The 144,179-nt window shown below is 36.9% G+C and overlaps 4 long non-coding RNA genes across 8 annotated transcripts; 2 read left to right on the top strand and 2 right to left on the bottom strand.

The window, feature by feature from the left end:
• Positions 1 to 45,878: 45,878 nt before the first annotated feature.
• On the bottom strand, positions 45,879 to 48,422 carry LOC111927917 (uncharacterized). The gene is made up of 2 exons (XR_002863824.2): positions 48,168 to 48,422; positions 45,879 to 46,075 (listed from the first exon to the last, which is right to left on the bottom strand). It is a non-coding gene; the product is annotated as an uncharacterized LOC111927917 (long non-coding RNA).
• An 81-nt stretch (positions 48,423 to 48,503) lies between these two features.
• Positions 48,504 to 113,724, top strand: LOC111927918 (uncharacterized). Of its 4 annotated transcripts, XR_002863827.2 has the most exons (6): positions 48,649 to 48,762; positions 55,764 to 55,826; positions 56,470 to 56,620; positions 99,670 to 99,756; positions 111,669 to 111,780; positions 112,277 to 113,724. It is a non-coding gene; the product is annotated as an uncharacterized LOC111927918 (long non-coding RNA). The 4 variants fall into 4 exon arrangements; XR_002863825.2 differs by lacking the exons at positions 111,669 to 111,780; positions 112,277 to 113,724 and adding an exon at positions 102,672 to 103,310 and having other exon boundaries at positions 48,504 to 48,762; XR_002863826.2 differs by lacking the exons at positions 111,669 to 111,780; positions 112,277 to 113,724 and adding an exon at positions 109,142 to 109,997.
• On the bottom strand, positions 67,567 to 97,058 carry LOC111927919 (uncharacterized). 2 transcript variants are annotated; one of them, XR_015286847.1, is made up of 6 exons: positions 96,973 to 97,058; positions 87,507 to 87,566; positions 81,707 to 81,784; positions 78,521 to 78,754; positions 68,345 to 68,530; positions 67,567 to 67,667 (listed from the first exon to the last, which is right to left on the bottom strand). It is a non-coding gene; the product is annotated as an uncharacterized LOC111927919 (long non-coding RNA). The 2 variants fall into 2 exon arrangements; XR_015286846.1 differs by lacking the exon at positions 96,973 to 97,058 and adding an exon at positions 89,277 to 89,344.
• On the top strand, positions 79,566 to 84,104 carry LOC111927920 (uncharacterized). The gene is made up of 3 exons (XR_002863831.2): positions 79,566 to 80,249; positions 81,585 to 81,654; positions 82,565 to 84,104. It is a non-coding gene; the product is annotated as an uncharacterized LOC111927920 (long non-coding RNA).
• Positions 113,725 to 144,179: the final 30,455 nt, after the last annotated feature.

The following is a 144,179-nucleotide window of genomic DNA, read 5'->3' as shown; positions in this document are numbered from 1 at the left end:
GGCTGGACCTTCTACAAGTAGCTGGAATTCCATCACATACCTGAAATTCCCCCTGAAAAAAGAAACTTTGAATGGTGACATATTCTTCAGTGGTAAAGGTGCAATTGCTCTATTTTAGTGACACCAATGCCACTCATGGTTGGATTTATTATATGTGCTTGGAACGGGATCCTAAATAATTGGAATCTATTTCTTTAATCCTGTAACTTTCAGTCTCTACTGGAAATAATGAGAGCCACTTGCTTTTGGTCAGGCTTTGCGTATGGCGGATTGTCAGACATTAGCTAACAAGCTTTTTAACTTATTTGACTGCTTCTTTAATTGGAAATATCCAGTAGCTTGATGAATGACATATTTTAAAAACTGTAACTGGAGCAAAAAATTAGAGGTGTCAGGAATAACAGATTTTATTGGTTTACTCTTCAGGCTGCTACTGATTGATGAAATAATAATGATGTTTTATTACTTATTATTATACTGTGGTCTCAAAGTAGCCTAAAACTTCAGGCAGGGAAAAGCTGTTCTCAGTCAGTATGTCAGCTGGCTCCTACTAGATTCAAGTAGGCTTGAATACTATTTTGAATAAAGGCCAAAGGTTATAAAGGTAAAGGGTATTAATTAGGCAACCTTCATTAGACAGAAAAAGCTATACAAGCTGAGTAGGATGGGCTTTCAGATATTCAGCTGTTCTAGGTAAAGGTGGAGGAAGTTGCATAATTCACCTGTGTGTGCAATGTGAAGAACTGCTGTGTGCAACCTGGGCACATCAGGCTCATGGTTTTTGAGTCAGCCCTTGCCATCAGGTCTGACTGCACAACAGGAGACCAGTGTTCAGTCCCACTCACTTGTGTTCAGCTCCCATACACTGATAACAATTGTGCTTGGAGATTTGATCACAGATAAACCTACTCAGAGGATTGTGGGCAGCCACTACTTGTCAAGCCTTGTCCTCTTCCTAGCAGAGGGATGATTTTTGGAAAAGGTACCTTAATGGACATCACAGGTAAGATATATGCTAGTATGCTATGGTATTAAATGATAGTTATTAGGAAATCCCATATCTAACCAGATTAATTAAAATTAGGTTTTGAGGGAAATCTTTGAAAAAACAGCAACAAAATTTAGTATGATCAGATGATAAAAAGGGCATAAACAGGATTTACAGCTCTAATATCTACCAAGTCAGTAGCCCAAGGATTAGCATTACTTATAAAAAAATGCAAAATTAAACAGGTTTCACAAATATGTGAATTCTTGAAAACTCAGTAATCTGTTTTTAGTGTTCTCCAGTAAACAAGAGGGAAAACTCCTTTTTTAGTATCATATTCATGTATGCCTTTATAGATTTTCTGTTTTATGGCCACTGATGTTAAATTGAGGATGGACTGTTGCAAAATAGTGTGTGATGAAACACAGAAAAGATCATACAAAATTTCAAAATATTGTGGTTTAAGTCATTTCTAGTTGGTCTGACTCATACAGTTTCTTTTTATCTGTTATATGATAATAAGTTTAGTAACATTAAAAAAAAACAAGATTACCAGAAAGAGAAACTAAATCTAGCAAAAGTTATGGGATTATAGGGAAACTTTATTAACTTGTATTTAGTGGCTTTGATTTAATGTTGGGAGGAAATTGATAACAGTGGCAAAGGTTCACTTTTGGTTCTAAGCCAGTTTAAAAACCAAAAGAAGTCAAGTAAACTAAAAAGAAATTATTTGTTGAGGAATGTCCATAAAACTCGAGCTATCAGGATTTACATACCTGATATATCTTCAACTCTATTTATTCATTAAGTTAAGCACTTTTGAAAAAGAAATGTAATAGAACACTTTATAACCTGCATATTGTAAAATATGCAGTAAGCAATTATCATGCCTTAATCACTCTTATAAAAGCTAATTTATTATACAGTCAGCAAATTTTGGATGAAATTTTCTGCAAATGTGAATTGCATAATTATGTGAATAAATGAAATACAGGGAGTATCACCTCTGGTGATGTGATGACCACAGGGAGGACGTAAAATTTACGTTCAGCTACTCTTTGTTTTAAAGTTAATTCCAGTTTCCAAATTTACTGTCAAGAACTTGATGATTGTTCTTAAACTCAATCAATATTCAATGTTGTTACTTGATATAGTTGATAAGGCTTTATTCAAAGTAAAATCAGTTGGTTTATTTTTAGTGACCTGCTATATCTGGCAGTGATTCATGTAAAAATATGTTTGCTTACATTGTTAAAAATACATTTGTATTTGTTTGCATTGTTAACAATAAGCAAAACCTACTGCTCACTATCAAATGAGAGTGCAGTCATCTTTATAACAAAGCCAGGCTGGCAAAAAAAATCTGTATTACCATTTAGAAACCTCCTGAAATATTTACCTTCTCTTACCACTGTTTTTCCTAGCTCTATCTCTTGCCATCTAATTTCCATTTCTGTCACACAGGTACTGCTTTCTTTAAAATAATTTAATCTAATTTTTCTGTATGTTTTTTTAAAATCTTCTTTCATTCTACCTTCCTTTGCTCTTTCTCCTTTGCTACCATAGAGATGGAATTCCCAACCTGAAAAAACAGACTGCCTTGGATTTTGCTTATGTTTTGTGCTTGTGTCAGTTTCCATTTTATATTGATCTTAGCAATCCATCTTTCCTCTTACCAAAATAAATAATTATCATGAAGCTACAAAAACTACTGCATATGTTAGGGCCAAGTGTGTTAAGCATTCACATATTTTGAAAAGTCAGGCTCTTTGGAACATATTCAGCAAAACACTTAGAGTTCTCAAGAAGACAATCTGCAAGTGCCTTGAAGCCCACTTCTGTGATATACAATACTAAATCTTAGCAACATACTTAAACTGATATCCTTTCACAGACAGGAAACCATCACAGGATGAAACTGTCATACTTGGCTGCTAATTAACTAACTTTTGGAGTAGTGTAATTTGAGAGTAATAATAGAATAAGAGGTCTCTTTCAGTACTCCTGAGTGATGTATTGACTTGAAATTGTGCCACTGGCCTAGCTGCATGCTTTGGAAATGTATTCAGAATGGTCTTGTTGAGAAGCAATACTGTGTTTGCAACATACTAATGAATTATTTATTAATAGCAAAGCTACAAGATGCTCAGCTGAGAAACCAGAGTACACATTCACCTATAATTTCAAACTTCATAGGAGTTTTACGTGATACTACCCCTACCATTTGCGTGTGATCCAATTCTCTGTGATAAGATTCTTCTCTATGTAGTATTTCACATAACGTATTCTGTCTTTAGATGTCTGATTTAAGAGTCCAGCCTCCCTTGTACTCAGTGGACAAAGTGATCCTCTTTCCAAATTTAACTGTGGATCAATAAATTAAGGTTCTGCTTTGAATGGCTATCTGGAAAAATACTATGCCCATCTGTAAATAAAATGGAGGCTTGACAGCCATTTTTAATTCTGGTATGAATATCAACCTTAATCTTCACTCTGGTTTTGTTATGTATGTTACATAAAATACTCAGATGATTTAAATGATATTTATTTTGCATTAATGGTCCTCCAGGACCACGATAGAAGTCTTTAGGGACAGGGAGGTTGGTTTTTGTTCCTAATACCATCAAGGGAGTACCTGGATGAAGGATGGACCAAACCGCCTTAATGCCATTTTAGCATTTAAATTGATTTCTCAATTTTGACTGTTCAGAGTGAGTCTGTCAAGATGGCTTTTCTTTAACTAAAATTGCAAAATACATCATGACTAAGAATACTTTAAAGAATTTATCCAGTTGACTTTTAACTCTGTTTTAATATGTTACTGATACGTCTTAATTTGTGAATGAAGAAAATTATGAGATGTATAAATCAAATGGGAGAGAGGATAAGCAGTCCAAACTGACAATTTGATTAATATGAATTAGTACAAGTCTAGTTTAGTACTTCATTAGCTCATGTCAGCAATGATAAAAAACATTAATGATGATACTGGAACACTGAACTTTTTTAAAGTTCTAACTAAAGTTTTCTGTATGCTGCAAAATAGCCTTGTTGACTCTCAAAACTTAGCTGTAGTGGATGTCTAGGTGGGATGGAGATCTATAAGTCAAGTAATGCTTTCAGAAACCTTCATGATATTATCATTCTTAATTTTTAATGAAAAAAAAATCAGTTTTGTTTAGCTGGTACCAGGTAGATGTGTTATAATCCTGTCTCTGGGTCTTTGAAAGAGAGTGAACTGCTGTGGGAATTACCCAAAGGACTGAAAGAAAAACCTCAGCATGTGAAAGTCTTGGTCCCAAGTTCATAGTTCTTATCAAGAGAAAATTCTTATCACCACATCCTGGTGGAATCACATTTAAGGAGAAACATAAAGAGCAATCAATCAAATAATTTTATTTTAGATTATGAAGTGGTCTATGTGTCAAGACTAATACTCTGAAATGGATTTGTTGGCACAGTGGCAACAATTACAGAATAGTGTGTAGGAGGTGAGTAGCTTCTTTATTGCTTTTACATAATAAAATACATAGGGTGACAGTTTGAGGATCCAAGATCATTTGTAAAATATTCAACTCTATACTGCCAGTCCAGTAGGATGATAAGAGCATGGAAGACAGAGGCAAACTTTGTACTTGAGATGAATACATGTGAGGTAACTACGGAAGGAGTTGGATTTCATGTTGACAGTGTCAGTATCCATCTTTTCACCATGACTGTGCTGGGTCTGAATGTTGGAGAGAGTTTCAAATGGTGTCACCAGTCAAAGAGACTGCTCAAGGATTAAATGAGATGAAAAAGAAATGTGATTCATAAAAAATTGCATTGGAAAGAACCTGCATTCTCTGGGGAAAGAGAGATTCCCATACCTTGGAACTGTTATAATTTCTTAATGCCCATCTATTAGAACCCTTGTGAAGAGACCTTGTCAATCTCTGCACATCCCACCTCTGCCACTGGCGGTCACTGATAAGAATAACCAAAGTGAGACTTCATTTCCTAAGGAGATATAATAATGATGATTTGTCCTTTTTTTCCCAGGACCTGGTTCCTGTAACTGGTGCTACATAGAGTGACTACTGGCATCTCTGCAGGGATCTGCTTGAGTCTCAAATTCTCCCCAGGCTCAGGGTGATGACACCTGTATGGCTGCCTGGTGAGGGCTGAAGCAGTACTCTACAAAATGTAGAGTACATTTAGAGTACAAAAGCATACAAAATATGCTTTTACCCTTAAATTTGTCTGATATGGAAGCTGAAATCAACACACTTGCAGGTTCATCTCCAAGTTCTTGTGTCATTGCTCTTCAATAAATGTTAAAATGTTGTGAATAAAGTGCACGTAAATAGCACTATAAATGAAGTATAAAAAAGTCTGATCTTGTTGTCATCAAAGACAGAATCTCCTGATTTCAGTGGGCTGACCCATAATTCTGATCTGATTATAAGGTAATAATACCATTTTCATGGAGAGAACTTCAGCTCAAAATCTGATGAGCTGAACTTTAGAGTTTATTGCTTATTTTTCTGCTTGCAGGTTTATTTTATAAGTGAGTTATTTTAATTTTTTTTTAAAAAATTCTTTTTCTTATGTGCTACTGTACTAACTCCTAAGAGTAAATCCATCTTATATATGGAGTCACTTCCAAGTGTTTTGCTGTTGATCATGTGGTTTATTTCTTTAATCAGTGCAGTATTACATTATTAGACATAACAAAAATAAACCAAAAGATGTTTCTTGCAGAAACAAACTTAAGTATGCTTAGAGATATATAAAGGGTTAGCCTTAGGCTTTTATGATGTAGAAGTAAAAATTAATAGCTAAGTGGTATGTTATACTTTGTCTAAAAAGCTCATTTAATTTTATGGCATGGGGTTTGCATCTGTTTTCTTTTTTCCAGCGATATTTTACAAAGTTTTGTGCCACAGCTTTCAAAGTCACTTATATAACACAAAAAAGCACTTAAAAAACACGTAAAGAGCTATTGTGGCAAAAGAATAAAGAATTTCCTCATGTCCTCTAGTAAGTATCCTGTTAAGTATCCTGTATGTTATTGAGAGCTCCTTCATCATAGAGGGTGGTCCACTGGTAATGTACAAAAAAAGGATAGTGTACAAAAATTAAATTATTGTTTGACCCCACATCATTATATGCCACATAACTAATTAAAGCACACTTTAACAATGTACTCTTAATGTGCCGTCTGTTACTTGCATGACTCACTCATCTTTCACAAAGAATAAGTGATTTGTATTAGAAGAGAGCTGCTAAGGATGTTTTTGGGGCTAGCAATTGCTGTCATTGCTATGTTAAATCACAGGCCCTAGCCTGGGATAGAAAGAGACAGGCTTATCTTGAGCCAGGAAAACAGCACCACAGGACTGATAGCTCTGACTTAGGGCCTTGTTTAAAAAGTTATGACTCAGTGCAAGCAGCCAAGGATCCTTAGCCCTCCTCAGTTCACTCCAAAGCAGCCATTAAGAGCCCTAATGTTCAGGTTGCGTGCCTCACTCTGATTATTTTTGGGAAGTTGATCACAGCAAGCCCTTTTTTTCCTAATAAGCATTCATCTTCATTTACTGGATGAAGGGGGCTCTTAGTGAAAGCTTTATACATGGCGCAGGATAATGGTAATTTCTGCCAAGCTCTGTAGCTGTGTGCATGGACTGTGAGCCTCTCTTTTCTTTCTTTGAGCTGTAAAGTAAAAATCACATATCATAATAGCTCTCCCAGATACAAGTACAAGCAAATTACAATATGGATAATAATTTGTGAGGGGATGCAGCTCTTTGGTCTAAATTGACAATTGGTTATGCTAAAACTATATCATGCAAGTGCATAGAATATATAAGAGGATCTTGTGCAACAATACCAAAATTTTAAAAACTGCAGGAGATTAATTCCTATTCTTTTAATAGGGACTCTTTTCCTTACTGCCTTGTTTTTACGGTCAGACTTGTTCAGCAGCAACGATAATGCAGGGAAGACTTCTGACACATTGCAAAAGTGACCTTAGATAACTTGTTTATGCTTAAGAACATAATTATTTAAAACTCTAGGAGAGCCAGTGGTCCTTGGGCTTTGTGAGAATGAGGTTTATTTTCCTCATGAAATCTTAATTTCCAATTCAATCGTGAGATGTCTGAATTTAATTGCTTGCTATCCTGGAACTGAAGGTTGGCTACCTGAACATTAAGAAAACATAATTTTGAGAGTAGAAAATCATAGATAAGAAGAAAAAAATTCAAATTTTCGAGGGGGTAAAAAAGTTTTTCCAAAGTTATTCAGTCTCTTCAGCTCCAAAGTGATATTTTAACAGAAGATGGGAAATACAGCAGAGATATAAGATGAACAAGGTGAGTACACCACTTTGCACATATAATACTGATACCTATTTATTTATGTGTGAGAATATGTAGCTATTCTACAGCAAAAGCAAATGGGTTGTCAGGGTGATTATAGTGTTAAACACACAACAGGCTATGAATTCAACACTGAAATAGTTCAATTCTGCCCTCTGAAAGTATGAGTGACCAACTGGTTCCTACACTTTTAAATAATGGGATATGATGTGTCAGAGAAGATGGTACTATTTAAAGAGCAAAAATCTGAAGCATTAGGCAGAGTATCACATTCTAGCCTGATTGAGAAAATATTTTAAAAATATAAAATATTTACACAAAAATGAAAATACTCAAGGCTACTGAAGCACTGCTGAACTGTGATTGAAATTAATTAATTAAAGTTTTCAGCATGCCATTTACTAATAAAAAATATTTTCTGTTTAATAGAAAGTAGGAAATAACACTTTTACAGCAAAAATAATAAAATAATAAAAATTTATTATTTCTGAGTACTGTCTTATGGACATTAAAAAAATATATTAACATGCTAAAGAATGACAATAAAATAAATTCTCCCCCTCTCTCCTCAACCACCTGCAAGAAAACATGCTCAGTCTAAAAATCTTGAGGAGTCCAAACTGGTAAAAATATGAAAATGGTTTTTTCAACATACTGACAGCAGCTAACATTTTTAAAGGAAAAAAAAAAAATCTTTATTTCATTCTAAAGAAATTTGTTTTGCTTACATTTTTCCTCAATGCAGAATAAATCTGTGTCTTTATTTTTCTGCCTTCTATTTTCATCTCCCTCTTTCCCATTTTCCCCAAAATAATAGCCTTACAAGACGAAATATAGCAGATTCTAATGAAAGGGGAAATTACCACTGTTAGAAGTGATTTTTCACTTCCATGTCTGTTGCATAGTTTATGTATTCTATTATAAAAATAGAAGAAGGAGATAAGAAGCTTTCACAAGACATCTAATTATTTCCTCTAAAAAAAGAACAACCAGTGAACTAAAGACCCTTGTGAATTTGGACTATCTGGAATACATAAATTCCTAGCCTAATGGTCAGTCCTCCTTTTGCCCATCTTTAATACTTTTATATTTTGCTCTTCTCTTTTGATTTCTATCATGGATCTTTATCTTTCAGCTTTCCCTGAAGGTGCCCATACTGATGTAATAAAGTGAATTAAGGGGGCATTTCAGCATAACTTTCTAGAGGCTCTGCAAGGGGTCTCAGAACAGCATGAGCTAGGTTCCTTTCAGGTAAAACAATTTCTGGAAAATGCCCTAGCTTCAAAGGGGTAGGCAGAGGAGGACATCAGCTCTGAGACTCATAAAGTAATAGAAAATCCTGAAATGCATATATTACTTGCATTAAACCCTCAGTAACAATTCTTGTACTCTACAGATTTGCTCCAACTGTCCTGTGTTACTTGGTAAGCTACCCAAATGCAATCTCTTAAAAGGGGACAATAATTGCTATCTAGGTAGTATGTCCTAAAGTCAGCTCTTCTCTCTCTGCTCAGCACTATAATCTCAAGTAGTCCTCTGAAGCAGAGAACAGAGCTGGTGTTTAAGGCAATCTTGTAGTTTTCACAGACTTCCCTCCCTCCAGCGTATTTTCCTTGGCATAAAAAATTGTGGGATGGTCGGCAGGAGTTCAATTTGAAGATAACATGCTTCCTGCTATGTGATGACTATCTTAGTATCTTTTACTGTCTATCACATAAGTCCAGGCTGGCTCACTGCAAAACCAGAGAAAAAACCTCCACCCAGTTCTTGTGCTAGGAGAAGTTTGTGCCTGTACCTTGGGCTGTGGTGTGCCCAACAGCTGTTGCTATTTTATCTTTTAGCCAGATAAATTCTGCTCTACTGCACTTCCATTTATGAAAATGCAAGTGATGGCAGAGGTTATGCTAACAGGAAGTTACCATAAGCAAGGAATTTCAAAAGGAATTTGTAGTGTTTTCACCTGTATATCTCTACATGTGTTTTGTCTCATTCAGTGTTTTTCCACTACATCTTTCAGAAAACTACGAGATCAAAAGACCAAACTGGCATGAGATTGTTGGAAAAGAACATGTAGTTTCTGGCCACAAGCCAGAATGTCGACTTCAGCAAAAACTGAGGGGAGGGGAAGAGAAAGAAGATAGAAAATAGGACTAGAAGACATTTTCATTAATTTTAGAAAGTCTCCTTTTGGAGGAGCCCATGATGGATAACAGGAAAAAACATACAGCAGTTGGTGATTCCAGGGAACAATAACATCTATAGAAGTTATGTGTACTGTATGGCAAATGGTGACAAAAATTAAACAAAAGCTTCAGGTCAGTGTTTAGTATGAAATAAGAAGGCAATCATGGTGACTTTTCAACATGTTCTTGAACTGGATACTAAGAAGTTTATATGAATTGGAAGACATGACTTTGGATGATCGAGAGCTAAACTCCTTAGCCCACTGATAACGATGTACAAGTGTCAGACATGCTTGACCCATGCTTGGTACTTTTATTACATTGGACATCGGTCAATTCAGACTCATAAATGCCAAGATGACAAAGCAGATGAAATTCAGTGAAGTAATAAATCGTTACAGTGTTGAAATGCAGCTGTGGTGAGGCTGTAAGCAAAGTCTTACATATATTTAGCAACATCAAGTGCCAGTGACTCCTCGTGAACTGTGAGCAGCTGAATTGGAGACAGTTGAAGGAAGCAGGAGGGCAGTTTTCTGAAAAATGAAAGATGTAAAATGATCATGTAAAACGTAAGATTTCATTTAAAAGTCAATGTTTAGTACTGGTTACACCTGAAAAGAATGTCATGGGCAGTATCTACTGCTGAAAACTCAGAGGATGAAATGCAAAAGACAAGCATCTGTAAGTGCAGCCAAGTTCGTGCTTGAGTTTGAAGAAAGAATCAAGCATTTGTTAGAATGGGGTTTATTATTAAGTATCAAAGTTGGGCTTAATGGAAGAAATTGCCCTCAATGAGAATGATCATGTAGCAAAACTACACCCCAAAGACGTGACAGAAGATTAAAAGACACAACTAATTTAATAGATAAGTTCATGTGTATTTGAAACTCTGTAAGAAAATTCTTGCTGGTTTTTTACTCTTTTGGGGTAACTACAGGTACAGAGCATTACAAATAAGCAGATTCTAGCATTTGTGAGCTGCAAGCCATTGTTAGACTACACAGAGACTTTTTTTTTTACAATGTTATTCAGTAAGACACTGACCAGAAGATTCTTTCAGGCACTTTGGTTCTTAGTTATTATGGAAAAGCATTCTAACATGAGTGTTTTAGGCTTCAGCTTGCTACCCTTCCCTTTTTTTCCCTGAATTTCTTCATGCCTGGTTTCTTTGTCTGCTTCCCTGGCAGAAGTGTCATTGTTTACATCAACCCCATTACGAAATGTTTGAACAATCTTCTAAATGTGGCAGAACCGGTGTCTTCTGGAGCAGATCACAGAACATGCAGGTTCTAGCATCAGATTTTGAAAGATCTTGCTGCTGAAGTTCTCAGATATAAGGTTGTTCTGTGAAATGAGATTGTCTTTCATCTCATCAAAAGAGGCATGGATGGATACACACAAATTTTAGGGAACTCCCTGTGGGGTTCTCTTTTAACCTATTCTGATAGTGATGCAGGAAAGAAATGAGCTACATAGTGTATATAACAGATGTTTAATTGCATCTGGGGAAACATTCATTATGAATATTATTCACACCGTACTTTACCTGTTCCTCTGGTGAACACCTGTGTGTTAGTAGTGCATGTGGTGGTAATGTGAGAAACTCTCACTACCAGCCTTTTAAATTTTACCATTCCCTCTTTTTTAAAATGTGCTAAATTAGATACAGAAACAAAGAAACACACCTAAATAAACAAAGGAACATAAAGAACGTGAGCAATACCATACTGCCAGAAAGAGCAGGTGGAAATGTAAGTTTAAGGGCCATTAAAGCACTGTGAAATTTTTCAGTGTGTCACAATTACAGGAACACCTGGGTCAAATAAATTAGGACTAATCCATTGGGGGTGTTCTTTACAGTCTACTCTGGTCTCAGAATGGCTTGACCCTAACCTGTAGTTCTGAACCAAAAAAGAGCAAATTACAAGGAAAAGCTTGCCAATTCAGGTGGCTATTTTCAATGTAATCCATTCATTTCTAATAGAATATAAGAATGGAAGGGAGAGAGTACAGATAAGGAAAAGTCTCCACGGGCCTTACAGGGGAAATTCAATACGTACATATGTTTGACTAGAGTGTGAATCTTGATAAAGGCCCTACTTCTGATTTCTACTTAATTTCAATCTTAATGAATACAGCACTGATGTAAATCTAAAGAAAAGTTTGTATAGAAGAGCTACTTTAGGAAAATTATTTAAAAACACCATTAAGCCAAACATTAAGGAGTTTAAAGCAAAACATTAAAGTACTTGCATCTTGTGTTCCATAGGAACATCCACTTGCTTTTGCTCCTTGGAAAGGAAAAGGAATCTGCAGATATAAACTGTCCCAGAAGACAGGGAAAGTTGTAGACTTTCTATACTATGTGTATGGACATATATGTACTACATGTACCTCATACACCGCTCCCACCATCAGGAGCATCACAACCTCCAATTTTCATGCTGAGAACTAGTGGAATATTTTGGGTTCCTTCACTTTCATTTTATCCACTGTGACAGAGAAGCAGACTCCCCTTGGACCTAAAAGAGTGTCAGAGAAAGGACAGAAACTGTTTTCCACTCCTCAAAATTCTGCTGAATTTTGAATTCTACTGTTTTCCTCTTTAGAAAAAATGATGATTAGCTAAGAGAACAGACAATCACCTTTGCACCTTCTTTTTCCATGACAAGAGCTTTTGCCAAGAAATCTGTTGCAGGATAATTTTTCAAGGGCACAAGGCTTTGTGTGATTTAATTAAAGGCTTAACAATAGTTAAAAATCAGCCTCAAATCTCACAGTGACTGTATGTGTATTAAGTGTACTCTAATATCCTGCTGTATTATATAATAAGAGTTTCAACAACTATAGAATTAATACAATAACTATTTTTCTAGCATGCACACACATTAACCTTACCTAAAATTATAATAAAAAAGTAAAAGCAAACCAGTTTAAAATCTGTGAATCCTGAAAGCAGAAGCATATTAACAGCTAAGCAAGGAATGATGTTTTCTTTGCTGAATGGAATTCAATAGTCTAAACAAACAAACAGATGAATGCCTGGAAACATGCTGAACTTCATTTATAAAGTTTTAATATATCTAAGGAAATTTGAAGAACATAAATTCAACCTTTTTAATAACTATGCCAGCACTTAAAACAAAGGACCTTTTAAAACAAGAGTTTCTCCTTTTTTACAAGGGTTCTCCTCCCTGTTAGATTTAGGCAGCAATATGTCTGCTTCTGAAAACAGATCATCTAAAATTTATTATCCTAATCTACATGGAAGGAGTCCTAATAACACAAATAAACTGAATTGTAGTACTTTGAGACATTGATAAATGGCAGTTGAAATCAAAGAAAGAGAAAACTGTATCAAGTGAAATAGTATTATCATGTCCTTTATTTCAAGATAAAATACTGAGCTATTCTTAGCAGGATGTGATTATTATCACTTTAGAAAGACCAGAAAATTAGTTTCACTAAAATGTGGGCAAGGTCGAAGGATGACCTCTCACTTGAACAGAAGCAGAACCCAAATTCAAATCCTCATTTCAAAACAGAGTCCTTTGAAGACTGGTGTTTATGAAGGGATGGATAGTTGAAGATGATCTTAGGGATCACAAACTGAATCCATAAAGGATGTAAATGGTACAGCAGGAATCTAAACTCTGCATTTATCTAATGTGAAGTCTTTCAGAAGTTCATTACAAGCAGAAGTCCACCAGTTTTTACTGGAAATCCAAAGAAACATCAAAGTCTTGATCTACAAAACTATCCATGTCATACCTCCTGTAGCTGCCTTAAATGTGGTATTGCTAGGCTTTTCTTGCCAGTAGAAGAGGAATCTGCTTTGATTTCTCAAGGATATTTGTCTAGATGATATTTGACATGATTTTGCATCAGTTTAAATTTTATGCAGTGTTATAACTACAAAAATTTAGATGAATAATATATTTACATATGTTCAGCAACTACAACAAATTAATCTGAACTAGAATACAAATGCTTGTAGAATGCACGTAGCTATAAATTAACTTTATTAGCTTTACTTCAAGGTTAAAAGAAAATATTTTCATGACACAGAATTTTCATGTAGTAGAATTTTCATGAAGGTCTTTCATAGAAGGTCTTGCAACATTAGAAATTGGAACAATACTAAAATAAGGAACTACACATAAAGGATTGTTTTACCTAAAATGGGATTTTAGTGCATTGGATCTGCTGTAATTTTGGAATTTTCACAGAAAAGTTCTGTTCCCAGGGAAGTGGCCACAGGACTAAGAAGCATTTGAACAGCACTCTCAGGCTCATGGTGCTCTTGGGGCAATCCTGTGCTGGGCCAGGACTTTGGTGATCCTAACACATCCTTTCTAACTCAGGATATGCTTGGATTCTATGACTGTAAATTAGGCAGAATTTCCATTTTAACTCTGATTCAAGAATCAGTTCATGGGTCCTTTTACACATCCCTAACAAATACGGTTTTTTAGATAGAACCCAAAATTAAGTCAGCCAAGAATCCTTATGAAGTGGGTATATTTAATCTGAAGGAATTTCCTCATAAAAATTTGACTTGAAATATTTGGCATAGTGTTCTATAAATAAATCCATAAAGACAAATGAATTTGGATAAAATTTAGTACAGTTAACAGATACATGCATCTTTTGCATAGTTCTCCTGCTACTGTTGTTTCTTACAGCTTTCCTTGTCTTGATTGAGTCTAGAAAGAACAGGAAATTCTGACTATCCTCACTCAGCAGCAGTGACATTTTCTACATATCCCAGTGTTAGTAAATAGCAATCAAGGCCCTCTGGCTCAAAACATGCCTTTTGTTTTAGCTATGAACAGAGACACTAAGGGACTACCTCTGAGAACCCGGGTACATGCCAATTGTTTCCATTAATGAAAATAGAAACTTAGGGTTCTTGGAAGGACTTCAAAGATTCAGCCACCTAGAGCTGGAATTGTAGAACAAAACATCATGATGTTCTGTTAACAGACACTTTTGGTAACAGCACATCCTTTGGTTTCAGTGTTTCCAGTGGGGAGGTTTCCACATTGACTCCGTTGGAATGGTCAGATGGCAGGAAAAAGATTAAGGTAAGAACAGAAAAGATTTTTATATCCAGGGGATTTAATCTGAAAACTATCTTGCAAATACACTGACCAACTCTTTAGCTGCTACTGATATCACCTTAGTGAGGCTCTAATACCTCTGGGCAAACAATGTTGATTTACCTCAGCTGACAGAACCCATTATTATTATTTTATTTCTGCAAATTCTGCAGGTGGAGAAGGTTCATGCTTTTCTTTATGTTCACCGCGTGTTTAATTCTAGTGGTGGGAGAGAGGAAATTTGGAGAGGTTTTGCAGGGGCCAAATGAAATTTCTTTTTCAGCATAGATTGCTATACCTATTTGGGCTGGCCAGACCAGATAAGATACCAAATGAAGCTCTGTTGGATTGCTTGATTACAAAAGGTGCAAAGTGTGGAAACACAAGCAAATGAAGACGTTCCATATGAAATGTTGGTACGAGTCCCACCAAACTGAAACTCTCAAGAAATATAGACTGGAAGTTTAATATCTGAGTCTAAACAAATTGATCTTTTATTATCTTTCCAGTCATTTCAGCAAAAATCTTATTATGAAATTGTGGGACACAAATGTCAGGAACTGTGTCCCTGCCCCCCAACTGAATGTACACTGGATCATACACCTGTGATGGATAAGATAAAGAGGGAAAATACAGAAGATGAGAATTCAGTTTAAGGCCAAAGGGCCAACTTTACCATGGAAATAAGAGACTGAGAAGAGCATGTCAGGTAAGGTGCTGTTTAGTGAGAGGGACGGGGAGACGAATCAGGGACTGAAAAAACAGTTTCTAAAAGAAGTGAGGAAAGGAAGAGTAAGAGAAATTTGAAGCCAAGACATGTTAATAAAGGAAATTCACATAGGACCTGAAAAAGATCCAGTTGTAGGAAGGAAGCTATGTTAATTTCAATTGAAAAGTCACAATGAGAACATTGTTATGTTTAATCACAAACACCGAAACCCAGAGCAAACCAACATGACATCGCTGGACAGTGGTATAGGAGTTGGTATAGATTTTGTCTGCCTTGAAAAACAATTTTTGTTGCCTAACCTACCGTTTTTTTAAAGAAAACCTTTCTAGGACTATTCTACAGCAAAGCACAGAATATTTTCTTTTACTGTAATGGCAATTACGGTGCTTGAGAATGGTTTACTGATTATGAGTTTAAATCATTTGCACTGAAATTCAGAATTGTGTATTTCCTAGTTGTCAAATCAGGTGGCTTCTGGTAAATGCTGTGAAGACAGCTCTGAAGTCTGTCAAGCTATGACTGTTATATGATAAATGCACTGATGGAATATGATTGTTTACCCATTGTTTAATGGATAATAAAAATGCTTGTACTCCCAGAAGTGGTTAAATAATGAAAATAAATGGAAATCTGCAGACATTTAAAGAGTGCCTAGGAAAAGCAAAATGGTAGTTAAACCAGATTCATGCTATATATGCATATATCTGTGATTATATTTATTATTTTGGCTGTTTAGTTTAATATTTGCAAAGGCTTCAGTTTTAGTTAAAAGAGGGTTAAATATTCTTTCAGCTCTTTTAGCCAGCTCTTTAGGTATGAAGTTATCTACAGGAATGAGTCATTGAAGTCATTGTAACTTTTAACTTCAAAGGGATAGAATGAGCAGGGTGAAGAGAACTAAAGGATTGTGCTCAGTCATAAAGGAGATTTTATCTCCTCTCCTGCTCCTCTTCCATTCCACCATGGCCATCCCTAATCTGTTTCCTAAACTGTGTAGTAGCCCCTTGCAGGAAGTTGCAGGCACAAAGGAGCAGGAGAGGAACCATGTTTCACCAAAGGAATTACACTGTCACTGCATCTGAATGAAGAGTTGCAAAAAAGAGAGTAATGATTTGTGTCCATGCTGGCTGTGGCAAGAGCGAGCCTGTCTGAAATTCAGACAGAAAGATCCATTCTCAACCACCAGGTAGTGAATTTGGAGGACTTAATAACAAGAAGAGATTATGTAGAGATATTTGGGGCATTCCAGCTCTGGAGGGTCTTTAGGTACAAGCCAAACAAACATTTTCAAGAATTACACAGCTAGAGCTGATCATATCCTGGGGCAAGAGATAGACCAGATGACTTTTCAAGTCCCCTTCCCAGTCTATTTTTCTGTGGCTGTAGCTGCTCTGACTCACCTCTTGTACAGTCAGTATCTGTTGTAGTACTGGCACAAGCATTAATAAAAGCAGTTATAAATAATAAAGAAGTAATAATAATAAATAATAAAGCAGTAATACCCAATTTTCCACCACTGAAGAGGCTGATCATTCCTTATTCTAGTCAAGGGACCAAGACCAGAAACTTTTTTTGCTTCACCTCTATACAAGAATGTCACTAACAGCAGTCATTTCCAGCAGAATGTCATGTGTCTGCCAAAGGGTGGGAACGTGAGTCTCTACCTATTTCTTATATTGATGTATTTTCACTGTCTTTTCCCTCCAAACTGAGACAGTAAAAACCCCAATAGCTACAAATAATAATGTTTGTTCTGAAAGGCAGGCAATAAACCTTTAACAAACAATGTCACTGTAACCCCTAAATAGTAATTGTACTGCCTAAGGCATCTGATAAAGGATTCTAGTGTTCCTGCTATATTGTGTCAGGCAGATACATCAATCAAACTCCATAATGGTCTAAATTGGAAAATAGGGTAGTGGGAATAAACAGTTCTAAAAAGTGGTGAAACTTTGTGACAAGCAGCCTTAACAGACCAATCTTGATTCTAAACATAGAAGCAATTTTAGGGCTTCTCTGGAGGCAGAGGACAATTATTGCCTAAACAAATAAACTAGTGTCTCAGTACCTCCGGCATTCTCTAAAGTTAGTTTGAAAGAGTTTTGAGTTCTGAATAGTAAAGTTTCAGGGACATTGTAGCTTGACCCATTAACTTTCATTGAACTGTATAGGGACATCCTTTCAGATAATCCATATACTAAAGTGGAATAGAATGGGAAAACTGGAATGTGTTAGGATTTTAGCACCAATTCTTCTGCCAACAAAAATAACTAGATCTGAACTAAGATAAAATATATATGTCAGGAGCTGAATTTGACTCCAGATGAAGACTGCACACTTAAGCTTTTTAGGTTCAACAAAAGACCTGAACTTCAGATTCTATTGGGAATGTTTGTTTTAATATGTATGGCAAAAATGGACTTATCTGTGCATTTATATTCTACTGTGCTGTGGGCCTCTGCCTTGTAGGTGAACATGGAATCCAGAGCCTACAGGCTTGTGCTTACATTCATACTTGCATCATGTACTGAATGGAATCACATTGAATGGAATATGATGACAGAGGAAAAAAGAGTTTTCCAAGAGCTTTTCCTTATGGGATGTGGTTATTCAGATTCTGAGAACAATTTTAAACGTCACAAGGATTTTAGGTTTCTCTGAAATAGCTTAGCTTCTGTTACAACTTGAAGTTGAAATTTTTGTGTGAAGTACTCACACCCTCTTCCAAGAATAACTGAAGAGATTTTCTGTAAGGATTAACCAAAATACAAAATTCAAATAAACTGGTCATGTGAATATAATCTGCATGGTTCCCGTGGCAGAATGATTTCAATAAAATATTTAAGCTAATGCATAATCTCACATGTATTGCTTTATCATTCTGTAACATTCCATCTGATGTGATTTTACTTCAAATGCAAAGCTACATCAGCATGTAACTGTGGAGCAAGTGCAGGAATTTTTGTGCAGTATCACCTTATTGCAGTGGTATGATTTGGTAATTTGCATTTGAAAACTGGCTGATCTGGCTGATAAACAGCTGTTCAGTTCTGTTGTTGCTCTTTATCAGAAGAATTTGAAGAAGCTCCCCAACTCACAGTGTAACACCCTGCTTAAACATTTACATCTGCCTGAAGAGGTGCTGCCCAGTCACATTGTAGTACCATTTTCCATACATGTAGCATTATTCATTTTGTGCAGAAATATATAATGCAACCTGAAAAAAAAAAGACTGTTCTCTTCCCTCTCTACCAAATGAAGTTTTGGTAGGTTGAATTTTATTAGTATTTATATTTTTTGATTTGTGGTTTGCTAATCCAAAAGCATTTGAATTGTGTTTACCTCGAAGTTTTCTTCTTCCATCTTAATGTTCCTCCTGGTATCTGCACCATGAGCTCTATAGTTCTTTTATCAATTTCCACCATTTCTTCTGCTGTTCAGTAGAGATGCTTTCATGTCTTACTGTCCTTGTGTCATTGTAGTATTTTGTGTAATTCAAGGAATGCAAGCTTCCTTTTAATTTATTGCAGTTTTTAAAAAAAAATTCTGGTGTAATTAGTATTATTTGCTTACTGGCATTGTTCTTACATTTCAGATCTACATTTCTACTTTCTCTGTCATTATTTTAACAGCATAAAATATATTAACAAGAAGAGACTGAGGAGACATGATTTATAGGAATGAGTACCCTTCCCATGCACACTGCTGCTGGATTTCTTTTGAGTGAACACTTCTGTTAAAAAAAAAAATAAAAAAAATTCTATTGTTTCTATTTTTTTTAACACTAGGAAATATCCATCTACATTAAAACTGAAGAAAACCACGCTGTATTAAAATTACCAAGCAGTACAATATCTAACACTGTAAAACCAAGCCATCCTAGATCAAAAGAAGAACCACATAAAGCTGTATTCTGCCTCCAATTGTGTCCAAACCAGACTCTGGAAAGAGTATGAAAATGGCAGGTCTAGATGGTATTTGCAGCTCACCAAGCAGTTCAGTTCAAAAGATTTAAAATTTGTAATAAATGTGAAATCCAAGATTTTTCACCCAAGAAATATCCAGTATTCCATGCAAAATTTTCCATATTTTTATAAAATGTGTCATTTAGGGCACTTTTTGTATAATCAACTGTATTTAATTTTGCTATAAATGAGAGAAAATTACAGTCAGCCATGCAAAGTTAATTTATCTGTAGACTAAAATATTGTTTACTTTTATGATCTATATATAGGGTGTTTTCGAAATCCATTATTTACGGTAGAGAAAAGGTTATTTTATATGATGTTTAGTTAGATTAAAAAGTGAATTTGAACAGTCTGGAGATAGCTCAAGATTCAGTTTTCAAATGTTTTGACATTTCTTTTCACGGAGTTTGAAAGTAAAAAGGCACATTACAACTGGAAAAGGAAAAAAAAAAAAAGTTTGCCTTGTGTAACCTCATGAGTTTTTAAAGTTTATTTTTAAGGGAATTTAATCTAGGTTTAATTTTATTCCTGGAGGTTTGTTCATCTGTGACATGGGATGGGATGGAAACCATGGGATGGGAACCAATGACCTGGTTGCAATATAGTGAACTGCTAAATATCTGCACTAATAAGCAGCAGCATCAAATCCCTCTCCTGCAAATAGACTGTCTTTCCTGCTATGTGAGCAGTATCTAATACAATATTACCATCTTCTGAAGTATTATTGCAGTGGGGCAAAAGAAGCTTCTTCTTTCATGAAAGTGGTAGAGCTAAGGAATGTATCATGAATTTAGAAGTTAGTTTTGGTGTGGATTTTGCTAAGGCCATTCATACATGTGGTGCATGCTGATTCTTCTGATCAGTCATGTAATTGGTCTGGCGTGAAGGAGGTTAACATTTCCACCTCGTTGTGATCACTTAAACCATTTAAGCAGCTATGCAGAGCAAGCAGACTGGGAAGCCCTGTGGCAAAACCCTCCTAGGTTCCAGACTGATAAAGCATTTGGCACTTGTCACTTACTGGGTAATAGTGCATAAATCACACACAATATTTTGACCTAAAAATACTCGATGGGATTAAGTTGCATTATCTTTTTTTTTTCAAAAGTAACAGTATTAGAGGGATTTTTACAAAGATTAGAAAGGAAAACAGGAACTTTATCTCCAGCATTGTAATGAATATTTATACTTTATTACAGATATATTAGGACTATATGAAGTACATGTTTTTCTACAGTTAAATCCTGTAATTTCTCTTATACTCTCCTGTTCTTGAATTTTTTGCAGTGTCTACTAAATTGAGTGACAAATTACATACGTGCATTCATTGTATTTCTCTGAATTTTCTTCTCCTCCTATTTTTCCTTAAATCTCTATTATAATTTCTGAAACAAGTCTAAACAACTCCTGATGAGTCCTGAATATAATCAGATTGATAATTCTGTTTTTTGCTTATTCTTTAAACTATTTTTCTAATGATTGGTCTCACACATTTGGTGTGGATCTGTTCATTGTAGGCAATTAATTGTGGATTATTCACTTAGTTGAGCAGAGGACCCCGTTTCACAAAAGAACTGGCTCATGGTGGACTGTGGACTTACACATTATACATAAAGCTCTTTTTCTAGGAGATTTGCTTATGCCCTCCATCAGCTGATGTATTTGCAGGTGTACAAGGATGTGCCTCTCACAGATTTCACATACAGTGACTTTGGAGAGATTTGCTTCTTTTGAAAGCATCATTGTTTTAATCTGCCCACCAAAGACAAGGCATCTTAGGGAACACCTTCATCTACAGCTACCAAGTTATCTGTGGGATGGAAGAGACCCCCTGTTCCCTCAATAGTTTCATTCTTACCAGGGTGACATATGGGCAGCCAGGGAACACACCACAAAAGATAAAAAGAGAAGGAATTGCTAAAAGGTAAAGGTTTACTTCATCTTGCTTACAAAACACTTTCCCCCCTTGCTATCCCACCCTCACTTTCTGCAGCAAATGAAGCTTCAGTCATATTGTCCCTCTCTTTCATTTTCTTCCTCCTCAGTTCTCCATAAGTGATGACAGAGAAACAAACCCTGCCCTCCCAGATTTGGGAAATCTTTGCTAATTTTGCTTTTGGTGATCTTCGGTGGTTTTGATCCCTCTTTCCATCAGTTGTACAGACAGACCTGGCTAACAGTTTTAATTTCCTTGTCAAAAAGATAGTTTTTCTCAATTCACTCATCTCTTAGGCAATTACTCAAAGAACAGGCACTCTTCTGTGAAATTTTCTGGGGATGCTTGTTCCTCTCAGGCTATGTTCATGTTAGCAAGTAGTACAATCAAACAGGAACAGAGCTGCAGACTGGGGTATTTAGCACATACATTATTGGGGCAAGTTTATTTCAGACTATGTCGAATTTAGGAAGCAAGGAAAGCCCTGGGAGAGTTGGGAAAATTTCCTTTGAGGAAGCACAGACACTTCCCTTCAGCCACTATACACACAGCTTGTGCCATGTTCAAACCCTCTGTCTTCACTGTAAGCAAGAAAACCCCTTGAAACATTAACAATACTTCAGCTGAAGAGAGCACTCCATTCCTGTGTCCTCTCATTCATCTGTGTGCTAAGAAGCCTGAAATTTCTCTTGAACCTTGAGTTAAAAAGGGAGCAGAAAATGCTCTTTTCAGTCCTTAAGAGACAGAAATTTGGGGATGGAGATGTGATTTGAAGACAGGCGGTGTGGGAAGCAGCGCAATTACTGAAGAAAGCTCTGAAGGACTGTGCTCTGGGGTGAGAAAGTGGCTCCTTATTCTGCCTCCTCCCAGCTTTCACCATATGATCATATTTTCAAGACACTTAAGTCTCTAAGATTGTCTTTGCTGAAGTGGTTAGTGCCCACGTGTTTCTAAAGCTGATGGGAGTTTGCCTTTGAAGGTACAAACTTCAGGGAATGTTACTTTTCCTACATTAGGAAAATGGTAAAATGTCAGCTAGGCTGGTCTTACTTGTAGCAGCTGTTTATATATTTCCTAAAATCAAATACCTAAGTACAAAAATATTTCAGTTTAGATAGCCATCCACAATATCTTTAAGGAACATTTTATTATTTTTCAATTTTTGCCTCCTTGTTCCTCTTTCCCTCTTTCCACTTCCACAGGCTGAAGTCTCCCACACTGCTATGCACTACAACCAGGGGCTGGATAATAGAGCAACCTCTTCTCTTGTCTTGCTCAGAAAGTCTGTGCTGCAGAGGAAGATGGGAATAGTAAGATTATGGACTACAGCTGCCTGAGGTATTATGGTAGTATTTCATTACTGAAGTATTTTAATTGAGAGCCAAAATAGTTCAGATTTTGTTTACTTTTGAAGTAGAAATTTTCCACTGCTTAATTTCCCTGAATAGCTTTAATGCTATGCAGTCTCAGGATGGTCCTAAATGTCTCTCACTGGACATCCAAAATGAATTTAAGTATTTTTCCTGGTTTTGCCATTTTAGTAGTCTTAACAATAGACATCGTAATAGAACATTGCCATTAAGACTTGTGATATTTAAGTAATGTTGAAGCATATGTTACTAGAGTAAAAGTTGTTTGAAAAACTAGTAAAAGCAGAAATGTGTTCATATAAGATTGCTGAAGAATCATAATTCTGGAACTAAAGAGGGTTTTGGTTGGAATTTATTGAATTAATAATAATATACCTAATTGAATTAGGTATTCAATTCAGGAAAATTTTAATTTCTTGCTACAGACATTAGGATTTTTTAATTCTGCAGTAAGAGAATCACAAACAGAATACAAGTATTACTGCTGAAAATATTATACAGTATCTTTATAATATGCTTTAATATTATACAGTATCTTTATTCAGGAGTTGTCTTTCCAGTAAACATAAAATGTTTTCTACATTCTTCTTGTTCAGAATACAATTTTTCTGCACATATACAACGCTACGGTGTTTGCTAACAACTGCTGTGCTCTTGAGCAAGTTTACACCTGAATTTCACTGTTTCAAAGGTAGCGGTGGGGAGGAATAAGCAATCAGCTAAACCTTCCAGCCTTTTTTAGTGCTGTCAGGTCAAATGTATTAACACACTGCTCTTCCTTAGCGAACTGATTTGCCCATGCTGATGCACTCTCAGGTCTGGCTGTGACAATGAGGTTTTGGGCAGTGTCATACCTGCTCATGTACACAAGTGACATAACCCAATCAAGATACCCCTGGTGACTCAGAAACTTTAAAGTCTGATGATGAAATAACTCTCAGTTTTGTAAACATCAGTGTTTTCCACAGTGGCACATGCTTGTCTGTTAGCGTGGTGTATTAATGATGTGTATTCTTTTGTCAGAGTTACTTTTAATGTGTCTGTAAGGGATTTTTACTGTATGTTTACAGTGCTTGCTCCTTGTCAATTAGAGGAGACACTGCAGCTTAGTAGGCTCATGCACAGATTTTTATAGGATGTCAGAACAAAATGATTTTTTATTGACGAAGGGTCAAACAACTTGTGCTTTTTGTTATGTCACACTAAACAATATGAGGAGCATGTTAAAAAAGCTGACTAGAAGGCAAAGACTAGGAGAAATGATTTAAAGCTACATTATCCTGTTTCTAATTCCTTTTCTTTCTTCCTGCGGAAATGTAATTGCAAGAGGCTGGGAGAAAGGATTGGAGCATTGGCTTCTATGTCAGCCTTGAAGAGAGTCATAAAGTCTCTTTTATGGGTTTCTCTCTAGCCTACTTCTACTTTTCCAAATTAGAGGAGACAATATGACAATCTTAGCTAGCTCTGATCTTACATCTTAATTTGAAAACTCAGCAGCAATATCAGTGCCCAATTTTAGGGGATATGAGGAAATATTTTTGAATTTAAACAGTTTCCCATTGACCTGCAATAAAGGCCCTTTTTACAATTGTCTGCACATTGCTTTAAAGACTTCCTCTCCCCCAGTTTTATTGGTTCTGATAATAAATATTCTGGATATCTAGTGTCTGTCTCAGTTAAGCTGTCTGGTAGATCCTAGATATAGGAATCAAATATGCATTTGGAAGATTCAAATTGTAAATTGTGCTGAAATTTTTCTGAATTGAGTACAGCAAACATAAAGCACTAGAAATTATAAATCTGTGAAGCAGTTGAAGATTTTTTCATCTTAATTTGCTGAGGATTAGGCCTGTCTGTTTTACATATTTTGAAATATTTTAAACTAATATCTATACGTTTTAAACCCCAGAAACCTTACAGTACTGTGTATCACCTATTCCTTACCATTTCCTGGCATCACTTAATAAAATTCCTGTGGCTGCAGCATGCTGCTGGTGCTGGCGTACCTTGGTCATGACCTGGAAGGACCACCCACTCCTGTAAAAGAGAGGGTAAGTCTGTCTGTATGCTAATTCGATTTTAGACCTCCTTTGAAGAAAAAGTATGTGTGTCCTTCAGGCAGCTTCACTCTGGGCTGAGCTACTTCTGTGGTGCAAGTTGAGTTTGTCAGGAGCCATTTATAGCTGTGTGCATAAGGCAGAGGGTATTTTGTGTGTGTAGGTGAGAAGGAGAAGGGAAACATTTATTGCTGCTTTTGTTTCCTTTTCAACTTAAAGAAAACCCAGCTATTTTGCAATTTATGTTTGGAAAAATATTAAATAAAAATAAAAGCACTAATATTAGCAAAATGATTTTTTAGTTAATGAGATGTAATTGATCACTATGAAAGGAAAAAAGTAATATCCTATTACATATAAATCTATGTGTATTTTTTAAAGATCTAAATAATTTTATTTGCCACAAAAAAAAAAAAGGACTTGCAATTAGGAATGAAAAATGCAGTAAGTCAACAAAGAGAAAATAAATTTATTGAAGTGAGTTTGCAAATCACAGTTAATTGAGCCACAAACAAAGCAGCAAATAAAGGAAATAATGTGGTAATTGGAACCCTTATCCCTTATTGGCATAGATTATGGCTTGCTATCTTTTAGCAGTATTAAATCATTGCATGTGAATGTTGCCAAAAAAACTCTTCATTTCCTTTTAGTGACTTCTTACTGCCCTCAGTTGAAGTTTAATAGAAAAGGAAGGACATGATGTAGTTTTAATGACAGGAAACCCATGGCTTCCAAATGAATAAATTCCATCACTGGCTGCCACAAAGTGTGCTAATTATTTCCTTTGATAAATTAAAAGCCGTAAAAGTCCAAAGTATATAGCATGTGGTTTACAGTTATAGTCTGCCTGTCTGCATTATTGAAAGTTCATATAAACCTCATTATTTTAATTTAATAAACATTATAATTATTTTTTACACCAGTAGGCTATATAGAAAGCACATGTTGAAGACAAACTTGTCTGACAGAAGCATAAATAGCCCACAAACAGAATAAGCAAGGAACATGATGTGTCATGTATCATGATAGCTCAGGTTTCTTATGATACTTTCAAATGAGCAGATGCTTATTTTTTTTAGCTGTATAAAAAGGAGACTAGTGGCTAGCTTTATCCAGTAAATTGGTATCTCATTCTGTAAAGTGTGCTTTGATGAATGATACAGTCCCTTGCATTTTACAATAGAATCTGAGAAAACTTCAGAAAAGTCTAGGGACACGGGGAGAGGGAAATGGAAGGTTTAGAATAAACATTGCAGTGCAAAAAAAAAAAATCCAACCAAAACCAAGCCCCCCCCTTTTATCTAAAAGAATTAAAGATATCCAACTTTATGATGTAAAATAAAAAATAATGAGGGATGGTTTGGTGCTGTTTGGTTTAGTTTTTTTAATTTTTTTCTTTTGGTTGGAAAAAGACCATATCCAATGACAGAATGAGAGCCTGAATATTTTTAATGACTGTTGTACTAATGACATTCTGGCCTGCTCAGTCCCTCATGGGATTAGACTTTTACCTTAATGCAAAAAAAACCCCAAACCAAAACAAAGACTGAAGAAACTGAAGAATGAGAAACAAAGCCAGTTTTTATAGGTCATGAAAGTTCATTTTGGCTTATTGTTCTAAAACATTTTGAATGGCAAATGCTTTACTTTCAGTCTAGTCAGACAACACAGTAAAAGAAGTATGCTATAGTGCCAAACTTTTTGCTGTGTCCTGATCTAATACGCCTGACTACAGCTGTAAACTGACTCAAATGCACTTTTAAAATAAAAAAAGTGTTCAGCTGGGCTACATGCTAATTTTGCTAAGTGTATTAATTTGGTAATGAGACTAGGAGTTTCTGGAGACAAAAGACAGAAATGGCATGCCAGAACAGAGGCCACAGGTTCACACAGCAGATATCTGGAACCAGCAGGAGGATGAACAGAACGAGGTCTGACAGGACCAGGAAAAAACAAAAGACATGCAAACCATTCCATCCTCTCAAATTTAAGATGCATGTTAAAGAAAGCAACCACAGATAGTGATTGAAATGACAGGAACTGGAGCACGTATTGTTTTTCCAGTGTATCTGATAAAACACACTGCAGAGGTGGGTATGCACAGATACCTGTGTGTTGCTGTGGGACAGCTGCAGCTCCCAAATGATTGAGCCCTGTGTCTTGTCAAATGAGTGATGCTACAGCTCATATCAGAGAGCTTATTTGTGCTGCTTATTGAACTGTGTTGTCCCTAGCTCAAGTCAAACCCTAATGACCAGCATAAATGCATAACTGGTCTGGCTTGCTTCTACCAGAAGTAGCTTTTCTGAAAATAGGTAGAGACCTCTGGCTATGTATGTCTTTCACCAATTCAGTATTTCAGTGCAAAAGAATCTATCTCCCTGGTTTGCAGAAGTGTATGCCTAAACTTTCTGAAGCCAGCTCAGACTTGCATGTGCTACAGGAATGAAGTCAGTGGATTTGTACCAAATTGCAGTGATGCTGACTTGGTGCTGTAATAATTAGATATTTCAGCTAGAACTTACCCGTTTTAGAATGATTTACACTTCATCATGTTATATGGAAATCTGTAAAGGTCTGCGAGAAAAACAGAGAAAGAAAAGTACCTGACTTTATGAGAAAGTGCTTGAGTCAATTTCTGAGAAATGATATTTTGCTTTTTTTGTGAACTGACATGGAAACATCCTTAATTTTTTTTCTCTTCTTTCATTGTTACATGATAATATGAAAAATGTTTTTGAGGAAATACATAGAGTAAGAAGTTTTCTGAATCTTTTCACCTGAGAGGGAGGGGGAGAAACAACTGGGGGAGGTGTTTTAATACTCTTGCAGAAATAACTGGTGCTGCAAGGAAATGTAGGAGGGTGAGTTCTTCTCTCATGGTACTTAAATGTACCATGCATTATATTTGAGGTACATTTAATTGCAAAGAGATAAATAAAATATATTGAAAATACCAAAGTTTTGTAAAAACACTTGCAAGAACGTCACCTAGAGGAAGGGCACACTACCTCTGGATGTCACTACTTCTTTGTAATAACAAGCCTATTAAAAATAGAATAAAGGACTATTAACAACATAGCAAGGTCAAATCAAATGCAAAATAAAAATATCACAGTAAACTGTGAGAAGATTCTAGTGTACAAATTACTGATGCCTAGCAATTAAAGGACCTGTCATGACTTGCTGCGTCTGTGGTACAAAATTTGGGAGAGATACGGTAACACATTTTTGGTTTTGATTATAAAGACATATTAGTGCCTACTTGGAAAATGCAAAAACAGATTGACTAGGTGAAGGAATTGTGTTCCTTTCTTCTTCCTTTTTCTTTTTTTTTTTTTTTTTTTTTTGTAATTAGTGGGAGGAAGATAAGATTACTGCATTTTAGAGATTATTTACTTCATTGATTTTTTCTTCTGCAGTCATAACAAATCTGCTTACAATTGAAAATGACTCTCAGAACATACACATATTTTCATGGTATCTTGCTGGATGAATAACTGACTTTTTTAAAAATGCCATTGTGAAACTACCTATAGAGACCAAAATACATTGTAAAATTTTCTTTAAAATACTAAGAGTACTTAAACATCCAATTAATATTAGCAGTATGGAGTAGGAATATTTTGTTTTAAAAAGTTTTATTGTCTATTTAGTATTTCTTCTTGTAGTAGTTCAGTTAATGATGTGTATTTTGTGTCCTACATTTTATAGGATTTTTCTCTTTGATAACATGTTTTTACATGTAGAACTATGAGATGTGATTGATAACTGTGAAATGAAAAATGTAATATCCTATTACATATAAATCTATGTGTATCTTTTAAAGATCTAAATCATAATATCGAAGGAGCAGATAGATGGGGAAGGACAAAGTTGCTGTGAAAATTTTACAATTTATCAGAGGTTAAAGGGCCTAAGAGCTGGAGAGGACTATGATCAAAAGAATATATATCCCATCACTTCCTGGCTTCTCAGTCAAAAGCATATAGGAGTTCCCTCTCTGTGAAAACTCACTGCATTTGACTATGAGAAACAGGGGGAGGAGGGGCTGTGGTTTCCTTATATACCTGCAGGAGGTCAATGTAAGCAACAGTGGTGAAATTCTCTCCTTGAATTTTCAGGGCTGTTTACAGCTCATGTGGCACAGCACCACAGCATGTGTGGCTGAGGATGTGACACGAGACCTCTCTGAAGCTCTGGGGTAGTATAAAAGCGTGTTCAAATGTTTCATTTTGCTAAGGCATTAGAAGAGTTCTTGATTTAAAGATTATAAATCAAATGCTCTTCCATACTCTAGGCTTGTCATTGGCATTCCCTGTAGAGTCAGTTGTGGCTTCCTGGTTTCAGGTTGGAAGAAGCAGCAATTTTCTGAGGGCCAGTGTGATTACTTCTGGTCTATCCAAAGGGCACAGAGCAGGGAAGTGGCAAGACTCTGGTGTGTTCCATGACACAAGCTCCCTGTCAAATGAGAGATAATTATTTTAAAGTTGGTCTTGGCAGAATAGGATAGCACACACTATCTTCTCATTGCTAAGTGTCATGGCCAACACAGGCCAGTGTAAAGCTGTAGATGCAATTACCACCAGAAAAATGTTAAATGGCTGAATTTGCTGAAATATAGTGTTTCTTATTGTCACAAAAGTTTAATCTGCTTTTATCAGATTTCTATTGAGTGAGTTAGGGAGCTAAATAATGTTGTTATCCTATATAACGTTTCCATTGCCATGAGGTGGGAAAGCACGAGAATTAAATATCAAATGAGCTGCTTGAAGCTCTAATTTGAAATCCCATCAGGGTCACTTGTTTACTAGCACTAATAGTTAACTAGTGCACAGCCTTTAAATTACTGCTTATTACAGAGCTGCTGTTCACACCACTGTGCTTTAAGGACCTGTCAGCATTTCCAGTGGAAAACTCTGTTAACAAAGGCTTATGACTTTGTCATGAATATTTGCTCTGAAACTTGTCAAAAGTCATCTCAGGTTAGGAACAGATTATTTCCATTATTGGAGACTGTCTGACTAGAGTGGGGAATAAATTAGTTTTAAAATTATTTTGAACTCTAGAAGAACTGCCTGAAATGATTCCCCACTACCATACTCTACTGTATTGAAAATAATGTGAGAAGGATTCTGGGACACTGGGGTAATGAAATGGTAATACAGTGAAAAAAATGAACAAATAAGTTGTTTTATTGTAGCTTTGCAGTGGATTCTTTGGTGGTAACAAAGCACATTGACAATTTTTTTCAAGCATTTGCAAAATATTGGCGAAGCTTTGGTTGTTAGAATTTTGGTGTTTTAATACATCAATTTATTTCTTTATATTGATCTTTTTAATCTCATTTATTTAAGCTAGTGACTGAGGTGACTTGGATTTGATTCTTAGCTGTCCATCAGTATTTTTGTAGCCTCAGACCTGTAATATAGACAAACTCAGGTCTCATTGTCCCATCAGAAATGGTTTCCCTTGGCTACCTACCAATCCCTAGGGCCTGGTCAGATGCTGAGGATGTGAGAGATGTTCCAAGAGCTCAGCTTCAGGGCTGTAAATGGCACTCAGAACCCTCTGATTGAAGCAGTTGTTTTTGGGGAATTTCCTCTTGATTTTCAGAAAATAGCTGCTTTCTTATGCTTTTCTTTGCTACTGATCTATATTCAAGGAAACTTTTATTCAGAACAGAGATTAGGGCTTTTAATGGTGGACTGTTTTATGAAGGAATGACTTTCATTTTACTATTGATACACTGGAGGATGTTTCTTTCCTTTAGTTTTGCTTTTCTTTTTAAATTTTCCTTGAACAATAAATGTACCTAAACTCCAATATTTTAAACTTTGTTAAATTATGTTGACTTGTTTCAGTTTGAGTTACCTAAATACTTCATGAATCAAATGAGTGTCTTCCTTGATGCCATGTGTTATATTGTACTAAAACTGGGCAGATAACAGCTTCAAACTTTGGAAGGTCATTAATTTGTTTTTTTTTCTTCTTTTTTCTTTTTATTTTTCTTTTTTTTTTCTTCTCTTTTTTTTCTCTTTTTTTTTTTTTTTTATCTTTCTTTTTCTTTTTATCTTTCTCTTTTTCTTTCTTTCTCAAGGACACATAAAACCATTACTGTTTTGGAGACTTCAATGCATATTTTTGAGAAATCTGTAAATCTGCATTTTGAGAAGCAGTTGAGTATGGAGCAGTTCCATATGGTTGTCTTCAGCTCCATAGTTTGTGATGCATTTTTTTGCTGGAATGCATTCAGGTTTTGAGGTACAATATTTCCACAGCACTATTATTCATGCTTTCTTGTTCACAGCTACAATGTGTCTTTTTCAGCAGTCTTATGTCTCTTGCTGTCTGCTTGTAAGTGTTAGCCAGGAAAAAAGATGCACATGCTAATAGTTTTCTTTTTCATGGAGAAACATATACAAGCATAAATTTCACCAAATTGTCTTTTATTTATGGAGGGAGAGCATCTATTGCAAGTAAATATAATTTTATCTCTGTATTTTGCAAAGGACTAAGAGAAGTTAATGGAATAAATACTTATGTAAATGCACCAAATAATCATTCAGAAATCAGAAAACAAGGTCTAAAAAAAGTAAATATGACAGCTTTAAAATCAGTTTTGACATCTGATAGGAATTGGTATGTGAGCTGGGGAAAGACAAGGTCATATTCAAAACTAGGGAGTAAAAGAGACTATACTAACAGGCCTATAGCCCTGCATATGTTGGGGTTTTTTGACATTAGAATCATTGCAGGGGCAGGAAGATAAGAAATAAAATTTGAAGAGTTATTTATTATTTTTATGTAATAAGATATGCAAGAAATGGAAAGTAAGTTGGAAAAGCACAATTATTCCTCCACGTTATGCATCCATTAAACTGAAAGGGAATACTCCACGCTTATAGTAAAACAAGTTAACTGTGGATCAAATGTAGATTATTAAAGTTGGAAATCAGAATAAATAATGAATTGTAGGATGTTGCAAAGGAGGTTTTAAAGGAGGTGGAAAACCAATCTAAGGTAAAGATGCTCTGAAGCATCAGGGCTATTTGTGAAGAACCTTATTGTTCATCAATATTCTAATCTACGATTAGAGGAATATTATTTTAACCCCTTGCCTTCACCATGCACATCTGTAGAACTGTAGAACTCCTTCACTGGGCTCCTGAACACATCACACACACTCGTGCTGTCCCTGACCTGAGTGCAAAGCTAACAGTGTTGATTCATTGTTGTGCTGATAACGCTCAATTCAGAAAAAAAAAAATATAACCTCGAAAACCAGTAAATTTATTTTCCTTCGAAATCTTTGTACCTCATGCAGATGTTAATTATTTCCTATACGATTTCTGTCATTTAGGTGAAGAATCCATGTGTGCCTTCCATGACCCCAAGTAGGTTGTTAGCCACAACAGAGAAACAGGACTTCAGAGGGAGTTGCTAACCTTCACTGACTGGCCTGTCAGCCAGAGAATGATACAGAGCACCTTCAAAAGGTCCCCTAAGTAATGAGCACTAAGGAGGGCTATAATGGGCCCATCATTAGCTCCAGCTAATATTTTGACCTAATGCCCACATATACTACAGGTGTCAGTGCAGGGCCACCATAGGATTAATCCCCAGGATATTTTGTGGCTGTATGATGACAACACATTTCTTCAGCATGTTGCCTGATTTGTAAACCTTTATATATGCATTTTATAAAATGCAAGTAAATTATGGCCTCTTGCATATATTGTTTAATTCTTTCCTCAACCTCAGTCACCTACAGTGACCAATGAAACCAAGTACATAGCCATATAAAAGAAAAAATAAATGGCAGGGCATTAAAAGCTTATATTTTATTACGTCCCTCTAACAGGGAAACAAGGATGGAACAAAATATAAATCCAGCTACTAGAAAAGCTCACCCTTTCTCCTATTTTGTGTTCTTTCTTTAAGATTTTTTTTGCTTGTTTGTTTTGACAATTTTTGTGTGTCTGTTTTGGTTTTTCCCCCCTGAATGCTGTTAGTACTTAGAGTTTTGAAAAGAATGAAGACTTGTGCACTCCAGTTCTGTAAGTAAAGGGTCTCCTGTAATCTTATTCCCTGCATTGCATGGAGAGTTTATTTTCATGATAAATAACTCCTTTTACACCTTCTTCTAATGTTTTTTATTTTTTATTTTTATTTTTTACTAAGCTTATCCACTTGGTCCTTCAAAATGTTGAACATTCTTGTCTTGCTTGATAGTAAGGATCCTACCCATTGTGTTTGCTAAGGATCCACCTTCTCAGAAGTTACAGCTCTGCCTCCTTTTGTTTTGGTATTTTCTTTACATCATTTCCTAAGAAACAGCAGTCACTTTGTACGATGAACTGAATGAACATTTATATCACTTATATTCTCAGCCAGATTTAGGCACGAATTCATGCCTTTCCTGCACTCATATCAGCATTGCACAGTTAAATTTTATTAACCTGTGCAGTCAAACTGGTGACTGAATTTCACGGGGCTGTAATTTGAAAGTCATATTGTAGAATATATCAAATATGAAAAGCCAATTCATACAGTTTTTGCCCAGTACTACCAAAGACACATTGAAACTTTATGATCAGCTAATTTTGTAATAGGAAATTTAATATAAGAAAGGGCAATATTTGACTGATAAGTACTTACTTTGAAATTCTTTCCACAAACGCCTCCACCCTTTTCCCACCCCCTCCCATCCACACCCCCACTCTTGCCAGCTCCATGGTTTTGTATTCTTGTAATAATTGTATCAAAAACAACTGCATCTAAAATGCTGGGAGCTATTTAAAATTGATAAAAGAAGAAATATTTTCATCATTCATGCTGAAACATCAGTTAATTAAAGCAAAAATATCCAATAAGATGGTAAAAGTTCTTTAAAAATGACACAAATTGAGCTAAAATTTCAACTTAGGTTAGTAAGTGGAAAGCTTATTCCAAGATTCACTGAAATGCAGAGTGCAGGGTATATATTTGTGTGTCTACCCACAGATTGTTTTTTTTTTTTTTAATTATGTAACAGTAGATGAACAGAAGCTCCTTTTTTCCTCTGGACAGGGACTTGTTAAGAGACAACACAGACTGCATAAAGAAATGTTAGATGTCAGTTTAAAACTGAAGAGCTAAATCTTACTGTATTTATGACTATCTTTATAATAATTTAACTATGTAGATTTGATGCTGAAATATTGCTAGAAATGGATTTTACATCACTATGCCAATTTTGATAACTTATTAAAGGCGCTATTATTTTGAGTAGTTGGACAATGTTAAACTCTAAAAGGCCATTGCAAATAATTTCATTCATTGAGAAACAGCACTTAGCAGAAAAGAGAAGAGAAAAGAAAGTATTTTGGATGACATTTAACTTGACTTAATTTGGGCATGAGGCCTTGAAATTCTCATATGGGCTTACCGAATACAAATCAATGTTTTGTTAGGGTTTTATTTATTTTTTACTTCCTTTCTTAATGGGTTATTTTCAGGGACATTCAAGCATTCTCAGAAGAGTCTTTTCTTTCTTAAAAAGAATGAAAACTTTCCTTGAGACAAAGACATTCAGTCCTTAAAATGATAAAGTCTGGTCAATCCATGTTTGTTGTTTCTTTCTCTATTGCCACTAAAAATAAATCCTTCAGGAGGACATTTCTTTAGCTCACTTTTTCATTATTTCCAGAGGCAAAAGCTGGCAAGGCAATTTATAATTCAATTTTTGCTAAATCCACAACACCTAATATATATGTCAGGCATTTCAACGGCAGGGTACTTTGGGGATAGGTGATAAATTGTGCTGATTATAAGTGCAAGCTGTTCTTCTAAAATATCATATCCAAAAGAAGGCAAGTATTATTAGAAGAATGTAATGTATCTTCAGAATGTCTAGAAACATAAGAGATAATCGCTTCACGTGAATATATTTTCCCTTGAGTTTTACAGCTCAATATTAAGGTTTTACCATGGTTTTGATAGCACTCATCTGAACGGAGGGACCATCATAGCTTGGTAGTCTTTCAGCAGCCACATAGCTCTTAGGCCTGCAATAATTCATTTCTCCTAAAAAATATAGCTTTACTATGAAACCTGAAACATGGTCATAACAATTTTCTGATTATGTTGGGGAATGTGAAAAGTCTAAATATTATTCTGTAGTATAATCTCTCCTGATCTTTTAAATAACTTTTCAATATTTCCATGTATTTTCCTGTGAGGTACACACAGTTAATTGTTTATCAATACTCCTGAGCAAAACCAAAAACATTCTTCATAATAATCTGGGTTGTTAAAATAATCTGAAAATGGGGAAAAAGGTACTATATCTTGGGAACTTTCCTGCTAGTTTCTTCTTTTTTAAACCAAAAATCTGTTAGTATTACAAAGATGAGGCCAACACATCAGATAGAAACTGCTGGAAGCAAAAAGTAGGCAAATGTAATTGGTTAATTGAGATTTGAGGAGTGATGGAAACCTTTTCAATTTTATGTTGTTGGTCTAAATTTAGCTTGGCTGATTTTGACTTAGCTGCTCAGCAGATACTTCTTGTTTGTCTTGCCAACCAAAATTTGTATCCTGATCAGACTCTCTGAGGAACAGACTGATTTTGTGATGTTTCTAAACCAATTTAATTCTCATCCTATACTATCATCCTGTTTTAGGCATATTTCCTTCTTTTTAACCTTTCAGGAAAATATTTTCATGCTTTAAAAGCAGGCACTTGCTATTTTTTCTAAGATAGGAAAAACTCACCTTAAAGGAAAGAAAATAAAAATACAAATTTTATATGCATCTAAGATTAAATAGTGTCAGTAATAAAACAAATAAAAGCTTAGAGAAGAAAAAGACTGTTCCAAAAGTCCCATTCTTTCTAGTTTCTATTTATCTGCTACTTTTATTTTTCAGTTTCTTTCAAATTGTGTCCTAAATCTCTAGTTTTCCTTATTTTGTATAGTATCAGCAACCTTTTGTAGCATTGAGTGCTTCAATCCTCCTTGCCCTCAAACTCTTAGTTTTTGTATCATCTAAATTCATTTAAAGAAGAAGATGAACAAAATTGAAAAACAAATGATCACTCATGAACCAGACCAGCTTAGTGTGCACACTTGTCTGAAAGACTGATGAGATAATACCTGCAAAAGAATGGCCTGCTCTGACAGGAAAAGGAGAACCAATGTATCCAGAACACCCAATAGCTCATTTGGCAGTAAATGAGAGGTCAAAATGTCACTCTTCCAGTCCTGCCCCTTGCGGTGTTAGAAATCTGTGAAAGAAGTCCTAATATCTGCTCAATAGTATTATAGGCATTCTTACAGCATGGATGGAAAGAAAGTAAATGGGTGGAAGTATGGATAACAAATATATTACCAAAGGAAAAATGAAACAAAGGTGGAGAAAGATTGAAATATACACTGTAAGGAAGTCAATGAGAAACAGATACTCTTTAGCAAGAGGAAGGGAGAGATGCTTTGAGGTATTTGAAGAAATAGCAAAGAATAAAATGAGAAAGAATCATGAAAGTGTTTTTCCTCTTAATTTAGTCTTTCCCTCTGAGATTCAAAAATAATTCCTTAAAAGAGGGGATAAGAGTAGTTGAGAATTGCTTGCTCATGATTGATGACACGAGGCAGGCATGGTTTCTGTTTGGCTACTTTTCTTGGTCAGAGAAGGACACTGTGTTATAATACCCTTCTAGATAAAGACATGCTGAAATTTGTAAGGCTGTTAGTTGAACCTAATCTCACAATGGTAAAAGCTGTTACTACAGCAAGTCAGATTGAATCAGCTATTAATAATGCAAAGATGTCATTACTTCCCAAAAGAGATTCTTAGCACAGCTTGTAGCAAGAATAATATTTTTCATGTTATTGGAAGCAGACGTAGAAGGGGACATTGTCTACTCTAGGAGTAGCAAGGTTTTATGTGTTTTTCTGAAGTGGGTTTTAAAGGGCAAAGAAAAGACAGACTAGAGAAGTTAAATCATCCTTTTTTTTCCTCATAATTTTCCATCAGACAAATTAGAATTTGGGCTTCCATTATAACAAAGTTCCTATAATGGATTCATTATTGGCCTTGAAGAGCATGGTAGAGAAGAAGGTAATTTTTTCAGAGGCAATGTTTATTTTTGACTATATTTGTCTATGCCCTGATGACACATGAAAGGACTTGTTAGAGTCCTTATGACTTTTAATGGGACAGAATTGAGGCTGGCCTGTAAATATCCTCAAGCCACTGTAAAAAGCATAGCTTTCAGCATTCTGCAAGAGCAGACATTGGTGTAGATGTAGATTTCTAACTGTTTTTCTCATTCTTGGGCTTTTTTTGTGGCTTTTTTTGTGGTTTTTCCTTTTTATTTTTATTTTTTTTTTAATATTGAAATATAGAAAACTATTTTCAAAATAAATACAAAACAAGACCTCCTGAATATTATACTTCTTAAGTGGACTGCTAAAATTATTACCAATTTATATGTGAGATTAAGAAAGACAATTTCAGACTTCACACAGGGGCCAGCCTTCAGCCAGTCCCTTAATTATAAGAGTCTGTTTCTATACACTCCTAAAATAAGAATAATTCAATAAAGATCCAGTTCTTTTTCGTAGCAAACAAGAGAGTTTACTTTGACTTTCAAAGGATTTTGCAGAAACATCCTGTTAGGTAAATGTGCTCTCAAAGAGGTGGTAATAGAGTATGGGAAGCAATGGGTGAAGAAGTCAAGACCAGCACCTGAGCTGTGTGATGGAAATGCTAAGGTGCCACTAAAGTACCCCTTTGGTCTTTGCATACTTTTTTAGTAGAAAAGAATGGACAGAGTCTGGATCAGCCTCGTGTTCTCTAAATCTGGGCAGATGTAGGTCTCATCTCAAAAAACACGATGAGATTTTTAATGAAAACAAGCTCCTCAGGTGATGTCATGGGCCTGAAAATGTGGTAGGATCAAAAAAGTACAATTAGGGTTTTCTTAAAATACTTCAAAGTAAGTGTGATTTTTTTTTTTTATTAGTTCAAAGGCTTCTGTTTTTGTCCTGAGATACTCCTCCTGGCTTTCCCATTACAACCAAAAGCCGAAGAATAAACAGGAATTGTATCCATTTGAACAGGGAAAATCAGGAACTTTTATACAAGATGGTGCCCCTGTTTTGTTGCAAAAACCCAGGTATTTAGGGTTGATATTTTTGCAAGAAACATTTCCGAGTCTGCTGTCATTAAGAGGGTGCAAAGAGTGAAAGATAAGACGAATTCATTTTATAATGCTGAGGACATTTTAGTGAAGTTAAAATAAATAGAGACCTTGGGAAAATGGAGATCAAACTTGCAATGACTCTAAAATAGATTCAGGCTCACTCGATCTAGCAGACACTTTGATGTGTTTAAATCCTTGCAGACGCTATGTAAAACTGAATCCAGGCCAACTACACCCCCTCTGTCCTTGCAAATGCAGAAGCAGTGGTATCTCAATTGTAAGAGAACCAGTTCTTTCAAGAGGGAAATTTGTAGATATAACATGAACAGTGGCTGTCACTAAAAGTGAAATAACTACTTTTGGATGTTGGTGAAGGTTATCAGAAGGCAAATACAGCATATTAGATTATACAAGCTATGTATAATCGGGATTTTGCTGTGTGTTCCTGTTTAAAACAAAATCCATGTTGTAAAAGAAGAAAAAGGCAACTTCAACAGTAATTTCATAATCAGAGGTATCTTTAAAAGTATAAACATTTCCCATTCCTACAGTTAATATCCTAAAACTGAGCATCCATAACAGTACTCTTGCAATAAGCAACAAAACAAATAGTTTGTGTATCCAGGTATTTACAAGACACCAGTAACAAAAAAGTTTCTCAACAACTTTTTTTACTGTGAACTGACACAAAAAAGTCAGGAAACATGAGGAAACCCGAAGACAGTATAATTCTAGCACTTGGTTTTAATTAAAAACTTTTTCTAGACCTTAAGCCACATGTTACTTGTATATATTATCAGGATACAGGAAAGAAGAGAAATTTCACTGAGGCTTGTTAACCCAATATTCAAGGCAGTTCAGTTAAGAGAAGGAGACCAAACAATAAATGGGGAAGGCTTTCAGTGAAATCAGAATAATGACACTTTGTAGCATGGGATACCAAAAAGCAACCAGAGGCTCTGTAAGAAAAAATTAATCATTTTTTTTATTTTCATAACACATATTTCTGAATGTCTAAAACACCAGAAACAGCCACTTATTAGATCAAAAAGTGATCAAACCATTTAAAATTCAATTTTTCCTGAAGAAATAAAGATAACTCTTTCCCAAGTGAAGGTCCTGGTGTTTCTTTAGTTTTTTTTTTCTACACAGTCAGTGAAGTTCAGTGTTAGAATCCCAAGCTGAATTTTCTGATTGGAAAGAAAATAAAAAAAAACATTTAAAAATTCTGTGATTCATTCAGAGTATCATGGCACTGTAACTTATTCTATAAATATTCACATATACATTGCAGGGCTGTAGCCAAATAAAGTACTCTCTGATGGATTTGGAAGTGCATAGGAAGGTGGACCAGCTGAAAAAAATTGTTATCTGAAAAAGGACTGACTTCCAAGGCTGCTTGTGAAATAGCTTTAGCAATGAAATATGTGCTAGAACAAGAAAGGAAAACCAGCAGATGACAAAATGGGATGGATAAAGTGTATGACACAACAAAACAAAAAGCTTTCCTTAAAACTCCATTGTCATAACATATTCCTCCGCTGGGTGCATGAACAAAACACTTCCCAGGAAGTGCAGTGCAGGAGCAGGAGGTCGATGAAAGTTATAGATGGGGAAGCAAATGCAGCTGAGAGGTTCAGAATGGGGTATTGAGCACAGAGCTGTGAGTCAGAGCAGCTCTGAGCACTGTGCTGAGCACAGGACGGGAAAGTGCGCAGGAACAAGCATATTCTGGGACTGAGCCGAGCTCAGTACAGCTGAAGTGCTCTTACAGACAAGCTACTTTAAGAAAAAAAATGATGTCACTCTTTTTACATTGCAAAAATGTAGGCTAGCATACCCTCCTGATGGGGAGTGCAGATACAGTGATAGGGCCAGGAGAGCTATGCTCGAGGTTAACTGAATGCCTAACATGTGTGTCCAAGTGGGAGGAAACTGTGGTGAGACAAGAAATGAGAGAAATAATTCATTTAGTGTCTGGCATGATGGCTGTGAATTTCTTTAAAGACAATTTCTTTATATTGTGTAGGTTTGTGGGCTTTTGTCTCTTTCTTTATTGCTTCTGGAGAGAAGTCCATCTCCTTGCTAGGACTAAATTATGATCACTTCAGTTCTGTGACTATTAATCAAGAGAAGGCATTTGCAAGCCTTTCCCAGCCACATATCCTTTGAGGGTTTTGAAAGCTATAGAATGCAGTTTGTTATCTGTCACTGCGAGGCCGTGCCAAGTTCCATGATGCAGTGAAAGCGGAGTCATACGCTGCAGCTGACACTTTCCCACTGACCTCAGCTCATTGCACTGCATAAACAGAAGCTATTACAAGTCAATATGGTTCTTGGAGCGGGGCTATGCTGAAAGGAGTGCAAGAAAGCTTTCCACATTTCTGCAAGGTTCAAAGCGAACAATGTGCTTTTTCTGTCACATCAGCAGACGAAGCTGTCATATCCTCAGTTCACCTCATAAATAATAGGCATAGAGGACAGTTGTATAAGGCTGCAGTTCAAAAGGGTTGTAATCTGACAGCAGACACTGCCTTTCCTTCACATGCTCACCTTTAGCCATGCTTAATGGTTGGTGTGTTTCAATTTAATACTTTAGCCTGCTTGGTGAATCGACACCCAGGCTTGTAGGCAAGGCCTTGCGAGGAGAAGCCACTGGGCAAAGGACGAAAAAGAATTTTTGGGCAAAGCCTGGCAGCACTATGGCAGCTTCTGTGAGAAGACACAAATTTGGGAGCAGGTCACTAGGCTTGGGGACCTGCCACAAACCTTTTCTGAGTTGGTGGCAGCTGTCAGGGAAGGGGATTGAAAGGAATTGCTGTGGCCTCCAGGGACCCACCACCAATCTGGAGGTGGTGGTGGGCAGACGGGTTGTTTTGTTTCCTGCCCCATCCCCGGAGGTAAATGTGAAGGATTGGAGAAATAAAGCAGGGATTTATTGGGAGGGAGCAGATTTACTGGGAACTGGTGGGCAGGGAAGCATTAACCTTCTGCTCCCTCTCTGAGCTGATCTGATGGTGGTGGGGTGCACAGCTTCTGTCCCTGCCTGTCTTTCTCTCGGGGTCCTCCAAACAGGCCATGGGGCCATGGCACCCTGGGTGGGGGCATTTCATTTCCTCCCTTTCCCCCGTGATCTGCCAACATAAACAACTGCCTACTTTCACCTAAACTGAAAACCAGATCTGCCTCTAATCATGTTGGGTGACTGTTGACATGTGTAGAGTTTGATATTTTGATAATATTATATGTCTGTGATAATACTTCATTACAGTTATGTCCTTGGCTATAATTCTTTCAACACAGTCACTTTTCTACTGCCCTTTGAGTTACAGGAAAGCACTGTAAGGCCACATTTTGCTCTGATGGTCACATTACAATTCAGATGATTTAGAATTAATCAGCATTTGATATACCTTTGAGAAAGAGCAAGCAATGCATTTGTTTCTCTTGTTTTTCTTCTAAAGGAAATTGTGCATGTGTTTGGGAGAAAGGGGAGAAGACTTTTTTCCCCTGCTCAGATTTGCTTGTAATTTGAAACCATTACTGTTGTGTTGTCATATTATATTCCTCCATTTTACAGACTACTTACAGTTATTTCCCTGATTTCTTGCCTGCACAGAGGAGACCATTAAACTATGACTTGAAAATTAGCATGCCAATCAGCAGTTTATATTGTGAATCTGTGGGGGTTTATTCTTTGCATTTAGAAAGAAATGTATGTCAGATTGTGTTTTTAGTTTCATCTCTACTAAGAGATATCTACTATCATATCTACTAAGTAATATGTCTTGTGATTTGAACAGCAGAAACTTGTTCTTATGTTTTGAGTGACTAAGATAAACCTTTGTTTACTGCTTCTTTCACAGATGGTAAATTCTCTGTGTATGTTTTATCAATAGTCTGAAATCCCATAAATGCTCTAGTGGCAATAATATAATGCTTCATCATCTGCCAAAATAAAAGTTTAAACACTGTTTGAAAGTCAATTTTGTGATTTGTAAAATCTTTAAGAATATTTCTGATACTTTCTTGAAGTAAAATTTTCCTTTGGATTGGTAAATTTAAATATTTCATTTAGATAAACATGAAATGTATTGTGTTGCTATTAGCCAGTTTTTATTAATCATATAAAGTAAGATTAAATTGCCTCTAGAAGTAGAGGAATCTAAAATTTGGAAATAGTTACCCTACTTTTGAGACTAAATAACTGTATTTGCAAAGTTGCTAAATGTTTTCTAGAAATTTGTTCTGAAGGCCATGGGGAGAGACAGCCTTTGTTTTGTTTCCTAAAACCAGCAAATTAGACCAATAAAAATATGTTTTTTCAAGGAAGGTAGGAATCAAATGCTTTAAAGTAGATTCTATGCCCAGACTAAAAGGGTATTTTTTGCAGTTGGATCTAATTTCTAGAAAGTTTTCAGGAAGAAGTGCCTGACATATCTCTAGCATGCAGAATATTGAACAGATTTGTATTTTGAGTCTGCTAAAGCACATACCTGGTGCATCTTCCTGCCTGCAATCCTGAGCCCATAAGATTCTGGACAATATGAATGTGTCTCTTTCCCTGTTGCTGATAATGGAAGATGGAGGTGAACCCATGCAGGAGCAACTGGGAATGTGCTGACTTAATCCTTAATGAGAATTGCAAGCATGTTTTTCTTGTGCAATCTTATCATTAGACTGTCATCAGTAGTCAAGACAACAATATAATCCTGTTAGAGGCAGTCAAGATTATGGCCTTTCTTGGGTCATTTAGATTCACTTCACTGCTGATGCTTGGCCTGAAGGCAGGGTTATTTTGATGTCTCCAGATGGCACGGTGTCTGCCAACCTGCAGAACATGCACGCTCAAGTATCTCCTTGTGCATGGAGTTCAGCGTGACTCTGCATCATGCAAAGAGGATGCCTCTGTATTAGAGTTTAGTGATTCACTTTTCCAGCAGAAAGGTGGGAGCTGTCCCCTGACCATGTGTAAATGTGTTTCTGGTGAAGGTCTGCATCTGCAACTGTGGCTGACATGTAGGTATTCATCTCAGATCTAAAGAAGGTCTGAAGATGCATGCTCAAATATTGCCCACAACTCCACAATATCTCTACAAGATCTCTGTAAACTCCTAAATTCAGATGAGAGGTGTGACTCTTCTCTTAGAGCACTGTGAGAAAGTACCTGCAGGTTTGAGATATGGCTGAAGGCCTCTTGTTTCTTATATTAGCCTTATCTGTTTCATATTTTTATTTTAATTTCTAGTTGTTTTGTGTGTAGTAGGAAAGAGTTACAAAGACAGGCACTGGCTCTGCAGATGTAGGAGCAAGAATTAATGTTTTGGAAGTGGAAGACATGAGGGCTGAGACTGAAACCTGAGAAAAAATTCTGTTATTCTTCTTGCTGGCCTAGTTGTGTTTAACCAAAGGGGAAAAGAATTGATATAAGAAACAGGCAGGAACTAGCCCCAGCTGCTGTCTGTCTTTCCCATGAGCACCCAGAACTCCTGAGCTTTTTGTGAAAGTCTCCCTCACATTTTTATTTTGTCCAGCCTGATTTTTTTTTTTTTCCCAACAGATGTTAAAAACAACCTTTTGCTTGCAAGAAGTTTTGCTTTGATGATTCATTGTAGTCTGAAAAAAAAGTTCCAAATCAGCTGTTAGATAAGCAGAGAGCAAAGCAGTGTTCAGAGTATATAAGTGACAGAATAATAACCTGGCTGATTACAAGGTTAGGTGTTGGTGTTTCACCTACTAAGCTAAATATTCACAATCTCTTTTTTTCACTTAGGTGTCCAAACTATAGATGAATCTTTTCTTTCTCAATGAACTTTTCATCCTTTTACTGACATCAATTCTTATTTATATTCAATTAACCCAGAAAGAAAGCTTCTGGCAAGGCGAGTCAGATGTTGTCTGCTGAAAAGAGACATACAAATCTTGTCACATAGCTTTTATTTCTATGGTCAGGAACCCTCAGGCCTATTATTAAGGCAACTTAGGCTTGTGTGGAACTTTGCTGTCTCCTGCACACTCTGAAATAAGATTACATGATGGAGAAGATCAATTTACAGAGAACATTTAAGCTCCGAATATTAAGCTTTTTGTGCAATCACATCTCCTTCCTAGCTGTGTGGCAAAAAAGCTAGCCACAAGATCCTTGACAAATTAGATATTACCACATCTAACTGTGTATATTTAAGCTTATCAAACTGAATCGTTGCATTGTGACTGTGCTCTTACACAGACAAGGACTCCATTTAATAAATGCAGTGCCATTTAATAGTAATTAATCACCCAACTAAAATGTCACATTAAGGTCAAAGAGACCAGGAGACAAAAAGAAGAGAACATTAAATTCAGCTGACAAACATAGGAAAAGAGAATATAGAGCCAAAGAAAGTTCTGGGACATTGGCACTGGTAAACATTTAATCCAAACTTCTTTACTTTCCGTTCAGTTCAGAAATAATCACATTCACTTGGTTCAAAGCAAGGTCATTTTTGTAACTTTTAAATGAAATTTCCTCATTGCGTGTGCAGTGACAGCCCATTGTAAGCTTGGAATTGTTGGTGCATTTTACAGATGTTGTGTTCTCTGTATTTGCTGTTTCCTTCCTCCATGTTTTTCTCATTTTTTCTTTGCTGTTATGACATTCTTCATGTGTGGAATTTTCCTCAATATGCCCTGAATGCAAGCACCCTCGAAAGTCTCAGGTTTTGGAGTTTGATTTCAATTATGCAGAGTTTGATTTCACATTACTACTGTGTAGGGCTTTAGCTTTTGTTGTGGTTTCATCACTCAACAGCAACAAAACCAAAAAGAAGTTATTCAGTTAAATAAGGGGATTATTTGTGTTCAATGTTTCTATAAACAGAAGCTCTACATAGGAAGCTCTGATTCAGAGGAAGCACAGTTACCATCTGCAGAAGAAAATGTATATGGAGCTCCTTATACTAAAATTGGGATATTGCAGAAAAGGAAAAACTCTGTTGTTAATTCCACTTCTTTACAATTGTGTTAATCAATTTCAATATAAGTTTATGAACAGATTTCTACATGTGGACCTATGTGTAAATGTTTCCTTTGTTTCTCAGAGTGTTATTTTTCTTTTCCTTTCTTTTATAAAACATAGAAGAGAGCAATCACTATCCACTTTTAAAATATGCATTTTGAGAGGCTAAATATACTGGTTTCTGTGCATGAAGAAATGAACTTGTAAAATACTGTCAAGGATGGAAATATGTTATTGTCAGTGGATGTTACAAAATTCAGACAAATGGCTTCTAAATAGATTTGTTTTTTAAAGCATCTATCATTTCTCCTTCCTGTTCCAGAGTTCTCAGTTTTATGTCCAACGTTTTTTTGCATGAGCATTGTAAAAAAGAGTAATTCTTCAAAAATTACTCGACATTTGGCAAGATCTGTCTTTATAACTTCTGCATCAGTCCAAAGAATTTTGGCCTTTCCAAAGGTTAAATATTATCTTTCAAAATTGTGTAATTCTGTCTTTGTCAGGAAGTGTCTTCATTTTCTATAATAACCTCTTCTTTCCTTACCTTTAATGTCAAAAATTTCACATATGAATGCCCAAACTCAGCGTATTGAAAAATTTGGCACTAATTTCTCACTAATTTCTCACTAATTTCTCTTAGATGCATGACAAATATTAACTTGGTACTGGTCGTGGCTGAGACATATCCGGAGAGATGTGTGAAGTGAAATCATAGTTTGCGGTGCTGGTTATCATACATTGACGCACATTTTAGTTTTAATGAAGGTTTTGATGATGCAAAATTCCAGAGTCCTGATGGTAACATCTGAATTACCTCTGCAGGCTTTGAAGATGAAAAATAACCATTCTCTTTCAGTTGTCTACGTTTGTACTGATTTCTGGAAGAACACAGTTCACTGTATTTCCACTGAGCTTCTGGGACAATCCTATAGACGTGACCCCATTTCTTACACAGCCCTAACAGTCCTCCAAGAAAAACATGTTTGACAGTAAAGGTTAAAATATTATCTTGTTTATTTCATAATCCAGTGGTTTCCAAACTGTGGTCTGCATTCCAACCTAGTGGGCTGTCTTTAGTAGTGCTTGGCTGGTCTGTGGTCTGCAGCAGATCCTGTGGTTAACTGGGACTCCATTAGGAAGAAAATTTTCTGGCCAGTAGCACAGTCTCTTCCAAAGCGTGTGATCCTCAGCCCCTGGAACACAACAGTGTCCTACGTTAGACTTCCTGCATGTATGAATAAGCTGCAGAGGGAAAAATGACTGGGACATGTACTCATGAAATGTGAATAAGTGAGAGAAATTCAAGTCACCTGGACAATTTAGATGCTAGAGATTTATGACTTTGGGTGGTCACATCTAAAATGCATATTAATTTTTTTTTTTTTTAAATTTAAAAGAAATAAAAAGCCCCATCTCAGAGTCAGTTCTGTCATGTAGAATGGTGTAAGACAACAACAGCTATCATAGGCAGATTTTTTTTCCAAATCTAGCTTGTGCTGTGTTTGAACAAACAAACAGTTGGCCCCATAGCAATTGGTAGCTGTAGTAGTAGGTGATTGGCCTTTTTTAGGCTATTTTCAGCAGCTAGAGGAAAGCCAGTCATTTTTGTAAGTACAGTTGACAGCTTATAGCAGAGGTAGTTTGGAAACAAAATTTTAACTAAAGTAGAACATTCACCAATATTTCCAATATTCTGTTCTGGTTCTATTCTGTTTTCTTTTCTTCCCTTAGCATCCCTGAAATGGCACTCTACCTCCACTTGTGTCTTGCATTCATCCTTTCATACACTCCGCCTTTGGCCCTTTTCTTTTTCTTTGACTTCAACTTTGGTTTCTGCCTTTGGTTCTCTTCTCACTCTCTTGCCTGCCCTCTCTCATCTTTACAGCTCTTATAAACTTGCTGCATTTCCAAATACACCTTCTATTTGTCCTGGGTGTGCAGGCCATTTCTTTTACTCCATCGTCTCTCTGCCTGGAGTGCACTGAGAGTGGAAGGGCTTTGCTCTCATCTCTGTCATTTCCAGAGACTGCTCTCTTGCTATCTGCTCCTTCAAAAAACTCCTTGTTCAGCTCCTTGTAGCTCTAGACTGGAACATACTCTTCTGACAGACTTCTTGGGGATGAACTAATTTATGTATGTGCACTCTGAGAATGTACAATATGAGCTTTTGTGAAGACTTTTGGTTAAATATAGTTGCAAGCACGTTGCTGTTGCTTTGGTAACCTTGTCAAAGTACACTGCTAAACAAACAAGTACACAAAGAGAAAAATATCTTTCTTTATAGCCCAGGTATTTGAAACACATTTAGAAAATGCTTTTTTGTGAGAAAAAAGAGTTGGTAAGCAAAAGTTCCACTATAAATTGTACATTTTTTTGCCAGTAGGTTTGGCTCCAATGTACATAACACTGTTCAGTGTGTACGTTTGCATTTTTCTGACCAACACTATGGGTGCAACATTGTGTCTTCACTTTCTACCTGTGATTTGCTTGTGTTCAGCACATCATTTTCCATGGAGTTGTTGCCAGAGGATAGGGTTTTCAAAACCCAAAGGAATATGGAATAGTTTGCTGTCTAAATGAAATACTGTAGCTTAACTCCCTATAGTTAAAGAACAGGAAAAAAAAAAAAATGACAACTTGTAAAATAAACTCAAGTTTAGTTAAAAAATGCGCTGTCAAACCTACCTGTGTTTTACACTCCTTTGAGAGTGACATAAACACACCATTACAGTTGCCTCACTTTAAACCCCTAAGAAGTTGCTAGCTGCAGTGTATCTTAAGGGAGAAGTAAATCACTGATCTAAATGGTAATTTCATCCTCACCAAGGGTTTGCATGAGGCTGATTATATCAATGTAGTCCCATAACTAGCAAAAACTGGGGGTTCCCCTGTCCAAGCTCATAGCCTCCACATGAGCAGGGGTTTTTGCTCTTTGAGCTGAACTTAATGCAAATGTACCTGGGACAAACACTTTTAAATCCCTACACATATAGCAACCTATGTGCAACACAGGGGAAGAAGTCAGCTGGCTTGCAAGGAAGGATGAACATGCCCTCAACACAGTCCTCTCCTGAGCCTTGTGGGATACTGCTGCCTTCGAGAGACTTGTTCCCATGATGAGGCACACAGGGCATCAAAGCAAACACTGTGCATTATGTATACATAAATATATGCGTAAAGGCTCTACATTCTGGTCACAAAACAGAGGAAGAAGGCTGTGCTGATCGAGTCCCTTTTTTTCCAAAATACTTGCCTGCTTTCTGAGCAATGCCATAACGAGCTTACCTTCTTCAGGATCACTCACCCCCTCAAGGGGACAACATTCCCCAGCCTGCGCCTGAGCTGGGACATGCTGGGTGTCTTTTATTTGTTTTCTTTCCCGGCGATACTACCCCTCTTGGAGCAGACGCTTTAGTGAGATGGATGGCACTCAGGTAACTGGCAGTTCAAGGAAGTCCTTCCCCGGGTTGTTTACAGCAAGGCGTTTTAGAGCAGCCATTTAGCTTCCACCCTGTCCCACCCCGCTGACCAGCTGTAAGTGTAAAGGCCGCCAGTGGGCCTGCAGGTCGCTGATAAACTAAACCCCCATTTGGCAGGCAAGGAAGCCAGAACGATAAGGATGTTGATTTATGTTTTATCTGTCACTACATTTTCAGTAAAGTCGGGCAGCGAGCCTTAACGGAGCGAAGGCTGTTATCACCTCTCCTTAGCCCTTTAAGTGCAGCAGGCTCTTTGGTGTCTCTCGCTGGATGCCGCTTTGTTAATTGCGACGGGAAACAGGACCAGGCGCTGAGCATCGCTCTGCCCGGGCGGCCCTCGCCACAGAACCGCCGGCTTTGGGAGAGGAGCCCCAGCCCAGGAGTCACACACGCGGAAGAGGGTTCGTAGAAGTACTCAGCATTTCCTGGACTCGCTTCTATCGTGTAAAATGTACCGCATACCTTGAAGTGAATGTAATGGCTGGCTTAATTGGAGATAACTTCACTGAAGTGGCCCTAGTTACCATTTATGTCAGCGGTGAATGTGCCCTTTAGCGCTGCGCCCCTCAGGTATGGCTGTTCAGCGTAGGAAAAACCTGACAACATTCATTACCGCTGAAATAAATGCTGTGAATTACATCTGTGATTAGGTACCATTTTCCCCTCATTTTGGATACGTGAGCGTTATTTTTCTGAAAGCATTGTAGGATTTTACACATTATATTTAATGGCAAACACATTTTTAGTTTTGTGAAGCACCACGTGCTTTTTGGGGCCAGTAGAAGTGCCCACAGAGAAAAGGGTGGAAAGAGCTGGGAGAGAAATGCGAGCAGTAAAATATGGAAGTATTCTGGCAAAACCAGAACATGGAAAATCTGAAAAAATCCACCCTAAGCAATTCTTGTTACATCCTATGAAGAATGTTAAAAATATAGATTTTTCTTTTCCTTTGTCTCCTTTTGATTTCTTTCCCTTTTTTTTTTCTTCTTTCTCTCCCTCTCCCCAAATATTTCGTCTTACCTTTCAAGTCTGTCATTATATTTCTTTCTAAACAAATCTAGAAAGAGAAAAAGGAGCTAGTTCCTGCTTGAGGTCAGTGGGAATTTTGCCATTGACTTTAAATAGGTCCAGAAGCGGGCCCAACAGAGCATTTTATAGCTTCCTTTATTTATCTTAGGTTTTATTTTGAGCAATGTGTCTTTTGTATGACTGCATTATTTCCACAGCGAACACCATAATGATGGCCTCATATACCTTATTATATACACACGTACTGAACAAAGCATTATTGATAGTTATGCTCTTTTAAACAAGAGTAAAAGACAGCTATGAAAGTACAGCACAAAGATGCTTTTATGGTGCAGATTCAGTACAAAATTAGCGTTCTCGGCAAGTCTGTGCGTGATACCACTCCGTACCAATTGTCAAGAAATCTGCTGATTACTGAGGAACAGGTGATTAAAAGGAAGTAATTAATGCTTTAGTCTAAGAAGCCAGGCCTGCATTTGGTTTTGTAAATGATGCTCATAGCTGATCTGTTCTTCCTGAGAGAAATGGGAGAATGAATCACTGCTCTCCAACTGGAATACAGCAGGAACTCAACTGAAATGATTGAGCTTAATATCTCTAGGCTAATGGGCCAAGGATAACAACACAAAGTTTGGCAGAAATCTAGTTGATAACCAGGGATATCAGCTATGGAGTGTGGTGGTCATTTCTTACACAGGATTCAGATGAACAAATGAGGGAAGTGACTATTTCTGGGTTTTGTTGATGACAGTTATGAATCTTGGGTTCTATGCAAAGCTGTCTCCAAGGAATCCCCAAAGGGCCATCTCATGCTTAGAGATAATTTATCACAATTACAAATGTACTGTATGAAAACCATACCAACAATGTAAATACAAGAAAGAAATAAAGATGATTTTGCTGTAAAAGTGACTGCTGCCATGAGTTAGAACCACCAGCCTCTCTCTGTCTTGTCAAAAGCGAAGGTAGATTCCCAGCTGGATAAAAGCTTCATCTCACAGAGATCTGGCAATGAGAATGGATCAAAGGCATATTTTTCTCTCACAGTCGTTATGAGAGATCCTCTGGATCAGCTGTACTTAGGACAGACTAGCCTGAGAGTGCAGCACCTCTTTTGCCCAAGCAAAAAGGGACAGCTGAACTGTGCGCGTGTGTTCAGGAACCAGAAATGTTGCTGTTGTGTCCATTCCCTTCAGCTAGCTGAAGTCAAAAATCAATTTTCCTTCCAGTTATTGTAGTTACATTACTTGTAGGGCAGCTTTGATGCTGCTGGGTTTGTATTCCACAATAAGTTGCAGCAGCTGTCTGGAGAACATACAACCTATTTACTTCTGGTTGTCACGGAAAGAAATCTACTGCTAGGAAAACCAGAAGCATTTATGGAAACCCATGGGTGAGGAGAGGCTGCAGAGCTTACAGCAACTGAAGTCCTGCCCTGTGAACAGAGGCACACAGACAGTGCCCTGCACGCAGGGTGAAACACCAGCTCTTGGCAACATACACAGTGGGATTGGTGCTTGCACCCAAAAAACTTTCCTGTGGATGAAAGAAACCTGTAGTCATTAGTTACCGCAAAAAAATATACTGTTGGCAACCACTTGTTACTCTAGAAACCTCAAGAGAAGAAACAACTGCTCGCTGAATGAGCAGCCCTGGCTGCAGCATAACAGTCTAGTTTATTTGTTGGACTGGAGCTGAGTAAGAAATTTTATAAATATAATCTATTTTTTTTTAATTGATAAATTTCCCACAAGCCAACAGGGCTAATCTACAGCATACTTGCTTTCCCAGGTATTTGCTGAAAGCTTTCTGCAAACATATCTTCAGTGCTTTTAGTAAATTTGCCTGCATGCATAGTTTTCCAGTGTTTTTATTATTTATTTGTGACTGAACAAATAAATCTCTAAGGATTTGGATCTTACATAAAAATTTATAATGTGGAAATGCTATATGTTCTTGCACCAGCTCTGGTGTCTGTTTTTTCAAGCTTTCCTACCATTAAACTGAATATTCATGGAAAATAGATTGAGAAAGGGCGTCAATAAAACTGGAATAAATCCAGTATCTTATTCAACTGATTATCCAGGAACAGTTTTGGGCCACTTTCCCAATTCTTATTAAAATAATAAAAAAAAAAAGAGAGAAAGAAGTCCTCTCATCCATTTATGAGTTGTGCCACTTTAAAAGTTGCTATATTCCATTACACAGTCCCCCACCCACTTGTTTGCCCAAATACAGTTTGCTACTAGATGGATCCAGAGCAGCTGCCTTGCCCCAGAACAGCTGCTGGTGCTCTATATTTGCAGCTTCCTCTTGCTCTCTGATACTCCATAAAACTGTTTATATTCCCTGTAAAAGTATTTTCACTCTGTTTGCTTAGTGACCGTGCACCACAAATATTCTCTTTACCACTAACAATCATGAAATGAAAATGTTTACAAAACTTTATTTAGTGCCAGTACCTAATAAACCATAGAAATGCTCTGAAGTGAATGTGTGTATGCAATGTGTGTATGCGTGTATGAATGAAGTATTTACCTAATTTTTCTGTTCAGCAGAGAGGTGGTGATGTACTTTTACTAGCACTACTCCAAGATTGCATGCATTTGGTGTCTACTGCCTGGTTTTATAACTCTTTGAAGCTTATTTATGGTCTGTGGAAGAACTGACATGTGAACTAAGCTAACTATTTTTGCAGCTTTATTTTGGAGCCTTGGCCATATCTATTCAAGATCATGTGTTTATGCCACATCAATGCAAACTCGTTTTTCCTACCTCAGATTGGGTATTTGAGCTAGTTTGTCCTGCACTACTTTGATGCTACCCATCACAAACCATTTGCACTTTTCTTCCTTCATTGCTGTAACCTCATGTGTTCTGAAAGAGGAATTGTCCCACAGCTTTTATTAGGGTGACATGTTTGAAAATATCTGATTCAATACAAGGAGGGCAATTGTTTGCCTTTGAAGGAACCCTGCTTCTTAAAAGGGAATGACAGCACATTTTAGTTCATTGAGTTAATTGCTGCTACCCCAAGAGTCTGAGGTAGACTTATTTGCTCTTCTCTTTGCAGCTGGCTTGTCTTTCTCAGATGATACACAGGGCGGCTGAGCAACACTTGGTAGTTTTCATTCATTCCTTTGCTCCTTCATTTGGTATCTCACACACAGTATGTATCTCCAATGCCAAATCCTCTTTATCAAGCTCACAAAACCAGGCTGTGATGTGTTGCCAGCAGGAACAAAGTGCAGTGGGGTAAAATCTTGGAAGGGAAAGCTTTGCTTATGCACAGAAGGAGTTCATACCCAGCAGCAGCAGCAGGATTTGCTCTCTAGCTGATCTGCTCTCAGTGCAGGGCCGGATTGAGGCAGAACCACCACAGTACCTTGTCTCTCTGAACTCCAAGGACTGAGAAATGGATACTTTGCCTATTGTTTCGGGTATTTTTAAAGCATGTAGTTTGGCTTAGAATATTTATTGCTTTTCTTGTGATCCTGAAATCCGTGACTACTGTCAGCATAGTAGCTGTATTTCTTTTATGCCTAAACTTTGTTCCCACGGTTTATGTGTGCTACAGAGATTCTTTGGTTCAGTGCTTTTTACTAACATGAAAGTGAATAATAATATAGAGGTGGATTCCATATTCTATTTCATATTATATTCTGTTCTATTTTCATATTCTATTCAAGATTCTGATAGTCTTGTAAAAGGGATTTTTTCTATTATGATTTTTTTTCTGCTTGATAATTTCTTTTACACTGCAAACCAAGGACATAACTCAGAAGCCTTCAGCTGGGTGTAGTGTTTCAGTTCCTTTCCTGCCCTTACCAAGTCCAGGAGCCAGTGCTGCTCGGAGACAGACTGGGAAAATTTTATTTCAAAAATACATCTCTGTTGCCTCTTGCATTACAAGAGTTTCACACTCAACTTTACCTTTCACAGCAGCTAAGGGTCAGTCTAGAGAGGACCCAAAAATTTTGCTTGCCACTATTAACAGCACTGCCACAAGCACTGCCAGACTTTATGCTCTCTTAACTGGATCTCACAACACAGGTAATATATAAACCAAGATAATAATAAAATATGTTCTGACAGATGACTTTGGGCTAAAAGAGTTTGCAATAAGACAGCACACAATATAGGGTTTTTTTTTTCCCCCAGGATCTCTGTAGCTGACCTATTCTTAAAATTAAGTTTTGCGGTGTGAAGACTTTTGAGCCTTCCAAACAAAATCATTCTAAATGTTCATTAAATTTGCCTCTATATATCTTTGTCTGATGATAAATACTTTCCATTTAAAACAGTACTTGATTTCAGTATCTCTTGACAGTGAAGAGGTTCTTTTTCTTTGAGGATTAAAGACATTGCACCTGCTCCTCTTTCTCTTTTTATAGTGCATAAACAGATAATATGTAATACTTTTACCTGGTATTCTTCCACAACATTCATGTTACAGCAGGTACCTCTATAATTCAATAAAGGTACCACAGATTGGCTTCTGTGCACTGAGGAACAGGGTTTGTGTTTCTGCGAGTTCCTCTTTGGGAAAGTAGCCAGAGCTACCTCATGCACCCTAAATTTAGAGAGGCCTTTGTTTGTCCAAAGCAGTTCAGAATGTCTGATACTATAAAATGTGTGGGAGAGATGGTTTTATCTTTTAAGCATCCTTATCCATAGCTTCAGGAATAACTAACTTTTCCCTAAAATCTGTAGTCTGCACATGTTTTAGATTAGTGTCATTTGTGTTTTTGTAGGTTTTATGAGTTTTTTTAAAATAATTTTCCTGTTTTCTGAATAAATTATGTGAAACATCTGCCCTAAATTTAATCTATCAAGCTCATAAAGGGAAAAGGCAGACGTTTTATGAGTGATATTATAAAATTTAGATAATTATCTTGTTTGTTTTAGCAGTTTCTATTTTGGTCCCTGTACAGTATTCTTCCATTAAAAGACAATTTTTATATGGCGTACTGGTAAAGGAGAACAGCCAGTGATCACATAAAAAGTACATTTAATAGTGGTCCTGTTAATCAGTAATATTCTGTGTATTTTTAACTGAACTATATTAATTGTGTAAGCATAAACCTAATCTCAAACCTGTTATATGGTTTCCAGATTAAAAAAGGAAAAAAAGTCTCTGTAGAGACAGCATATAATTCCTGTAGCTTTCACTAGCTGTGCAATTTATGTCAGTTCAAGTAGGATATACAAAGCAGAGCAATGAATGCAAGATGGACTTATGGCACCCTTTTCCTCTGCCATCTGCATCAGTTTGGTGAAGTTTTGCCATCTTGCATCTACCACGTGTACAAATCTTTTTAATGCAAGGTGGAAAATTATTCTGGGGAGACATCATCATGTGCACTCCTGTTCTTATCTCCTTTACTAGGCATCTGCCACTGTCTGCTGTCAAAGACAGCATCCTGTGCTAGGGTAAACCTCTGGTATGCCCTGATGTGGTTATCCTTGCTGCTCATCAGCTTATTCCTGACTTTTTTGATTGTTTGGTTTTTGTTTTGTTTTGTTTTGTTTTGTTTTGTTTTGTTTTGTTTTACTTTGTTTTGTTTTGTTTTGTTTCAAAGCAGCTACTTCCACTGACTTTGCAGGATGGAACCTGGAAAGTTCCATATATATGAAGTCCCAAATAATAGGACATATAAATATATAAAGACCCAAATATAATAATAGTATAGGTATAATAATTAATTAATATATATAATAATAGTTAATAATATACATATAATATAATAATAAATAAATATATATATATAATATGCAAATATATGAAGTCCCAAAATATAGGATCAAAAATGAATGTCACTTTATTTAAGAGAAGGTGCTGGTGGTTCAGTTTAAGAAAAAAAAAGGAAAAAAACAAAGCCACTGCAGCTCTCTTCCTTGTAGTCATCTGTGAGAATACTCACCAAACAAACCTTACTGGAGTTGTGAGTGATCTTCCTTGTCTCAGAGCTGGATCACAACCTTTCAAAACCCATATGGATTCACAATAATGTTTTGATGATGTTGATGAGACCTCACCTCTTGTGCGCAGTTTTTGGATGACTCTTGCTCCATCTCATCTTTTGCCTTCTTTAAACTCTTCTAAGTCTTGTTCAAGGATTTTCTTTCCTGATTTCCACAGTACTTTTCTCTGCCCATACATGCTCAGCTTGCCTTCTGGGACTTCGTGCAGCCCAGGAGGTCCAACGTGTCTAGTTAAAGTAGGATCTGTGCTGGCCTAGTGGGAGACACTGATCCTTTCTGGGTCCAAAAATTTTTGCATGTTCTGTAAAAAATAAAAAAGTGATTGAAAATAAAATGCTCCATAGAAATATAATGATTTTCTTGTTTTGGTTTTTTTTTTTTTGGTTAGCAATGTGAAATCAGTGCATCTTTCTGAGGGCTATTTATGTTGCAGAGGAGCTGAGAGGGGAAGGTAAGAGAAGCATGCGTGTTGCTTTTCAGTGCAGAGAGTCTGCATTTTTATCCCCCCACTATATATCAATGGATAGAGAATTCATTCATTTGGAACTTACTAAACGGTGCCAGAAGGCAACAGAAAATAATAGCTTAGCTGTATGAATGATATGCAGTTTATGCCCAGAGTCTGTTATAATTTGTTGGGACTTCAGGGTTTAAAAGACAGATTTTTCAAAATTCCTGTTAATCCAAAGTCTATGCCAACAAGGTTCCAGGGTCACTAGTTAAAATTAAAATTCTCCTTTATGGGTAGAACATGCTATAGCATGCATTTGTAGTCACTGTTCTCATATTAGTAGGCAGGAATAACTCTGTTATTCTCTGAAAATATCTGAATAATTTTTCTTCCTTTCTGTTTGAGGATTCTTGATTTCCACACAATCATCCATGACAGACTTTTACTGAAATATTTTTTTCAAATTTTTCTGACCAATCACTGCCCTAAATTCAGGGTTTTGTTAACTTCTCTTTGCTGTCTTTGCTGTTATTCCTGCTCCCCATCTGGCTAGACATAAAAATTTTCTTTCCTGATAAGTAGTTTTAATGGAATAGGTGCTGCAGACCAAACAGAGAGATCTGTGACCCCATCTGGATTTCAGGCTCTCACTGCAAGCCAGTACCACAGCTTCAGGGGGATTTGAGCCACACGAGCCCAGGATGCCGGTGAGAGGCACTGCAGCTCTCCCTGATTCTCCAGCGAGGCCCACCCGCCGTCCCCGTGTCTGGTCCAGCATCACACGCGTTCACAAGGTGTGCCACGCCACTCCAGCCTGTCCTGCAGCCTGTTCCCCACACCTGTGCTACGGGGCAGGGAGCAGATTTAGGATGTGGCTACTCACAATCTTCCTCTGTTGCAGCAATTTCTGGTAGCTGGCTTTGATATTTATCTTCTCTAGGCAAGTGTCCGTGACCAGCCATTTAAACTTTGATTTTTAACCAAGCTGCACTGCTTTGTTGGTGTGGCCTGCTTCCAAGTATCGTCGGAATTCCTGGGAAATCAGTGGGCTTTCCAGTACTTCCCAATGAAAAAGTCATGCTTGCCTGTAATCCCATGCTGGGACTAAGAGCACTAACTGAAGTGCATATGAGAAATAGCAAGGGGCATTTTTACCTCAGAAGCCAATGAAGGAAAGGGAGTTTAAGCAAGAGGAGACTTTGGGGCTTCTGTTTTGTTGCAGTGTGAACAGAGCCAGAGGGCAAATTCTTCCCTCCTGCTCAGTCTCATTATTCTGCCCTCTGTATATCCCACCAACCCACTGACATCCAGAGCAGGGAAGGGAAAAACACACTTCTGGGACCTAGCAGGAGAGCTCCCTATTCTCCTGTATGTGTGAATCTGGTATAAGCCAAATCAAAGCACATAATTAAAATATTTTCTCCTTTATATGTTTTCTGTGATACAAGTTCTTTGAGGATTCAAAATGCCAGGAGGGATTGCCAGTGTTTCATCTGGTTAGTTTACGTGCTGATTGATGACTTTGATAATATGTGTAGTTTAATGATATTTACACTGTTTGTCCAGTTAGGTATATTAAAAGAATGTTGAGAAAATAGTAGACGTGCTAAAATCCTATGGTAACAGCTCATACGTTTAGTGGTGTTTTGTTGTGAACAAAGTCATTTTTCAGCCAAGTCATAAAGTAGCCTAAAAACAAGTGTGGCACTGTTTGCTTCAAATGAGCCTGTTGCCATGTGACCACCATTCATCTGACATCATTACTGACATAGCTTTCCTTAGTATGATATCTGATTAAGGCTCCCAGCCGTGGTGGAGCCAGACTAAGTAGTCTGAGTGAGGTGGCTGAGGAAAGTTAATGTGTCAATGTTACTACTGGGGGAGAGCTTCTGCTCAAACTTTCCTTCAGAGAATGAGGATAGAAATGGCTGAAGGTCTTTCTAATGGGAATCTTCTGAAAATATTTGAAGATCTGGTAGTAATTAATGATGTGCTGAACTCCAAAGAGAGATGTAAGTTCAGTTCAGCAAAACATAGAGATACTCTTTCTGTGTGAGGAAATGCAAATATGGAGAAGAATTGAAAAAAGAAAAATTAGCTAAAAAATGAAATGAATCACATATTTGCAGAAACCAATTCATTAAATATCTGTGTACCATGTGTATATATTTCTGGCTTGTACATGTAAATAAACAAATAACCTTTTTTTAGCATCTAAATTTCTCTTTTATTAAAAAAAATAGAAGGTTTGAGGTATTCTTGTTACCTCAGGAAAAGATAGTTTTCAACAGGTACAGTGAAAAATAATTTGCAATGTCTGTCTAAGATGGGATAAATTCCACTGTTTCTGTTTGGGCTTTTGAAATCCACAAAGATTACCACTTAATCTAGTAATCTGGAAAACATACTGACTAGCCTGCTGTTTTTTGAAAGCATAACGATTAGCCTGAAAAAAATATCATAAAGTAATATTCTTTATGATGGAATGAATGGAATGATGAAATAATTTTTTTTAGTAATTCCATTTCCTAAATCTGTTCTTGCTCTGTGCTCCAATTTTGGTTATGAATAAGGGACTTCTACTAATATTGTTCAATTTTTCCTTTTAAAATTAGAATATGGTAGGTTGTTTCCATTGCACAGATGCCTTAATACTTGATATATCTATTATACTTTGAAGTGCTGTGGGACTAAGACCCATCTTAGACTGGTATGAGACTCAGATCCACAACGAAAACCTCCAAAGTGCTTGAAGTATTACCTTCTACTTGATGCTCAAGTGATTTAAGAACATTTACATTGTCGAGGTGACAGGGAAGCATAAACCAAATAAGTTTTAGTGGGAAGTATGATTCCTTGTGCCTAGATCATCTTGGGAAAAGAATTTAGGTCAAAGAGAGGAGTTAAGGGTTTGACACTGGAAAGAGATCAGTAACCTCTCCAGTAGGTTACATATAGTTTAACAAGCACTTTTAGGTGATAGAAATCTTTAATTTATAGATTATAGATTTATAAATGTATAGATTATAATATTAAATGATGGTCTGACCCATAGTATCTGGGCAGTGACTTTGTCTAGATGACCAAAATCAGCAGTTCAGGAAGTGTACTGTGTTTGCATGGCACTTTTTCTTAAAAGCACCATCAAGTGATACAAGCCACTGCAAATTCAGAAAGGGAAAAAAACAAAGGATATGGCTTCAAGTCAAATTGCTCAGATGAGTCTTATTTTTTCTTGTACAAATATACCTGAAAAAAAAATAGACCCTATTTCTAAGAAATACTGAAATATCCTTGGTATGAGTTACTCACCCATATTCAAAATCTTTAATGGTCTAAATTCTGTATCATTTGGCTTGTGGCCAGCCAATAGCAAATGCCAAGATTTAATGGGGGATTAAATTGTTGCTATTTGAACATTAATTCTTCAATAAAACAAATGAAATGAAAGGATAGACTTATACATTGAGCTGCAGTTTATTTTTGCAAGAAAATGTAGTAGAGTCTGCCTTATCTTCACATAGTTTGCAAAAATTTAATAAAAGGTATTTGTTTCTGCTCAAAGGAATAATGATAAAATCACTTCAAAACTGCTGGAAAAAATGCTGACTATTAATCTGCTACAGCCTTTTAAATGACTGATCATACACATTTAATCTTCTTTTCCTTTAATTAGAAAAGGTTGTAATGTGATAGATCCATTTGACATTAGACTCAGCAACACATTACTTAGATGAAATCACACTTAAGAGTACTGCAGACTGGATCTGAGTAGCTCAGCTGATAAGGCACTGGTTTGTCATCTACAAGACAACAGTTCAAGACTTCTCTGATTTCTTAAGTCAAATTAATTTAGTTATGTCAGCTATGCTGCCATAAGATGATAATCCAAGCTGCATGGATGCCAGGCATACTATTACCTTCTTTGGCTAGATTGAAACTGTGTCAGAAACACTGGGGGTAGCTAGAATTCACTGCAGGTGTGGTGAGAAAAATGGAGCACATGAATTCCAAGAATTCTAAAATAAGTGTCAATATATAATTGCTCCTTCAATTCAACAGGTCTATGTTTTTTTATTTCCTGTCAGACCCAGAGTGAAACATGTCACACCCACTTGAACTCTGGCTGGACCTAGGATCTATCTATTAAGTTTACTTAAAATAACCCCTCAACAATCTCACTGGAACCCTCATGTTACTGCCTTCTCTGTGCAGAGCTCTAGCATGCATTATTATCATGACTCAGCAGAGGAATTAGTCACTTTGTGTGTTTCTAGGCTCAACCAACACATTGCAAACCATTTCTCTGAAGCCACACAGTCTCCATTGAAAAACTCTTTTCTAGGGTGCCTATTTCCTCTATGAATTTCCACTGTGACAGTAAATCTTTACAGGAGAGATATGAGGATAACAGGGCCTAAATGCTTACAGAGAAAACACAAACATTCTTGGGCAAAAGTGACTCACTCAGTGAGAGATAAAGGGGCTGGAATTTTCCTAAGGAAATGTCTTATTAACTTATGTTTTATGTCCATATCTCTGTCAGAAAAAAACTGTCATTCTCTTACCTCTCCAACAACTTCCATTTCAGCCAAAATTTTGTAGAGGGAGAAAATATAAAAATATCCCCCAGTTTTGTCAAAATATGTGGCTGGATAGAGAAACAAAGTCTTTTATCAGCCCCACTGATAAAAAAAAAAAATGAGCATGAATGATTTGTATGGATATTCAGAATATCCACTGATGAAAATATTGCGATGAAGATTCTGCAACACATATACCCACTGTACTCCTAGCACTGTGCATGGACTTCCATCCCAAAGTAGTAAGTCTGCTGTTTTGTGAATATCTATGAGAGCATGTTGACAGAAATCAGCATAAAAGAAGAATGAAATAATTTTGATACTGGAATGAACTGCCCAGATTTATGTAACATTTCAGAAACCTGGAAACAGTGGTACATTCAGTGACCTTAAATCTGAAACTAGTGATGCTAAAATAACATCCCGCTCTTTTTTAATGCCAAGAGAAGGTATTTAAGCTTGTTGCAAAAGATTAGGATATCAGAGACAGAAAGAGGGGTGCAAATACAAGTTTGGAAGTAGTGTTGACTGTAGAGATTTGCAGTGTTGTGAACTTCAAGCAAGGCAATTGATAGCTCAGGTGGAAGATAACTGATCTCCTGAAAGTGTGTCATGTGCCACTGTCGTGCTATTTCCAAGAGACCTTGTTTGTTATGGAGGTGTGTAATTGAATTTCTTATTCACAATTAATAAATATGCTTTACATTAGCCTTCTCGTGTAAATTCTACATTCATATCTCAGTTATAGGATTTAGTGAGCTGGTAGTGTATCTTCAGTTTTTGCAACAGACTCAGTGATGATCAAATTTCTCAGGAATGATTGTCCACAATCCTTCAGAGCTTGTAAAACTTTTACATTTATCATAGAGCAAATAATCTGGTAAGCAGCCAAGCCTTCATTTTCCATCAAAGAATACTAAAAAGAATCCAATTCCAGGAATCTGATGCAAATGTGTTTTCTGTGAACTGCTGTGTATCCATGCACAGTTTAGAAGACGACATGAGAGAAGTTATTTAATGAGTAAAATATTGTTGTTTCTCCCCCTCCCTCCACTAGAATTCTACATATCAACTTTTCCAAGACACATATGCTCATTTTAATGACTTGAAATACTTTCCTAATGATTAAATTCTGCTTAGCTCTAGTAGACTCTTCCAGAACTTTTATAAACCAACGTAATGTATGCATCTGATGATAGGCTGTAAACATTCATTTGTAGGTCACTAAAAGCAGTGCTTGGAAAACTGAACTGTCCATAACCAACTTTGTTTAACAGCTTGTGTGATATTCACTCCTAAAATTATGTCTTGTGACTCAATAAAGACTTTTGGCAGTGCATAAATGCTGTCCAGTTGTCCAAGATGTCCAGCTACTTGGAACTGTGATGTCTAAATTTTTTAGTTGCATTTCCACAATTCTTCTGAGTCATGAAGTTCAAGTTGGCTTGAAGTTCAGTTGGGTGCTTGACCTCAAGATGGACTTCTTGAAGATTTGAAAAGTGAAAATCAATCGTATAATGTGAAAGTAGTGTTTTCATGCTGGTAGGGATTTTTGATTTCTATACTTTTCAATAACTTCCAGACACAAAAATGGGGTAATTTTATTAGTGTGAAGCAGGAGGCTACTGTCTGGCACCTTAGATCTCAGGACCTTCAGGAGATAACTGGCACTTATACATGCAGGTGACTGAATAAAGACCAGCTGGGCCAAAAACAAACGATGACACGAGGTACTATCTCCAGTGCAACTTTTATGGTGAGGCAATCTGATTCATCTTCTCAATCATTAGCACTAGAATAGTTCAGCAACATGTGCAGTTATCAGCTCTCCTGCATGTGGAACATGGAATGTGGTGCTGTCCCTGTCAGCATCTTTTGTGCTCTTTGGTGTCTCACTTCACAGTAAGTACTGAGAGGTTGGACAATATTAGGCATCTACTCTTCATACACAGACTGGTAGAGGTTAAACCTTCCTAAGTAACCACAGCTGCTGACAAGGAACACAAATTTGTATGTTGTTGTTTGGGATTTTTTTCCTTGCTCACCCACAACATTATTTAACAATCTAAAACATTTACTGTAAAATCACCTTATTAATTATGTAGTTTCCTCTTGTTCCTAATGTCAAGAAGACATGACACAGAGCAGTGAAGGACTTATGGAGATCATTGGGCTCTGTGTCACCTTCCACCCCTCCCAAAACAATTTGCATATTCACCTCTGTAGGGATTAGGAAAACCTTTCAGGACTTCATGAGACAGAGATGGCACAGGAACTGTGCATTTATTCTGCAGCCTGAGAAACCAACCTTGCCCAGGTTTCCTGCCATTCATCAGAGTTCACATCTCTGTGCACAGTGCCCTTCACCAGCTCTTCTTTCAGTAACTCCTGCACGTATGCCAAGAATCCCATGGATCAATGACACTCCAGCTTCCATCTTTTACAGAAGTAGGATGTTAATTTCCCCCATTTTTTATTCTGGTGGCCAAGTTTCTAGTCCTTCTGACATCTTGACTCTGGATCCCTTTACTTATAAAATTTTTAATGTTTTCCATTGGGTCTTCCTGCTCTGTTCTCTGGGTTCTTGTCTTTTTTTCATGTTTCCAAATCCACTTTTTCATTGCTTCCTCTTTACCCCACATCTGCTGTTGCTTTGTTGCCTGCTGTTTCTGTCTTCCTGTATTGAAGCTTTTGTTTCTTCCCACAGGCTGCTCTGGAAATCTCCTTTTATTTCTTTGGTAGACTCTCAGCCATTATCTGCTCACACATAAGATTAATTTGCTGCCTTTGAGGTGTGCAGGCAGTAGGAAGTAGCAATAGTAGAATTAAACAGTCTGGAGAGCATGGCTGTTCCCCAAGCAAGGTTTTCCTTGTGTTTTGGACTGCATCTGTGTCTATGGGTTTCTGGAGCACTTTGGCACTTATCAGCTGAAACATTTCCTGATGGTCATCTTATAAAAGGAGCAACTGGGGCTGGTGTTGGATTTTACTTTACCATGCTACTCAGAAGCTAATGACATGACCAGGGAGGGAGAAAAAAAATAAACTGCTATGGACGTTTTGTGGAAGTTTCTTGAATGTTGTATAATTTTCTTTAATGAGCAGTGGAGGGGTTTTTTGCAGATTTTTACTGATATGTACAGATTCCATTAAAATATGAAGTCTCTCAAACTCCAAGTCAGAATGGTTCATAGTCACTTACTGATATTTCAAAGTTCTTTGCTAAAATTTTGTACTTTGAACCTCCAAAAGAAAGAACCATGCTAATAAAAGTTTTAAAAAAACCCCAGCAACAAAGCCCAAAGCGAAAACCTGGACATAACTTTTGTTTTCAACATTACTATTTGTAGTTCTTTGGACTATCTTGGCATTTCAGTATAGTTTTCCCATATTTCAGATGTCACCATGAATAAAGAGTTAAGCAGAGATCATCTCAACCTCTACTTCATTATACAACTGTTTAAATCCAGCTGACACCCTGAATCTCAAAACCAAATAAAGTAGATCTGGAAAATATTCAGAGAGCGGGGACAGGATTGCATGAGCAAAGAAAGGCTTGGTTTGAAAAAAAACCAAAACATTTTGGAAGAGATATAGAATGGGGGAGGCAGAACATGAAAGACACCAATAAACTTGAGACTAGCATGGAGACGTTAAAAAGACATTAATTGTTTGTTATTTCTCTAAATATTGCAACTAAGGATCATCAAAGCAAACAGAGAAAAGGTTCTTAGCGCAGATTGATAGATCATGTGAGAGCTCTTTACCCAAGTGTGTAACAAATACTAAAAATTTTTCTGGTTTGTGAAGAAGTTTGGCATATACATGAAGCAACTAATTGATGTGACTATACATACAAAAGTAGTTTTTAGCTAATCCTTAAAAAAAAACAAAACAAAAAAAACAAAAACCAAACAGATTCTGAATTTATCTTCATTTCCAGGAGATGATTTTAAGGTGTTCCACTCTTGGAGACCAGGTGTACTTATATGGACTATAAGTAGTGTATGTAGTACTTACTATTTTATTGTTATTTCTCACTTCACAGAATTATCTGACAGGTGATTTTTACTTGTTCTAACAACAATATATCTACTTGCCAATTAAAAAAATATATTATATTACAACCATTGTAAAGCGGAAACTGGAGGCAAGAAAAAATAGGGAAAAAGGTCACCACAGTTTTTACAGATTTATTATTATGCTTAAATTGATACTTCAGATGGTCTTGTTTTCTACTGACTGTCCTTTCTTAGCTGTTATATTTTAACAGCTTGGTTGAAATTCTCCATTTTATTGGCTCTTTTGAATGATATATATTTAACATCCATTGCTATTTGAGAACTTTTTGGATAGAAACAAAAAATATGACCGTGCCCCAGAAATGCAGAATACTGTTTGTGAGTAAAAGCCTAAGCTGAGAAATCTACAGATACAACTGCTGGGAGGGTATTTCCTGTTCTAGTTCTCAAGACAGATTTGGCAAGACACAACACTGGGACTCTGGTAAGGAAAATAGATTGCAGGCTTTTAATCTCTGCAAGCTCTCGAAGAACTCAATCACTCAGAAAAATTGGCCCTAGAACTTAGTGAATACTTATTATCTATTTTACTGCTCTGTTCAATTTTGTTTTAATGAGTCCTGCTAGATAACATGAAGTCTGGTAGCAATGCTGGATTTCTTTTGAAGCAAGTTTAATTTTCATCCTGATCTTTTACATTATGCCTGCTCTTGGTTTTAGAGTATTTAGCCAAAACATTTATTTGTGTCCACTTTTGTAGCAGTTTTTTTTAAGATATGTAGAAAATTGAAAAGAAAACTGCTGCAGAAACGAAAACAAACAAACAAACAAAATAACAGAGCATAATACAGAAAGGTATACTGGGATCAAGGGAGATACCTTTCCTAACCTAAAATTTAATACTCATAAAGGTAACAAACCCAACTGCACTAATTTTTTTCTTTACCAAAAGACATGTATCTGTAGGCTTGCTAAGATAGGACAAAAAATCAAATGGATTCAAGACAGCTTTATTTCTTGCAATGCTTTTCCTTACACGTGGGGAAGACCAAAAAAAAAGTAAAGGCTGCATGTGTCCTTTCCTGTCTTGCAACCTTGCAACCTTCAACATCTTGAATTTGGGCTAATATGGGCATGGAATTTGGGTGTGAGCTCAGTTTTGTTAACTGTAGGCCCTGTTACTAATCTGTCCCGTGGAATTTGTCACAACCCTGAACTAGGTCTGTGTGTCGATTAGGAAAGTGAAGCAGGCAGAAATTTAGGTCAAGGGATGGCAAAAAACACTTGTAATTGTCTCCAGTGCTCAGGATTAATCCTCAGAACAACACTGAGAAGAAAGTTGCAATGACAAGGCCAGCAGGCCCTCACGGGGTGAACAAAGTCTCAAAACGCCTGTAAGTTTTGGGAGGCAAAGGTCATAGGAACAATATTGGGCCACTCCAAGCCTATGTCATAAACTGTCAATAAAGAGCTCTTGTGCAGGGCAGGCCTCATGTTTTCTCTGCCTATGTTTGTTTTTCCCCAGCACCCCATCAATTCACAGTGCAGGGTTAATAAAAATCCACACAAGTCTCAAGGTGTTTCCTTTAAACTTCTTTGGAGGTTGTGTCGATAGACAATAACACACATCTGACTTCATGCTCAGACCTCTAGTGGTCCATGCTCTTTTTTGCAGTGCTTTTTAACACACATTGCACATATCTGGCATGATTAAACTGTAGGGCTGCGTTTTTTAATGAAATTAATCTGGACAAAAATTTTGTGTAGCATAAATCATAGGGATCTGTCACAAGAAGAAGACCTGAATCATCTTGGCCATGCTACCAGCATATCTAATCAAATTTATCACTGCATGACAGAGACTCAGCTCCAGGTCTGGTAAAAGAGGAGATGGAGCTGTTCTGTCTGATCTTCCTGGACGTCAATTAATTTTTATTCAACTTTTTAAAAAGCTATCTATGACCTATTTTGCCTTCTTAAACATCTTCTGGCTGTCTTCAGATTTCTCTACATTTCACAAAATTATGCTTGGGCTGAAAATTCATATAAATAACAAGGTTGAAAGAAGAAAAGAATAATACCTTGGAATCACAGCAATTATTCATCAAGTTTAATTGCCATCAGGTCTACTTAAAAGATAGCTAATTTACCTACAAGGCATAGCACAGTGAGAAAGCATTATATGGAAAATACCAGAAAGAGACAATTATTTTAGCAGGTGCACACTGATTCGTGGTTGAGCTAATTTCCAATGTAATGAGATAAGTTCCTCTGTTTTGTTTGGTTTTTTTCTCACAACAATCTGGAAAAATATACTCTTTTAGAGGTCAGTTTTACCAAGGATTTCTGTGAAAATGTTCTGTACATAAATGACAGAAGACCAGATTGATGCTGTTCAAATGTGGCTAGATTTTGCAACCCACTACATTAAGATACAGATAGAGCAACTGAAAATTATTTGATCAGTTGTCTGTCATCTCCAAAGGCTCTGTGATGTTTTATCTCCAGTTCTAGCAATTTAAAAGGTCAAATGATTATTTTAAAGAAAAAACAGCTAAAGCAGAGTGTCAGGAAGTGAGATAAAGAAAATCCTTTTATGTTTGAAAATAAAGTCTTATCTTAAAGTTCACTTCATGTAAAAATAAGGCCAACTCTGAAAAGAACAAACAATATTTTATTTTGTAAAGGAAGTAAATACAATTGGTGCTTTTTTTCAGTAGAATACAAGCATTTTTTTTTCCTATAATTGTCAGTCCTGCACCTATCATAACAACTATGTTTTTTTTTATATATATATATATACAGATATATATATACAGATATAAGCATATATATTTTTTTAAAAAAATATTTATTTTATCCTATGAATAGACTTACTTTTGTGTGATGAAAATGTTGTTAATGAAAGAGAACTAAACCTGAAGTTTCAGGATAGACTTCTCTACAGACAAGCCTTTGCATCACAGGATTCAGAAATTATTCTGGAGAAGAGGAAGTTTTAATAAATCAGAACTAATAAGATCATGACTGAGAAAATGATCTACTACAATTTTTTTTTATCATAGGTTTATTGTAATTAAGCTATCTTAAAGCACTTTAGCTTGCTGTATAAAAAAATCTTATATGTTTTTATTTATTCAGGGTATTTATTGGCTGCAGAGCTGTCATTAGATGTTTGTGTACCAGCTGCTGAAACCTCCTCTTCACCTCCTTATCGTCTTCATTTCACAGAAATTCTGCAAGAGAGGAATTGGAGTCCTGGCAGAATGACCAGAAGTGTGACATTCAGGAGAGGGGAAAGGAATTTCTGTTAACCTCCTGCATGAGGCATTAATAGTAATCTCCTTTAAAAAGCTTGAGGAGATCTACCTAGGCTGCTTAACAGAAGTCTGCCCTTATGATAAACAATACATGAATAAATGTAAGTCAATTAATGTGCAAACAGAACCCCTAAAAAACACCTTGCTAGATAAAGACTGACCAATAGGACTCATCTCTGATATATCTCAAGACAACATGGTACCTTACTTGCTTTTTAACATATATCCTCATCTGAAAACAAGGTGGTTCTTGGCATTTGAATGCCTGTTCTACCAGTCCTTCAGTCTTTTCTGATTTAACCTCATCTATTCTGTCACAACAACCCCATGGAGGACTGCACAGTAGCTGGAAGGTTTCCCAATGGAAGAGGACTTGAGGGTGCTGACTATCAGCAGGAGAACATGAGCCAGTGTGTGCCACTGGAGAGGCCACACCTTGAATCCTGCGTCCTGTTCTGGGCCCCTCACTGCAAGAAGGACATTGAGGTGCTGCAGTGAGTCCAGAGAAGGGCAGTGAACCTGGTGAGGGAGCTGGGATTGTTTAGTTCTGAGAAAAGGAGACTCAGAGGAGCCTTATCACTCTCTACACTCACCTGACAGCAGGCTGTAGTGAGGTGGGTGTTGGATTCTTCTCCCAGGTGACAAGTGACAGGATGAGAGGATATAGCCTCAAGATGCACCAGAAGAGGTTCAGGTTGGACATCAAGTAGAATTTCTTCATGGAAAGGGTTGTTAAGCATTGGAACAAACTTTCCAGGGAGATGGTAGAGGCATCATTCCTGGAAGTATTCAAAAAATGACTAAAAATTACACTTAGTGCCATGGTGTATTTAACAGGGTGGTGATCAGTCAGAGGTTGGACACAATGATCCTGGAGGTCTTTTCCAGCCTTAATGATTCTGTGATTCCATCATATTTCACATTTTTTCATCATTAATGTACAGAATAATGAAATATATAGTATAGTATATCTGTCAAATGAGTAGAGTCTACAGAGTTCTTGGTGATCTCTACATAATCTGAAAGGTGGTAGCACTGAGAACTTTGAGAACTTGTGTCGCAAAATAAAAGTTCTTCTACAATGTGTCTTTATGCCCTACCGTAAAGGTATGAATGTAGTCAAAAGTACAGAAAACTGTGGAATTCCTATTTGCACATTTATATTGTTTCCAGGTTGTTTTCTTGTAATGGCTCTTTATATCAGTGGAAAGAATTGTATTTTTCATGTCCCAAGCAAGCCAATTGATTCATTGTCAATGGTTCCAGTTTTATTACTTCCATTCTACAAAAATATTCTGGAAGCATTTGGTAACATATCACAATAAGTAATTCTTTGAATTAGAATATTTTTCTGAAAAATTCTCACATATTTTTAACAAACATGTCTTCTGTCAGACAAACCTTTCTTACAAGAAAAACAAGTTACTGAATAACTGAATAAAGCAGTATCATCTGACATTACCATCACAGAATTATAAATAATGAATTAGTGGAGAGAATTACTTTGAGGAATTTCATTGAGTTGAAAAGAATTTTCTATTAGCCTTGATAGAAAATTCCATCACCAATTTTTTCTTCCTCTGGAGGAATATTTTTTAGATAAAGAAATAAGCCATACCTATTTAATTAAGCCATGCCTATATAATTAATTAGCTATTACTAATTATTCCCTCAAATCCAGTCTTTAGGTAAAACTTTTATTATTGCCTGTCAAGAACTTTAAAATGACAATAACAAGAATTATGTTTATTTTGTTTGGGGTAACACCAACACCAAAATATTTCTGCAGCAAAAAGCATCCAACCTTCCAAATTGTCCAAGTCTATCAAATACTTCTCATTTTAATTTAGTTAGTTTTCTACAGCAGAAAACAGAGGCATTTTATTGAATTCTCCCAAATTACAAATGTAATGCGCTTTCACAAAGAAACGAAAAAATGACTTTTGAACCACTGGTATTGGTAGGAATATCCCATTTCTCCCATCAAAACATATGGGCAAGTTAAAGCCTTATTCCTATACAGAGTTTCTGCTTTTTGCATTAGATATATTTTGTAAGATGCATAGCTTAAGGCTTCCCTTTTTTTATTCAAAATAATGGGAAATTTTCCACCTAGGTTAAATGGAATGTAATATGGTTCACCAGGCTTTAAACTACAGACTAGGAAAACCATTTGGCTAAAATAAAACTGACCTGAAGCCTTATGCAAGACTTAAACAAAACTTTGTAGTTTGCAAAAATCTGACTTCAAATAACCTACAAGTTTAAAATAGTCATCATGGCAGGGAAATAATATAATATTTGGATATTCAATAAGGCTTATACCCTTATTTTGGAGATCTTGATTGGGTTCAGATAATCATCCAGATTTTTAGATGCTTATTTAATTGAACCTCTAAACCTTTTGACTTTGCCCATCTCCACTTTAAAAATGCTCTCTGGGAAAGTTATCCAGATGTCAGTTCTACAAAAGCACACCTGGCAAAACAACATCTGCCTGACAATGACTTAGTGAGCCTCAGTAAAGGCTGACATATGTGCACATGCAATTGGACCTTATACCAACAAAGTGTTTTACATATTAGTGTACACTAGGGAGTCCTGAATCCTGACAGAAAAATATGATGGCTTTTACACTTTAAATTACAGTGAAGCTGTATCCACAGATGGTGCAGGTACAACATGTGCTCTTATACAGCTGGCAGGTAAGGGGAGGTAATTTCCCTAACAGTCTCTTCCTGATTTCCAGTGTTTGTTTCGATGCAGTTGCAATTTGAGATCAGCATTCTGAGAGGAGTTAGTTCCAGCTGCTGGTATAATGGTGACTGAAATCTCCGGTATCAATGAAGAGTCTTCTGTTGATGCTTACAGATAACAAAATATCATTTGTCTCTCCTTTATTACAGCATCTCTTTCATAAGGTATGTGGGGCACAGTTTGTTGTGGTTTGGTCAGTCACAGGCCTTGAGTAAGTTAACAGAGTTTCTTTGAGATTAGTCAGCTGGAGAACTCACAGAGCCATTCCTATGTGCCAAATGGCCATGCTTTGAAGATAGGGAAAGTAAATCCTACGCAGTCAGGTTCTTGCAATCTCACAAAGGAGCTTTAATTCTGAAGGAAAAAGGACTGATACGTAGTCTGTTCTCTTATGCTGACCTTTGTTTTAAAACCATAACAAAAATTCCAGGAAATATTTACACTTGGCCAGATTCTGAAAACAGGACATGGTCCAGCCGACCACCAGCATCTGAGTGTAAGGCAGGACACTTATGTTCACAAGACAGAGCAGCACTGCTACACTTCCTGCTTCAGAGAAGCAGAAACCCTCTAATGCAGGATTTATTAATTTTTTTCCAATGAAAAATGTAGTGCATTCCTATGGATACCCAACCTGACTCATAGTCCTTCTCTTTCTCAACCTGCCCAAAATCTTTATGCTTTTGTGGGACTTGTGCCTTACAGAGCTCAGTCGTAGAGGACCAAACCAGTAATGCTTTTAGAAGGGCAAGGCTGAACTTTCAACAAGGTGTCTTCAGAGGATAAATGGCCAGGGATAAAAGTTGTCTGTAAGATTTAGGAAAATCCTCTGCCTACTTCTAGTAGGCTTAATCTAAGCCAAGAGTGTGCTCATCCATTTTTAAAGGAACCCTTTCCTTAAAGCAACCTCTTGTTTTGGCATCTGCAGCTCATGGAAATGTTCTTTCGTTTCCAGACATCAAGGAGTGGCTGTGTCATAGCATAGGATTAACCAGGAATAGTTCCACAAGTGAAGTTGTATAGCCTAGTGACTCGGGAAAAATGTGCCAGAAGTGCAAGTTTGCAGAGTCTGCACTAGAGGCACACTAGGTTCTGCTGGAAGAACATAACAAAAATAATTTCCCTGTTTTCAAGCTGGTTGTTTATGTGTTGTCTTTAATCTCTTTTACTTGGGCATTTAACTGTTCATGTTCAAAGCCTGTACTACACAGCTGCCTCTTCCAAACCATTTCCAACCATTTCCTTGGGTCTCAGCACCTTGATATCTCTCAGCTCACTTCTGTACTCTAGAGTTTTCCAAAATCTTGGCTTGGTCAGCTGTATGATAGCATGTGACTCGCGTTTGGACAATGATGTCAGCAGACATAAGGATTGCCCGGGTATAAAGCTGTTTCCTTAACAAAGGCACTGTTCCTGATACAGTGCATCACACCCATCCCCCTCTTCATGGGTATTCATGGATAGATTCTTTTTTAAATGCTGAAAATTCTGAAGTCAGATTTCTTTCCCTGGAAAGGGGTATAAGTAGTGAGTAGCTGCAGGTTAGACTATGCCTGCATCTGGAATCAAATAGCCTCTTGGGACCTGACCTTAGAGACCAAGGCCAAATCTCTTAATGAGAACTTGGGCAGTGTCTTATAGCAACACAATTGACTTGTTGGGAGGTTTGCATAACACCTACCAAAGTAAATTTCCATCAAGATGTGGTATTTACACACTTCAGCATCACACCTTTTATTTTTTATTTTTTCTTTTTCTTTGAATGGGTAATTAACTTTTTTTCCACTAATAGAACAGAAGTTCTGTAAATCATTAGATTTTTATAGGCATTAGAAATAACTAAATAACCTCAGAATAACATCCCAGTGTCAAAGATCAAATATAAATTTGACACAAGCTTAGAGGAAGGACCCAGCCAAAAGTAAAGCTTCTCCATTTTAGCAGAAACCTCCAAATCTGACTGAATAGTCTGAATAGACCGAAATGTTGGTCTATTCTTTCATAATCAATGAAGATTTCAATGATTGTCAACACAGCTTCTGTGGAATTTTAATAATTGTTAAATCATCAGCTTAAGTGAGCTAATGAAAATGCAGTAAAAATTGAGGAGAAGGTAAGGCTAATGAACTGAGATTGATCCTGTAATTCACAGGCTTTATCCTGAATTTGTTCAACCCTGAGAAAGAAAAAGTATAGAATGAGAATTTCAGATGTAGAGTAGAAATTCTGAGTTTCTATAGTGCTGCAGTGCAGGACAGTGTAGCTCAAGCTGGCTGAAAAGCACACAGAAGTTGGATAGAAATATTGCAGAACATGGTGTAAAAGGTTATTAGAGACCTCAGTAAAGGACAGCAGGAGAAACCTCATTATTGTGGGCATGTGAGTTAATTACAGTAAGGACAGCATGCTTACAAATATAGGTGGACAGAGCAATCAGTTGGCCTTTCTCACCCATCACTGTACCAGGAGCAAGGCTTAAAGAGGTATCTGGTATCACTGGCAGCACTGATATTGCTGGGGCTACAAAGGTTTGCTCTCACTGGTCACTGACACAGCTATTAGCTGCGCCATGAAATACTGCTGGCTTTGGTGGTCTCAGCACTTCCTTGTTGAATGGGATCAGAAGGATTTGTAAAGGGCTGAGAAGCTGCTGGGTTTTTTCCAAGCTTGGAGGGAACCAGATGACACATGCTGTGATTGCCCATGAGACTGGAGAACGAGAAACCTGAATTGATTGGACAAAATGATGTCAATTAAGCATAGGGGAATGTATTTGTTGTGCTCAACTATGCATTTAAATTTAAATAATTGAACATCAGTACAACATTTTGAAGAACTGACACTAGTAAATCTAGTCTCCAGAATGTTCTAATTAAAGTTATTTTAAATAAGACTTACTAACTTTATATTTTAAATGTTTCCTGTGTTGACTGCAAGATCTTTTTTCAGACTTTTGTTTATGGTAAACTTGAGGTTTAATCCTGTATTTTATTTTTTTGAAATACTGTTAAACAATGGATCCCCAGGCTCTGTTTCATGAAGAAATTAAGGTGAGGTGCAGAAAAAAAGAGCTGTAATAAATGTGCATAATATAATCTCCTGACTCCTCCACCATTTCTGTCATACCACAGATATTTCTGGATACTGTCACAGCATCTGTGGAACCATATTCCAGCTGTTCTCAGACTTTCCCATTTCTGGAAGTCTGCCCCTCCTTCAGCTCCAACCACAAATGTCCACACAGTAGAAATCCAGTCATTCTCCAAGAGGTCAGTCAAAGATTAACCAAAGATTACCCCAGAATGTCTCTGTTATTTTTTCACTCCCATCTAAGGACCTTTAGAATCACAAAGTCAGACATGAATTCATTACTTCAAAGCATGACACCAGCATTTTTGTGGACTAGCACTGATAGAATTGTGTGTAAAGGTCTTTTGCAAAGTTACTAAGGTCTTTAGCGCATGCATGTCCAAGCTAGAGGAAAATCAGGATATCAAAATATGCAAACCACCACATTTTAATAAATCACAAACCCCCCAAAATTAAAGAATGAACAGGTTTTCTGACTTCTTTAAAATGTAGGCAACTTGCTTGATGACAATCAGCAGTCCTGTCATTTTCAGATGTCATCAGCTATCTCTTGCTGCTGCTTTACTTCAGGTTTGAAGTTCCATCTGCTCTTTGCTCTTTTTTGGTTTGAAAAAAGATACCACCATGGTGTCTAAATACTTGGGAAAGCATTCTCAAAAGACCCCAAAATACATGCAGGATACTTCAGATTTTGTTTAAAAAGAAAGAAAAAGGAATAAACCTTCAGAGTCCTGTTGGAAATTTGTATGTCTGTATATATTTGATTCCTCATGTCTTTAACCTCAGCACTAGTACACAGAACTCCACTGGATTCTAATTTCCGATAACAGTTAGTGAGTTAATATCCCAGTTCAGTTTTACACTATTACATGTTGAGCTTACCTTTATGTTAATCACTAGAACACATGCTATGTTGCTTAAATATGTACATGTAGAATGCTTATGTGTGTACCCACAAAATAAAAAAAAGGATAAAAAATTAAACTGCTAAACCCAAACTGTATTTAAATCACTAACTTGCCCTACTCCCTAGTCTACCTTAGTCAAGCTTTTTAAAGTTGCTTTTTTATGGTAAGAAATCTGCTTTTGCTGCAGGATTTTTAAATTTTTTTTTTTTACAAGAGCTCAGGATTTAGCTAATAAATACAAAATAGCAAAAAATCCTAATGCAACCCAAACCAAAACCCCAAACCCCAAACTGGTTCCTGGAAACATTAATGTGCACTGGTTACACACTAGATTTTAGACTTGTCTGCAGCAGGGAGCATTTTAGCTTGTAAAACTAAATAGTCCACTTCTGGACTATGCCTTTCAACAAATTGTCTAAATTTTCTTGTTTCCTAAACTTTTCTTATGGTTCAAATTGTTTTGATTCTCATTCATGTAAGTTACTTTTCTGATTCTGATTTCTGTTCAGACTGTTATCCATCTGAAAAGAAAATATTTCATGATCTGCTAAGCTCATCATTATATGCTATTGGATAAAATGGAGGGATTGCCACAAGGCTTTAAAGAAAATGATTATCATTATCATTGTTGCATAAAGATAAAAACTAAGTAGCCTTCATTATGGAAGGCACAGAAAATCAATCAATTTCTCCATTATCATGCTACTGAGAAGCATTCTAAATGCAGCTTATTAGGAAGTGTCATTCTCATCCCTAAACCAAAAAGACAAGAATAGAACCAAAAGGGGATACTGATAAGGGGAATTATTTTCCTGTGCAATTAGCAGTGTTATTCCCTTTTGCAAGATGACTTTGTAGCCATGAGTTCATGAGGAGTTTTTCCCTAAGAGATTTTTTGATTATGTAAAACATCCTATGTAGAAAGGGCTAAAATAACAAGAGATTCACAACTCTTTGCTGATCTTTAGCTTACTTCTGAAAAATAACATAGAATTAAAAATCCCTTTTCTTCTACCTGTCTTATTCCACAGCAGACTTTCTGCTGTAGATTTAAAATCAAATTTTTTTCCTCTTTCTTCCAGAAATTCAATACTGATTTTTAAAAGGAAAGTGTTCCTAAACTAGCTAATCTAGGGGAGGGAGATTCAACATGATAAGCTCCTTACAATATGATCAATGGCTTTGTGTAGAAAAAGGGAAGACTACATAAGCAAAGTCTAGGATAAGGGGTAATATTACTGGGAGGATTACTAAAATTATCATGATATTTAGAGGTTTCATTTTGCTGCTTTTGGGCCAAAAATTAATCTTTGTCCAAAGAGCCTGACAAGGGATACTGGGGTGATGAACAAGCAGATATGTGAGCAATTATGGTTGCTTGCAGAAGGTGCTTTGATTTTTTATTTATTGTGGTGGTGTTTTTCCTTATTTCCTTGACAATAAAACAGAAGATAATATCTAAAAACTTGCTTTAAAAAAATTTCATTATTCTTTATGAGCTTGTTCTAAATAGGCAATGAAAAAGAGTAATGGTTATTTTCCATGTAGATAATCCAGGATTAGAAGAGGTGTAGGAATACTGATCTATCATTTATTTCAAATAAATTAACTTTTCTGTATAATTCCTTATTTATTTTCATGTCTCAATGGTTTGTTACATTTAATAAAAAGTGAAATCAGTACAAGGTGTTTGAGACAAAGTGCATTTGGCAGTGTCTCAATAATACATATCTAGAGAGGGGTGAACACAGCTCCAGTCTGAATAGGTGTAGGGGAGTCCATATATTCATGACTGAGTTGCACAAAGGATGAGCTGAATCATAAAGCACTAACAGGGAAAAAACTCAATAATAAGAATAAGAAAGGAGTGCCTAATTGGTATAAAATTGGTATAAATAGGAATGGAAGTGGGATATAGGTGAGAGTGAGCTGTGTTGAAGTCTCTCTCAAACCCTTCTCACCTCAGCCAGCCCCTTATGTCCCAGTACACACTGAAGGCTTTGGAGTATGACAGCTTCCTGATTTGTCTCCCAGGCTGGCCCTTATAAAAGGCAACTCCTGTGAGGTCATAAAATCCTGGGGATATGGGGCTTTAAAACCATTGCCAAAGTTATGTTTGGGTCAGATAAAATAAAGAAACTGCTCCAAATCCACTCTTGTGGACCTGGAAAGTTGTTACGCTGCTCATGGTGTGAGGTGGAGTGCTTTGAAAGAAGGTGACATAGAATGCAGAATCATGTGTTGTTTTCATCAGCAAGCAGCCTTTGATGCATATTTCTCCTACATCCACCCCTTAGGTAACAGATAATTGTAGAATGTATTTAATTTTGGACACATTCCATATTTACTTGCAATAACTGCCCTGTGAGACTCATTAATGCTTTAAAGCTTCCTATTAAATAGAAACCTCACAGTACTTTCTTTCTAATAAAATAAACTGAAAGGTGAAAATATTTTCTGTTTGTTTTTTAATAATGAATGTGTGCCTTAAAAAATTACTCTTAATTTGTTGGATTATTTTAGTTTTATGTCCTTTCAGAGGCATGTAGATGAATAATGAAAAAAATAGCAATAAAAGCAAACAATAATTATTCATGCTGACCTGAGGCATTTAAAGAAATAGAAGAAAGTCTAAAGAAACAGATTTCCTATAGTGCTACTTTCTTAAGTATACTAAGGTAATTAGCTTTAAGAGGAGATAATTTCAGTTCACTGAGGGTGCTCTTTTAAGTCTTTCTGGGAAATTTGGATTTTGCACTGATAGTAGTTTTAACATGTCACACTGGAGCCAGAGTGAATTAAAGTGAAGAGCTACACAGTCTAAACAAATAGTCCTTCCCATGATCAGAAGCCTGACAACATAACAGCATAAATTATGTCACATGCCCACAAGTAATGCAGGAACAATTAAAAAAAAAAATAGCAAAACCTCACTGCAATCCATAAACAATACCTGATGTCTTTTATTGAGCTAACATTTTAAGCTGTCTAATTTTACAATTTATCATGTTGCATTCTTACTGGTCTTAAGGAAATAAACAACAAACGTTGCCTGTTCTGTGATGTATTATTTCTTCTGATTAAAAGGTGACATAGCAATTCTCCATGAAAATAACTGGCTATATCCTCAAAACCAATGAAAAACAGTTCAGTTCTTATCTCACTTTGAAGCATAGTTAGGATAGATAAATATATTTGTTTCTGAGAAGGAATATTTTAGTAATTTATTTTACATATTGAAAATTTCTATTTCAATCTCATTTGTGTTTCCTCTGCATCTCTCCTCTACAACCATTTTTAAATTTCTTTTCATGCCTTTCTAACTAAGTAAGAAAATAAAGTCTCTTATTACTGCTTGCTGTAAGGATCTCTCCCACTTTGGCATGGTTATTCTCATAACTGAATATCCTAGATGTGGGCAATCATAGATGGAGAATTAAAGCACAAACTGGTTGAGACTTCTGACTCAGCAAACAAATAATCTGACAGTGTTTTGGGCATTGCTACCTCCCTGACTCTACACAGGTGTATCTGCTATCCTTCTGTGAGGCCTGTGTGCTCCACTAGAAATGTTACATTTGACCTCTCTTAGTTCAAAGTCTTCAGTGGCACCTTGAGATAATATCTGGAAGATGAGGGTTAGGTGCAGGCAGTAAGTGGCAGCACACCCCAGCTGATATCCCTGCAAGCAGATGCCATTCCTCCCACGATGCTGCTGTTAGCCCACCAGCAGTGACCTCTACTCAACTGCAGCTACAGCAGGAATGGAAAAAAAGACTTAACCTATTTTATTTTTTTTTTCTTTCAAGTGTATGTTGCTACACATTTTTGTTGTTTAAGACGTGTTCTTCTATTGCACTTTTGACTAAGTGCAAGTTGAATGTTTAAGATGATTGCAGTGCCTCTCATCTTCTATCCTGTTCTTTGTACCTACAGACAAGAGCACTTGATAATGACAGTACCTTCATGACTGCCCTGACAGGATGGTAAGAAGAAGGATAGGTTTTCCCCTACCTGAGCAGAATTTAAAGATTACTGTGTAGCACATGTGCTTCTCAACGTGAAATCCTCCAACTGGATGATGCAGATAAGAAAGGGTATTAGATCTTTTCACATATCACTTTGTGCTTTCCCAGCCTCAGTTTTCAGGTACTGTTTTCATGGATATTGTTTGTTGATCCCATATGCATGGTCAACTACAGCTCTGGAAAGTGCTTTGAGAATTTTCTGCAGAAGCATCATTAGAAACTGCATAAAGAAAGAGAAATCACAGCGTATGAGTTTCTCATTGAGGATGTAGATACTGTTCTCAAAATTGCCTGGCTTGGTACATAGCAGAAGAGCTTTGGTATTCAGGTTTTCCAGAGTATCAGTACCACAGTGGCAAAGCTTAGAGTCTTCTATTAATCTGGTTTTTTTATCATTATTTTTAATATATAAACGTTAAGGATCTATTTTACTGTTTTTCTGACTCTGACTTCTTTTATTTTTCGTATTACACTGCAAGGAATTGTTATTAATATCTTCTAATAAAAATTGCATTTGGAAAGGATAAATGAGAGGTGAAGATCCTTACAATAGCTAAAGAAGCAGTAAGATCTTAGTAGGTCCATGTTGTTTTCCTTCTCTACAAAAATCATTGTAAACAACATTAGGCAATAAGTTAGTTGTATATTGGTATGGCTCCATACTAATCATGGAAGGCATTTTTCAAAGAGAGAACTAAAATATTAAAAGTCTAAGTGAATTAGGTGCCCATCTCATTTTAGAATGACCTGAGCATCAGGAGCAAACATTTTACCCAGACTCCTAAAATCAAGACCAGATGCCTTTCTAAACACTATGCTGTAATTCAACCATATTTTTATTGGACACAGTACAGGAATTACAGGGTGAAGTTCCATGGTTTCTGTTATGTAAGAAGTCAGGCTACAAGATGGCATGGTCCCTCATGTCACTAAAATCTCCAAATAACTGAAGATGAAATCACATCTGATTTGCTCAAATTTCACTTCCTGGGTTCTTGCGTTGTCATAGTTTCGCTCCATCTCCAGCCACTGAAGCAAGTTTTGGGGAAATTATGTAGGCAAGATTTGTATTTTTAATGTAAAAAACAAGGAAAACCCTCAGAACTTTGGAAAAACCTTCCTGTGAAATTTCCACTGTCTTCAATGTGCTTATTCCACTTCAGCATTGAGCTGAAGGGAATGCATATCTGTGTTTTTGCATTCACTCTAATGCTGTAATCACCAGGCAATAAAGCGGGGAATTTATGCTGGGTTGGTATTTTAAGCATCAGCTTTATCAGAAGAATCAAAATGCTGATAAAAAGAAATAGAATCTATTTCTGGAATAGAACTTCTGTGAATCTACAAATGGTAATGTGTACTGAAAAACAGAGGCCTTTCTCTTATTCTCAGGTTCGGTTATGATGGAATTCTCTTTTGAGTGTGGAAAATATCTTCTCATTTTCAGCACTCTAGAAGCCAAGTACTTGAAAGAGTCCAAGTGTGTTGAAACTTCTGAAGAACTCTAATGTCAAGAAAACCTCTGCATGTTAAACCATACTCAACTATAAAACGAGTTTTAAATGTCTTTTCTGTTGGGCAAGATCACTTGAATGAAAGAAAACTGGAGATGAGTCCTGTCTAATGTAGGATTCAAGAACCAAAAAACTCCCACCACCTTCCCAAAAAACAGCCCAGAGCAATCAGCTTCGGTGGGAAATGGAAGGAAACAATAGGTATGCTTTGACCTCAGGACTGTTTTTTCCTTCATTAGAAAACTCTGGTACCCTCTGGTGGCCAAGCAATAAATCTGTAGCCCCGGAGCCAAGATGACATTCCCACGGATGCTGACATGCGAGCACGTGAGCAGCTTGGAAGCAAGAGCCGCGCTGACTTGAGTCCCCTTAAAGAGCAAAACAAAAAATACCCATGAAATAGCATATGAGAAAGTGCCAGTCAGGAAGAAGTTTCAGGCTACCAAGAGAGTGCTATAAAAAAAAAAAAAAAAAAAAAAAAAAAAAATCTAACTAAGATATTTAGCACTAGGTTTTTATTAAAGTATTTTAAAAATATTAAGCCTCTACCTAAGGATTTTAGATTTTTCAGAGTATATTGTAGCAGTGCTGTATAATGACTGCAAGCGTGTTTTGTGTTGTGTTCCTCTTGTCATTCAGATCAGGACTCAGTGCTGTTAAACACAGGGAGCGTGGCACATCTAGTACACTGCTTAAAAGTCTAAAATGTGCATATGCATATTTCTTTGAAATGGAATGATACCCCCTGTTACATGAGCTCGCCTCTAATCAGATATCAGTGAAGTTTAAACTTTGTTTTATCCATTTAAAATGATGTGTATTTGGTGCCTTACAGTTCAGGAGGTTAAAAAGGTAAATGGTTTCATGTATACCATAGGCCTCTGCTAAAAAGAGGACAATAATGATGAGCCAGACACTTTTTCAGAGGTGGAAATTAACTAGTTAGAATAGTTAATCTTTTGAGATGCATCTCTGGCATTAAGTGGATTCTTCTCATTCAGCTGAAGGCACAACAGCTGGATTCTGTCATCCCTGACTGGGGCGGTCTTGTTAGTGTAGGATGACCTCTGGAGCACTAACACAGATAATACTGGCACCTCTCTCCACTCTAATCAACTACCAGTCTGAGCAATTCTACAGGAGATGGGGGCATTAAGGCCATATTATTCTAAACAAAATTCATTGATGGTAGCAGAGTATTGTGACAGCAAAAGACAGATTTTACCTTTTTTCACCAAAGGTTTTTAAGGCTAAATTTGTGGAATGGTCTGTAAAAACAGCACAGCTCCATATTTTCTCCCTTTTCTTAAAGTCATATTTTGCAAAACTAGACTGTTTGTGTCAAGAATGCCTAAGCTAAGACTCTCACAGTTTTACTGCTATATATAAAACTGTTCATTGCAACCACATATCGTTAATGTGCTCTCTCTTCGTCTCTTTCCTCTCTAGATTAGGGCTGGCAGGAAATTTTTGGGCATTTAGCTGGAATGTGAAGGGCTCAGCTTCAAATTACTGTTCTCTCCTGCCCTGTTTCAGAGCAAGGCATTGAAAAAGGATCTTCTAGGTCTGAACTGACTACTCTTGTGGCTGGACCAGTGCTGTTTTGGTGAGAGCTCTTATATTTTAACCATTTTTAAAGAAGCTTCATAAAAACTCACCTCTTCTCATGATGTACATAAACATTCACTGAGAATATTTCCTCCTGTAAAGTTTTCAGCAGCAGCTAATACAGCTAGCTATACATGAAAAAAAAAAAAAAGGCAACAATAACTATCAGTAGTTATGAAAAAGCAAAATCAAGGTAGATAACTTTGTTGAAAGGGATTCATTTGCCAAATGCAGGCATTTGGTGTCCTGCATCACACTACTTGCAGAACATAGGCATGCTGTTGATAAAAATGCACCAGTGCATCACATGCAAAGTAAAATATGTTGATTTTACAGGCAGCGACGATTCTGTTCATCCTTAACATTTATGACAAAATTACCAATACCCACACTGTCAACTAAGTTGAGTCTTTTCCTGCACTTCTATAGTAATAACACTTGCCCTCAGAATCCTTGGGATAATGGAATGCTGCTGCCTTGTGCCTGGCCAATATAGAGGCTTTGGATTTGGTTGTGTTTGAGAGTGGCTTCAGTTGTGTTTGGGAGTGTTCACCTCTGAAATTCAGATCCTACAGCTAAAAGCACAACAGAAATGAATGTCTGCATCTGAATTAGGAGGGTTTACATTTACTTTACTGTCAGTGGAGAGAAATCAGGTATCATTTACCCCCCAAAATAATTATTAAGTACTTGACAAATCCTGCCTTTGATTTTTCCCATCAAATGAGAAAAGAACAGTGATCAGCTGTGAACAATTTCGGGTGCTTACTTGCCCACAGTCCTTCATGTCAAAGATGGGAATAAGACCCAAATCTCCAGGGTAGATTTGCTTAATTGGAGTAAACATTGTGTTGCACTCTCTGTTGACAATTTTATTGCAACAACACCAGGCTTTATCTGTCATACAGATGCAGTTCTCTGTTGGGAGGCAAATGAATTACTCAGTGTTTGAGACAGGAGCACAAAGCATCCCTGCAGTTGAGGATTATGCCATGACAAAAACAGCCATGGAGGTCAAATGCGCTGTTTCTTTGGTGTGGGTGGAATGCCATTGGAGAAGTGGTAATGTATAATTTCTTGAGATTTTGAAAGATCATGGAAAATGAAAGCCTGATCCTTTAGAAATACATCAATACTACTGGACTTCTTTAGCAATCCTTTGAACTAATGATAGCAGACAAAGGGAGGTGTCATCCTCTTCGTCATTTATCTGCCTGGTGCTTATGTAGCCTGTAATCCTGATGTCCCATATCCCATGTGAGTTTGCCTGCTGCAAAGAAATTCTTGCTTTTCTTGTAAATTCTTTCAAACCCATCACAGATTTTGCAGCTTTCCCACTCTGCTGATTAGAAAACTCATGTTGGCAGATTGCTTGGAGCATGTAGGTGATTCGGTGATTTTGTATCTTTTGCCCAAAGAAAATTTGGTTCTTCCTTTGTTTCTGATTTTTCCCATCTTCTTCTCTCTGTGATTTCTTCTACTGTTTATATTACTTGTATTAACCCCATCCAAGTGGTTTGTTCTTCCCATTGTTCCCTGAAACCCTGGCAATTCATTTTCCTGATTGGACGTTGTCAGCAGGGGGAGCATCAACAGCACAGGAGACTTCCACCAGGGCTACTGGGTCTTCATGGAGGAATGGAGTCAGACTTGAAGACTTAAAGACAGAAGTTTGGCCATCAACAAGTACATCAAAGACAGTTCCATACCCAGAAATGTTGACTCATATGTAAAAGATAGTGAGCTCTTCATATTTACATGGAAAAAAAAAAAAAAAAGCCAGCCTGATACATGTCAGAATTGCCATAAAAAAAAAAAATGAAAACATGGGAAAAATAAGATCGTACTTGAGGTCTTTCTCAAATTATTTGGAATTATTTATTTTAGATATTCACTTTTTTTGTTGAGTTCCTTGTCCAGTGCTTCTCTGGAGAGTGATGTAGTTCTTTGCCGGCGCATTTCAAGGCTATTAAATTATGTTGATATTGACCAAATGAGAAATAAACCAATTTTGATTACACTGGCATTGAAAGAAAACAACTTGGGCAATCTCTATTGTCTGGACATGCTGTACACTTGGCTGATTCTTTCCTTTAGTGAGTCATTGTTTTCTGGTAAATCCTGATTAATGCTCCATGCGCATTTGTGAAAATCTCATCAGGCTAGGTTGTTGTAATTAGCGCAAACATCAATATGTTGTCAACATATGCCAAAACAAAAATGGTTGAAATTAAGAATCCAGCATTAATGTATACAATACAATTTATGAATACTTCTATAAAATTATCATTAAATATTTTAACACAAAAAATTACAGTAGCTAGAGATTTAGATAATTCACTGTAAAGATGTTACAAGGAGATACATGTTTGAACAACTTGTACACTGAGAGTGGAATGAAAATGTAAGTTTTAAGACTAAATTAACTCTGACTATTCATTAAACAGAAGATGAAAATAAACTTTTAAGACTCTCTAATCACAGTGGAGAAGAGAAACCTCAAGTTTTCTGGAGTGATGCTACTGGGGTGTATAAGACTGTGGTAGGATTTGCCCCTCTGTTGTCTGAAGTGTGCAATTTGTCTTTCACTTCATGCCTATAGCTATTAGTGAACTATTTATAGGCAACCCAAATGTCCCTGTGACTGAATTCTCTGGGAAGCTTAATGAGGCAGGTATCTTTTGAATGCATTTAACTCACACCCATTATACTGCATTCAGCCATAGCAAATTTTTTTTCAAAGTAGATATAGTGCTGGCATATATACAGCCATTTAGGTGTACATTTTTTTATTATTGCCTAGTGGGTAGAGTGTTCTTCTACATTTAATTTCTCCCTAAACTTGTGGGACTTCCAGTTTATCACCCCACAGAAGAGGGCCTGTCCTGGCTAAGGAAACTCTGTGATACTCTTGTCTCAGAGCAGCAATGAATGTTCAGGACCAAGACCAGGGACAGATGAGAACTGGAGTTAGGTCTCACAGCTGGTGCCAGCCCTATTCCTTCTCAGAGGAGATGGGGAGATCCCCTTTTCCTCACCACAGCTGTTTCCTGATCCCTGAAGATAGAACCACACAAGGCTTCCAGAGCTTTGGCATGGGCAATGCAGATGGTGGGACTGTGATTTTTTGGTACCAGAAGATGGTGTAGGTAGGTACCAGCTGACTGATGTAAGTAGAGACCTTCTTTGCCTATGTTTGGGCCCCACCCTAAGTGCTTCTTGTAGCACAACATTAGAACATGCCACAGTTTTTAAAAATACTAATCCATTTGGTTTGTAAATACAGAAGTACTGTTCTTGCCTACAGAAGGACAGAAGTGGGTAGACTAGTTTGCGATCACATAGGAAGACTCCAGTATTGCAGTCTTGAATTTTTGTTTCTAAGCCCTAAGGCAGACCCTAAACAAATGGATCCTCTTTCTTCTCTGCATGTGCTTGATATTTCTCTAGCAAACATTGTAAAATTGTGATTTTCTTTTCTCCTAGGCTGCTTTTCTGCAACATATGTATGTCTTTAGTTCTGCAAGTTAAGTAGGTACAGTTTTTTATGCAGTAAACCAATTGGTATATATAGGATTCCTATGTTTAAAATGCCTTTGAAGACTTGTCCAAAGCTCACTGAAGCCAATGACATCTTTGTTTAATTTCAATGGAATATGAATCAGGATGTGGAGTGAAGGAGAAAATGTGGTCCTGCTTCTGCACTGAGAATTAATGCAGGCATCCTTGAAAGTATAGGACGCTGTTTGGTTGTAGAAATAATGAGAGCATATGGGATCATGGACTTAACAGAAATGGCTGTTTCACACTTTCTGAAGTGTACAGTATAGTCTGAAGCAGTACCTGAACAAAACTTCAGCATACAAAACTTCAACATCTTCTCTGAGAAAAGAGATTTTCTCACCAAATTTCCTTCTATCTTGAATTCAGAAAAACTGTAGAGAAAGTATATCTCTCTATTAAAAATAGATTTAGATATATTTAAAATAGATTTATTGTAAATAAAATTAAAATAACAGCCTGAGTTTTGCCTAACATAGCAATGTTTTAATTTGTCCAAGAGCTGCTATTTGTGGAATCATAGGATAATTTGGGTTGAAAGAAACATTTCAGGGTCTCCTAATCCTATCTCCCCGAAATAAGCAGGGACATTTTCAACCAGATCAGGCTGCTCAGAACCCCATTCAACCAGACCATGAAAGTTTGTAGGGGTGGATCATCCATCATCTCTTTGGACAACATTTTCCAGTGTTTAATCACACTCACAGTCAAAAATCAGTTTCACTTTTTTTTTTGTCTGAATCTACCCTCTTTTAATTTAAGACTATTATCCCCTGTCCTATTTCAACAGACCTTGCTAAAGATTTTTTAATTACTGAAAAGCCATAATAAAGTCTTCCTGGAGCCTTCTGTTCTCCAGGCTAGGAAGTCCTTATTCTCTTACCCTGTCCTCAGAGGAGAGGCACTCCTTTGATTATTTTTGTGACCTCTGGATTTGTTCAGATAGGTCCACATTCTTCTAATGCTGGATCCCAGAAGGCTGGATGCATGCTCCAGGTGGGGTCTCATGAGGATGGAGCAGAGGGGCAGAATCTCCTCCCTGGCCCTGCTGCCCACGCTCCTTTGGATGCAGCCCAGGACAGAGCTGTGTTTCTGTGCTGTGAGTGCACATGGCCAGGTCATGTCCAGTCCCTCATCCACCAGCCCCCCCAACTCCCTCTGGGCAGGGCTGGCCTTAAGCCCTTCATCCCCCAGCCCGTGTGGACACCAGGGGCTGTCCCAACCCCGGTGCAGCACCTTGCACTTGGCCTTGTTGAACCTCGAGCTTCCCCTGAGGTGAGCTCAGTTGAATGGAGCATGGTGCTAATAGTGCCAAGGTTGTGGTTTGATCCCCATAGGGGACACTCACTTAAAAGCTGGAATCAGTGGTCCTTGTGAGTCCCTTCCAGCTCAGGATATTTTGTGATCCTCAAGTTTGTCCAGGTCCCTCCCAATGGTATCACATTCATTTTTAAGAATTGTTTTCAAGTTTAACAAAGCTACAACAAACTGAATAATCTGTTAAGCACACACAGTTAAAAACATTTTGAAGTCCCCTGGACAGATTTGCCACTAATTGTAGCAACAGTGTGTCCTGTTAATTAAACAGAATGATTCAACAATTAGAAAGTTTTCATGGGTCAGTTTTTGGACTGATTTTAGAACAAAAATGGAGGAAAACCCCATGTTCTTTAAAGTAATAGAGGTATGAATAAACTCCACCATTTGTCAATGTCTTGTTATTATTAGCAGGATAGTTTAGTTTTTTAAAAAACCCACCTTTCAGAGGTGGCTATTTCCATTTTATTTTTTTTTTTAATCTGTTAAAATGTGTTGTCTTTGAAAAAGAATTTTTAAGTGAAAAGAAAAATTATAACTACCATTTCAACTTCATCACAATCTTCAGGGATTTAAATTTAAAATATCTGCTTTTTCAAAATTTATTTACTGTAAACTGTAATACAGGAAAGCAGATTTGGCACAAAGTGTTTTGTTTTGACCTTAAACAATTTTTCTAGAGAAGGGAAGAAAACGTTCACCACTCTGGAGAGTGAATACACGATGGGCTACATTGAAGTGCACTCATTAAAACCACAAACCTTTCCACTGCTGGCAGCAGTTCACTCCTGATAAATACGAGTCCATTGCACTGTGGGTGCAATAGTGCTGGGAGATTGAAGAACCAGCTTTGAATTGAAAAAGACTTGAATGTGAGCGAGACATTTTTCTGATGAGATGGGATCAGACAGAACTATTATTTTCCTTATTAGCCTTCAGTATCTTCTGAAGCCAGTACTGTTGCAGACTTACCTGTGGTTGAACGGCACTCTACTTTCACTGTACATCTGCTCATGGAGAAAACACAAATTGCTGCAAATAGAAAGAAAATGTATTTCTGATAAACTATAGCCTTCTCTCAAACACTTCCTGTTGTCTTCAGAGCAAACCAAAAATTTCATCATTTTTCTTGACCGTTAAGTTATTTGAATATTTTTCAGCTTTCTCAATTACCCATCTATCTCAGCAATCAGTCTATTGTTACTGAGGAAATACCCTTCAAAAAGCACATTAGGGACGTCATTTCAGTGATTATTTTCTATGGAATAATGACCATTTTGTTTCATTAGTGGCTTTCTGGTTCTAATCAGACATTTATTTTTCACATTCCCCAAACAAGGTTGCCCAGCATATGTTAAGGGAGCTGTGTGTGTACCATATGGCTAAGAAGAATAAATGCTGTATGAAATGGGGAGAGTGAAAGAGGAAGAGTAATGTAATATAATAGATAATGAATTCAGCTACATTATATGATTTTAGCATTGTGAGGTTGCAAAGATGAACGAGCACACATGGACTGTAAACCCCAGCGATTTTCACTTTCAGTATTCCAAACTCAAATTTCTTTTCCCTCATCTTGATCAGATGTCTCTATAGACATAAAATGACAAAGAAGGAAGGCTTAATTCTTGGATGGAATTGTACTGTTTAACTCCAGTTTCATTTGAGGTAAAGCTCATTAAGTCCAAATATGTGGAGCTGAAATCACCATGGAGACAGGCCTGGGATGTGTGGGCATTGGGGTACATTTTCTGTATTGCAAAACAATGTTCTGGTAATTTCTAAGTAGCAAGACCACATACTCTGGCTTATGCTAAAAAAATGTAGGCTCCAAAATAAACATTCCTTTTAGAACTTGGCTGGACTTCAGGAAGTGAATTTTCACATTGCTCTAATCATCTGCTATTAAGGTTTGAAGTCCGTAAGAATCCTCAGCACAAATCCCTAGAATGAAGAGCCAAAATAAAAACGTTTTGATTTCCTAACCAATATCCACAATTTTAAAAGTGTGTTCTGGAAAATAAAATGCTTGTTGGATGATACCATGAGATAAAAAAGGGACATTTCAAGCCATAATTTAGCACAAATTATTATCTGATCTTAGACCTATTATTTGGAGTTTGGCAGATTCTGCGATCAAAATCCCACATAATACCGAAGTTTTCAGACTACATATTAATAGTGAAATGTGCATTTGGCTGGGCAGCTCTCTGATTTGCTATCAATAGAAATCTGGACAAATTATCTGAATGAAAGCTGGCTCAGACCTAACTACCTTGATCCACACACAGCCTTGTCCTAATAGTGCCACATTTCATAGGTGTGTTAATGTTGAAAGTTAATCATACTGAATGCTCACACTTCTACTTCTGGCATGTGTATTGTAGTCAGGGCTGTACATCATATACTTTCTGTAACCTTGCTTACAAGGATTATAACTTACGATTGTTACAGCTGCAAGTTATTTAATACCAATACCTAAAAGCTGTGCTCATTAGGCTCCTAACCCATGTCTCTCCCTGAAAAGCATATTATCATAGTTGGCAATATCAATAATTTTACTTCGAGTAAGTAATACAGCTCTGCCTCGATTTTATGATTTAAAGGTAGTTACTGAGAACCCTTGAGTTCTTAACATATAATTTAGGATCAGCTAAGTGTACACAAGACCTCACTTATTGGAGAATCAGAGGTGTATAAATACATATTAGTTTTTCTTTCCAACTTTTGTTTCAAGTGTACCTGGTAGATTTATTGCTTGACTGTGCTTCGGTAGTCTGACTCCCTGTGGTTATTTCCAAAGGTCTGCACACAGGAATATACCCTTACTGTTTTGTTGCAAAAGATTATGACATCATGGATGTTAAAGAGAGAATGAATGATGTGGTTAGTCATGCATTCAATATATTACTAGAGAGGGGGTTGTGTGGAAACATGGCCTTTCTGTCAGGTAGAATAAATGATATATATAATTTGTTTTGTCCTTCTCTTAAAAGAACAAGGGAAAGGAGATAATCTGTCTTAATAAGGGCATGCTTAGAGTATCAACCAACAAGAAAGTAATATATTCTTAAACATCCATATGTGATCTCCTTATTAAATTAGGATGTTGAGCTAAATTTAAAGTATCAATATATAAATCAGTCAGTCAGTTAAATTAGCCAGTTTTATACTGATAAATGGGAGTTAATAAAGCAATTACTTCTTTCTGAACCATAAGGCTCTGGTTTCCAAATCAGTTGTATGAGTTATGGATTACTGACATAATTTACAAGTTTTCATTTACATGACTTATACCCTTGATTTCTGAGGAATTAGCCCTTTATTGTATTAAAGGCCCAACAAAACAGCATTTACGTAACATTATGGTTGGAGCAAAGCAACAAAACTCTCTGACTTCTCAATTTATGGTGACAGTGTCCCTTAGTCTAGCTGCTGTTGTTCATAACATATAGAGAGTTAAGGACAGAATTGTTGCCTTAATATTGAAGGTCATGACTTCTCAATGTGTGTGTCGTGACCTATGTTCTATACCTGTTGAGTTTTGCCTTTTCTTTCCCTCAATTCCATAAGTACACACCACTAGCAGGCAGTTCTGCACCTATGCTGGCCATTTGCTATGAAAGAGGTGGTATTAAAACTTGTCAGTGTATTGCCACATAACCTTCACGTTTTCTATTTTTACGAGGCTTAACTTTGTATAGGTTGACGTCATTGAAGGATTGGAAATGATTACAATGTGAGCAAGGTCAAGCTTGCTTAAGGTGTGCCTTAAATAAATTTTCATTTTAATTTTTCACACACTTTTCTCTTTTTAATGCTTACTGCCTGGTATTTATCTTATTATTTTATTCAGATAGAAGTAACCTGTCTCTTGGGCCACACAAGTCTTGAAAAGCTGCACAAACTAGCCAAAGTCAGGTAGAATTTCACTGGATTCCGATCAGTTCTTTACAAAGCAGTTCTAAAATTTAAGAAAGGTAATGATTTGCAGATTAAAACCATTTACTATCCTCTACCATGTTACTCATTGAGAGTACAGTAATGCTGATGGCAATAGCTGGTATGAGAGAGAGCAATAAGGACACTTAAGGAAGACTTCATGATGCATGCTGATGGTTTCTGTGTAGCTCAGTTCATTCAGTGTTTCAAAAAGGAACCCCCCAAAACCAACTAACTAACCAACCGACAAAAACCAAACTAAAAAAAACCCCAAACCAAGCCCTAAGTCAATAAAATCATAGTCTGATTGAAAATATAATTTGTGTCATGAAAAAAAAATAATAAATGGTAGTGATATAACAAGCTGAGAAATCAAACCTGAGTATGTAGTGCCTGAGACATCCCAGATAAAGGTAAGGAATGAATAAGAAGGTAGACAAAAAAGTCAGGTAGAAACCAAGGAACCAATGGCCCATTATAACAGAATTCTCAGAAGAAACCCACCCCCACCCCCCCAACAATATGAGAATTATATGGCCAAGAGTAGGATTTCCCTGAGACCTGGCCTAAATGGCAGACTCTGTTTTACAGACTAGCAGAATTAACAAGGGCCTGGTGGAAGAGTAACTCTAGTCTTCTTATTTACTTTGTTATATTTACCTTGCAGGCAATTCAGAAACTGGATTATCACTAAGAGTGGGATGAACAGAGAGATAGTCTTTCATCCCCCCCAGCATATTTCCATTCAAATATCAACAACTAATAGGTAGGCAAAGCTCAGAGCTTCTGTCTTTCTTAATGACATGATCAGTGCTGCTGTGTGATGTGGAGCTAGTAAACTTAGCCACTCACTATAAAAGAACTATTTTAATTGATAAAAGGAATCTTCCTATGACAAAGAATTTTATTTTTTCCTCACTGGAATGTATTGAAACACATAAATATTTATTCCCATAATTATTATACCTGCCCAGTACATCATATATTTTAGCTCTCAGTCCAAGCTCCAAACATTAATGATCCAAACAGTAACTCATGACAGAGACAGTCAGGTGGTCATCTCCCCGGTATGTGTTGGAGGCTAAGTGTTGTTTTCAGATGTCAGACTGTATAGAAATGCTTGGAAGGAGATATGATAATGGGTTTCCTTAATTTTACCAACATTTACCTTCAAGTCTTGGCTAATACTTATTGTGCTAAACAGCTTTGACCAGAGCAATTTGGCCTGCTCTGCTGGCATTAATATTGTTGCAAGGTGTCAATAGGTCTTCCAGTTATAGGCAGATAGGTGTTACCTACACATGCCTGGCTAACAGAAAGATAAATGGATTTACTGTAAAATAGGATATATTCGTAGTAAAATATCAAAGTGTCTTAATAAACTCAATTAAAAAGGCCAATTTTTGATAGACCTAGAAGAAACTGGTTAGACTGACTAAACTATTTCACTGTTGACTCAGGAGCAGCCAAACTGCTTCCATTTATACACCTTTCTTTTTGGCCTCAACAAAAATGAGAGTTATTTAATTATTTAAAAGAAGTGGCATTTTGGCAGAACTTCACATTTCCCTTCAGTCATCTATAAATTTATGAGATTTTAGATAGCAGAACTTCCCTTAATATACCTTCCAGGATGTTAAAGAAAAGCTATTTGTTTACGGTATACGGAGCGATGCCAGATCTGGCTAGTCTGGAGGCAAGATTTTTCAGGCTTTTGATCTGCAGGCTCTGGTTTCCAGAATGTTGAGATCCATGCTAAAAAGGAATCTGGTGTACAGAGTCTGTTCATTGCATTGCCACAATTATAAAACAGAACCAGATAAAAAGATTGATAAGACCGGATTGAAAGTATGGAACAATGACTGCAAGAACAGTGACCTAAAGGACAATGGTCTATATAGAGGAGGTATGACTAAAACAAGAAGTATGGGGAAGAAGTGAATATGAGATCTTTATTTACTTTTTCTTCACACAAGAACTCAGCACATTAAAACAGTTTCAAGAGAAGGCCTTTTTTCTCTCCCCACATAACTAAATGGTGGTCATGGAGTACTGTGGTACAGAGTTGCTAGCCACGCACTGCTAATGGAAAGTAAAATATGAAAGTATTTGGAATCAAACAGTACTGAACTAATTCCTGGAAGACAGATATATCAGTGACTTTTAAACATGTGGGAAGTTGCTCCATGACTGCTAAAAGTGGGGAGATTGTATCAGATTTTTCTGTACTTGTTTTTTATTTCCCTACATGAGCACCATTGGGGGTGGGATACTGGGCTATACAAACCATTGTGTCCATGACACTTTTGTCATGCTTAATTTTCAAGGATTTAAGGGTAGAAAAATTCTCCTTGGTTATTATTGATTATTACCTCATTCCGCTAAACTGTCCTTCAGACCAGATCTCCTTCTTGCTTTTCTGGGCTTCCTTCCTTTTCTCCATTTTCTTCTTATCACATACACACCTTTTAGCGTTCTTATTAGAAGGACATTGCAGATGGAAGGAACCTAATTAATCTATTGAGTATTGATACTTTGTACAGCCATGCCTGGACTCTAGAGTAATTTTTCCTTTAGGGTAACTATTGAGAATGATTATAATGCTGCCATGTCCATTTTATTGACCAGATAGGAACTAGATTTTTCATACCTGATTGTTCTGAGCTAGACTGATTGTTTGTGTGTAACTTTTGGTTCTATTCAGCATAGAGGATAATGGTTCTAAACAACCACATGACCATGACAGTTAATGCAAGCAAAAACCAAAATGCTTACGGTTTTGAAAAACAAAGAAAGGAAGATAAAATTCAGTCTGCATATACTTAATATTCTCCAAAATGTTGCAGTTTGAATAGAAGGCTCTTCCAGCTCTGAAGCCATGATGTAATACTTCTAAATTCCTTTGAGATGATTAGACTGGCAGTTTAGCAGCTATCATTCAAGATAGACTAGCATAATAATGATCGCAAATAACTCACCACACATCGCTTCTACAGCTCTTTGTACAGTATGGTTCATATTGCTGTTATTCAGCTCCTACAGGTGAATTTGATGAAGTAAATCTCAGAGAATAAGTACTTAATTCTCTTATACGTGTTAAAGAACACAATCTGATGGGTTTTATTTTTGTTGGGTGTTTTTACACCCAGTTTGTATTTCTGCCTCTTCCTCTGAGGTTATATTCTTTTATATAAGCATGGAGTTTCATGTATGAAACTGGAGAAACGACAGAAAAACCTCCTAGGCTGCAAAGATGTAATGGAAAATAAGCTTATACACTCATCTTTTGTTTGGATTATCCTGAGACATTTTATCATGGCACAACCATTGTGAAGATTTTGGTTGATTTCAGCCACCTGGACTAGTGCAAGTCACTCCTGCCCATGGCAGAAGACCTAGATGATCTTTAAGGTCTGTTCCAACCCAAGACATTCTAATATTCTGTGATTCACTTTGCTTTCCCTGGAGGAGCTTGGGTGCCTCTCTTTTTGTCTGTGCCACAGACAAAATTTTTCCCTCCATGGAACTCACTGGCCAGCGCAAGCAGACACCCTTCCCTCTGGAGGTAGCACTTTCATGGCATGGCTGTACAGGCCATACAGGTGCCAGGAAGGTGCAAGATCCCAGAGGGATCTTCCTTCTGTTTACCTATAGTGGACCCTCAGGTGCCATTCCTGTCACCTTTGCTGAACCTCCTCTCTCCAGGGAAGATTTATATTCTTTTGATATTGAAGAGTTAAACAAGGGAAAAAAAGACTTTCACGCTGCCCTGTAAAAATCATGTTTTGCTGGCAAACAGCAGCAAACTTGCTAGGCTTTCTTCATTAGAGCCTTGCCATTTAAGCCATCAGCGTCATTTTGTGAGGACATCAAACATGTGTACACCAGATGCTGGCAACACAGAGCAGCTCTAAGGACCTGACTCAACTTAACAATAATCTGCGGACAGCGGGTGTGAACCTGAGCTGGGCCAACACCTCATCAGACTGCATGGCTAATTGATTTCAAAATTAGAGTTGGTATTTCTGAACAATAATCTTAAAAGGCAGCAATAAAATACATCAGAATCCTTTGAGCTAGCCAAGCTTTCATCCAAATGGCTTATTACAAAGAGCTGGCACACCTGAACTTTGGCATAGACAAATAAATCCCAAAACAGTAAATGGAAACCACATTTGGCACTGGAGGTTTGTCAAGAGAAGTTTGTAGTCATCAGGAAACAAGATTTTGGATTTTTTTTTCCTTAGTGGCAGGAAGTCATTCACTGGATGTATTTTATCCCAACTGCTGTGATTTTTGCAATGAAAATGTAGGTAGGGTTGAGGCTCTTTTATATATATATATATATATATATATATTATATATATATATATATATATTTAACTTTTCACAATCTTCAGGATCCCAGGAGCTCTAAAAGCACAGGAAGGGTTACAGTTATCCCAACAGTGATAACTTAATTGCATCTGTCGGCCTCCCTCTTTGAACTTTGAACTGCTGTTTTGTGGCATCATGATCCAAAAGGATTTAGATCTGACTTTTGTGTGGCTACAATAAATTATACCCAAGTATCTGAGCAATGCCTGGAATCTTATCTTCAAGGCAGGATGAGGCATCTCACTTAAGGGATGGTATAAATTTGGAATACAAATCTCTTTGGGTACTAACATTTCAGATCAGGTAGAAAAGACTGTTTTTTCCTTTGCAATAGATTGAATTAAAGGAAAATCAAGAATATTTAAATAAAGCCATTAATTTCCTTAAACATTTTCTGAAAAAATGGCTCCTCAGAACAAAATGGGACTAATCCAATCTTTGCACTCAGAGGCTGAACTGTGCAGTACCTGAAATCCATTTGTATTCAACATCTCCATTGTTTATAAACAATTTTATATGTTTGAATTTGATGACTAAAGATGTAGCAGTCTAGAGGCAATTGCAGCTTTCATCATTGATTGGTCTAGGTGAAATGTAACTGACTGCTTGATTACTAGCTTTTTGTTTAAATATTAGTGGTTAAGTTTTACCATTCTGACAGTCTCAGGTTGAGTTTGTGATAACTGAGACATTTCTTTTTTGTGGTTTTGAGTAATTCTGTTCTGTACCATTAATATTAATGTTAGCATGGTCTCAAACTTAGCTCAAAATGTGAGTCTTGATGGTATGCATTTCATCTTCATAAACAGTCTTAAGACAAGTACTACTACAGAGTTATTATATGTTACTATGCCAAGGGATATAAGCAGTCTTTTCGTTATGGATCTGACAGATGTAGCAAGCTCAGCTTACTCAAGTCAAAATGTTGTCTTTTCTTTTTGGTTTATGTCTAATTACAATTTTCAGGCATGGCCTGATTCTCATCTCACTTACAATGTGGGTTTCCAGATGTATCCCTGGATTTTCACAGGGTTATTCATAATGAAAAATTGGTCTGTGATATGCCAACTTTCTGATTATCCAGGGCCCAATTCAGTTATACATGTTTAAAACAAGCCTAATTCTATTAGCTGCGAATCTGTAGTGCTGTGAGCAGATAATCAGACCTTGCAGATTCATCTTACCCGTACGAAAAATTTTGCTATGCACATTATTTCCAATCTTGCCAATATATAATTGTGTCTCCTGTAGGCCAGGCATATGAGAACACCTTTTAGTCAGGTACTATACTTTATCCATGATTAATTTTAGAAATATTTTCAGTTGCACAGGTTTGGGGTATGTGGGGAAGTTCACATTTTTACCCATTAATTAACTTAGCAAAATTTAGCATTAATTAGCAAAAGTTATTCTTCTCTCTATTTCAGTCAAGAAAAGTGAGCTGAAATAATGGATTTTTTAAAATAAAAGACCTCATCTTATATTATGTTCATCTTGGCCATCTCACATCCGTACACATATTGACTTAGCATCCAATTACTTAGCCATTAATGATCAATTCATTTTTTTGGTGTTAAAATAAAGTATAAATTAACTAAATGTCTTACGTGCAAATAAATACTAATGGGCGAGATTCAGACCTCTCTTACTTCTGCTCAAACAGCCTCACTTCAGCAAGGGCTGCAGAGGTGCAAATGTGGACAGATTTACCTCTACATTTTGCACTGCTCATAATGACACTTCCCTTCGCATGTGCAGCATAAAATCAAGGACTTGTTTTTGTAATGCTGAATAAGGGATTGACATTTGTAACTTAACTCCAGCACATGGCTCTCCATGTTTTGCTCCTACTTCTACAAGTATTCATATGTAAAGCAAAAGAATACATCAAAGTGACACAAGCAGCATAACAAGAGCCTGTCTACAAAGTCCTGCGCCAGCTGGGACTCTTACATGGTTTAGATTAGAGTCCAGAGAGAACTGAGGCTGGACCACCACAGGAGAAAGAGCTAGGGGACACTGCAAGTGTTCCCATGCACAGTAATAGACAAACACCTGGGTCAAATTAATCTAGGCTTATCCACTGTGAAAATTCACGGGGTTTAATGGCTTTCCTTACCTGTGAAGGGGTGGTCTACTTACAGGACTTCTGTACTGAGTCTGATGCAGAGGGGCAGATTGCAGATTTCTGTGTGTTAAAGGTCAAAATCTATAGTAAGAGGCAAACAGGTGGGAGTTACCACTCAAAAAAAAAAAAAACAGAAAAAATACAGCAAATATATGAATTCCTCTGTTTCCATTATTTTTTTAGTTTTGGAAGGTAACTGAGATGCTATTAAATCAAGTTCCAAGAAAAAATTATATTCATTGGTTATGAGGAAAAATAGTCAACTGTATTCCTGTTCTATGCTTCAGGATTATTTCATTCTAGAGAAAGATAATGGAACACGTGTGATGTTTGTATTTCTGTGGAATTACTTTAAAAGCTTTTCCCCTGTTTATCTCTTAGGCTACTCTGTGCAGATGCTTCATTACAAGAAATTTTTCTATTTTCTCAAAGTTTGCTTGCTCTCTATCTTCCTTTCATGTCAAAATATGGAGCAGGATTTTGCTGTACTTGAATCTTCTTCAGCTAGGTCACAACAGAACCATTGGAGCGGGGATATGGACCCACTCATTTGCAAAAAGAAGCTTGGCTGTATCTCACAGTTTTAAGAATATGCTTCAAATATATCGTTAATCCCATTAGCTGCCATGCATAACAAGAGGTAATCAGCAGGTTTCCTAGCTCTAATGCTGCAGTTAAAATAGCTTTGGATTAGGGTTTGTTTGTTTGCTCTATCCATGCATTACTCTTTGATAACAATGCTGCAAACACAACTGTGCTTGTCTTCTATATGGAGATGGATGAACTGGCTTTCTCCGAAACAAGGCCAGGAATTCAACAAGATAACATGAGGGAAATCAGAAAGTAACTGGAATTTTTACAGAGCTTCTTCTACACTGTTAGTATCTCCTAAGGTTTTTGTTCTGCTAGCTGGAGCAGCTTCCTGGCTTGGTGCTTACATTGCTGAGAGACCAGGGAATATCTCTGGCTCAGCTGGCTCCCTCAACAATACAAAATGCTTTAATGTGGCCCACCACAATTAACAGAAAGCTGTGTTGTCGTGTACTGTTCTTGCTTTATCTGTAGTGATAAAGCCCCAGTCTTGCTGCTGCAGGAAGAGAGTTGCCTTATCATGATAGGTAAGGCAAAAACTTTTCCAGAAAGTTTTAATGCCTGTTAATTATTATATTTACTCTGACATTGGAAGACCTACTTCTCTTTGAGTAATTAAGACATAAGATTCGCTTCTTGTCTTTAGTTTCAAATAAGGCAATCAACCTAATACTAATACAAAATACAATACTAATACGAAAAGTAAAAATGAGGCAAAGGGATGGAGCAGTTCTACAAAACATTAATCTCCACTGTCAATCTGTGGATAGTCAGAAATGGCTAAACAAATGTGTTATGATTTGGAAGAATAAAGATTTGTGGATTGTAAAATAGTATAACTTAGCAAACTCAAACCCCAACTTGAATACTTAAATCTTTAATTGCCCATAGAAACACATTATGTCTGTAATGACTTATGAACGTATATTTATCCAGAATCTGACCCCTAAGGAGAGCATTGAGGGACCATGGTACCATTGCTGGTGCATAGGAAATTCGTGAGGAAGGACAATTTCACAATTCCTAGTCAGGGGAGAGGGGAACACTTAGAAAGTCCCACAACCTGACAAGCACTGCAGACCAATATTAACTACTTGCACCATGGCAGTCAGTTGAGGTGATGTGATGGTCCTCGGGGAAAAGAATGGAAGAGATATGCAGATGTGTAGCTAAAAACATCAGTATGTTGTTTTTTCACTTGATTTCTAAGCCTTGACCCTTACAAAGTTACAAATAAAAATCCCAAAGGAATAGGATGAAGCAGACATGACAACAGTTGTGAAGAAAATAATTTGCAATACTCGAAATAGCATTAAGGAATATGATATATGGGTGTACCACATGAATAAAACATTACATTGGCCTGGAGTTCTTTCCTTTTTTTTTACCAGATGTTGCTTGCTAAATCATATGGATACTTTCAGAATACATAATACACAAGGCACAGACTGTTAAAGGCAATGATGATATAATATTAATCCTTCTGGTACTTCTCCAGTGTGTCTGTTTGGCTCTACTCGCCTTGAGCTCACACTGATGGGAGTCAAAGAGACATTGAGGAAAGTGAAAGCTGCATCTCTCCCCATCAAAAACTACCTGTGACATAGGGTGGCCTGAGCTCTCAAAACAATGTCAGCAAGCTGCTGGTCCAAAGGAAAGCATCTAACAGAAGGACAGTGCCTTAACAAGCATGATAATGACTTTTTGCTAGGATGAGAAGGGCAAAATTGTAATTTCAATACCTACAAATTAATTGTTTATATTCTACAAAATATTTCTAGCTACAGTAAAATTAGTCTGTGCTCATTTAAGACATCTGAAGATCCTGATGGCAGTGATGAAGAAGGGTAAAGAAAGATATAGTTTGAAAGTGAAGTAATGTACAAAGACACAATAATTAGGACACCAAGTTATCTGATGTGCAGTATGAGGAAAATAACATCAAGAATAAACATGCTGATTAATACACCTAATTCTAAGCCTATTATTTTCAGAATTGATTTAACTTTTCTGGTTACCACTTTATCTCTCTTGCTGTGGAGATCAATCTATGCAATTTTTCTCCTTTTATAGCTTTATTTTTCCTTCTTTGTCCAGCATTATCAAACTATGACACAAATTCAATTATGATGTTATGATGCCAAACCTGTGGTCCTGGCAAAGTGTATCATGCAGCATATCTAGGTAAGTGAATTAAAAAAACATCTGAGCAGGTATCTGGTGTGTGTCACTGCTCATTCTTCCATAATAAACTATGTTCTTCTTCTCATTCATTTGTCAATCACTGTAACTAAAGATTATTATATGCTGTATGTACGTGACACCAGCAATTTGCAAAGTCTGTTGGCAAGAAAATCAGGTTAGAATGACAGAGTGAGAAATTAAGCAGAAGTCTGATGTAATTAGCTATAACAATCAGTGCTCTAATTTCTGATTTATTGTTTCCTGTTTTCCTGCTGCTTTCAGTCCATGCATACTGTATGTGTTCATATGGGTCAAACAATTGTCTTATCAGTCCTGCTGAACCAAGAGGTCAGAGTTAACAATATTTATTTAAACATGCAGGATGCTTCCCACTGCAATTAGGAAATAACTATTACTAATAGATCTTTGGTGCTATTTCCTCATTTATAAGACTTTGGGAACAGGGAATTCAGATTCAGTCTTCTTCATAGATATTTCTTGCAGACAGATTTACTTGACTAGTAGCATTTTGGTTCGTTAAACTGACCACACTGAATTCCACCAAGTGAAAATCTGACAACAAAATATAAATTTCAAATGTTTGCACATAAATATATCTATTCAATAACAATGGGCATGTGGCATTATATAATGCCAGATCTTCGGCAGAAAAAAAAAAAGAAAAAAAGCAAATCTATCCAAGTCTTGGTCCCTCTGAAATCAGTGAGAGCTTTGCTGCTGTGATGGGATCACAACTTGGCCCTATAAATTTGTTCTGGATGCCTTTTTCAACTTGTACAGAATTCAAGGGTTTTGGATGAGCAATCCCTTTTCATAATCCAGAACTGAGCATAATTTACTCTTACACAGTTCTTGCAATTCCAGTGGGAATTCACATGACTGCTTGTTTTGATTGGAAATATACATAGTAAATTGTGCATCTCACATATTTGCTATATGTATTGAGCTCTTCAGTTAACAGATGCATCTTCATAAAAAGTGAGTCTAGGAGAGATGCTTAGAGGTCATGTAGTCTGGTCTCCAAAGTATTTCTAAAAATAAACTAGAACAAAAACATTCCTGACAGAAACTGGCCTAGTCTATTCTTTAAAAATTCCAGAAACAGAGATCCCACAACATTTTCATGTAATCTATTCCACAATCTACTCCAGTACTCTTTCTGAAATACAACAGTAGGAAAGTTCAAAACAAAATACTCTTGCTGCTGCAAATTAATCCAATTATTTTCCTTTCTATAGTAGACATGGGGAGTAATTTATTATTTGTAGTAATCTTCTACATTAATGTGTCATATTTCTTCTTAGTCTTTTTTTTCCTCTCTAAAATTATTAAATTTTAGCTCTTGTTACTTGAAATTCGCATTTACTTTACGTCTGATCATCTGTTTTGTTCTGTTCTGAGCCTTGTCCAATTTTGGCAGAGCAATTGCAGAACTTGGCGTTGTACGTACAGCTCTTGTGTTTATACTTCCCACTGTGGTACTGGTTAAGACACCTGTGACTCATGTGATACACTATAACATCCAGATCCTTTTCTTTAGGACTGCTATCTGGGCAAGACATTTCTCAGAGAGTATTTGTGAAGCTGATTGTTCCTACTTAAATATTTTATTTGCCTTGATTGAATTGCTTTCTATTTATTATAGCTTCTTTCTCCCATTTGTCTTCCTTATTTTGAATTCTAACCTTGTCCTCAAAAATGCTTACACTCCTCCCAGCTTGCTATCATATAAGAATTTAATAAACTTACTGCCTGTTGTGCTGCCCAGAGCATTAATGAAATGACTGCACAGTACCAGACTCCAGACAGATTCCAGTAGAACTCTTGCTGATACCGCCTTTCAACATATTGTTTTCCAGTCTCTTTCTCACCCATGTTACAGAGGTGTAAGGAAAGAAGTTAGTTTCCTGTTTGGTTGGGTATATGCAAGCCATAATTTATGCAAAGCATTAATATTTATGCTAAGCAGCATTGACTATTTAATAAGTGCAGATTGAAGTACATTATTTTTGACTGTTACTTTTCATTGGTTAATCTTTTAAGCACTTAGAAATAGATGCTTTGTTAGCTTCTCAAATGTCTGAAGTCAGTCTAGTTGATGTGGTTCTGTGGCTCTGCCTCTCCCCACTTTTAGAAATAAGCAGTATATTTCTCTTGGGTTTCTTTGGTGCTCCAGAACCTTGACCTCTGCAGATTCTCTAATTTCTAATGATTCTAATGATTTTTTTTAAGTTTGGTTCCCTTTTAGATATCTTAGTGAAGGCCTGTGTAACTCACTGAAGACTGGAGTTTAACCTTGTTGCTTTCAATGCTAATCACACAATTTGTAATCTCACATCACTATTTTTTTTTTTTAACCATGAATGAAAAGATCATTAAACATTTTTTCCATCTTGGCATTATCTAGCACTGTTTACTGTGGGTACTGTTGGCTTTTCATCGCCTGTTGACTACCAGGGTAATTTATTGCTTAGAAAATTTATTTTTTGAGGAAAGGATCCACCTGTTCAGGACCTCTGGGCAACATCCATAAGTGAGGGCCAATTCTGAAGTCATCTGCCCAAGGCACAGGACAGCGCTGGAAAAAGAGTCATGACTGCAGTATATAACAGCAGCAAATTTAGGATAGGGGTAGTATCAAGGAATTAGATTCTGTGAGGTTCTATAAGATTCAGTGAAATCTTCTGCCTATAAAGTTGTGTGACATTACCAAAGGGTGCTTGAGAATGGAGGGAAAAGGAGGGATGAAGGTGAACAATATAAATGCGATAAATATCAGATATTTAGAATGCTTATATTATTTTCAGGAAATGTCACACAATCCCTTCCCATTTCCCACCCTCTTGAAAGTTAAGAGAAGTGTGAAGTTTTTCTCAGGAAACTTTTGCTTTCAGGATGGATACCAGTCCATGGAGCAGTTGTGTTTGGTAGCTGGCAGCACATGTTCATGAGATTTCTACAGACACCTTGAATGATGGTGGATTGTCTTGTCTGTATGCCCATGCCCATCCCTGGGCTGAGATGTGAGCACTGGCAGTGGCCTGAACCTCAGAGAGTTCAGGATACCCACAGGAGGAAAGAGGGAACTGCTGTGCCTTCCCATCTGTACAGTGAAGGAGGCAAGGCTCCAAAGCATGAGAGACTCACACTTTAATGTTTGACATATAATGGCAAACTAAAGCAGGGCTTAAACTTCTTCTTTTGCCTGTTCTAATGGGCACTGTCTCTGAGCATTTTTGTTTGCTTTTGAAGTTTCTACTTGTTTCTGATTTACTGTTACTACTTATAACGATTATGATTTTGGAAAGTTTTCTTATTGGTGTTATTTTTCTTGCATATCATAGCACTTTATAAACAGGAAGAGCCTAATTCATTTCTATTCACATGTCAAAGTTTGGGTAGAAAGCAACAGCACAACTGGAACTTTCTTCTCTAATGTATGTGTGTAAAATATCACTGTGTCACTTTGCTGGCAATGATTCAAGGATACGGGAAAATAAAAAGTTCCTGGGATCACAAAATAAACCACTGTAAGAGTCAATTTACTGCTGAAGGATTTGTATTTCTTGTATTTACAAATTAACATCTTCACCAAATGTTCAGCTAGCATGAACCACTATAGTTTCCCACAAGCCAATTTATACCACCTTACAGTAGATGAAGGTAGCTGTAGGATATCATAAAAACAAAAGACACACTGATTAAAAGTTTGTGGCTGATAATCATTTTCCAGATTACAATTGCAGGAAAATATGAACCCAACAGCATTACAGTCCGTAACCGTCCTAGTACTTATATCTACTAGATTTCAGTAGACCAGTTTTTCTAATTTTTTCCCCTCAAAGTAATTCATCTCATTTATGTGCTTCCAGATATTGATGCTAATTTTCTTTGTCAGTTAATTTGAGGGTAGAAAATACAACTTGGGCTCAGTCCTCCTCGTTTGATAATTTAATACCAATATTATTTAGGTTATTAGTTTTACTGGTAAATCAAGAAGCAAGTCGCCGGAATACAGCTGTGACCCCAGGGCAGGAACTTTCTGCCGGCTGTCACCTTCTGACAGTTTGGGCTGTTAATTACCTCCAACAGTTGGAGCACAAGCACCTGTGTCTGCCAGCTGGCAGCCTCTGCCTCACTGTGACTGGCAGCCTGAGATTTAAAACCTGTAACAAAAGGCTGTTATGTAAACAGTTTATTGTATAATACACAATGGCAGCAGTAGACCCACATTGGGAATCAAAGGTTCTCTCTGCATTCATGACTTGTTAGGGCTGGAAAGGATGCAGGATCCTGCCTGCCTCCTTCCACCAGAGGACAAAAGTCTAAAGTGAAGCAGCCTGAGCTGAGGCTTCTCAGACTCTGCACACTGGGATCTAAGTGTCTGAATTGTTTTGGTACTGTTGAACTGTACTAATTACTTTAACATGTGGGAATAAAAGACTTTAATTGCCTGGTGACACACCAGTCACCAGCCCAGAGAAACTGCAAAAATCATCTCTGAGGTTTCCTTCTCAGAAAACAAATGCAGACTTCACAAGTGCACTCTCAGGTCCTCTCATCTAAGGACTCATTCCCTGAAGTGGCACAGATGTCCCCTGCAGCTTTAGCTGCTCTGTATCTGGAAAAGAGCTCATGAGTGCACTTCTGAAGGAGCAGTGTCACCATGCTGTATATAAAACTTGAGCTGCTTAGAGGTGCAAGAAGCAGGTTCCTTATTCCAAGTTCATGAAAGGATCTCTTTATAGTCATAATGGCTCAAAGCACGCAGCTAAAGCAGTGTTGGAGCCAGACAATGAGATATCCCCAAAATGTGGCTTGCAATTCGGCTTCTGAAAGTTATTTCATGCCTTTTTTAAGTTTAAGTTTAGAAAACAGGATCACTCAGAGGAAGGTACCCAAACCACCTTGTTAGCTTCAGCTGAGTAGTTAGAGATCTTATAGAGGGGCAGAACTGCATTGCCATCCATCCCAAACCTAAGAAGATTCAAGTCCCCATCTCATTTGTCTGGAGAGCTGCTTGATAATTTGCAGGTGAGCTTTGGCCACCAGAGATCTAGAATTGTAGAAGTGATGAAACCAAACAAGAGCAAGAAGGAGCCCAGCTATGGGTCAGAATGAGGTGTTCTGGATCATATTGTTATTCTCTGTAATGTTCAAGTATTTTATGTGCTGGCTGCTTGGTGAAATAAGCACAGTGTTTCTGTAACAGAAATTTGTGGAACTTTAAAGACCTCAGATAACAACAAAATCATGACTTATCTCCCAGTTTCCAAATTTATGTGCATATAAATTTGAATTCCATAAATGTATGGAAGGAATATTCCCTACTATTATGTTTGCAATTCAGTATAAGTATCTTCTGCTATCTCTCTATCATGCTTAGGAAAGGCCATTAATGCCGATGGTAAGCAAAATTTTTCTTGGGGCCTTTAAATGGTATCATCAGAACAGAAGAAATAATTCTTTAAGGATCAAGTGGAGCAGTAAGCTTTCTTTTCAGGATTTGAAATAAGTGAAAAAGACACTTGTAACTAAATTATTTTAGTGGAAACTTTTCTAGGTGATCATTATAGAGCATTCTTTTCCTCTCTCTCTTACTAGGTTTTACTCAGAATAAAAATAAATCAATCATATCTTGATTTAAATATTATTTCTTACATTGAAATAAAATTTCACATCAGTGGTACACTTTCCATAGATGTCACAATGTTGTTTATTAAATTTATTCTAAGAAACACTGAAGTTTATGTCCTTTGAAATAACTCCTAGAGGAAAGGAAGAACTCTTAGAGAAAAAAGCTACTATAAACCAGCAATTTGTGCAGTAGAAGTGAGCCTGGATTCCCTTATGTAGATAGAGTTCTCAGTATTTTCAAGTATTTCACCTACCTCATCTATTAGATAGACTGGAGTACAGAATTTGCATTTCAATATATTTCAGATCAGACATGGAAACACTCTACCTCCTCCATCCCTTGCAGACAAAAGGAAGTTGGAACCAGCATCAAACTGTTTAGTAAAAAAGGAAGATAATTATCAGTTTAACAAAAATTAACAATAGCAGCCCAAGCCCCACCCATCTGGTCTGCTGACATCCAAGAAAGTCTAAGACTCCCAGGACAGAGGTGCCCACAACATTTTCAGAAAGGAAACATCTGGGAATGGCTTCTATATCACTATGGAGAACGCAATTTCATTCCTATACTTGCAATTTGTGTCTTCCTGACAGTTATTTCAAAGCTACAAGCTTCATGAGGTTTAATCTCACAGCATCCATTTAGAGCAAATGGCTGAGGTAGGATGTACCAAACTGTGGTTTTGACTACAATGGAACTTCCCAGCATTTACTCCAGTACAAAGAGAAGCAAAGTTTGACCCAGTGACTTCACACAGGCATAACACTGGGAGGAGTCCTAAAATGTGTATGCATTCTGAAATTTGAAATTTAATGTAAAAGAAAGAGTAATTTTAAATCATTTTTTTTGATGAGTTATACATAAGAAAATGTAATTTTTTAAATTTTTTATAAATTCTCTTTACATTGCTATTGAAAGATGCTTTGAAAACAATGCACAGAAATGAAGTCAATTGCTAACTTAAAGAAAACCTGCCTTCAAGACTGGCAGAGCTAAAGAAACGTCCATTTCTTTGCATTTTCCTCTCTAAAGTAGTGGCAAACCTTTCAACAGTTCCCATTCCTGCAGGCAATTCCCCTCTCATGGTTAACTGCTTCACTGCTGGCCCAGCAGTCACATCTGCCCTGTGTTGCCATATCACATTGGTGCTCCCTTGAAGCTGGGGAATTGCCAGCAAGAGATACCTGGTATCTATCACCAGCAGTCAAGCTATCAGACTGACTGGAGCAAAGCCATTTAAAAGTTATATTACAAAAATTTTCTGTGGTTTTCAAAGATCTGAAGCACCCTGACAGTACTGCATTTTTTTTTTCATTTAAATACACTATTATTTTATTTAGCAGTAAGAATAGAACAAGAATAAAAATATGTCAGCATGGCTCTTCTTGTTGTATTTGAAAATATTATTTAAAATATTTTCTAGAAAGTATGTTTTTCATCAAGTCTGTTATTTTCTATCCCTTTTATTTGTAATAATAATTTAAAATAATTTATTTTGCCTAAAGATTTTTTAAAGGTTCCCCTATCTTTTCCAAAATATATTTGATTTGATTTCTGCTAGAATGTTTACATGAGAAAACCTTTACTGTTACTTAGAATGTTTCACTGGAAAAATTCAAAGTACTTTATAATTATTTTTTCTTTTTTTTTCCTAAAATAACCATATATCTCAGTCTATTTCATAGATACAGAGCTGAGATTTTAAGTTGTTCTGATATTTGAGCTCTTTCAATTGCTTAAAATGTCAAGTTCCACATTTTCATTCACATTATATATTTTTCTTTGTGGGTTGTTTTTCTTGCTGATGGCACACACCCCTCCCCCATCCCTTCATTTTGGCCAGTGTTCTCGTCAGGTGAATCTTTTACCAGACTTTATACATTTGCTGCATTCCTGTTTCACGTTGATCCCAGTATATAGTTGATTTTCTGCCTGTGAGTGATCCTGCCTAACTCAGTTGCTTTGCCCTGCCAATGATGCAGAATTGTGAGTGCAGGAAGTCCATGTGTTCCTGGACACTCACTGTCCAAAGCTCAACATAATCTGTTGGGTGCCAGCCCTGCAGTGTGAATGAGCCTGGTGGTCTGATGATCCTGCCTTGACTGAAGACATAAAATTCTGTGCTTGAGGTTGGAGGAGATGTGGCCTGCGGGAGAGGGATACTTTATATTGCCCCTTTTTATTTTTAATGTGATTTCCAGTTCCATAGAGCAGAGGGAAATGAAGGAGGGAGAAGTTCAGGAGGAAGAGGCATTGCTCAGGCTTTCTTTGATCTGCTGTAGCTGAAGCTTTTCTGACCCAGGCAGACAGATCAAAGAAAGAAACCAGAATACAGAGCACTTGAGACATTTCATGACTGTAGAAAATACTGCCCCAAAAGTGCTTCTTTTTTAGTTTGAAAATATGCTTGCCTTACATATAAACTGTTGTGGCACTTATTACTAAAACCAGATGATCACAAACTATTGATTATTTTATACGCCTTTGTCAGGAAGGCATTAGCTATACAGTGCCTCAGATAAAAATCCTGTGACTGGTACATGAAGACTGCAATAAAACTAACAGAAACAAATGATAACATATTGTACATCTATTTTATTTCTTAATATGTCTTTGCTTAAAGAGATTCCAGTTTCAAATATTCAGTAATCCAGTTATTGGTAGAAGACTTTCATTGAACATTAGTAAATTTTAGCTCTCAGTAGTTTAGTGAGAGGCAGTAAACAACTGCTGTGTTGCCATCTTCAATCTGCGGTACAATCTCCGCTTTCCAGAGCAGAGATGTATCCCTGAGTAAGGACTAAATCCTGGTTTCAATATAAGCTATGTGCTGCATGCTTTATAGCCATAATTAGACCACCTTCTGCCCCAAAGATGCCTCTAAAAAGGGCTGATCCTTGTGATTAACTTCCCGTGCTGTGAGCAGTCAGTGATTGATCTCCGCTGGCTCTTCACAGGCCTTGTTGGGATTTCTCACAGTGCTTGCACATCAAGTGCAGGACATGCCTTCGGCACCAGCCCCAGCAACAACCCCTTTTGCTGAAAAGTCATAATATCCTTGTTTCTGTGCTTTTCTGGCTTTTCTTCCTTGCTGGAGCTGATGGGCGGCAGCAGAGAGGCCGAGACAGAGAGAAGGGTGCCATCTACTGAGGCACTCACATCCCCTCCTGCATCCCACAGCCTTTTCACGGAAACCTCTCAGCTGTGTGCCAAACTGGAAAGCTCATAAGACCAAAGTAAATCCATGAATTTGATTAAACTCATTAAAAGCCATTTCAGGAAGAGCTGCGTTTGTTCAAATTACAATGTTATTCCTTTTGCTGTGTCCTAAGTGAGAGTGAGCAGCTTTATGATGAACAGGGACATGGTGCAAAAGATCATTTTGGCACATGTGTTTTAAAATCATGAGAACTGGCTATTTACACTGCTAGAGTATGGGATAAATTGAATGGTAACTGTGTAGTCATTTCTGTTATTAACTCTGAATTTAAACTGTGTATTTTTATGGAATTGGATTTTCTATTAAGTCTTCGTTAAAATCGACTTCATACTGATAGTTATGCATCTATTATCATTTTATGGCCTGTGTGGGACTTCAAAACCATTATCTGAAAATAGATTACAGAATTATTTCTGCTAATACTTTTATCTGATACTACAAAATCCATCACTGTGGTATTTCATACAGCAATGGTCACAAATAAACAGCATATTTTTCTCTTGCAGGATCATCTTTGAACATTTTCTTCTAGTACTTCAATCGTTATGTTTATTTCAAAAGCCAGATCTGTATTTTGCAGAACAGACTCATTTCATTATCTGTTGGTATCTGTCTTCTTTAATGAGAAAAGGGCACTAAAGGCACAGGAGAGACAGAGCAAATACCTTCATATGTGACTGTGAGTAAATCACCGTCTGTGTGTAAGCCCAACACATGCTTTCTGTTCATAATCCACAGGGGAGTGTACTAATCATGCATTTTTACTGCAGCTCTATGTATCCAAACATTTGACCAGGTAAAATTATTGGAGATGTCAGGGAAAAAGATATATTTGCTGTTCTTACTTTCACCTCATCTTAGAACATAAACCCCTGTAAATAAAAGCTAATCTTGGCAAATCATGTAGAAAAAGTCAAAATCAAGTTGTCAAAGCAATAAACAGTCCAATACAGCTGACAGGTTTCTTTGTTACAAAATAATACACACGTCAGCTGTAAAAAAGATAGGCTGAGACCTAAATGTACTGGTTTTGAAACAAGTATGAAAAGTTCTTGTGCTTGGGAACCTATACAGCTGAGCCATGGCAAAGTACAATAGGAATTTTTTCTTTGTTTTTTTCCCCCTAAACATTTTTCATCAGCTTACCTTGATCTAAGAATTTATTGCAGTCTGATAGCTAAAGCAGAGAGGAGCACTGGCAGTTATTTCTACAGGCTTTGGAGGATTTTTAAAATTTTATCAGTGAATTACAATTGTGATTGAAAATGCTTTGTGCCTTTTTCATTGTTACCACCAGATTATGAAATAAATGTAGATTTTCAAGTGAAGATGTAAATGCCATGAGGGTTTGGTATCAATAAGAATTTATGGCATACCAAATTGTTCTCCTGTGTTTTTTGGATAGATTTTACAATCAACAGGTTAAGTTAACAAGAGCTGTGAACTGCTTCTGAAAGGTATTTATAAACAACAGTCAAATTTATGCATGCAAGGAAGATACAGAGAAGTTTGAATAACACTGTGGTCACACCTACAGTCTTCCTCCTCCCACTTACCGTTCACTGGTAGCATTTTATTTGCAGGATAGATAAATCTCTAACCAGGTATACAATTAATATTGAGTAATATTAAGCTTCCAAATAAAACAGAGCACTGCATCTGTTATCCAAAGGCTTCACACTTGTAAAAGAACTTTTCTTTTTAAATTTCTGATCTTCCTAGACTATTGTAATTTCTTTAATGCAGCTGAACAAGATTCAAAATATTTAAAGTCAGGTTCATGTTTCTGACAGATTCTTCAATTTAATTTAGAAGTGGTGTTTAGCTTAAGTTTTAGCTTAAGATATCATTACCTTTGATTTTGCCATAGGTGATTGAATACTGTATTTGGAAAAAGCGCTGAAGAAATATGAGTTGAGCATACCTGTTAACAATTTAAGTGGGTGCTTTTTATTTTTCATGCTACTTTTCTATTATTGTAATTTACAGAGTTTCTGAGCTCATAGAAGTGCTGTTGTGTCCCTGGAGTCCTGGAGACTGTCCTGGAGAGATATACAACAAAAAAAGTCCCTTTTTTTGTGTATGGAGAAATACACAACAAAAGGCAGTACCAATTCAATGCACCTTGTAATGATTTATTGCCTTTTTGTATTTTTTTAATGCTCCCTGCCCCAAAACTATGAAGAATCACCACAGATTTAATTGAGGTTATCTAGGCTGCCTCAAAAAAAAGATGCCAAGGTGCAATGGTCTTACCACTACCAAATGATATTTTTAATAAGTTGCTATAAATCTGTTGAAAAGCAGAAAATAATCAAGAAAATATTGCCTTCAAGTTTCCTAGATAAATGTGAGCAATATGCATGTGAACTTTGAAACCTATTGCATGCATGGAGTGCTATGAATCATGAACTCCAGTATTTTAACTCCAGCTTTTATATTCAGTCATTGTTTGGCTTGAGCAGAGAGTTGAGGCACTCCATACTTTAGTTTTTGTATATTTAAGAAAAGGGAGAGATGGCAAGAGTATACTTACCCACCTCCCCTTTTAAGGGATGATCAGTTAATGCTGCTATAACACTTTAAAGATATGCTTTCCAGAACTTAAATATGATTAGACATTTATACAGATAATAAAACATTCATACTTACCTACGATAAGATAGAAGGGATTTAAAATACTCAAGCTCCCTGGCATAACTAACTGCTTGAGATTAAAAGGGAATTTTTTTTCCCTACAGGCAGGTTATTACTTAGGGTATTACTTTTGGTGGTTGTGGGGTAGTTTGCATGTTACTTTGAAATATCACACTGCAATGGCTGGAACAAGATACTAGTTTAAACAAACTGCTGGCCTCAACAAGGATGCAGGTCTCACTCTTGTGTGTTTCTAGATCCTCACTGCCTGATGGAGATGAACCCTTTAGCTTGTGGGTACATCTTACTGATGCACAGCACATCTGTCCATGGCTACATCACATGGCAAAGGCACATCCCTTAGGTATTTCAGTTTTTCATGTTTTTTTCTTACAGAATTTAAAAGCTTGTGGTTCTGATTTGGTTCAGTGGACATCATTCCAATAAGAAAAGCCTTACTATCTAAAAACTCTCAAAGCAAGACAAGCTGCTTTGACGGAATCAGAAAGTAAGTAAATAAGCAATTCTGGTGACAGACTCGGGGTGGAGTCATCCCCACTGACAGAAAAAGAATAACTCTCCTCTAACCATTGCCCATCCATTTTTGTAAGCCAAATATATATGGGCTTACTAAGGAATAAGAACATTCCTTGAGAAATGCTATTTATAGCACCGTGTATTTTAAAATTTTTATTCTTTTTTTTTTTTTTTTTAATTTTACATCTCTTTGGCAGCAGTTTACATTTTTAAATACACACAACTACATGCAGTGTGTGTGTGGTATGTGTACATGTGTTTGGGCAATAACTAGATTAAATTTACACATGATTTTTTTTTTAAGCTTTCTTATCAGACAGCATGTCGCATTTAATTTTTATTCAGTTCATAGTTTCTCTTTTACTGCCTCGTTATATTCTGTAAATTCAATGGATATTTCTCTCTCCACCCTTTTCTTCCCTTTTGTTGTATGCTTTTTATATATAAAACCACACATACATATACAGAGAGAGGAAGAAATTGCTCTGGGGAAATCTTGAAGCCCTTTTCCTTTCCTAAACAGCAACAAGGGATTCACATTTATAAATAGGGAGCCAGGAGCCAGCAGACAGAACGCTAACACACAACATCAGTGAAGTTACACAGATAAATTTTTCAGTTCTTTTATCTAGTAAACATCCTAATGATCAACATCAAAGGCTGAAGTAAGAAGCCGTTCTCTTTTGTGCCAGATTGAGAAAGAGTGGGCTCTTTTACATCTCATTTGGGAGATATGAGGAGCCTTTGAATGGATCATTGCTTTTTATGGGTAGTAATGAGGTGAGAAGTATTCTAGTGTGTGGCACAGGCCTTCATTAAAAGCGTGAAGCAGAATGGCTTATGGTTAAAAGGAGTAATTTGTTCTAACATACTTGCTAAATTGTGCTGTAACCATGCCAGGTCACTGGACTACATTTTCCATAGGATTTCCGAATGCATTTGTGTGTAATTATTCTGCCTATACAGAGTTGAGGGGTTTTTCCAATGGCTTGTGCTAACTAGCTGACAACACTCATTCCTTTACTGGAAACTTCTCTAAATGCTGTATTTTAAGAGGTGTGGAGGAGCCCAGATTCTTTTGCTCGAGCCTATATTTCCTCAAAAAATTAGGAACCAGCACAACCACGTAAAAAGTGTAACTGATCCTCAGGTCTTACTAACATGACAAAAGGCCAGGGAGCCATCCCCACCGCCTTCTCCTTCAGTCTGGCAGGATTTTACCAGAGGTCCTTGGGAACGGAAGGACCTAGCTGCTGTACCATGCTGTCATTTGAGCAGCCTGCTTTCCCGAAGAACTGCTCAGCCACTTCTCATCACAGCCAAGAGGAGCTGGTCGTCACTTTGGGGAGTCAGCCACTTGTACTGAGCTGCTGCTGAGAAACACGCCAGTAATTGTGCAGGAGCACAGATACCACAATGTGCGAAGGCTTTTCCAAGTTCTCACTCCTGTCGTGCTTGAAAAGACTGGAAACTTCTACCTGGAGCACAGATTTCTGCCCAGGTAATTTTTTCAGAGGACAGAAAGGTATAACCCCTGGGAACTACACTCCTCAGCTGTGGAGGTCTGTAATGCATTACACCGAAAAAGGACAATAGAAGTCATTTTTCCAGCAAAACACTGGCAGCATCCAGAGCTAACCTCTAGGCATTAAACCCACACAACCCGCTGAGGACCCAGCTGGCAGCAGGATATGGAAGAGAATGGATGCTGCAGCTTTCTCATGGCATTGCACCACTTCTCTGCTCTCTCCATCATCCCAGCACCGACAGAGAAACCAGCTTTAGTCCTTGCCATGTCAAAAATGACCGTTCTGAGCTTCGAGGTAGCACAGGAGTAACAGCTGACCAGAGGAATTTTCTATAAGCTCCTTTAGATGGAAGTGCTAAGGGATTAAAATAAAAACCACAGAAATTATCTGGTTCCATTTGTGTCTTTTATAACAAACAAACAAACCAACCTCTGGAAAAATTCAATATTCTGAATATTCTTTTTTTTTTTTTTTCTGTCCCATTATAGGACAAATGTCAGTATCTAGAATAATAAAAATCCTACAAAAGTATTTTCATTAACTCAACCAAGTTTTTGTTTTGAATGCACATTGAAAAGAAATTATGAGATTTCAACTTTTTGCTCTAAGTCAGACAGGGAAAGTGTTTGAAATCTCAAAACAATCTCCTTCCTAGCTTTGAACTAAGGGGAAGGGACAGGACTGAGCCTGTATGTGTGTGTGCATGTGTGTTTGGCAGCAATTAAAATATGAGAGCGGTGCTTAGAGCCATATGCTTCCTCAGAAACTGATAAAAGTTGCATGTGTATGTAACTGATGAAGAATTTGCCCCATAATGTTAAGACAGCTAAATACAGTTGTTGCCTAAATCAGCTTACTATTTCTTTCTGTACAAGTCCAGAAATGCTAGTCCACTTTAACCCATTCATATGAATGAAAAAGTAGAGTTTTGTGAAGAATACATGAAATCAAGTCCTATGACAATTTGTCTCCTGAGCATCACACACTGAGAAACCTGAGAAACAGATGAATTGTTTTCTCCACATATTTTCTAACCATATTGTGAAACAGAAGGCATCGATGTTTAATGTTCATCAGTAAGTGCTGGAGTCATTCCTCATAATCCTATTCACAACATTTTGTTTAAAAATGTTAGTGACAATGATTTAAACTGCTTATTTTAATGATGTGAAAAAAAACTAGAATAAAACAGAGAAGTACAGTCTGCTTTAGTTAAACAGCCACTCCCATGAAAGTGATGTATACATATGATTGTGTGTATGTATACATGCAAGTATAGTGTATATATAAATTATTTCATATGTGTATATATTATTATATAATGTGTATACATTACGCTGCTTGAACAACAAAATACAGTCTTAGATTTTCCTATATGTTCTATTGTATTTCCTTGCTTTTTCAGGCACAGAGATTAAATGTCAAGAAAAAGATTGGGTAGTATGTCAATAGACATCTGGAGATTGTAAGAGTTCAGGCAGTGACTATATTTTCTCTTTGACTGCAAGTGAGGAAACTCATCTGGTTTCTTACAACAATGAGGTGAGCTCAGGTTGTTGTGAAGGTTTTTAAAGGATGCCTCAGACAAATGTCAGCTACTTGTTTATTGGGAAGGTCTGAATGTCCTGGCACTGAAAGACCTTTATGCCAGATTGACCATGAATGTGTATATCCACACATGCTAAAGTCAGGGTTATCAATAGAGATTGCTAATTGTCGTGTGCTGTGACTCACATGCTTTAACATCTGTTTTGGCACTGATGGCTTCTCTATGTTTTAAGTACTGTTTAAAATCAGATCTATGTTTTCTTGGACATCTTGGAATTTAGGTCTGCAAAGCCATCATTGACCACCTTGCAAACACCACAGAATTTGTTGCAACTACAAATTAAATGCACTTAAAACCAAAAGTGACTTGAACATAGTGTTACTTGGCTGCCAGTGTTGACTGATCTTCCCTTTTATCCAGCCTCATCTCCAGACTGGCTTTGTCACCACTTTTTCGAAGGAGTTTATTCTGTGAATAACTGCTGAATTGATAACTGCTTAAAAGGAGGAGAAAATAAAGATAAGCAAAATTAAATCACTTGAGACTATTTGGGAAACAGGAAGATTCAAAACTCCTTTGATGCAACTGCCAGAAGGTAGAATCCTAACCACAGTTTGAAGCCCTGGAGTCAGGTTTACTCATAGAAGATATGAAGATCTGGAAAATGTTGGTCTCAATCCTGCCTGGATCTTCCAAGACAGTATTAAGATTTCTTTTTTGCTACACAGAAACAAAGGTTTTTAAGTTTGTAAAGGCTCACATATTCTGATAATAGTACTGTAGGTGCTGCTATTAATGCCTTCTTTATTAGCAATTATTAAGAAAGCAGAATGAAAAACATTGTAAAAAGAGTAAGTCTTGCCCCGTGCCTCAGTTTCTCTTTACAGCATGTAAATCAGCAGATTTCTATGTCTGAGCTTCACAAAGTTCAAATGGCTTGGTTATTCAAACCCTTTATTAAGAGACAGAGTCTGAGAGGGATATGATTGTGTGTATAGACAGTTGTTTTGAGCAATAATGTCACAAATTACTCCAATTTTTTCTTGATTAATCTTGAGTCAAATTATTTTCAATCATTTGTTGAGATATTTCCTGCTTCATGAAACCTAGCAGCAATGATAAAAAAAACCCAAACGCATTATCAGAAGGGAAAAAGTTTTACAGTGAGACTTGTCTCTGTGCTGTTTTTAGGAATTGCTGTCAAGGTCCCATTATCCCTATTTATTCATGGAGCACCACAAAGAGGAACATATATGTATGCTATGTTTTTCTCAGACAGTTCCATTACAACCAAAATCCTGCTGCTTTCCTCCTGTTACATCTCCTGCTCACAACCTGGAACCAACCTATCATTCAGGAAGAAGGCAGGGGTACATCTCATTCTGCTAATTTCATGCAGAACTGGACTTCTAAATTATGTTACTTTTTTTTGCCCAATAGAACTTCCTCTAGAAGGCAATTGCATTTTTTTAAGGTGATGGATCACATACTTCAGTTGAAAGTCTTATTTACCTTCTTCCCATGTCTCCTGCCTTCAGACACAGGAAAAATCTTCAGCTGGCAGGCCAGGCTTTATTCAGGCTGTCCAGGGCTCCTTTTTTGGTTTTGGACCCCAATGCTGTGACAAGACTCCTTCATGCCTTGAGTAAACTTCCATGTGCTACCAGAATCTTTGATTTCCTCACCCACCTCTGAAAGGCTGTGTGCTGAAAAGCTCAGTTTGCCAGGAAAACTGTTTGCAAATACAACCAATTTAGTGAGTTTTGGATGAGAAGTTGCATTTCTTTCCCTCATCCACCATGCAGGTGCGTGGGGCAGATCACACCCAGGCTAAGGGCCTTGCAGGTGTGGAGTTACATTCACTCCAGTCCCCTGTTGCTATGTGATGTGCATTTATGAACTTGAAAGACCTGCTGAGATGGTAGGGAGAAAGGATAAGGGAACCACGACCAGAATGAGCACATCGGTGCTTTTAACTATAAAAAGGTTATCCCTATCCTAGTACTAAACTTTTCTATTGGAAATGATAAAATATTGTCTGGCATAAATAAATTCCATTCATCCCTTATGGAAAAAATGACAGTCTGTAAATCCTGTAAATAGGATGTTTCCCTAGTAAATTCAGGATTAAATCTAAGCCTGCTGCTGAGCACTCAGAGGTGCCAGAGGCTAGAGCTGGGCAGACAACTGACCTGACCACAGCAATTTTCCTCTTTTGCCTGCCTCAGGGTGAGATCTCAGCTCTTTGAATGGAAGCTGTGGGACAGGAAGTCTCCCTCAATTGTCTGAGATTAAAAATATATCTAAAGCAAACAAACCTTGGTGACTTTGCACATAGATAGTGCCGAAGTTTCACCAGTGTGTTATTCCTCTCATTAGAATCCCCAAATGGTGGAGTGCAATGAGAAAAATAAGTCATAGCACTAACTAAAAATGTGAAATGGAAACGTAGTTTCAACAAAAGGAAATAATTCAAAAGGGATAATTTTCCAAAATGATTGTTCAGTTACCAAGTACCAAAAAAAAAAAACAAAAAAAAAAACCAAAAAAAGTGGAGGTCAATTAAAAGGGAAATTATTGTTATTTTTTTTTTTAAGGTCTTTCATATCATTTTATACCGGCTCACTGGTCTGACATAGAGTAGAACCATATAAACAGTTGCACTGGCACAGCTGGGCAAGCAATAAATTGAAACTGGGGTTGAGAGAGTAAGTAGATGAAACCAGGAAGAACACGAACATCTTTTTCACATTTTGCTGTTGAACTAATTAATTGAGTCCAAATCTGTGCTTTACAGGGGCTTAACTTCCTGTTCTAGATTTGTGTAGATTTGAAAGCAGCAGTGCAAGAGAACATTTCCTGGGAATGGCACTTGGACTGACTGTACCCTATAGCAGTGGGGGACAGTGGGGATACAGGGCAGAACACTGTGAAGAAAATCTATGAAGTGCCATACAGCTTTTTGACCTACTGAAACACATGGACTCTTGCTTAAATTGCCATTTCCCATAAAAGCAGCACAATGCTAATGTGTTGGCTACTATTTTTTCTTTTAAAATGCCTAGAGAAAATTAATTTTTATAAAAATGACAGCTAGGCCTGACCCTCCATCTTTAAGCTCCTACTTGAGCCTTAGACATCCAGCACACATGGTACAATATGTTACAACCAGCTGCTAATTGGACTCCCTGTAAACATGACTATCAGGGTCAACTGAATCAAATAAAGACAGCTCAAGCTTTAAATCCAAGGGATATATGCCCTTCTGCAGATTGTACACATCTCCCTTTGCTACTGGTGAGAATAAAATGGATTTATCCAGAAACAATAGGCTCCTAGCCAGCTTTGATATTATTTATAGTATTTCTAATAGTTATCCACTTCTAAGTGCATTTGGAGTTATATATTAGAAAGTGCAAAGTCCACTCAGATATTTCAAAACAAAATTATATGTACTTGGACTGTATATCACATCGTGCATACTGAATTTATTCTTAAATTTCTGTCTCACTTCCTTTTAGTATGTATTGATAAAAACTGAGAGTAAAATTAGAAACTTAAATCCTAGCCCTTCTGTACTGTGAGAGCATATTTCAAGCAGCACTGTGTTGAGCTTGCTGATTCTATCATGCAGTGATAGAATACTACTTTTAGCAAGCTTAGTGGGGGCAAGAAAAAACGTAGGACAATCCTACAGCGCTGTCTAATAACAAAAGTCTTCAAATGTATATAAAATCTTGACAGTGGCCAAAGAGTGTGTTTGTGTTTTAGCCTGTTACTTTGTGAACATCCTGCCAACAGAGCGTGAACCTCGCTTATATCTCAAGCTCGACTATCAAAGTCAACAGAGAACCTCCCGTTGCTCCCAAATATCTGTATTAATAAACTGTGTAAACAAAACTTTTGTGGGTACCTCACTGGGTCTGAAGTCCTATGGAACTGTTGCTGATTAAGGAGCCTCTTTACTTAACATTTGTCTTTCACATTTATTTTTCAAAGTATTTCCGTAACAGGCCAATGTGACTGAAGTTTCCTGACCTTCTGCCAATCACAATATAACCTTCAAAGGAAAGAGATAACCTCCCACTGAAGCAAGATACGAGAAATGTTCTTCAGAAGAAAGTTCAGTAAAATTCAAATAAGGAGTGCAAAACTGGAACTGGTTTAGAGAATTATAATACTGAGATGAATTTAACTCTTTAATTAGTTAGTCCCATAACAAAGGGGCTGATTTATATCAGAGTTCCACCTCCCCAGCCATGCTGTAGGGAGCAAAAGCAGGGTGAGATAAGCCCTTCTGTGGCAGACACTTTGAAAGGCAGTAAGAAGAGAGGATTTTTCAGCCAGGACTGCTTGATGTTTGTCAAAAGGGAAGAGCTGAGATAAGCAGGACCTGAATCCTTGTTTGCATTATAACTGAGTGAGAAGTGAAGCTTTGGTCCCTTGAGGTATTCTGATAAAATTATATTTATTTCTATCCCAGATCATAAAGAAATTTGGAACATTTGGATCATAAAGAAATTTTGAACAAACAATTCCTAACAAACATGATTATAAAAGTGTGGATTGTTTTGACTCCATTTGCTTATCAGGCTACATTGCCTCTTGAGTGGTAATCCTTATGCCTTGTGCCTAAATTTTTCTTATGTCCAGGTTTTCTGGTGGGATGACTTTTCCTATCAAACCCTGCTGTACCATAGCTAGATCAAAGAGTTAAGAGAATATTAGAAAGTGTAGCAAGGAGTGCTACTCCCGTGGGAGCACCTATGGCAATGACGTAACCTCCAGAGAAAGATGGTAACCTCCCTTGGTCCAAGCAACCAAATCACTATTCTTTGGAAGGAAATTCAATTAGCAGGCAATAAAAATAATTTTTTTATTCCTTACACAATTTTCACTGGAATGCTGATTGTTTCTCCTCCCTAGACAAATAGCAAACTGATGCTGTTTAAATGATGAGAGACTCAGCTAGCTTCTAGGGCTATAGTCAATAGTGTCACCAAAACACCTTTAGGGGCTTTGTCTATTTTCAGCATTCATTTTTACCCCCTTGTTTCTTTGCTTGTTTTTGTGAATGGCATTCACAAAACTCCATAGAAACTTGACTTTTTAGACTGAAAGTTGAAATTCTGTTTTTGTTTAATTCTGAAGGGAAGGGAAACAACTCAGAATCAGACTGTGGATGGTCCTTGCACAAAACATTGACAATGACTTATTTCTGGTTCTCAGTATTCTCCAGGAGCATATGTGTTCGTTTAGAATATGAGTCTGCAAATACAGCCTCACTATCTTCTTTGAGTAGAGGAAGATTAATTAGTCATCCCTGTTAAATGCCACAATAACCCATCATTGTTTCAAGCAGCATCAGCCTTGATTTACAGATGTGAAACCAAAGAAGAAACTGCTGCCTTTCTTGCCTAATATTTGGTCTAAGTGTCTAAACATAATGCCGTGTTCCTTTTCACAAATCAAAGACACTTTATTTATATGGGTCCAGTGCTTGCTGAAGTCTGCACAAGGAGGGATGGAGAGAGACTGTACAATAAATGATAGTTCAGAGGTTAGCTGATTATGATCATAGAATAATTATCATCTGAATAGTTACCTTTTTTCACTGGTAGTCAGATTTTATTTTGCACATTCCTCAATGATTGAATTCACCTAAGTTTACTGACTTTGCAGTAAGAAGCTCTTACTCTCTAACAGAAGATAACAACACAGATTTAAATGAGGCAACAAATACACAGTTTTGACAAATGTTTAAAACTAATTGTTGTCCTTGAATATTCTTTCCTTGCCCAGCTTTCAAGAAGGCCACTTAATATTCTTTTTGATAAATGCAAGGGTATATGCAAGGAGAAAAGAGGAAGAAAATCCATCTTGTATCTTTAAAGCTCTGGAATTGTGTAAATTATTACAGTGGTTTCACATTTTCATGGGATCAAGGCAACAACAGTAAGCTCATAAAACAGATACCACTAATTATGCAGAGGAGAAGTCATAAAGTCACTGATGGAAGTATGTTTTATATTCATGAACACATCATTAAAATTTTAAGACACACTATCAAATTCTACATTTTAATACTACACCCAACAGCATTAAACCCTCCCAACAAGAAAATCAGATTGTTTAATGATTGTGTTTGTCACACAGGTTTCATATATCTGCTGTTGAAGCAGATGTAGTCCTTTCTGTTGCTGGACAGCCTCTATCACTGGACAATCAAAAATAATTTTTTTTTAATGCAGTTTGTAGAGAAACTAGATACAACAAAAAGGAAACAAAATCACCAAAAAAGTTAGGAATGTTTAACTGCATAAATATTTAAATGTAGACAATCACATAAAATCTTTTTATAGTGTTGTCAATTTGTTTTTGATTCTCTTGTATTTTGTTTTAATGAGAAAGATGTTTTAAAGTAATAGGATAGTGATCAGGGAGGTGGCAACCCAGCACACAAATGCTAGGTATTTCAAAGGAATTTTTAAAGTAAACGTGCCATTAATGCAGCCATTTAAGTCAAGGACAAAATATAATAGGAAATATTTCAGGATTGCCTGCTAGGCTGAAACTCTTGGACAATTAAGGAGTGTCCTGTCTTTGACTAAAAATGAAAGTCTAATGACTTTCATTACTGTCATGAAGAGACTGAAGCCACTGTGAAAATACACATATCAGCAAGGCCCCAGATTCCCTGATATTGAAAGAGGTGCAACAGACGGCAAATGGATATATCCTTGTCAAGACACTGATGGCACGAGTGGCACTTTCAAAGGTGGTCCTTGTGATCTACAAGAAAGGATCCTGGTTTTGGACTGAGATGCAAATAGCTGTGCAGTTGCACATTCACACATGATGCCCCTGTCCTTCTCCTGGTGTGGACACTGTCTCACTGCTTTATTCCCCTTCACAGTGAACTGTGCTGCTTCTTACATCTGGGACCTCTAGAAATAACTACCTCTCTAGAAAGGCTGGGCACAGTCAAGGAAATTAAGAGTCAGTCTTATCTGCCAGCATTAGTAACTAAAAACTCAAATATTTAATGCTTTATTTAAAGGACATTTTTCTTTTGCATCAAGCAATAGATTAAACTAGACCCCAAACTGGTCTAGCTCTAGTTAATTACCACATGATATTCAAATGCCAGCTAATACCATAGTTAAACATTTACCTGACAGAAATTCAAGAGAGAGCTTCAGTTATTAACATAAATATCTTGAAGTGAGTTCTGATAGGACTCAGTGAAGACTTCTGTCTAAAAAACATCAATGGCTAAATGTGGTCTAATATTAGGTCTCTTCTAAACCTTTTTTCCTCCAGAGCCAATATTTGGCCTACACTATCTGCCAGCATCTTTTTAATGAGAAGCACACATCTAAAAGCTCTCACAGCTCTCAAAATTTAGGAGTAAATATTTTAAAATTAAAACCGTATGCTAAGCAGCCCAGATTTGCTGGTGCAGATGTTATTTTTGGCTCATTTTTTTTAACTGGTTCGTAACCAATATACTTCAGCCTATTTTTCCAGGTTTATTAGTAGTATTCTGAATACCACAGATATAGTGAAAGAAGTTAATAGAATAATATCTCAAGATATTTTAGGTGGTTTTCTCCTTAGCAGCAAAGTCATTGCTAAAATTCTGTTAATAAGATGTATCCTTGGGACACTATAAATAGTAAAAATAGTAAAAGATACTATAAATAGTAAAAGGAAGAAAAAGAGAATATGGAGATAAGAATCACTTAAAGAATGGGACAAGGACCATCCTGCATGAAATTCTACACTCCACCTTTCTCAGGAGACTCAGACAATCCTCTGGCACTTAATTTGTGAATGCTTCATGTAGCTTCTGCAAGTCAGAGTACAGTCATATAAGCTTTTGGGTTTTCTGTAGATGGTGGTTCCACGTTCATTCTAATTGTTTAGGATTCATAAATCCATATTTCTATTGGTGCTATTTACATTCATGCCTAATATCCTCAGTGTCATTCTTCCCTGAAAGGAACTGAAGTCTTTGGTGAAGGTCACAGTTCTCCATACTCTACTAAATCTTAATTCATTCACCAGTAGTTGGTTGTCTGTCTATGAGGGGCCCTGTTGTCAGCCTTATTATGCTGGCCACTAAAAAGTGGATCATGTATTTTTTTCCATAAATAGATCTAATTAGTCTTATTCCTTCAAATGCTGGTTACTGGGATCTTCAAACCATGCTGTTTAGAAAAGTGAGCTTCTCTTTCAGTTGTGCATGGAAAGACACTATCATATTTTTTTGGATCACAAAAATTAGATCAACTCAGTTTAACATCAGAGGGGACAGTGCAGTAACAGAAGGCTTAAAGCACAGAGCTGCTGCTGCTGCTCATGCCATTTACAGTTCAGCCATTTTTCTTAGAGACCAAAGTTGCCAATTCGTAGTTCAAGAATGAACAAATCTTCTTTTTAAGCTGTTTTTAAATAAGGTAAATGGTTTTTTACTTTCTATGATTGTTCTTACTGTTGTGAGGATCTACTCTGTAATTAAGTATTTTTAATTTGCATACCGTACAGGCTTAATATGGGACCAATTTTTAGCCCAAAATTTGCTTAGAGAATTGAAATGCTAAACAATTGTGACACCTTAAAAAAGAACTTTTTAAAGAAAGCTAAGAAATGTGAAATTTGAGAATTAGAAGCTCCTTAGCCACAGATGAAAACAAAATAGTAGACTAAAATAAATTAATTACACGTAAGAGTTATAATGGGAGTCTGAACAAAGGTTTAGAAAAATGTCTGGACACGAAGGTCTATTCCACTAAACATCTAAGAATTGTGTATAGTACTCTGACAAGTAGTCCCACAACTGCTAGAGAACTGATCAAGGCAGTAAATGGTAAAAGCAGTTTTTGCAGTCAGGTCTTCTGGCAGAACTGCACAGAGTTTGCAGGTTTCCCATTTTTATGTCTTGAAACATTTTTGTTTTTGAGGTCTTTCTGTTAAGTTTTGCCAGTTATACCTGAGACCTACATAAGACACTTTATTATGTTTGATGGTGGAACAATAACTTCACAGATTTTCTAAATGTCTTTAATTACTAGAAAGCTGTAAAGTAGAAAAGCTAAGTTGTTAGGGGGTTCTTACATATTTTAAAATTATTTTTTCCAAAATTGTGGCTGTTTTGCAGAGTGTCACATTTTTTTTGAAAAGAAACAAACCTCAAACCTGCAGGTCATTCATTTTTATTGCCCTCTGGAACAAAAGAGAAACATGCAAGCAATGGAAAATGTCAAAACCAACATTCTCACTGAATTGTTAAAAAAGTACTGATATTTTGGTGAGAAAAGATTCAGGGAAAAAAAAAATACTTTTGACTGGCATGTTTACAGACTGTCATTCCATAACCAGAAGGATATGTATTTATACCAGATAATTCCCGTTACTAAACCTAATAATAGCACCTTGCTAGCGACACTGGCTAATCAGTCAGCAACTAAATCTAGGCCAAATTTATCTGACAACTTTTTAAAGTTTAATTTAACTTTTTAATTTTTAAATCAAACTTCATTAAATAAATTTTATATTGTACACAGCACAAAACCAAACTCAATAATTGGGATTAATTACCACCTTCATCAGTTTTAACATGATCAAGGATTAAGCAGGCTTGGAGAATGAGCTGACCTTTCATTGCAATTCTGCTTCCACTGAAATTTTTAGCTGTCAAATTCACAATTGTAGGTTCTCCAGGAGATTGTCACAAAACAGATTTTGATGTGGTATCATCCATGTCTCACTCTACCCAGCCATGAAATAGTCAGAGATTAACAAAATATCTACTTTGAAAGGCAATGTGAAAATAATATTAAAGAGCAAGTTTTTCCATGTTTTGATGTTTTTTGCGACAGATTAGGAACTAAAGGCAAAAAATCAATCACATTAAAAAGAAAAAAGATAAAAGAAGCTTAAACTTTATGTCTCTAGATTTTATAGAAAAGTTTTAAATAGAGTATGAATATCTGAAACTTTCATATAAATTTTTTTTCTATGGTTTATCATTTCAACTTTTCATGAAAATGCGCCTAAACAAAATATTTTCAGCCAAAGACTTGTCTGGTTTTGGTTATTTGGGAGGGAGGAGGTTGAGGAAGAATTAAGATTTTACAATATGGGTCTAGAAGTGCTTTTCTGCACTTGGTTATATATATTTAAGACATATCTCCCTCCTGGCATGATTTGCAACACAATAATGGAGCAATGTTGAGAAATCCGTGCTATTGCTTTCAACTTAAATTCCCAGAATTGTCAATCTGGCAGCTGTCACAGTAAAACATTTACATAATTTTTAAATTACAGACAATTATACAAAACTCTCCATCAAAGGATTGGTTTCTTTCTCCACCCTCCCCCTGAAGTCAATAGCAAAATGTCCTTTCTAGGCAGTGGGAAAAAAGTGCCTTGGTTATACTTACAGAAGAGCACTGTATGCTTGAAATCATATTTTTGCTTTCACCTAGTACCATGATATTTGAGAAAGTATGTTAGTAATGGGGATGCTATAAATAGTAGCTATGAAGTCTTTGATGGTAAGCACAGTTCATGCAGAGCATATATGATGACTATTTATGGAATGCTGAGAAATAAACGAGCGATGATGGTTTTCTGGTTTTGTAAAACTGTAGACTTCCATGACTTGAGATGACAAGAGTTTTTTTCAAGTTGATTATTAATCCTTTTTTCAATTTTTTTTTTTTTTTTTAATGAGAAAAAAAATCAGCGTTTTTCTAAATGATTGCAAATTGTAATTGTCAGCCAAGGAAACAGTTTCTCTCTTGTCTCTTTTTTCTCGCCGTCATCCCTTCAGCTATATGAGAATTACATTTTTTACAGCTGCTAGAATGAAACAACACAGGATTGCTCTTATCTGCCCCTGGTGCTGTGAATTTTTTAGCCAAATCACAGACAGATGGATAGATGAATACGAAGCAAGTATGAATGTCCTACCAGTGGTTTCATTTCAGATGGCAAGGTAAGCCTGTGTGTGTATGTGTATATAATGTACAATATTTCTGTGTAGGCCCACGTACTCACACCAGTGTTGTGACTGGTGTTTGGCCAGCAATGTGAAACAAAGAAGTGAGAGAGAGAGAGAGAACCCGAGTGCTTTATGCATAAATTTTACCATTATTCACAAACGAATTTATCTATAAAAAGCTAAATCCAAATTTTCTTTCTTTTGCTGAAGCAGCTGTTCATCTGGAAAAAAAAAAGAAAAAAAAGAAAAAGCAAGGAAAACAGAGAAACCCAGAAACTTTTCTTTGATTTTACTTCAGGATACATGCTCGGCTGCTCTTCTTGTGATGCCCACAGTGCCGTGGAGCAGCGGACCTTGCCCCTTTTTGTAGTTAACTGGTGAAAAAGACTGCATCTGCTTATTCTCAGACATTAATACAGCTAAAGGAATAAGACATCAGAGGCCTGCAAATGAGAAGGTCTTTTTAAATTTACAAAGCATTTGCTCCTGAATCCACCTCAGCCAGTTTGGGGAAAGCACTTTTGGCACCAAGTCACCCTTCAGGGAAAGACTGATAATGATCACTAGAGACATACTATGGGCTCCTGCCTCACTCACTTCAAAGGCCTTCTCTCTTAATCAACATTAAATCATCATTTTGCCTTGGATATAGGGACAGCTGTACACAATCTATTTGTTTTAAAACAGATTAGGAATGGGTTCTCTGCCAGAGTATAAGCTACATGATAAATGTACTTTAAAGCCATAACTAGGAAAAAAACATTGCTCCCTTCGTTAGTTAGATTCCAGTACTAGCTGAGAACTCACATTGCCCCCAGGCTGGACCCTCCTTTGGTTGTTTGGCTGTCCCCAAGAGTGCTCAGGCAATATGACAATTTCGAAAAAATCAAGCATTTGTTGAGCTTAGCTGTGTGCTCTGGTGAATTTTCCATGAAAAGCAATAGTCACAGGAAGTAGTATAAGATGGTCTAGGCCTGCTTTCTTCTCCCTTTTTTTTAATCTCAGAGTTAAAAACCCTATTTCATCTACTGACAGTCTCACAAGGTGACAACAAAGGCCTTTTATTACCCAATTAAAAGTTGATGGCCAGATAGTTGTTAAATAATTAAGTAAAGGCCCTAAATTACAGGGGAAAAAAAATCCCTTCTCTTGATCCATGCTGGAGATATTTTAGTATGGTTAAGCATCTCTCTATAAGCTGTTTTTCTTGCACAATACCAATGCACTGGAATGTTCAAAATTTAAAAGTCTAGCAACTAACCATATTTCCAAAATAGGACATTTTGTAATGAAAAGCAGTTGTTCCCCAAAAAGATTTGGGAGTCAAAATGTGTACACAAAAGAATATCATTCTGAGAACACCATTGTGATGAAATGAGATACTCAATTTTTTATATGTGCAGAGACAATATTGATCATGGAAGAGTGAAATGAGTCCTAATTTCCACTTTTTAAAAAAAAAGAAGGTATTGAAAATGAAAATATAAAGAAATTACAAAGAATATGTCTCACAATGAGAAATTTATAATGTTCAATCTGTATTATGTAAAAGAAAAACCCAACAAAAATATTGGCAGGCAAAGTGATTGTATGACACTAGCTCCTTCTGAGGGGTAAAAACAGTGTTTTTAATGCTTCATATATTAGAGAAATGCAAAATTAATTTAAGAAAGTTTAAGCAAAAGTGAGACAAACTCAAATTAAAAATTAGGCCCAGCTTCTAAGAGGGGCCAGTAGAAAAATCTATGAAATGAACTGGTACCTTCTGTACTTATTTATTTTCTTGCTGTCCTTAAGCCAAAAGTAGATAACTTTTTGGGGGGCTATATCCTAATTAAAAGCATCAGCTGCTTTAATTCAAATTGCACTCCACTCAGAAGGAGCTGAGTGAAATGCAGTGCCTTCCAAAATAAGAGTGATTTAACTAGACAGGATGATCTATTAAATCTTGAGCTCTAGCTTTTCTTACATGTTCTTGGTTCAAGTACAGGTGGGACTGCATGGCATTTTCAAGCATCTGCCTTAACTGAGCATGAATCACAGGCCTGTGCATGTGAATTTCTGTGCCAGTGGATGTCACCAGCCACACAAAGAGAACACACGCAAGGGATTTGGACTGTTGTGTCTACTCAGAATGACAATAATCTCTAGCTATTTGTTTAGACACTTTTCTCAAGGCAAGAAAATAAATTATGAAAAACAAAAGTTCAGAATTTTTTGCATTTTTATGATAAATCACAATTTTGCCTTAAGCATTGTTCTCTCTTTAAATACTCAAGACACAGAATGAACGTCTGTTCTGATTGTTATTTCTGTCTTTTCATATGTATACATATATATATATATATATATATGTAAATGTTCTATTTATGATAAAGATAATTGAAAGTGAGGAAGTTTGCCAGAAAACTGTAACCCTGTGTAGCAAGGCAGATATTACCACTGACTTCAGTTTTCCCACTGTGTTTATCACAAAGTGAATAGGGAGTAAATGAGAAATGCACCCTAGCTTCTTTATGTAGGTGCTGACATAAAGAATATTAGATTTCCAAGAAGCTACAGCCAGGCATGGGAATAAAGGGAGAAGGAAAGACAACTAGATTAAATCTTAGCTAGCAAGCAGTAGAGGGAATCAGTTAAACAAAGGGAGATGGGGATATAAATTCAGTAAAAACTGGGTAAATTTTTGACAAAAAAAATATTAAAGGGGAAAAATGCTATTAACACAGAGCTGAAGAAAACACACCATGTGTAGAAAAACTGCCTCCTATCTAGAAAAGGGCTTCACTCAGTAGAGCAGAGCAAGAGTGTTGTACTGAATAAAGAGTGCCCCGTTCCTGTCCTGACAGAGAACCTATTTTTCAGTGGATGAGAATGGACCAGATCATCAAGCTAGTGAGCAGGATGCAAAGAAGAAAAAGCCATATAAAATGAATCTCATGCATTTGAAAAACAACAGAATGCAAATCAAGGCAACATAAATTATAGAGAGGGAGTGAAAGTTACTCCAGGGGTTTTATCCCCCTGCCCCCACAGGATACAAGCTATTTCCTTTGAGTTTGCAATAGTAATTTCAAAATGCTACTCCTGGCACCGTCTGAGCCACATGTATTTTCAGCACTTGGCAAGAAGACATTTAGAAGATAGAGGTTGTTCCTTTACTTGGGAAAGGGAATTGAACTTGCACTGTGACAGTAAATAATGCGTTTCTCCACCGAGGTCACCACTGCGCAGACAACAGTAAATTTGGCATTTCCTAATTTTTTGCTCCTTGACTTTACTACCTAAATAACTTTTTCTTTTCACTGAGTAATTGTCCACATGGAGTCCATTTTTATTGTGCGCGTGCTCGTGGCTAGCTCAGGCACAGGGAGCACGTACAGTCCAAGAATGGACTACATGTGCGTAACACATTTCAAAGAAGTACAGTCCTGAGAGGTAAATAACTCCTTACTAGTGGCAATATTGACTAAATTAAGAGGGGAATTTCTGACCATTGCCAAGGCTAATTACTAATCTCTCATAATGTATTCTGGATAGACACGGCTCTGATTTCTCAACGAATGTTCACAACTGAGTAAGTCTACAAACTAATTTGAGACAATTAGTAATTTGACAGGACTGAAGAATTATGTCCCTTTGTAAAGCACATCAGACTGAATAAATATTCCAAAATTAATTTTCAGCAATGTCCACCAGTATGTTATGGTTCTCGGATAATTATATCGTATGTTATATAAAAATGCTAAATGGTGTTCATAATTAACAGTAATGAGAAGGGAAAAACCTATGGCTTTCATTTATGAAAGCAGTTATAAGACCTAGGAATAGATGTTCTGGATTAGATCTCAGCCCCTGCCTGTAACAATGACCAGTAGCAGATGTTACAGGAATAAAAGGAAGACATGGCAACCCCTCCTTTTCTGTGCAATCAGACACTGTAAGTCTATACCACCAGGCTTTCCTGTGAAAGGGCACATATGCAAGAAGGTAGCAACTGGCCCACATTTACCTGTTTGTTTACAGAATTCTGTTTTCCAGAATTCTCTTTTATGCTGTGAAAGATTGCTGCCTCTTGCCAGAAGACAAAAGGAGATTTTATATATCACTGATCTTTGCTGAGCAAATAATATCACCCTCTTCAGAGAAGCTATGGCTTCTCTGAAAATAAACCCAAAGTATAAATCTGAATTTATTCCAATTATATCCAATGGAACTGCTGAGACTGCTGTGTTCAATGTTGGGTATAAAACTCACAGACCCACCTAGATAGCTGATCCTTATCAAACAGGCAAACTGCAACTTTGATATTTAGTTTTATCTAGTATTAAAGGTAAAACTCAATTTGAGAAGGATAAACCACTTCAATTTTGTGTATTTTTGATCACCAAGTAATTTAATTTCTTTCTTGTGGGAAGAGACACTTGTGTTAGCTACAGCTGGACATAAGAAATATGATTTTAGTAGTTTATGTATTTCCGGTCTTGCTTTGTCAGTATCTATAATTTTGAAAAATTGGTAAACTTAAAAGAATTCAGACTGATAGTTTCACTTTCAAGTAGTGACCAAGGGACGTCAACGTGCAGTATCACATAGGGTGGAAACTCAAATATATATCTGACAGATACAAATAAGAAAAAGGGAGGAATCTAAATCACGGCTAAACTGTATCTGGTTTGGATCTTGTTGCTCTTTCTAAGATCTGATTAAGAGACTCTGAGCAGGCAGGTTTGCTTATAGGAAGCTATTCTGCAAATTATAATGGGGAAGTCGGAGCCTCAAACTGTCATAAAATTGCTTAAATTCATTGCTGTATCTGGGCACCAACTTAGAGACAATGTCAGGACTTGTGTGGAAGCAAAGTCAATTGATGTTCCTGTCTTTCAGCTTATGTACCTCCCTAGATGAGAAAGGGTTAAGCATAAGTTAGGGATTCATGTGAAAATATATGGGTGAAGCAGGGAAAAAAAAATTCTCTTCTAGCTTGAGCCACTCCATCTGTTCCCTTAATTCAGTGGCAGACCTTGATCAGACCCTGGGATCCACTAGTCCCGCACTTCATGCAGCTTCTCTCTGTAAATTAAGTTGTTGGCCTGAGTTACTGAGGGTTTAGGAAGGTGAGTGATGACCTTGGTTTGAGTATGTTTGTATAGAAACATGTCACTGTAGGGTGATGTCTTTCCTCCAGGGACATAGGGCCCAATACTAACCATTTGTTAAGAAAATACCAAAGCTAAACATATCCAGTGTATGAAAGGATCCAACGCCCTTGCCAAGTGTAACTTACACTCATCTCTGAAACATCAATGTACACAGTATTTTAAAGGTTATTTTTAGCACTTGTCTTTTAAACTGCTTCCCATCTGATGTTAACATCTTGCAACTTTCAAAATAATATGAGTTATTTTTATTATTAAAATGGGAAATGTCTTTAATATAGTGTATTATGACAATATGTTTAATATATATTTTTAAAAGGAGATATAAAATAGTATTTATCCTCAAGAATCAGGGCACATAATTCCAGAGAAGTACCACAGTGCTTTCAAGTTCCGTGTTTCTTTATTTAGCTTAGATTAAAAGTAAGACTTTAATGACAATATAGATCTCCTTTATTCCCACTTCCCTGCAGTGTTTTCCCAGTGGTGATCTACATTCCTAAGTCTGATGCATGCATGTTGTTGTTGCTTGGAGAATCAGCTGTGACTATTCAATTGTCTGAGAAAGTTCTGTTAAATCACGTAAGTTCTCTTACAGCATTTATTTTGAAATAATAAGGTAAAAAGTTCAGTCAGATCAGTAATTTCCTTTAGCTTGTGAAGTTCACCAGAAAACATGAAGAGAGAAATTCAGATTAGAACCACAGTTTTCAAGCCAGGTAGTCTTAAGCCCAAATTCCTAAATGTGGTTTTAGACTTGAACTTTATGTATCTGAGCCTGAAAATATTGGCCTTGTTTAATATTCCTATTGAGGATTGATTAATGTATAGTCAGGATGTTTTTCCCTACAGCCAGCCTATAAATGTTACCTTTCTAAAGTTCAGCCCATACTTACTTGATTTATCTTTAAACAATTTGTCTCCCTTCCCTACACTTTTTAAATATTTCAGACTATTTCAGTTTGTGAAACTGTTGTGAAACTGACGATCTGGGGCTAAAGCTTCTCCCGGTTATGAGGGGTAGCTGGAGCAGGGGACAGCCTTTGTTTAAACAGAAAAGGATGAAATTTTAGCCCCGTCAGAGTCAGTGGAAGCTTTGCTGCTGGCTTCCACATGGCCTGGATTTTACCCAGGTATCCACCTTTGGTCTCAAGTGATGTAAATCAAGCATGACTGCGCCAAAGACTGTGAGGATGCAAAATGCAAGACTTGTATTTGAAGGGAAATCAGGGCAAAAGCAGTCAGAACTATGAAAAGCTGGTCAAAGGGAAGTATCTGTATTAGAGGGTGTGCTTTAACATTTTCTCCAAAGTTATGTTTCAGGAAATACAGTCTACCACCATGTGAAACCATTCCTTATGGGTATATCATCAAAAGTAAACTATAAGAATGCTGTATACGTGGGATTTTAGCTCTTCCAAAATAGCTAAAGAAGTTACCTAAAACTGATAATGAACGATTTCTAAATGTCTCCTTTCCTCCACGGGTAAACAACCTTCTTGTCAAATCTGAACTTCTATAAATTACCAAGCCTTGCTCACTCCAGTGTAAACAGAAAACCTACAACCTATTTTAGTTGTTCTTCTACTGCAACTGGGCCATTTAATTTCGTCTATTTAAAGAACTGTAGTAGATAGGAATGACAGTGTAAAGAATGCACTCAATCTCTTTAGCTGAAAATAATCTTTATTTACAATAGGTTTTGGATAATTTTTTTGGGAAGCTGTCATTCCATTACTTTTCACATAAATCAAAGCAGAAGAGAAATGTGTTTGAGAAGAAGTGGGAACTAAAGGTCATATCATTCAAGAAAAGTCATATGCTTTATTTGGGCCAGCCATGAAGAACAGAATGAAAGATTGAACAGATACCTGGAGAAATGTTCTGAATGTTTTCTGGGTGAGAAATAAATTAATAAATTAATAAACTTTTAAATAAACAGAATGAAATGTTAAGTGCATTTTGTTTTATCCTGAGCACAAAGAAGAAAATAACAAACCCTTTTAAGAGCAGCCAGGATATTATTCCAAGAATAACTTCAAGAGATGCAAAAGCATGGTTGGAGGGGATTAAGCAAAATGCTCTGCAGGAGCTGGGTGAAAACCACCTGTACCCCCCCTCCTTCCAGAACACATCTTCATTTTACGACAACTCTCAGGCTCTAATGGAAAGAAACCAAAACCTTTAAAACCCTCTTAACAGCAAAGAGGTTTCTAAATTTACATTTTTCTGTCAGAAAGAGAAGGGCAGACCAGGGGGTCCTCTGAAATCCCTCGTGCTGTCAGCCAAACTCCAGAGATGTGTGCTGGAGCTGGCTACCAGCTCTTGATCTTAGTTTTAATTAGATGGTTGCAGCAGTGGAGAAGGTGGGCTCTGCTCCAAGGAGGGTTTGCTTCTAAGAGAGAAGCAGGTGGGTGAGGTGGTCATCTCTGAAACCGCCTTAGCTTGTGGCAGCAAAACCTATAGACTGGGGATCTTGCCCTACTGAGCTGGTCAGAGCTCAGCTTTCAGTATCTTTCTCTATCCTATCTCCCACGAGCTATTTCACTTTAGCAAAAGGCTTTGTTTTTTCAGCAAGAAGATGTATACAGAAATCTCCCACAAATTAGAAAGCTTCTCGCCATTTGGACTAGCAGAAAATGCCAAAACCTGGTTAAAAATTGAAATCATCAGATATTGGAAGATGGGCTGGATCTGCAAACAGTTTTCCTAAGACAAAACCTCCTGTTTACAAGGGATTCTTCAAGTAGCCATTCACCATCCCTACCTGCAGAAGGAAGGTACTTCCTCACCTGAGATCAGTCTGATTGTCACAGAGAGGGAACGTCTTTGCACCGTGGTTGGAGAACAGCTGCTCCTTCCACTTCTCTGTCTCTTGCTCTGTTTCCTGCCATTGCATTTTCCTGCCAGGTCTGTGGAAGAATGAATTCCTACTGGGACAGTGATTAAATATAAAACAATGAAGAACTACTTGAATTTATTTCCCCCTACCCCAATTTCTCCAGGAGCACTGGTAGAGAACGAAGTGAATGCAGCAAGTGAGATAATAGGCTCTAGACTTTGAAGCATTTCGAAAAGAGATGCTAGTATAAAAGGTTAGCTCTACTTTGCTCCTCTTTTTTCTTTTTTGAGCTGTGTGAATTGGGTATAATTATAAGACATTTTAAATGTTTTAGTATTTTTAACAATATGTTAGTTGATCTCAGTTTTTTTCCTTTCCTTAGAGTCAGTTACTTTGTGCTAACAGACAGAGGAGAGAATCACGGGCTGAACAAAGGCTGTTTATAGGTGACACTTCAAGTGAATTTACAAGCCTGTTTGAAGACTTCAGTGAGTTCTTGTCTACAAGAGCTCCTTGTGTGGCTTGTCATCTGCTTGTCAGATGTGTATTTTTAACCTGATTGATGCAAATCTGAGAAAATATTGGTTTAAAGGGGTTTTGATACTCTTTGTCTCGATAACCTATCAGTAAAGCAACATTTCTAGCATTTAATTTATTATTATATTCATCACTTGTACGGTAACTTTAACAAACGATTTTTTGCCTTGCTTAGAACCAGGATCCCTAGATGTCGTGTATTTTCATAACCACAAGATCTGAGCAAATAGGGGGACTAAACAAAAAAAGAAGTGACAGGAAGGATATGTAAAAGATCTTCATGCATTTTGTTTATTAATGCTAAATGTAGAGGATTACAAGAACAATGAGTTACACCCTGAACACTTCAGACTTTATTAAAATATTTGAAAACAAAATTATATGTCTATGTTTACTGCATCCTTCTACCTATTTTTGTAATTTAAATAATGAATGACTTACTCAATTACATCACTTTGAGATCCTCGCTAGAATTAACCGTTCTGGTAAAGAATAAAAAGTGTATGACTGTACCACTTGAAGACAGGAAAATAATGGCTTCAAATTTTAAACCAGATTTTCTTCAAATGTATTTTTAGTCATATTTTTAAGGGAAAGTCTGCAGATTTCAGGCAGTATTCATGTGCAGATCTATGAATATATCTCTATTTTATATATATATATCTCTCTATGAACATATTTCTATTTTACTAAGACTTTAATTTCCAAAGCTGTAGGCAAAAATATTAGTGAAAAAGATGTATTTCTATGTGAAGTAAATGGTATTGTAAACAGAACACAGGCTGAGCTTTCAAAATTCAGATTTGGACTCAATTTTCTCAAAATCTGATCATTTATTTTCCTTTATCACCTTAGAGATTAAATTAATATATGAAATTTTGACACAATTGACACCTGAGCTTGTCACACCATTTTCCCTGACTGGGACATTTGGATTTGTGTTCTGATGAACTTGTTCTGTAAGAAATTATAAAAATGTTTCCTGGCAGGCTATCTGAGATTTTCCACAGCACATTTATTTTTTTGGAGATAATTTGTTGTGTCTGTTAGGACTCATTTAAGAAATCCCTCCAGCAGCAGAGTACCTAAAGAGCAGTTACTTTTCTGCACTTTTCCTTTAGAATTTAATTCAAGTTGAATTTTAGTTTTATTACCCTTTCCCTCCCCCGTGCAGCGCTCCCCTGGAGAAATGCTGGCATGTGGGATGTTAATACAGCAACATAAACCCCAAGATCCCACCCTGCAAAGGAAGGGAAACCTGCAGAAGGGAGCAAGAGAGAGCTGGGGGAACAAAGTGGTTTGGAGGGACAGAAATCCAATCAGCCCCCTCTAAATTTCTTTTTATGTCTTGTGGCACTACATATACCAATTCCCCCTCTCCTCCTTGAAACTGGGAGGGGAAAAAAGCAGGTTAAATTGAGAGCATCATAAAATAAACCGTGGCCATCAGCAAACAGAAAGCAGTGCTGGTCCTGCAGCCCAGGCACTTTGGGGATCAGTTCCAGTGCTCAGTTGAACCCCCATGATAAGGACAAGGAGGAGCTCACTGCAGGGGATTTTGTTGTCCATACAGAAACAAATCTTGAAAATTACATACAAGAGCAGCATTGAAGAGATACTAAAACTGAAAAGTCTAGGCTTTGGAAATGGAAACACCAATTTCATACACTCACATTTTTCTGCAGTCTGAGCTCTGCAATCCTGTTATAATGTGCACCAGCATTAAGATGTGACTTTCAGTTTTGCTGACTGACAAGTCTTGAAAATTACTAGTGTGAAATTTTTAGCATAGTAGTGAGGTCCACATACACAAACAAGGAACTTTCCAGCACAGAAACACTTGTGTTGAATTTGAAACAATGATACATTAAGATACTTTTTGAAATGTAACTTCAGAACTAATTTGAAGAATGATTTTCTTCTTAATTCCCCTGTAAAGATCACCAGAATTTTAGAACTTGAGAAAAAATGTATGTGATACAATCAGAAGCTAAGACAATAGTAGTTTAAGTAGTTTAACGCTTTTCAAACTGAGAAAGTAATAATTTCGGCCATCTGACTTCTATAGTAGTGGCAGAGTGAAAAATTTACTAACCACAACTGAAATTATCACGGGATTTTCAGTAATGCTAAAATTATAATCGAAAATATTTCTTTGACTGAATAATATGTTAAACAATGATCTTGGGAGAAAATATGTAGTAAGTAGGAGAAATCAGCATAACACAGAGATAAATCACTTGTTTCCCACTAATCCCACAGAAAACCGTGCTGAAATTGGGGGTTTAATGACCAGTATGAAATTTTGTTTGCTTCCTTTCGATTCAGCACTTTCTTAGTTGCAATTAATAGCTCTTGACCAGTGTAAAATCCGTGAGAGGAGTTTATTTGAGGGGTTTCTATTGCCACCTAGCGGCTCCCACGCCCTTCCCCTGCCCCGAGCAGCAGCTCGGGCTCCAGAAAACCTCTCAGCTGTCAGGAACAAATGCTTTTGTGAACAGACAGGGCAGAGAGGTGCGGCTCTTTAATCATTTTAGACATAACAAAAAGAAAAGCATGAATTTGAATTTCCTCATTATATGGACTAAAAAAAAAAAAGAAAAAAATTCTTTGAGTAACTAAGATATCCCCCAGCTGACATAAATTAAGACCCATACAGTAACTTTGTAATGAACACTACTTTGAAAAAGAGAAGTTTATACAAATGTGCTTTCTGTTGTTGCTGTTGTTTGAAACAGATGATATAGATTTGATTTGATTCTGTCTTGCCTGAATTTTAATCTCCTGAAGGTCTCGCTGAGGTCTGTTGAATTGATACATTTTTATCTCTGGAGCATTTTTATTGATACATTTTTATCTCTTCTATAAAGAAATAGAACTTCATGTTGGTCATGACAGGGTATGTTGTGATAAACTGTATGAAAAATTAAGTCTTCAGTTTTCTTTATTTTTTTTTTTTTATAATGGTAAATATAAAAAAAATTTATGGGCTTCCACCCCTGCATGCTGACATCTGAGAGTTAAAATAGAAATGAGTAAGAGTCTTAATTCCTGGTACTTATGCCACTATAAAGTCTGTGGTTTCCCTGAAGCCAATGGAGGTACTCATGTCTGTGGAGGTAAGACTTGCTGTAAATTAAATTAGATTGAAACCCACAAACCTGAATAAAGTCCAGAAGCTTTTCATTGTACCTGGTCTCATGTGGATAGTACAGTACTGTAATGTAGAATATAATACGTAACACCTGTATGTAAGAGCTCCTTGTATCAGATTTTCACTTTTCCATGAAAAAGTTTTCCAAAATATACTTCCTCTTGTATTAAAAACTTTCCTCTATAAAAATTTGAAATTTTTTATTTTTATTTCTGTATAGACTAAAAAAATGTGATTTTATTTCTTGAAAGTTCTATTTTAATGACAAGTAAAAATCGTAGGGATTAATTTTTGCCTTCACTGCTTCGACAGAAATAGTGTGTTCTGAGTGATAACTACTCCTCCTTTTAAAATTAACCACACACTTTTGTCTTGGCAGACACTCAGCCCTAGAAGAGTTATCTGCTTGTAAAGTTTTCCTCTGCATACGTGGTCACCCAGTTTAAACACATTTTAAAAGTATGGAGCAAACTACAGAATGGAAAAAAGTGTGAAGGCTTTGATATATATTCTATTTTTACTCTGTGATTATGCAGCTAGCTCTCTTTCCTGGTGAATGATTCATTCCCCTGGACTTGGTATGTCTTTCAGTCACAAGAATTACCCATCTGAAACTTTGACTTCCTACAAATGGAGGCTTTTCTGAATATTTTTAATGCACAAATTGGCTGGGAACAGGACTGCTAGGAGCCTGACATGGAACTTGGAGACATGCATTAATTTTCACGCAGCCTTCCGCTCTAACCTTGACCAGTTCACTTAGGCTCAGATTTTCCACACTTTTAAAGCACTTTAAGAGGTACTTTTAAAATGCTCTTCTGCCCCAGCTGCCCACCTATAAAACAGCCACGGTGGCACTTGTTTTCCCTGTCTTGTGCTCGTTTGTGGAGGGTATTTAGGAAGAGCAAAGCACTTACCTGGCTTTTGTCTGTGCAAATCCCTCTGAAAGACTGGAACTCCTTGGAGGTTCAGCCTGTCCTCTCACAAGGGGATCCACCTCAGTGAAGTCGAGGAGGCCCCGCACTGGGTTTAGACTTTGAGTTGCTGCCACGTTTCAAGCAGTAAAATAGAACAGGAAACCAACGTGAGTGGTCATTCTTCAAACCGAGTGTGGCTTATTCACACTGAGACTTCTAATTGCAGAAGGAGCAATTGCAACGATTCTACCCTAAAAAATGAGCACAGCTGATGGTAGAGACGGCACACTTCAGTGAGTACGCCAGGGCTATCTGCCAATCCTGCAGCCATGCTTGCTTGGCAGCTGCAGGACAGGAGCTAAGCTCATGTCCTTAGGAGCATCTCCAGCAATTCCTGAGGGAAAGTAAAGCCAGTAAGAGCCATCAGTGGGTTGCAATTCTGCTTTTCTTAAGCACAATTGATCCGTCTACCTAAATATATGTGTATCCACACGAACATTAGAATCAGGAAAAGGTTGTCAAAATTCCCGGTTCACAGGTAAAATTTTCAGTGTTCTCTTGCATCATTTCTTCTAGTGTTTTGAAGTTCATCACTCCAATATGATTTAGCAAGAAAATAAATTTAGTATCAGATTTTTGCAAATCGCTTCCTTTTTTTTTTTATTCACTGTAGAGGCATTTTTACTGCTGAATGTTGTGCTTATGCTAATGCAATAGCCATCTTTGAAGCACACTTTAAGTGGTTTATTTGTATCATATTTCAGTTACTTTTCAGAGTAAATTTAAACTCTGGGGTTTTTTTTTTGGCTGGTTGGTTGACTGCTTTTTGGGGGAGGGGGTTCTAGTTTTTTCTTTTTTTAATAGGAAGCATAGCTTTCAAACACTATTTGAATTTTTTCTCAATTAACACAAGAAAAAGCCTTTTCCAAGCTTTTAAACTCATCTGTTGCCCTCCAATACTGTGAAAAGTAAAAATTTTAGGGGTGGTGGTAGCCAACTGAAAAATTCCCCTGGTTAAAGACAGGAATCAATGGAAATGTGAAGTTATTGTTGCAGCTCAGTCATGTGTTATGTTTGCCAAGTGCTCTGTGCTGCCAGATCAAACTGTGCTTTAGAGGGCTAGGCACTTGTGCCAGGTAACTGGCATCCTGCCCCCACAGAGCAGTCACACGCCAGACAAATGTAAACTTTCCGTGCACAAGCGTTAGAACAGCTCTGTTTAAGCTACAGAAGCCTAAGGAAAAATTTCTGTAAGGACATAACCTAGAAAAGCTCGACAGCTCGCTGGTGGGGTGAGAAGGTCACAGGGAAATGCTGGTCACTTGGATGCCTGAGACTGTAAATATCTTTCTGAAACGTTATGATGTTTCGTGCGTCTGCAGCGAGTGAGCAAAAAAGAGGCTGAGGCATGTGGGAAAAGATTGAGAAGTCTGAGATACTGAGAAGTAAGTGCTTCTAGCTGCTCTCCAGCAGGCTCAGTGATTGATGAGGGGCTTTTGTGAGTCTCTGGGTTGCAATGGGTATTAGATACTCAGCACCACAGCCCACTGGGGTGAGCTCAGACACGTTCAGGAGCTGTGTCTCTCTGCACAGCAGTATGACTGGATCCTCTGCAGGTCCTCACCAGGCACTGCTGCTACTGTGGCCATACCCTGTTGTGTCCTGCAAATATTTTCTTAATGGCTTAGGATACTCTAGAAAACAGGAAAGACTTTTTTTTATTTAACAAAAATAGACAGGATGATGGAATTTTGCTGCTCTTCTATCATTTTGGAAGTTAAAATTAATACTATAGCTGCTTCTAAGATGCCCATGCTACCAAATGGCAGTGTGTAGTTTATCTCCTAGGTAGCTCTGGGGAGCACAGTCTTTCTGCAGTTCATTTGGGTTCTGCCTGGGATAGCTCCTGCTCAAAAGATATATCAGGAGGAAGATGAAGGTCTGCTGCCTCACTGCTGTGAGATCTGCTCATTGTCCTCACTGTGACGCAGGGAATGGACAAATAATTGTTATCAGACTTCAGGCCTCCACCATCACATCTTCTCTCAGTACTGATGTAGAGGGACATGAAGTCTTCCTTCTAGCAAAGTGCATGATCTAAGTGGGTAGGCAGGTGAGTAAGCACCCCTTTCCTCCTTAGTGAGGCAAAGTGTTTTAATCCACGTGTTTAAATCCTATTAAAGCCTGTTGGACTTAAACACATACTTAAAGTTAGGTGGAGTTGAAAGGCAGAGGTGGAGCTGAAAGAGAGAAGTGGAAAATGAAATTGAAGAAATGCAACTCTTCCTGCAGGTTGAACAAAAGATTGACTGTACACTCACTGTGTGTGGATTCTAGCTGCATAGTTTACTTACACAAATGTCCTGAAACAGACAGCTAATATCAATAATAGGATTGCCATGCTTTGCAAGTAGATTAAGATTTTGTTAGATCCTAATTGCTTTCATTACCCAGATGATTTGCCAAAGTTACATATGCTAGGCACAAAAATGTGTTTTTGCTTCTTCAAATTTTGGGCCATGGACAAGTATATGACAGAGAGAGAGAAATGCTGGTCTCTTCTGAAGATAGTTTGCATTTGGAATATATATTTTCTGGAAACTCATCTCCAGGTAAATAAACTTTGCTAAAAAATACTCTCAAGCACTAAGTTTTAGAAGGAAAGTGGAATTCCACACTCAGTGATGTGTTATGGATTTTTTAAATTATTATTATATTTTCTTAGGTGAAAAAAATACCTCTCACCAAAAACCTCCAAGACCAACACCACAACTGATTTTTCACTAGTTGGTGGTTCTGAAACCCACTCTGGGAACAGCAAGTCAGGCTACTGAGGTGGGGGAAAAAAAAGCACCATTGCTATCAGGCCCCCTGGGTTCTGCACTGCTTTGCTCCCTGATGACACACAGTTCATTTCCTGACCTCTGGAGAGATGACAGGGGGAAAAAAAGAAAGAAATAAAGCAACTCTTAATGCTAAGGGAACGAACATGGAGTTCAACTTGAAATATAGGGAAGACAGTCTTTCCAAAGTTGTAGCTGTATTTAGCATCAGAGTTCATGAGATCCACATGTCCCATCTTCTTTTTCTACAAATCCCAGAGGGGAAAAAAACCCATTTATTCTGATAGCCTGGAAGGAAAAAAAAAATGTCTGTTCATCAATTTCCCCTTTTTTTAAGAGATAACCACTGACTCTACCCATATGTTATCTTTATCCTGAGGCAGCAAATTTATCATAATTTATTCTGGTATATTCTAAATTTACCATGTTGATTACCACTGTATAAACAATGTCTGGCATTTGCCTCAGCCAAAGAATTGAGGCTGGCGCTGATTTGAAGTAGAGATCTGTGGAAGAGCTTCAATTTACTGAAGTGGCTGTAATATCAGTACAAACACCAGAGATAGATAGCTAAGGATATGGTGGTTTTAAAAGGAAAAAAGCAAGGATTCTTCTCCTGTGTGATGCTAATGAGCCACTTACTGAAATGTATCTGTTTGGAGAGGGAAGTCCAAATGACTCAAGGTTAAAAAACACTAGAAAGTGGTCTGCAGGAACAGCTGACTCGACTCTGTCATGGAAAAGCTGCTCTTAATTCTTCTTAGGTATCAGTGGGTAAGGGTTAAGAAAATCTTTATGTAATTACTGCATACTAATAGAAGTAACATGAAAGGATTCTCATAAGGTTGGACTGAAACCAGTTCTAATCTTTGGGGACTAAATAAAGAATTTAAAGGAGGACCAAAAAAAATAGGAGTGACTGTTTTAACTAGAGATAAGTTTCTATTTACAGTAAAACAAAAGAAAAATAATTATTTGATCAATTGGTCAAACTGCATATTTACTGAAAAATAGCTGAGACCCCCCATGCAAGCAAATAGCAAATTTTGTCTGTTTCCTCATAGAATTGAAGTGTATTTCCTTCAAAACTCATCAATCAAAATTCTAATTCCTGTAGTAACTTCTGATATTAAATCAAACTTTTGAATAACATGATGAGCTCTTTCATAAAATAGCATATTCAGGATTTAATTTCTATCTACTATTTTTTTTTTATTTCTATTAGTATGCAGTATCCTTGAAATCATGTTTGCCTCTTGTCCTGTTCATCATACTTATTCTAGAACACCACTTTGGAACTAAGATCTTGGGTGAACTGCACCTGACTTTAATGAAATGAAAAAGCCTTATTGACATCCCTGGCCAACTCTTTCTTATAGTCTCTTCTTCATGTGAGAAATACTTGGTTCAATTATGTCTTGTCTTGGTACAAAAAAAAAAACAAACAACAAAAAACCCCTCCAAAACAACAACAAAAAAAAACCACCCCAAAACACAACAACAAAGAAAACCTCAACTAAAAAATACCCACTCAAAAACAAACAAAAAAAACCCAACCAAAAACCCTACACAAACTTGTCATTTTGGAGTTCTATCTTGTGTGTTGGCTGATTAAAATGAAAAATTAGCTCCTGTTATGTGTGGAGTGTGCACTGTCATTATCTGTGTAAACACGAGAGCTTTTAGGCAAAAAGTGTGTGTACGAGCTTAGCAAACGCTTCTTTGGAAGCATCTTAGAAAGTCTGTCTCTAATATTCTGTGGTTTTGTTTGGAATTTTTTATCTTTGCTTAATGCTGTTAAGGAAATTCAGATTTAAACTATGTTTCTGATTTTCTGAGTTAAGCTAGAAAGATAATTTCAAATTGTTTTCCTCCAGCTTGGCACTTTCTACTTTTTCTGCTGTACTCTGCTCTTCTTCCCTTACAGACTTTGCTTAAATTTAGTATCAAAATAGGATTCATTGCTAAAGAACAGCAAAGAGAATAGCTGAGGTTATTTACAGCAACATTAATAAATGCACTTTCCTCTGTTTTCAAAGACACACTGTATCTCAAGGGGAATGTAGATGATAAATGTAACTTCTACACCAGGGATGTGGCCTCAGAAAATTCCATTTCCCCTTGGACCACAATTGCTCTGAGCTCACGTGTAACTTCAATTACTTCCTAAATTCATGACATCGGTTGCTTTGTGGATGAAGTTGGATGGAACAAAATCTTGCAGGACTAAATATTAGAATGCATTTTTCATGTCTCAGCACTCAGTTGTGTCATTTCAGCCTCTATTCGGCAACTTTGATTTATGCTATGCACACAGAAGCAATAGAGGTGTATCCTCTCAATAAGAACAACAGGAAAACATGGGGATCATATATAAATAAAATAAAATTCATCACAATTTTGAAGTCTCTTTTGTGCCAGTTATCATATGAGTAGCAAACTCAAAGGCTTGGCACAAGCATGCAGTGACCTTTGAGCATGTCACCAGACCTGTAACATTACATGCATGTAGGTGTGCACTCTGCTTCAACATTTTGCTTTGTTGGAATGTTTCAAATATGGTGGCTTTCCACACTGAATCCAAAGAAAGTTACTATTTTTGATCTTTGCTCTTTACAGGATTCTGATATGGATGGAGCATTCTGTATGACACAGCAGTAGCATGAAATCTGATTTTTGGGGATTTTTTTCAGTACCTGTCAACCAGGAAGTGAGATTATTATTACTTTTCTTTTTTCTTCTTATTTTTTTTTTTTTTTTTATACTCTGAATTATTTGATGGTGAGCTAAAAGAAAGCCCTAAAACCCTATGTTATAGGCCAATTCAGC

Source organism: Cyanistes caeruleus, chromosome 5, assembly GCF_971803275.1.
Source record: "Cyanistes caeruleus chromosome 5, bCyaCae1.hap1.1, whole genome shotgun sequence".
Lineage (NCBI taxonomy): Eukaryota > Metazoa > Chordata > Aves > Passeriformes > Paridae > Cyanistes > Cyanistes caeruleus.
This window is presented reverse-complemented; position numbering and strand designations above follow the sequence as displayed.